General features: G+C 43.1%; 1 protein-coding gene across 1 annotated transcript; it reads left to right on the forward strand.

Annotated features, from left to right (window-relative positions):
* The first annotated feature begins 12,757 nt into the window (after positions 1-12,757).
* On the forward strand, positions 12,758-98,772 carry RFC4 (replication factor C subunit 4). Its single transcript, XM_069213113.1, has 11 exons — positions 12,758-12,896; positions 33,218-33,344; positions 48,718-48,796; positions 64,932-65,011; positions 68,939-69,058; positions 71,002-71,145; positions 76,402-76,522; positions 81,859-81,984; positions 84,592-84,672; positions 96,993-97,109; positions 98,499-98,772. The coding sequence occupies exons 2-11, from the start codon at positions 33,223-33,225 to the stop codon at positions 98,592-98,594; spliced, it is 1,086 nt and encodes a 361-aa protein (XP_069069214.1). The 5' UTR covers positions 12,758-12,896; positions 33,218-33,222; the 3' UTR covers positions 98,595-98,772.
* The last annotated feature ends 45,407 nt before the right edge of the window (positions 98,773-144,179 follow it).

The raw sequence follows: 144,179 nt of genomic DNA on the forward strand, positions 1-144,179 counted from the left end.
TGAGCTACTTGCTCACTGGGGTGTGGCACTGTCCATCTGGCCTAGAAAGCCTCCCGTATGAAACCCTTTTGAAACAAAAACTCACTGGCCCTTTGCATATGAATAATCCCACACCGATTTCTCACCTACCATTTTTGAGGAAGATATTGGTAAAAATGAGTCTTCCAGGGCTGGACGGGGAAACAAAAAGCAGCCTTTGTAAAAACACTTAAACCTCGCCTCATTCTCTCTTGCTCTCTCTTTTTCCATCCATCATTATCTCTCTTCTTCTTTCCTCTCTTTGATCTCTAGCTTTCTTTCTTTCCCTCTCTCTCCCCCTCTCCTTGGCAGCCCCCTGTGTCTGCTGTAATTAGTCTCGGGATCTAGGAAAAGTGAGAGAGGCACCAACAGCGGCTCTGGGTTTTCAAAAGCAGCTTCCAATGGCTCCAGCCCACTGTGAAAATTCCTAATGGATAATAGACCAGTCCAGCACTGAGCAGCTCCAACAATTTATGCTAATAGAGCCAATTGAAGCAGGCTTCAGTTTGTGTTACAGCTTCTGATCTGGTGGTCCACTCGGTTTTGGATAACTTGAGTTGCATACTAGATGATGGTGGTTTGGGGGCCCTGGTTCCTCTAAGCAGCCTTTGGAACCATGTTTCATTAATTCCTTAACCAAAGCCAGGCTGGAACTGTGATTAATTGAATCATATGCTTCCTCAATGATCACCGGCAGACCTCTTCCTTGCAACCCTTTCTACCCCTCCTCAAGTCTTTGAGTTTTGTTGTCCTACAGCGACGGATTCTATATCTGTTGTTGTTCAACTTGTATATGGAACCTCTGACCTCCATTCTCCAACACCTTAGGGCCTGTTTTTACACATACGCTGATGATACCCAGATTATATTTAGACTGGTGAAGGTAAATAAAAAACACTGCCCAGAACAAAAAGCTACTTCCTTGCTCAATAGTCTGGCTGTAACATGTGGGGTAATGTCTGTGCACTTTTTGAGGCTAAACTCAGACACACCTGAGGTAATACTCACCCCTAACAACTTCCAGCCCTTCCTGGAGTCTGGCCAAATGTCATGAAGCCCCTCCTTCTCCTGGCAAAACAGTTCATAATCTAGGTGCCGTAATCGGCACTTAAATTTTACACTAGAAGCACAGGTGACAAAAATGTTAGGTATATGCTAAGGACAACATAAGATCTTAAGGAAACTAATTTCAAGTTCTAAATGTCTTAATACAATCTAGGCTGGGCTTTGCTGTTACCATCTACTTGGTTGCTCCAGATGAACATATTTACCACTGTCAAATAGTATAAAATGCTGCTACTCTGTTTCTCAAGGGGGACTCAAGACGTGACATGATTACTTCTGTATTAATCTCCCATTGGTTCCTGATCTGTTCCATAATTGCTTACAAAGCTCTCTCTATTATTTTAAAAAAGAGAACAGCATCACAACCCACATTCTCTGACATCAAAGTTCCAGCTCTACCTACTTATCAAAGTCCTGTGCTGTGCAAATCAATTTCTGTTATCTGTTCTGGTGCAGCTGAGATTTGGCTGTTACCTTTGATGTCACAATCATCTATACATGACCATATTGACATTTTACTGTGTGTATTGCTAACAAGTAAAGTAAGTTGTAAAGGAATTCACTGAAAACCTATATAAAAGTGCGTTTACTGTAGACTAGTGATTTAGGGTCCGATTTAGAGCTGCCTGAAATAGTGACTTGCAATTTGCAAGTCGCTATTTCTGATGTATGTAAAAACTCAGGCACCAAAATGCGACTCTCAAATGGGTCGCATTGCAGTTACCGAAATCGCAGTGTGCGAGTCAGTGACTGCTTGCAAAAAGTGACCTCGGGTCGCAAATTGTGACAGTGAATTGCAAATTGCAACTGTGCCTTAAAATAGGGGAAAATCACTTCCTGTTGCACTGCAAGGACCCCCAAGCAGGAAGTGGCTACCCCTAAAGATCCCTGCACAGGAGGAACAGCACATGGCTCTGGTTAGCAGCACAGGCCCACATTGCTGACTCACCTAGAACAATGGCCAGCCAACAGGGGACCAAAGTTGCTGGGGAACGCAAAGAAAAAATCAAATTCCCAGAGAGGGAACTTGACATCCTTACTGATGCTTGCTGCAACCACCTAGAGGAGTTGTTTGGAAGGTTGTCTTAGAGTGTCCCTGAGGCAGACAAGCGAAAAATCTGGGAGGAGATACAGATCCAGATTAATGCCCTGGGAATGGCTGGCAGGTCATTTTAAAAAATAAAGGAGAGGTGGTATGACCTGCGTTCCAGGACCAAGGAAAGGGTTGAAGCCCGGCTTCATGACATTCAGTGAGGTGATGGTTGAAACAACTCTGGAGCAGGAGGCAGTCTGAGGGTGTGGGTCCCTGGACACATCAGCACTCCACCAACCATTGGTAAATGTAAATTCCCATATATTACCACCTGGCACCAATACCCTGCTGACCTAAAGCATGCAAAACAGCCTCACACATATATACCTGGATGGTCCATATAGATGAGGGAATCACCACAACTGGTGTATTATGGTACATGTAGACATGTACTGAAATAGTGATATCACTGTCTGCCAGTATATGTATCTTCATCCAAACAAATAAGCCAGTGTCTCACACATAAATTTTATTCTGTTTCCCTTTTCACAAATAGATACACCTGGTGAAATACAGAAAGGGGTATGTGAAGAGGGAGAGGACCAGTCCCAGTCTCAGCTGGAGGAAGAGCAGGGTGATGTGTCCATGAGTCCACCCGGAACTTCACTGGACCATGCAAATGCAGCTGTAACACCATCTCATGCAGGTGGAATTGGGGGTCCAGCAGATCCACAGCAATCCACTCCTTGAAGCATCCCGTGACCAGGGTCCAACATCTGCACCCAACACAATGGACCCAAAGGTGTCAGAACCAGCGACCAGTCTGAGTCAGGAAATGTAGAGGAGGCCATTTTGAGGGTTCAGCACCTGCAAAACAAATGCACATTATCAGCCAGAAAATCACCCTGGGGTTTGAAAATCTCGCCCAGCAGATGCCTGATAACCAGTACAAAATTGGATGCCATCAAATGCTCCCTTAACCAACTCTGCAGGGAGATGGCAGAGGATAGACACATGTTAAGGTGCCGTGAGCACAGCCATGCTACAAGAATGGATGCCCTCACCAGGGCAATTGGCAGGCTAGCCCTAGCAACAACTCAACATAGCAGACACATGCTGGCCCTGCAGGTGGAGATGGGCCACTTTAGTGGCGATGTGGCCAGAGGGCTGCATCAGATTACTCAAGCAGTTGGGACAAAACAGCATTGCCAGTGGTGTGACAGGTGAGGCAGCAAACAGCGAGGTGTCTAGTTTGAGCAGTAAGTCTACTGCTGAGCCACATGCCCTACGATGGAGTAGCAGCACCAGTGAGCACCCACTACATCTGGCGCCCCACATGCCGCACAAAGTGGCAAGAAAGGACGGCAGAATGACATTCTGCCTATCTTGAAATTTTCTTGATGTGCCACTATGCAGTGACGCAACCGTGTGATGGACTGTGTGTCCAGGACTGTTGTTCACAACACTGACATTAAAGTGTTGCCTTTTGGCATTTAGAAACAACAGTTGTTTTGTCATTTTTGGAGGGTATTGGGTACAGGTGTATTTCTTACCTTGAAAAATAATGCCTTGCTATGTGGTCCCTGCGCATTCTCTACTCTGCTGCTCAGCTTCCTTTGACTGCCTGTTGTGGAGGTGGACCTGGGTCATCCTCCTCAGATTCAGATCCGGAAACCTCTACGTGTAGGTCATGCCTGCAGGCTATGTTGTGCAATATTGCGCAGGTGCCTACTATCCTGCACACTATTTCAGGTGCATACCGCAAGGCTCCCCCACTCTTGTGTAAACAATGGAAATGTGACTTCAGGAGACCAAATGAACATTCAATCACATTTCTTGTGTGCCATACTGTAGCGCCTTTCCAGGGGAGTGTTGGGAGTCAAGTAGGGTGTCATGATCCAAGGACGCAGGGCATATACACTGTCACCTGTAGAGAAACATATGTGAGTGAAAAAACATGATGTTCACACACATTTGCAAATAAACATTTATGTGCACATCCATTCAATCACCTAATAAGAGTCCTTCATCAAAGTCATCTCTTTCTAGTTGCTGGTATATGCCAATGTGCCTGAATATATGAGTCATGCATGCTTCCTGGGTACTTAGCTACAAGGTCTGTGATGATGTTCTGAGCATTGCAAACAACTTGTATGTTATTGAAAATTGTACTCTTATGGTTCTGAAATATGTATTCTAGACAGGATGATGGACATATGGGCACATGGGCCCCATGTATGCGGCCGATGACCTGTGGGAATACTGCAATCTGGTTGAACTGAGTTTTGGTTTGATGCATTTCCTAGTTTGTCCCTGGGCATATAGATGTGCAGGCACATGTGGTGGAGCATGGCATCTAAGAGGTAGTTGAAGAAACTAGACTGCACATCCTGCTATACCCCTCCAGCCCATGCTATGACATGCTGGTATCTACCACTGGCCATTAGGTGGAGTGATTGCACGGATATGCTGTGTTGTGCTCTCAAGGTGTGGCTTTAGGGTGGCAATTAGCTCAAGGATCACATTGATACTCAGCCTAAACTGCTCAAATATTTCCTCCTTTGTTTTCTCAAAGAGGGCCAGCCTGACCCTAAAGATCCTCTCCTGTCTCTGCCTCCTCTGTTGTTCAGCCAGTATTTGTCTCCTTCTCACCATCAGGTGCAAGGCAGCCATTGTTGTTGGTCACTGTTGCATTCTGGGCCCTGTTTTTCTAGGTTGGTTCCAGTTAACACCTATTTTGGATTGGTGTTAAATTACGGGGCATTTTGCGACTACTCGCAAACTGCAACTTGCTTGTACATGCATTTTTGCGACTTGCATTTACTGAATCACTAAATGCGAGTCGCATTTTCCGACCGCATTTTTTTGCAACTCTAAAACTACTCGCATCGCAATTTTGGGTTTGCGACTGCGTGTTGTACATCGCGTACAGCCATTTTTTCATCCGCAAACCCGATTGCGACCAAACTAGCCATCAGCGAACATTAAACTATATGATGCCCAGACAGCATAACAGACCAGCCATAGGCCGTCAGAGACTCTCAGATGGTCAAATGCCCATCAATCAGCATCAAATCATCCTTTGTGCCAACACTAGCACCCACGCTTCTAGTGGTGAATGTTTGGAAGTTTCCTACTAAGTGTCCCCAGAGACCTTAAGCCAGCTCCCTGCCAACGATATGGAACCAAAAGCCCACAATCAGACTAAGATGGCCATCAGAGGATCCTAGAGACCCCTACCCAACCTTTGTAAGCCCTTAACAGACACACACACTCCCAAGCTTGAAGCTCGCCAACAGCACTCAAAGTTCATCAGCTCCATTCTGCCAGAGCCTTCTGTATAAGGGCTACCACCTTTCTCAGTGAAAAATACCAGCCAAGTGTCCACGCTTTGAAATACTGCAAGATCCTTGAGATGGTATTTGCATATAAATGTGGGTAAAATCCTCTATGTTCATTTTACACAGCCAATTCTGTCTCTGCTTGAATAATCACATAAGAATACGTAATTAGGTCAAAAATACTTTTGACTTGATGCCTTCTATTTGCAGTGCTACGTTTATATTTCAAAAGGACGAGAGAGAAGCAACTTTTGATTATTTTCCAATTTTTTTACCTGCCAAGACATAAAAATTCTGGCCCTATCAGTAAAACAGTGGACAAGTTGTAATAATGTTCTCTTATCTCTCTTAAAGCCACCACTACCCCGCAAATGATTTCAGTCAGCCTCAGAGCCTTTTGGTGGTCTTAAGGGCTCGTACACTGGTTCCCTTAGGTGGCCCTACTACCCTGATTCCCACAAGCTCTTAGAATCTCTCAATTAGTTCTCAGAGCCCGTTGAATCTCCTCTATTGATTCATACAGACCATTGCTGTACACCACAGGCCTTTACTCTGCTGTTGAAGCCTCTAGATGGTCTTCCTGACTCTTTAGCACACTTTTACAGTTTTTCTGAGTCCCTCCATTGGTCATCAGGGAACCTATATTTTGATTCTCTGGTCTCCCACTAAGCTCTCCGAACACCTCAGCTATTTCTCAGAGCCCATTAAATTGCCTCTAATTTAGTAATAAAAGTAAACTGAAGCATAAAGGGCCTTTACTCTGAAGGTGAAGCCTCTAAATACTCTCCATAACACTTTAGCACACTTTTACAGTTTTTCAGAGTCCTCCCTTTGGCCCCGAGAGAACCTACAGCCCGCTATTTGGGTCCTCAGGGCTTTCACATTACCCTGCTCATACTCACCCTAAAATGGCTTCAGATTGAGGCAAGAAGCTTTTTTAAAGTGGATTGTATTATTCCCGAGGATGCAAATGAGAGAGCTACTAACTGCCTCACTTACAAACTTGAAAGCTGAAGTACTTTCTATTGACTGCACTGTGCAGACTCTACGCTCCTGAAAACCCCCTTTAAAAAACAGAACTTCTGAGTGCTCCCAGAATATGGAACTCCATCCTGATGGCTACCAGGATCAACCTCTCATATCACAACTTCAAGAAAGAACTCAACGAACTCTTCCACCAACACTTCCAAATATGACTGGAAGAATCTCAGCTTGCACCAGGACAAAGACCTGAGCAGTCACCAAAAACTCTTTACTAGATATAAACACTGAATACAGTTTTATACACACTGTCTGCACGAAATTGAGACCAAACAAAAGGCAATAAATAAAATGTCTCTCTAATGTACGCCCCTTGCTGCCTCCTGTTTGCAAAGCTGTATGCTACTTTGGTGGATATCAACCTGTTCACATACGAACACACATTTGTAGTCCACATGTTTTGGCCTTGCATGCTTTCATTATGCTCTTTACTGTATATCGTGTACCTTTTATACTGTATCTTATGGAAATTCATAGCCCTACGTAAACAGCTCTGCTCCCTGGTGGGTGATTTGTGCTATAGATAACTGCAAAATAAATAAAATGAACACATTTGAATGCTCAACACTCACTATGACACTATATCGGCATCAGATTTTATAAGAATTAGGGTCAGGTAGAGACAGAATAATCAACGGAGAAAAAGGGGAGAGGCAGTCACCCACTATCCTGAAAAGTGGGCCAAGGTGCACCTTAACAATGTGGCAATATCGTGCCGGCAGCAATTTCAATTTTGTGGCACCATTAAATACCACTGAGCATGTGTGCTTTCTAAAACACACGGGTAACATTTTATGTGGAAAAACACTATGCAATTAAAAACTAGGCAAAAGTAGCTAGGATTGCCTCCGCATAATCTATTCTTAGGTTCCACTGGTAACATTAGGAAGAGTAGCTCTTGTACAAGAGTCAAGGTGCTGATTAGTACTCCAGCATCGTGGGGCCTACATGTTATGGCCATTCATTGGCACGAGAATCAGCCAGCCTTCATCAGGACCAAGAAATGCCTATCTATTATATTGCTAAAGTCAGCCGTAGTTTGTATTCATCAATAATAACACCCAAGCAGCCACACACTTAAGTATGTATATGTAACACTGTGGGTAAGCCAGAGATAAGAGACATGTAACTTCAGTCATATTCTTACAGATTTAAATCCACAACATGCAAGTCAAACACACTTTTTGGATGACCCACTCAGTGATTTCACAGCAAACAAAAATTGGTGCAGTGAAAAATGTGGTACATAACACACACAGTCTGAAAATCAAGACAAGCAAACTAATTTAACACAAGTGCCAGGTTTTTTGTGAACCACTCATCCATGGAAGAGCTTCTTACTGCCCCATTGGAAACAAGGATTAGCCGTGCTTGTGATCACACTCTATATCACGCTTTTCCAAAGAGTAGCTCATGAGCTGATAGCTCTCCAGCTACCTCTACGTTGCTCTCCTGTGTGAAGTCCATCCTACTAAATTAAAAGCTTTTGCTTTGTTGAATAATATATGTATGCCACAATTGAAAAGTCTACATTCAAGAAGTAAAGGTACATATTTCCAGATCTCATCGGCTGATAGTTGGAGACAAATTGTTGAATTTCCAAAACATATTTAAGGCTGATGTTTGAGTCGTAAATCATGCAGCTTTGGAGAGCCTTCATTCTAATACTTCCCTGGTGGCAGGGGTATTGCAGCTGTGGCTATTATGTATTAGCCATGTCGAGGCATTCCAAGTTGATAAAGCCTTTCTTTTCACATTAGTGCTGGCAACTATGCAAATGACCTGTGGTGATCACTGTTGGTATCTTTGCATTGTGAGCCACTAATGTAATCTTGTCTGATGTGCTACTATTACAACACTGATAATATTAGGAGCTCTGGAGGATTTTCATTGAACATAAATTGCTCTTATTACAGAAAAGGTTAGAGACCCCTGCTCTACATCATAATGAAAAGTACTCTAAGTGCCAACAGTTACTCTGCAATAGCAGTAAGTGGCATTGTATAAAGCACAGAGAAACTCTCATTCTCTATACAGAAGTTATACTGAATTGCATCAATGGTGGGAATGCAGGTGTCTGAGTTTTGTTCCATTCACTTCTTCAAAAGATGCAGCTGTTGGGTGAACCTGTGTTCTTACCTCTCTCCTCTACATTGGCGAGAGAAAGGCATGGTTGTACCTGGGCACTAGAGTCACCAGTGTTGCGCAACACTGTAGTGATGTGAGCAACATGATGATGGCATGCAAACACATATGATGCGTCAGACTGTTTCCATTCAGTAAACTTTGTTAGGTAATGGTCATGTGTACTAAGTCAAAGGCAGAGGTTGTGTTTAATCCCCAGCACTATCAAGAGCTCCCTCAGAAAGGCTGAGCTCATCCAGATACATTGTCATTCTATGACGAAGCATGCAACAGACAATCTGTGCTAAGAGTATTTTTCACATACCTTACTGAGGCTATCAGCAGGGATTTGATAATGGAACAGCATAGGCTTTGCTACCACCCCTGACATTATAATCATGACCTATATGTTATTTGTAACAACGTTTTATTTTTAACATTGGATTAATGGAAAACGGTGAACTCGACATCAATAATTACATGTTTTCACTGTGGTTTTGGCGAAAATGTATTCAGTGTGCCTTACCCTTATTAAGTGAAATGTATCCATTGAATGTAACAATTTATGTAAAGTGTGCATTAATGTTCGCCGTCTAATGTCGAGAAATGTGGTTCTCGACCATATTTACATTTATGTAATGACAATTTATTTTATTCATATTTACTGTAACATGAAGTTTTATGTTAATCTATGTAACAGATTTATATAAGTGTAGAAATTAGAATGCGTACAATATGACGTGAACTTAGATGTGCATTTCTGAGACTGTTTTTTGCTTTCTGCTAACGTCTCATTTCATTGCAGGTGCATTCACATGAAATGTTAGATGTGCTATTGTTTTACTAATAGAGAGTCTGAGAAAAAGTCCTTGGGGAGAGAACTTGGGGAGAGCGATAGTGAGATGACTGTCCTTTCTTCATACATGTTGCAACTGATGTCCAGAGGACCAAAGACAGCAACGTTCTTAGGACTTCTGTGGGAGCAAATAATGGTGTTGCAAGTTACATAGTTGGACAGGAGAATACAATGGAGCTTGTGATGGTGTGACCAAGAAAGGTGTCAACTGATTAGATTTTGTTGTACTAACAAAGGCTTTTACCAGTCGGTTGTAGGACACTTTCACCTGGACTTTGAGAGGTAGCTTTCCCCTGTCTCTGTGCTTTACTGAGTGTGGCTTAGGCTTACACTTCTTACACTTAACTCTCTAAGGAGACGCTTGACCGGGCTTATGAAATGCTGACACCTTCCTCTTTATTTTTTCCATTCAATTTGTCTTATTTTGCACTTCGCATTTTTGCCTTTACGTCCTTTTAGTTCGATTTTTTCTTTTTTGCAACAGTTTAGACTTCAAGATTTCCCTTATTTGCCCATTGTTCAACTTAGATGATTTTAGCTTTCACTACTGTATAAGAGGGTTGATCAGCATTTGTTTTCTGAGAATCAGATACTGCTTTTCATTTTATCTATTGCAGTGACTAAATTCCTGGTTTATCTCATGACAATTTGTTTAAATTTCTTCAGAAGATTTGGTTGCCCAATTGCTATTCTGTTCTTTACTGTATGTTTTTAAGACTTGTCTACATTAACCTGAATGTTAATTTGTAACAAAACTATTTACCTTTATTCCAATTTGGGTTTTCATTGTGTTGCCAAATTAGTTACATTATAAATTAATGTTGTCTTCTTTTTACCTAACTTCCTAGTTAATTCTCTTGCAGGGAAAAAGATTATTGACCTCATGAAAAGAGAAAACAAATGCTCCAGCAATAACTTTTCTGGGATTTCCATCTTGATCCTAATCACAATCATTTAAGATAATACGCCTTATCCCCTATAGTGCCTAATGAGCCCTCAAGCGTCCTCAATAAATGTCACCCTTCAGCAGCCTTTAGATCCATGTAGACATCAGCCAGTAGCCCACAGAGTGACTTCCCTAGCCTTCACATAATATAATGCAGCCAGTCACAGGCATCCCGAGCATCATACATTATGTGCAGGACCACTGGAATTGTGTGTCAGGGGAGGGCCAAATTATGTGGCAGAGTTGACTAAATTATATGGCAAGAAAAGACAAATTATGCTGTGCGTTTTGGGACAGTATTACTTCATTATTTTCCCATTTTTAGGGTTGAGCCTGTGAGTGCATGCGCTAGCGCATGTGTCTTGCCTGTGAGACACTGTTGTGTTCAGTAAAGGGCTTGGAGCCCGACTGTCACTCACCATTTGTTGGTTTGCGTGGCACTCTTATTTACAGCCTCATAATTAGTTAAGGCAAGCCTGGCATCATTTCCGTTCCTCTGTGTGGTGCAGGGATCAAGCACTAATTTATTTCAAGCTAATTAGTGCCCGTCCACTGCTCCCAAAGTGATTGAGGTACAATTGTGTTCCTTGTAACTGCTAGTGCTCTGCAAACAGAAGGCTTGTGACTGTGAAAAACGGGCCCAGGAGGAAAAACAAAATTGCAAAGTTGTATTTTTTAAATTAACTTTATTTTATTTTGTTAGGTCGTCTTTTCTCAGTTTCCACTCGTTTACTTTTGTTTTTGGTCGAGGGCATTGTTGTCAAAAGGTGACAATTAACTTGTTACACTTATTAACACTGTCTGGGCATAGGTTGCACATACTTAGTACCAATTTAAAATGCAAATATACCAATACGCACAAGAAAGGTGACCAGTCAACTTTTGCACAGGGGATTCTGCTATGCATCAACATGTGTTGCTGCATTTTTAGTAACTTTTGAATAGTTTGAGCTTGTTTTAATTCTTCAGATTATGCAGCAGATGATGGATTATTGTGAAAATGTGGCACATCCACGATCATGCGAAAAATGCCGTAGCACCGCATAATTCCAGTGGCTCTGATTATGTGTGATGCAATGCAAATTAGACTTACCACCACAGCTCTGCGTAGTGCCTACTTTTCACATTGTTATGGCTGACTCCTCTTTCTAAGACTAGGGTAAAAGTTGACAAGCGCTGGAACAAATTCATATGTTGGACGCAGTGCTAGAAATGGACATATAAAAAAGTGGAGATACTCGACATCCCAGAATATCTGTTAGCTACTGAGAAGTGCAAGTACTCTCAAGTACTGCATCCCTGCTAAGATCTGCGGGTACTCTCCATTTAAATGGCTTTGTATATAAAACAAACCAAGCACCGCTTGTGAAGGTTTCTCAAAGTTTTTAACTTTGGAAGAATGTTGTTTTGAACGAAAGAGTGTGGAAACTTCTCATAATAATGGAGTTGTAAAATTAGTTTATTGTATGTACATACACTTATAACCTAGCACATTAATTTTCTATCGCCAACGGCTTCTCGATCTCCTCCTAACCACCGTTTCCGAATCTTCTCCCATCATATTCTAACTAGACATCACAAAGACATGACGTGTTTCTATAGAGATAAATAATACAAATAATATCTGATCTAAACCTAACAAAGAGTACTTGTAATTGTGATTCTATTCATATACCCACTACCCAACATCCCTAATTGAAAACAAAAATATAAGACAGGTTAATGCAACAGTGGACTCCTTCCTTGCATACGTACAGTATCCCTCAAAGTTTCACACATAAAGATACTCATTTCAATCGAACAGAGGAACGTCATTGCTAGGCAAAGAAATCTCAAGCTTCCCGAGTCTATGCCAGCGTAGAAATTGAGTTTAGATTGCTTCTTTGCACTGTGAAGCTTAGCTCCCTGATTTAATAAGGAGATACTACAGGACTGCAAATCCCAGGATGCAAGGGGGAAATCCCCGCCTGGGTACGGGGCTAAGGGTGGACCTGAGCAGCATGAAAGTTAGGCGCAAACATGCCACACATACGCAGAGACTTCCCTCGGGTTGGTCTCAAATCACCAAATCATCAGGCACTCGAATTCACAGTACAACCAGCGCCTCCCTAAAGGACGACTTCCTTGTATAAGAGGTAGTTGTTTGAACTGTGCCCGTACAGATCACGCGACATCTCTCTGGCGTCTGTATCACGGGCTTATGGCGCACAGACTGAAGACAGGACGACAGAGTCTCACGTGACTACACATCGTTGCTAAGTATCATTCCTCTAAGGAAACCTAGCTATTGGCTAGGTGTCCTTTAGAGAAAGAACCCCTAGCGACGGCGTTCTGTCACGTGACATGTACCTTAGCACCCTTTTCGACCGATGGCGGTAAATGCAAGGGTTCGCTGGTTGTAGGGAGGCCCCTGTTACCGCTGTCCAACCGGAATAATTTGACAAATTCTCTTCCACGTCTCGCACAGCCAAGGTAAGCAACTCCGGGCATGAGATGCTCTCGAGCGGCGCAGAACTGGGATAGCTTCACGTGATAATCTCCCGCCAAACCGCCGCGGAAACCCTAGCTGTTGACAAATCATGTGCAGTGTACTGTCAGTGGGCAGCGACGTACTAAGATGAAGATAGGCTGGCATTTTAATGGGGGACGTAATTATGTTAAGAATTATGCTCATTTTAAGTGATAAGATCCCATGCTGGCCTGGACTGCCTCCCCAACGTCCCAGCAAGGTGCGACCCACGATTAATCCGTAAGAGTACAGTATCCGGTCCAAAACCTTCAACGAAAAGGCACGGTATATGGGATAAAGTATCCCCTGCCTACGGGGTAATGATTTTGCAAGTTGGGAAGTTGGAAATAATGATCAAGTAGAGCTTAAGCAAAACCCAGGATCTGAATCTTATTGTTGCAGTAATATTAGCGCATCAGACTTTCATAAGTAAACTTACAAGGGGACGCGAATAGGTCGATGAACCTTTTGACTCGTATTAAGAAGTTCTTACAATAGCTCCAGTACATGAACCAATAATCAATGCTCAATAATCATTTGTAATCAGTAAAATCAATAATCAGTGGAGTCAGTAAATGTCACGCACCATTACCTTTCAGCCATGAATAGCCACACCTTTAGTAAAGTTTAGTAAGTTTATTTCCCTTATATTAACAATTTTAAAGTCATGTAGATTAATCTCAAAATCAAATGAAACACATACAAAAACAATACTGATTGTCCAAAGTTGCAGAAGAAACGCAATCTAATTAAAGCTTGAATCGGGACACATTCTAGAGCTACAATGCAAATCGATAGAGTCAGTTGCAATAAAGATATAACATACATAGAATTCAGCAAGACAACTCGTCAATCATTAGTCCCTGTAATTCGTCAGTCAAATTGAATGCCTTAAATAATGTCAAATTAGCATCAGCATGTTGGGCTTCATGCAAAACAAGTTTAGAATACAAATTTAGGAAAAAACATCTAGCTATGGATCTATCAAAACAGCAGAGTTGGTACCTAGAAAGAAAAGGCATAAAATGCATAACAATCACATTTTGTCATATCTACCTGTCCACGGTATGGGTCAGTAAGCAGAATCAGTCTTCGTCTTCAGGTCATCAATCGATCAGCAAAGCATCAGGCTCCCAGTCAGACAGTATGAGTGTAATGACAGAATGAATCTCAAATCCCTCCTAAAGTCTCTTCTTCACTCGAAATCTGAATAAGGCTGTTCTCCCTCTAGTCTGAGTAATTCTCCTCTGTCGCGTTGTTATATCAAAGTCACTTAAACTATACCCTAATTCCCTATTGGTCAGTTAATTGTACGTTTATACTCTACCCAATAATATTGCTATACCAAATCTATGAATTCTAATATTTCATTCTTCTCATGGAGTTGATTGGTTCACTTTACGATGTCCTCATCATCTGGCATGTCAGGTAACAATATTGTTGCATCTTCAGCTCCAGTCTGTGTCTTCATTGTTCTCATCCTGGGAAAGTACATCTCACACACATTACACAGAAGTTGTTACTCTAGCGGGAACATCATCTCCTGTTAGTCGGTTCTCCCGAAAAGCTTCTGTTAAGCACTTTTAACAAGACAATAGACATTTCACAGTTTTGTTCACTCTGTCAGCAATTTTATTAATCCGCTAAGAAACGCAGCTTCTTAATGAGGCCTGGCAAAATAGGTCAAGACATTCGATAAGTTAAGGCCTACAATTAACAAAACTAGAACATACTGCATAACCCTTATTATGACATATTACTACATTAATCAAATACATTTTCAGTATTTCATAAATATTAATTATTCATTCATGTATTTTGTGAACACTGGTGGACATTTTTCAAGGTCACATTTTCAAATGCGTGCATTATTTTCTCTTCCTTATTCATTTTCTACATAGTTCATTATTCAATTTACGTAAACACTCCTTAATAATTTCTAGTTAAAACACCTGCTCTAGCAGTAAATCTAGTACAAGGTTATATAGACAGATGACAACATGCATATTGTCCTTGCTCACACAAGGGCTGACATGACAACCTTTGAAAAAAAAAAGTTGCACACTGAAAATCTTTTATCGGATTCGCCAGTAGGGTATATACTTTGCTGTCTATGCTTAACCATTGAGCAGGTTGATTATTTGGACAGGGGCTGGGAATGAGTGGTGTTACTACTGCAGCATAGCAGGGCAGTACTCCGCCTGCAAAGTAAAATGATCCAGTGCTGAGGTCCTACTGTGCACGGACAGGTAAAAGAGGTACTGCCTACGCATGCTGGCTGATAAGTCAATTCCTTTTTCTTGTCCAATGCTAAAACACGGTCTATGCCCCCCCCCCCCCCACCCCACCCCCCCAAAAACCCTCCACAGTAAAAACTTCATCAGGTGAAGACACTTTTTGTATACAGTAAAGACATTAATGGGTGCATCACTATAGAACAGGGTGGAAAGATAGAGTGAAGGAGTTTAAAGACTGGGTTATAGAAACAGAAGCAGATAGAGAAAGGAGAAGACCGGGGAGGAATATCTCAGAAGGCTGATAAGGGTATGTGCTCTAGGGCAGTACAGAACGTCTGTAGCATTTAAGGGTAGGGTGACCAGACGTCCCGGTTTCCAGAGGACTTTCCGGGTGTCCCGACTCTCTTGTTCATTTTAAATAAATGTCCTAATTTTCCATGCAAAGGTTAGGTCAACCTGTGAACGTTTTTAAGTAAATGTCCCGGTTTTTGGGACAAAGTTCAGGTCAACCTGCGAGTCAGAATTGAAAGGAATGCTCTTCTTTCACATGCGGCTCTAGAGTCTTAAATAGTTGAAGTGTGTGTGTGTGTGTGTGACACACAAATATTTACAGGATAGGCCAGATATAAAAATAAGGCTAAAGGCTTTAGTCCTGCTTTTATGTATGACCTGTCCCATTTTTTCCTTTTCAAAATCTGGTCACCCTATTTAAGGGGGATGTTCCGGGAGGCATGACCTTTTCTAACTAAAGATTCAGTTTTGACTACAATAAATGTAAGAATTTTTTTTTTGTATTTACATTTGTGTATACTCTTGTTCACGCTTCTTATAAAGCATACCTAAGACCACCACGTATGATGAGAGATGTTATTATATCTTTTTTCCCATTTGTCAGGATGGTTTTCACACCAATAGAAGGCAAAATATTTATTGGGAAGCGGTCACAGGTATCCAAGAGTGGGGCATTTGAGCAAGCCAGGTTCCTAGAAAGACCATTGTATGGTTTAGAGAGTAAACTACGTTAAAATATTATTGAGGGTCTCCTCAGTCTCTCTTCATAGTAGTAAAAAAAAATAGATGGTCAAGTTCCCCAGAAGGGGAACCACAGTACCAGCATGCATCTGTTTCTGATATGCCATGTTTATAAAGATGCACAGAGGACAATAAAGATCTGTGGGCTGTCCAGTACTTACATCGAAAAAGTAGGGAGGAGATTTCAAAATTGAAACGTTGTAAGGTTGGTGGGTAAATCTCTCATAAAGCATAGCAAAGGCAAGGGGATTGTTGGAACCACCAAGCTCTTTGATAGAAAGTATGCCAGGAGCAGCTCAGTATTTCCAGACGGTGAAAGTGAGGTCGATTTTAGTGGTACTATTTAATACTTAACAAGAGTGAGGAACGTTCTGAGCCTCGTATTTTGTAAGTAAATCCTTTATATAAGGTTTTAAATGCTAATAGTGAGTATTTAATAATCCATGAGTGTGAGGTACCTTAAATTGTTTATTCATGACTCTGCTAATTAATAAAAGAGGGCTAACTAGGCCAGCCTCAATGTCTGCCCAAGCGGGTCGGAAAGGGAAGTCTGGGTTTGGCTGCCAAAAAGATTATCTAGTTAGAAGGCTCAGAGCACTTTTAAGTTTGTTTGTTTGTTGGTAGTTTCCGCACTGAAATTCTTGCCCTTTTATCCTTCTGAATGCAGGAGGATATTCGTGTATTAATAGTTCTGTACAAAGAGTCAGAAAGGTTCACGGGAAACATGCTCAAGAAAAAGTTAATTTTCTGGCCTAACATCATCTTTACTGTTTCTCTACGTCCCCGCCATGTGATAAATTTAGGTAATCCCATTTCACTTAATTTTTAATCTTAGCCATTATGGCGCTCTCTTTATGCAATCTGGTGACCTCAGTCGTATCAGTGAATTCAATGCTGAGGTATTTTCTCTAGAGGGCCACCTTTTTCAGTTAGCATGCGTTGCTATGCTCAGAAGACGCATCAGATTGAGAGGGAATATTTCGTTTTTTTCCTTGTTAAGGGTGTAACCTTAAACTGAAGCAAATTCAGAGATGATGGCTTGCACCTCCGGCACTGCTGCCTTGGCAGACAAAAGTAAAACATCATCAGATTAGGTCACCAACTAAGGAGGGCCACTGGCAAAAGGGATACCCTCTTTGTTCTGATGGAATGGAGAAGGTATTCTTTTGTAAGGAGAAATAATGAGGGGGGTTAGAGAGCAGCCTTGACTGGTTCCATGTGCAAATTTGATGCAAGCTGAGGCTTCATGATAAACCAAGATATACGTATAATATGGTCCCTCACCTTAAATTCTTCCAGAACTGCCATAAGGAAGATCCATGAGACATTATCAAAGGCTGCCTCCGCATCCAGCAACAAAAGTCAGGGCACTCGTGAATAAAAGTTCAATCAATCATATGCTCTGTGTCTTGGTATCTTGTTCACAGTCGTCCAGCAAAAGTCGGACCAGGATATAAGTAAAGAAAGTTCAGTTTATTCTTGAGATGAAGTGTCCGTTTAGAGCAAAAATAACCATGAGGTGTCCATTTAGAGCAACAACAGCCAACACGTGTTTCGTCTTTTGAGGAAATTAATCCCAAAAGACTTCGTCAGGGCCCGTAACGTCAAGTCCAAACTCAAGCACATATTCGCAAACGGTGTGTGTATACACCCATAAGTATCTTCAGAAATTGAAAAGAGAAGGATCCCCGTTCCTTGTCTCCTATGGCGCTCTACACATGCAACAAAATGATGTGCGCTTGAGAGACCCCCAGTCACCAATATATAAATAGTCAAAGAAGGATAAAGCTCAACAGTGTATCTCTAGCATCCAAAAGAAAGAAGACTCAAAACCATCACTTGAAAATAGAGCGGAAATCTCAAAGCGAAATCATAATAAAAAAAAAAACTAACAGTAAGAGTCCAATTAGAATTAACTGTTGTATTCCAGAAACATACCTTATGCTAATACTGTGTGAGACCACAGCTCCTGAGGTTTAAAAAAAACTCTCCTGGCAACCTAATTGGCATAACATCTACAGAAAGACGGATAAACAGTGAATCGATTGGCCATGAGCACCCATTTTATTGCCCGAACCAAGGTGAGCATAAAGTGAGTTAAACAAACATATATAGAGAAAACCTACCCCGTAACGTCAAGTCCAAACTCGAGCACATATTCCCAAAAGGTGTGTGTATACACCCATAAGTATCTAAAAGGCATATAGAGATAAAATCTTAATGCAAACCGACCTCATCTTGGGTAGAAAATGAGAATATCTAAGACCAAACTTCCACTCTCACCTTCAGAAATTGAATGGAGAAGGATCCCCGTTCCTTGTCTCCTATGGCGCTCTCATGTATCGTGAAGAGACGCCGAAACACCAGACGTCCCTCTTTTATATTCAAAACACGGTCTATCTTAGTAAAAACTAAAAGAGACTAAATGTTCCTCATCGTACGTGCCCCGTTTCATTTGGGTGTGTAAAGCGTCAAAGTAAAGAGAAGCCGTCTCTGCAAATGAAGCGGCCTGAAAAACGCCAAATTTTACACCTTATTGTAAATCCATATGTGTTGTCAAAAGATTTGCAGTGAAAGTTATGAAAAGGGCCTCAGATTATAAAAGCCTCAGAGACAAGTGATAGACGCCATATTGGATATATTGTTACGTCCGTGTATGTCACCACTTCATACTTCCAGTAACTAAAACTGAAAAAGGACTATATTTGAATCCAAACGCGAGTGCCATCTTGAATGAGAAAATGTCATAGGATTTGGGCAACAGTCCGGGATACCCACCCTGGTAACCCAAGAGACCATTAGCAACGCTAAATTGGGTAGTTTAAATTGCCTCAAAGTGTAATTGCTAGAATGATAGTTCTGACTATTTTAGCGAAACAATGCCCAGTATCACCTTGTTTGTAAAGAGAAAGATAGAAGAAAGTTCACCCAAATTTGTGCTCAAATATGAAACGACCTCTTATTCGCATGTCATGATTCCCATACGTTAACAGGGGCCAGCTAGTCCCCCTCAAACAGTACATCATATTTACAGTTCCAAAGTAAGAATTGACAGATAGGCAGTACATATTCTCCTGACAATGCAGACAGGATACATTGGGATGCTGATCGTTGTAGTGGTCTGTGACCAAAACATCTTGCGAACAGACACATTGATGGGATCATTAGCCTACCTTGCCCACTTGTTCTGAGCAGTCCTAACCTAGGGAAATCAGACCTTTTGGGTTATACCTCACTACGCTCAATCAGATATTAAAATCATAATAACTTATGCACATACAGATTATTCCCCCAAGTAGTACTCCATTTCAAAATTTGCGTTGAGACCCCGTTCCACCGCCCTCAGTTTGAGGATCCAGTAACATTCACGTTTCCTTAGAGCTAGTTCCCTATTTCCTCCTCTGGGATCTCTGGCCACGTGGTCAAAACCAAAACATTCAAAACTTTTCGTCTGGCCTTGTTTAGTGCAAAGTCTCATATGAGTAACTATAGGATATCTTTCATCATCCTGTCTTAAGGCCATGTAGTGTTCACTGACTCTAACCTTAAGTGATCTGATAGTACTACCTACATAGTAGAGTCCACATGTACAAGTAATCATGTAAATGATAAATTTGCTGTCACATGTAATGTAATGCTTGATAGAAAATTGTTCCCCCGCAAGACTCTTGAAACTGGAAATGCCCGATTTGGTCCATCTGCACATACTGTAGTGTCCACATTTATGGAACCCCTTATTGTGGCTAGTGAGCCAATTTTCCTGCTGGGGTGCAATTCGGTAACTAGGGCACAGCAAATTCTTGATGGTCCTGCCTCTACAATATGTCAGGACCGGGGTATCGGAGACTAGTCTTTTAATGTTTGAGTCCGCTGTTAGTACATGCCAGTGCTTATTCATACATTTTCGTAACAGTGAAGCTGTTTTTGTATAATTCACTATGCACCGAACCTTGGCTTCCCTTGATCTGGCTTTGTGTTTGAGTGTGTCATTTCTGTTCAGACGCATTACTCTAACCCGTGCCTCATCAATAATCTGGGGCGAATATCCTCTTGACTGAAATCTATCTCCCATATCTCCTATGCATTGTAAGAAATCAGTCTCTAGGCTGCAACTCCTTCTGGCCCGTACCATTTCACCATAAGGTATCGAGTTTATCTGGTGTGAGGGATGTGAACTGCGCGCGTGTAGTACAGAGTTACAAGCAGTACTTTTCCTGAAGAGACGGCTCTCAATCTTATTATTGTGGATAAACAATTCAACATCCAGAAACGCTATACTGGTCGTGCTATGTTCTGAGGTGAATCTAATGTTTAGATCGTTGGAGTTCAGATAGGCCAAGAAATCATTGAGTTTTAGTACATCTCCTGTCCAAATCATTAGACAATCATCAATGTATCTACCCCAAAAAAGTATGTCTGTGTTCCATGTGTTACCCTCCTTACTCCAGATGACTTTCTGCTCAAAAAACCCCATGAATAGGTTTGCATAGGCTGGCGAAAATCTGGAACCCATGGCCACACCACGTGTCTGGCGGTACCAATCCTTCCCAAACAGAAAGAAATTGTTGTTCAAAATCATCTCCACCATGTTCAATAACATATCAGTGTGACCATATAAACTTGCTGTTCTCGTTTGGAGGAAATGACGTAAAGCTGTCATTCCCCAAACGTGATCAAAACTTGTGTAAAGAGAAGTCGCATCCAATGTTTCTAATGTCATCCCTGGTTCCCAATAAATATCAGTCAGTATGCTCAGTATATGCTTGGTGTCCTTAATAAAAGAAGGGAGGTTAACAACAAAGGGCTGCAAAAAAATGTCCACATATTCCGAAAGTCTCTCTGGGGGGCCACCTATACCTGAGACAATGGGCCTACCTGGTGGAAAAATAGAGTTCTTATGTATTTTAGGTAGCGTGTAGATGCAAGGGTTTCTAGGCCTAAAAACTCTAAGGTACATCAGTTCATCTTCTCTCAACAGTGATTGCTCAAAACATTCCTGCAGGAATTTGTTAATTTTATTCGCTACTGCAGGTATAGGATCTGAACCAATTCTCTCATAGCAAGAGGCGTCATTAAGTTGTCTCAAAATCTCTTGTTCATAATCTAGGGTATTCATGACTACGATATTGCCACCTTTGTCCGCCTCCTTAATCGTAATGTCTGTGCATACTTGTAAGTGTTTTAAGGTCATGCGTTCTTCGAGATTCCGATTATCATGATGAGTGAAATAGCGAGTCTTTTTACTAGATTCAAACTTATTTAAATCACGCCAAACTGCCTCCGCATCCAGGGCCATGGAGGGAAAAGGGGTCAATTTAGCCTTTTCTTTCATGTGCCAAAAGGTACAGATATTGTCAGCAGCTGATCTTCCCTTTACAGAACCAGTCTGGGATTGATGTATATGAGAGGGAAGTATTTACTCTAGTCTAAGGACTAATGATTTGGTGTGCATTTTATAGTCGGTATTGAGTAATGCAAAAGGGTGAAAATTCTTCATCTCTAGGTGATCTGTACCTTCTTTGGCAGTCATAACTATGTGAGCGTCTGAAGCTGACCCTGTGATTTCGCCCAACGAGTCAAATTTGTTAAAAATGTCAGCCAAATCTCATCAGAATTGATCAGTTTGTTGATCAAGGCAAATCTTTGTCTGCCAGTCAGAGGAACTGGTTGGATTTTAGGTGTGATTGAAACACTTCAGAGCTGTTTCTGCTATCACAGTGGGACAATTTATATAAAAATTCATGTAGTACTCAAAGGCTTCTGCAATTTCTATACGGTCGGCCTGTATTGCACCTGCTTTGTCCTTAATGGCCAGGATATATGTACTGAGTTTTTAATCTCTTTAAGAGTTAGAGATAGAATTCTATGAGCCTTATTTTGCTTGACAAGATTTTTGACCTTCTTTTTGTTAGACTAGACATGAGGAATCTCACTTAGGATTTTGTTATATTTCTATTTAAGTTATTTTATCCTGGTCGTAATAGTGAGATCCAATTCTAGTTTTCTGTTCTCCAGTTTTTTGATCTGCTTTTCTTAGAGATTTAACTATATGCTCAACTTCTTATTCTTGGTTGCCATTATACTACACATCTCATCCCTAATAGTTGCCTTCATCGTATACAGGATCGTCTCTATATCTATTTCCAGCATTTTATTGGTTTGCAAAAATAGAGAAATGGAGTAGGAAATGTGTTCCCTACATTCTGGGTCTATAAGAATGGCATCATTTATTTCCATGAGCCTATTCTGGCAGACTGTTTGGAGAGATTAATGTCAAGGGTAATGCACACATGATCCAAAATGACAATGGGCTCTGTGATAGGATCAGAGACCATTTGGATTAGATTGTTGCAGATCAGTAAGTAGTCAGTCCTGGACTAAGTGATGTGGGGGTGGGAATAAAAGGTAAAGTTGCTGCCAGTCGGGTAATGTAATCTCCATATGTCCATCATATCATTGTCGTTACAAAGTTTATGCATGTGTCTCTGAGTGAGTGGATTTGTAAGGGCATTGTGATATCCCGGTTAGGGTTGAGTCATGGCAGATTGAAATCCCCTCCTAAAATAATCTCACTGTCCCAGGGCGGTTCATGAAAGTTTATTGTTTACAGAGGATCAAAAAGACGGGTCATCTGACGTAGGGGCAAATATGTTGACAACGAAAAAGACACCCCCCTCTTTAGTGATATTTGGAGATCAGCTAGCTACCACAATCATCATGTGCGATAATGTCACTGGTGCACTTAGGTTGCTTGGACATCAGGGTAAACACTCAATTTTTAGGTCGAGCGCACAGCGCTTTGACCAGTTGTAAGTAATATGGGCTTTTAACCACACCTACCTCACGCCCATCACTTTCACTTGTTTGTGGTCTTGCCTTTCAAAAATCCTTTATCATTGGTAAATGCTTCACGTTTGTCCCTCCTTGGGGAGGTTTTGTTACCGCCATGCAGACTTGCCCCTGTAATATGGATAATTGCACAATTGCGATACGTTTGACTGCAAGCGGCCTTCTTTTTGTGGACTGATTTTCAACTTGGTCAAAAGTGGATGTGGATATCTAAAAAGATAGCTATCTCAGGACAACACTATAATTCATTCCAGTGACATATGTATATAGTACTTTTGCACTTTTTTCACTTTGTCACCTTGCATTGCACTTCAAACGCACTGGAGCACCTTATACGTTTGATGTCAAAACCGTATAATTTCCATGACTATTCCCTTCTAAAGCATTCACTCTATGTATTATCAATATCTCATCCAATAATATGTACCTGAGAGTGGGCTAGAGGGAAAGCAAAAGGTGGGGAAGAGGGGAGGAAAAAAAGAGAGGAGTTGCACAAAAATAATCAACCCTGTTGTCTGTGAAGCTCCCCACACTTAATACCCAAATCCATGACCCACTCCCCTCCCTTATCCATCTTTGACCCCCCCACCCCCCAACCAAGGCTCACTGGCGGGAGCCATGTAGGCCTCCTCGGGGAATAGAACTAAGTAAGAAGAGAAAAGCCTGAGCAAGAAGTAACATTGGGTGAATCCAGAACAAGAAAAACAACAATCACCAGTTAAACAAGCCACCAAAAAGAGATATCTAACTGAATGGATGCTGCTCTCTTTAAATATTGAGATACATAAACTGAGCCATATCAGAGGTGTCTGTGAGGTAAATTAATAATGATGAAATCCCCGCCTTTGAGAATAAGCTTGCAACCCTTCAGATAACCTAAGAGTAAGGTAGAAACAGGCTGTAATTCTTATGTAACACACAATTATTTTAATCTCCACTGCATGAACCCTCGTAAAGTGTCAATAGAACTGCATAGTTAGATGGTTGTCTTAAATAAAATATGCAATGCACAATGTCCTAGGCACAATGGACTCTATGCAAGGACTAGTCTGTGCCATGAGTGTAACGTAAGAGCCAACTGTGAAACAGTTATACCATAGTGAGATTAATGAGCATACATGAGTTCAGCAAGCCTTTCACAAAAGACTCTGGGCCTTATTACGAATGTGGCGGTCCAAGGACTGCCACACTTGCGGTGACGGTCAGACTGCCTCAACTTTGGCGTTCGGACTGCCACATTACCCACCATGGCGGTAGGACTGCCGTCCCCACCGGGAACATGGTTGCCAACAGCATGACGGCGGACTGAGTTGTACTCAGCCAGAGCGGCACGGAACTCTGCGCCGCCTGGCTGATTACAACTTCCCTTACTGCCAGCCTTTCCATGGTGGTTTGATCACCATGGAAAGGCTGGCAGTAAGTGTGTGCTGGGGGGGCCCCCATGCCCAGCACCATCATAATCTGCGCCCTGTCTGGTTTGCAGACAGTGTGTGTTCCGAGGTTGTTGGTCAGCCCGGTATGATAGTGGCATTGGCAGTCGGCTGGGCCAACCGCCATTGCAATGAGGCCCTCTGTCTTTGTGCTCATCATAGATAGAAGTGCGGCCTTCATATTCGATCTTCATTTTTGCCGAGCCAGCAAAGGAGAGCATAATGTTTAGAGATCAGAGTTAAGGGTGCAGGGCCAGGAGTCTTTTCTTGTGATTCATTGGGAGTTTCGCATAATCTTGAGAGTTCACAAATTTATGGACCTTCCAGGCTATGGCTTTAATCCTCCTCATGCGATCCAGAATCATTTCTGTACGTTGGTATCTCTAGAGTCTGAAGCTGAAGGTCCTTGCTTTTGATAAAGATGGGTGCAGCTTTTGTTGGAATTCTGTGTGCTCATTAGATTTAGAAATCTTTGTTAAAAGAGATTTCTAGCAGTTGTAGAAACCAGGATTCAAGAAAAGATACACATGGCTAGTTCTTACTTTCTTTATTTTGAAGGAGGACAAAAATTCTTAAGTTGCCTCTCCTATTTCTGTTTTGCAAGTCGCACACCACTCTCTCAAGGGATTCCACCTTACTTGACATCAGATCTGTTGTTCTCATCAATGAATTTTGATTATCTTCCAGGAGTGTGAAATTCCTATAGCCTGACACCCAGGACATATTGTTCAAGGACAACAAGTTTTCATATTTATTTTGTCCTTGTGTCAAGTATGCTGGGTTCTAGTAAAAAGAAAATACCACATACCTGCATGTCTGAAGTTGATTTGTGTAGCAGTGTTTCTAGACTATTCTAACAATTTAAATGCAGAATATACTATAGTGTATTTATGGGCATACAAAAGGGCTTGAACTAGGAGTATAGCAGTGAAACATACATATTAAGTGCTCTGCTAGTACGTTTTGTTTCAGTAAATTTCCCCCACTAGTTACATAGCTAATAAATAGGATATACAAATGTATTTTAACGACAAAGAACTTTAAAAATAGGACTTATATTTTAAAATAGTCAGCAAAATATGAGACCATGTAAAAGAGGTTTAAAAAGCTTATTGTTAGCTTCAATAGTCAACATAAAATTTCCCAAACACATATCTTAATCTAAAGACAGCATTTCCTATAGTTTTGGATAAGGATCCTAACTTAATTAATAGTGCTCTGTGATCTCACGTTTTCTCTTCTGAAGTCAACAGAAACGTTTGCCTCAAAATAAGTACAATCCAGCTACAAACTGCCCAGGAACATAGCCTTTTTAGTACCTTTTTTCCTAAAGAATTGGGTAAACCTCAGGGTATTGCTACACAATCATAAAATTATTTTATCTTTTTACACACAGGTTTTTTATCTTAAGGGAGTTCCTCCATTTTATCCAGAGAATACAATTTGGAAAGCTTTTAGTCTGGTTGAAGTCCTTAATATTTAACATAAAGTTAAGCACTCAGCTTTTCACAACTAGATCTCAAGAACATAACCCCAACTCTAGCTTGTAGCTTGAAGCATTGCCAACTTCAGAATATTGTAAATGAAAAACCAACGTTAACATTTTGCAATAACATAACAATGTTGGGTAACTTTCACTGCAATTCTTTTTAAAAGTGGACGAGATGAAAACCCATCTTACATTTTATTAAAGTGAAATAAAGTTTCCATAATACTGAAGATATTTGTCTTTGTTTTCTTTTGTCGAGAGAGAGTTTGAAGGTGTAAGTCATACCCAAATATTGGTACTTCTTACCAAGGCCAGATTGGCTACTTGGCATTTGAGGAGGCTGGCAAGGGAGGGGGGCAATTTTGTTGCAGTCCAAATTCCTATTTGCAATGGTTCTAAACAAACAATGCAAAAACAAATGGTTTGGTTTTAAAGTGTGCTCGAAGCATGCTTTAATTAATTGACTTTTTTACATTATTTATTTAGAACAAAACACCCGGTAGACAGTCTGGCCCTGCTCCTTTTGCACCTCTTCTTTGATTCTTGCTAGCCACAGTGAACATACAATTAGTTTTCGCTGAAAGCAAATCATTTTTGTTTTGTCTGTATTTATCCTTAATTTGTTGATATCACAAATTAGAATCTTAAAGCAGTCATTTCCTTTGCAAACCAATTGGAGTTTGTTAAGGTAAGGCTGAATTGTCAACAAATAGTTGGATCTAATATAAAAACTGTCAACTATGGGGAAGAAAGAATGCAATTTTACGTTTGTAGAAAGGAAAATCTCCCCAAAATAAGCAAAATAATTCTGATTTCAATCTCATTAGTTTATTGTCCTGTAATCAGTACCTCCACTCTCAAAGCTTAATTGTGCAAAACATTGGTGGAAGTTTTTCCATCTCGCCTCGTACTTCCCTTGATGAGAACGTACCTTACTTTGTGTGTGTATGTGAAGAATGCCAATTTCATGTGACAGCGAGAGAGTTGGCAGCTCCGTGGATAAGTGGGAAAGAATGGTTAAGAAAACATGCACTTGCCCTTGTGATGGCATTAGCATGAACCCTCTTTCCACTTTCAGCAGGTCACTCTTCTACATAAAATCTTTAAAGAAGTCAGGCCTTGAAAAATCATAAAAATGTTACTAGATCTGCAGGTCGATTAATTTCAGTAATCTACTTTACCAAACTGAAATTACTTGACCCTTAAAATGGTCTCAAATTGTGTAATCCTAGGCACATATTCTGTGAAAGTTGGGTTTCAGAAAACATTTATCATTTGCACATCACCAAGTAGTGTCCTGATTTGTTTTCATCCTATTAAATTATTTTTTCATCCCACAGAAGTACCAAAATGGGCTTTAACAACTACTGAAATATATTTTGAAATGTTTGTACAGTTGACTTATTGGCTGTTTAAATGTGTGTATTTGTTAGGAAAAATCTGACACCCTGCAGCCTTCCATTACACACACTATGTACAGCAGGTCAGACTGTTCACTTTACCAAATCCAGAATCTCTGCAATTACAGAAGTAAACTGACTTCTGACCTTTTTCTCTGAACAGAGAGCAAATGTGACAAGATATTTAAAGGCATGTTGTTGCTCCTTCACCTTCCGAATAAACAGAACATCTGTTCTTTGTCAACTCACCAGAAAGGGCGAGTAGGTTCTAAATTGAGCTAGACCTATAAAATCTGACTCGCCTTAGTGAGTGGGTGAGTAGATTCAATAGGCCTGAAAGGTGGTATAGCTATTCCTCCTAGCACACATTCTTAATGTCTGGAGGCAGGTGTGTTACTTTTAGGTACACATCCCAAAGATCTTTGTAGGATTACTTCATACACAAATTTTAACAATTAGTACAAAGAAAAATTACACACTAGGACCTGTCACCTTGATATAAAATATACTCCGAGACGTAGTGAAGATGGTGAAATTAGAAAATGAAAACTTATGACCCATTAATATTAGCATGGTGAAGGAGTTATGATATCATTTTCCTATACACCCTTGTTCGGTGATACTTGGAGTCCATTTAGTGTGTGATAAAACAAAATATACACAAATTGGGGAAGATAATCTTTGGCCTTAAAGAATTCCCCCCCTACTTCCAAAGGGTTTGGATATGGACATTAGCATAGAGTATTTCGCAGACGATGAGTCACAAGCCTTACAGCCCAACTGGTGTGATAGTATATTCCCACAGATTTGTTATGTTGCCATCCCTGTATACCCACTATTAAACTCACGGGAGAGCTTTAACTTTGGACACAGATTACAATTTATGGCGGTTTTATTTAATAAGTTAATTTTGCTGATGTTTTCATTTGTTTTTATTTTAAGTATTATCATGATTAATTGCTTGTATTTGCATGTGGTAATTTTATGTAAAATGTATGAGTCACACAGAATATATCCTGAAGATTTTATAGAATATAAAAATGTTATTATAATAATTTAGTACTTACTAAAAACTGTAAAACATTTCTCTAAATAATCTGCTTCAAGGAAGAGAGATTAATTTTGGGAGGCATGCATGATCTGAATCCCTTATTTGCACATCTCAGTCACATTTTCCCTGAAGTCATTTTGCCAAGCTTGGGTTGTCGGCCGATGGAATACTGAGAGAGTTCTGACATTCCAACGATGAGCTGGGGCTGGAATTGTGCCTCAAATGAAAGCTCGGGGTAAACTGGTTTTGCAAATAGAAGTTTATGGTGAATTGGCAGTACAATGAAATTGATGCCGGACTGGCATTTTTTTTATAGGAGGCTAACTCCTGCCCTGCATAACTTTCGGAAGCTAAGTCGAGATCGGCTTTTTATTAGAATTCTGAAACCAGCCAAAAGTTCTAAGTGGAGGGCTTCAACTGGGTCAGCATATCTATTTGAATCTGTTTGAATCTGCATTTTCTGCGGTGCCAAAAAAGACCTGCATCCCAAAGAAAAGCTGTGGTTAGACAACCATAAAATAGGAAACTGAAGATGGATCTGTATTTTAATGAAAAACAGACTCTTAACCCATGCTTATATGGGAAGTTGAAGATGGACTAGTGCACATCTCCTAATATCCTGAAGAAGAATCAACATTCCTGGTTTTTGGGTACATCTGAACATGAAAATGGGTCTCTTTATTCCAGTATTTTTATTTGGTTAATAGTGCTTCCTTCAGTTGGTTTTGCCTTCTTACTGAATAACAAGCAAATGCTAGGACCACTTCCCCTTATGATTTTCAAGGCAGCCCAATGTGCAGTACTCCCTTTTGTAAGTGACACCCAATCAGGGAGGGCTCCCTTATTGCAGTGTTCAATAATATGGTTTGTCTATTTAGAATTTGCCACAAATTGAACTGTTTCTTTTTCCCAAATTCTGTATGCAACCACTATGGTTGCATTATCACTTCAAAATGAATTTGAAAATAGCTACCTCACTAAATGTAGGTAGGCATTCAGTGGAACGTCTCAAGCAATACCTTACCAGTATTACAGCTCTAACTCAAATGAGATATTGACAACCATCTCCTTAATCATATCGGGCCGTCTTAATATAATTTCCCTGTGTAGGGAACACAGTACTGAATAAAAGAAAAATCCAAGGTTACTTCTGAAGTTGCTAAGGTAAACTAGGGTCAAGACAAACAGAAAGACATTGAAAAAATAAGTGTGACCCAGACTTAAAAACCATGTATGTTAAAAATCTAAAATACAGATGAAATAATAAAAGCTGCAAACTATCATTATTATTCTATGTGTAGTACCCAAGACAGCTTAATAAGTTTTTCATATATTCAATGAGTTGCAGTCTCCATCTAGAATGACAAACAACATTTCTGGGTTCTCTTCATTTTGTGATAAACTAGCATTGTTCTTTATTAATAAAATTGATGGTTTCAGGGCAGACACTGTTAACAAGCACATTTCTTTACTTAATGATATCAAGCTTTTACTTCCCCCAGTCTTTCCCAATTCTGCCCTCAGTTCATTCACCCCAGACTTAAGCAACATATTGTCTACTATTATCTCTCAGAGTAGGCCCTCAGGCTCCCATCTAGATCTGACCACTTAGATTGGAGACCTCAGTCTCCTCCAAAGAGGAGAATTATCTATGTTGTTATCTATGTTGTTCTATTTGTCTCTCACACCTGGTGTTGTCCCTAAAAACTGGTAAACCACAGTAGTAATGATACTTAAAAAACCTTGTTTGGACCATTCCAATCTATACAACGTTTTGTCTGAAATGACTTTTACCCTACTGACGAAGTTGTTAGAAAAGATGTATTCAGTTAATAACAACTTTACTTTGAATCAAGCAACCTTCTGGAACCCCTGAGCTGTGGCTTTCCACCAGGCAGGAGCACTGAACCTGTAGTCCTGTCGGTAGTGAATGACATCCCCCAGTTGATGGATAGTGTTGTATGCAACATTGATTCTCCTGGACCTGTCAGCAGCTTTCAATACAAGGATTCTTCCATACTAATTTCTAGACTACAAGAAGTTCACACTTCACCCTCACCTGACTCTCCTCTTATTGTGGCAACTGAAACTGAGTGTAGATATTCCTCCCTAACAAAGTTCTCATCTGTGGTGTCCCAGAGGGTTACATTCTTTCACAGCTGCTCTTTAGTATTTACATGTGCCTTTGTGGCCAAATTGTTATCCAAAATGAGGTTTAAATTTCACCTGTATTCATGGTCATGATCTTTGGCTTTGAGCAACGTCCATCTCCTTTGACTTTGTCTAATGCTCTCCCCTTGGTTTGTTGGTGAATGAGCACCCCCCACCAGGGATGTGTTCTTCAATTCACAACCTCTGGATCACCTTGGACTCTAATCTGTCCTGTGGCCCAGATGTGAAGAACTGAGCCAACACTTGTTCCTGCTATCTAAAACCTATGTGCAACCTCCTACCTGTTTGAAATACTACCACCACATTACAGTGATAAACGCCTGTATTCATTCATGCACTGCTATAGGAATTCCAGTCTGTATGCTGTCCCTAAAAGACCTATAAATTCCCTCCAGCTCGTTCAGAATGCAGCTGCACAATTAGTCTGTAACACACCTAAATTCCACCACTTCCAATCAGTACTCTGACAACTACTCTGGCTTCTGTACACCAGCACTGTCCTCAAGGCTATGACTATCGTCCACGTGCCCTCTATCTCTAGTCTATTGTTTTTATTATAACAGAAAACAGTACATTGGATCAATTTCTGACCGCACAGGCGTGAAACATCTCGACCTTCTATTGATAGGATAGAGCATATCTCCTCCTTTCCCCTTTTTAGGAGCACAGGGGACATTACTCCCCTCATGTACTCCTTTATCTGTTTTTAATCTCGGCCTGACCCTCACTTTGAGCTATTAAACTGACACACTGGGTGTCCAGAGCCAATTTTAACATACTCTTTACTCTCCTTTTCTTTCCTTGTTAGCGTGTACTGCAGATACCACAGGATCTGCGTCACTATTTTTCGATCTAGTGTCACCACCATCTGTGTGATGACCCGTCAGATGTTGCAGTGCCGGTCTGACGAGGAGTTAGCCCAACGATGATGCTTCGCGTTGTATTTTGATGCTTGAGGGTACTCCTACTATATGACTGAGACTTCTTTCGTCCTTATTGATAGTCTTCTCTGGAACAGTGTACTCTTTTCTGTTATAGGTTCATGTTTAGGGAGAACGTACACTGGACCATTAATCTCCCAGTCCCTCTTATCTTTTTTCGTATATTGTTTTTATTACACTAACATTTATTACAGCTACTACCCCTCGTAACTTAAGATCTAATGACCTTTCCCTCTTCTGTGTATTCCCAGAACTAAAACAGTGAAATTCAGCAATTGCACCTTTTCTTTCGCTGCAGAACTCCTCTGGAACTCTTTCCTTCTATCTCTGTGTGCTGAATCATCATTGCTGTGCTTTAGACAACTGCTTAAGACTTATTTTGTAAATAACTATAATGGTTCTGACCACTGTCTTTGAGCATCTGTTTGTCCGTAGTACAATAAAACTTCGATATAAATGTGCTGTCCAGATAAAACAAATCATTGTACCCATGAGTGTTAGTTCAATTGAAGCCAAACAGGACTGCAATGTCCAGCAGGCAGAGTTTCTTTATATGAAAGTCCAGCACTAGAAAAGTGGTGTTCGTCCAACAAGGGGTATCTGGTAACCCAAGTTGTTAACAAAACTAACGGTACTAATTGTTTCAACCTCAAATAGATAAAAAGGATGTATTGTCCTTGTCTTGAGTCAGAATTGTCACCTGTAGTTTATACAGTGATCTCTGCTTTTTGGGCTGGCCTGACTGAGCTATCTAACCATCTGTTTTTCACATTCCTGTCCATGACAGTTGACCCTGTGATGCAAGTCGAAGTTGCAGAATTGCTGGGTTTCTGATTACTGCACAAGTCTGCCACTTCCTAGTAGTGTACTAACTATCCCAGTATTTGTTACCCACTTTGTAAAGATTTTTGCAAAGGCAATTAATAGAGCTCATATAAGGTGAATGGCATAAACCATTAATAATGGTTTTGGAAGTTTGCAAATGGAGTTTAGAAGGCCACTATGCTGCATTTATGGAAAAAACTTGATTTTTAGCATGTGATGTGCAATGAAAAGTTTAAAAATCAGACATCTTGATTCAAAAACATATTTTTGTCATGTTGGTATTTATATAGTTATGAGATTCACTGTGGCTCAGCTTACCTCTTTGTATGTAAACTAGAAATATGTACCTCAGTAATTATTAGAAGACAACTGTGTTTACAAAGTACTTATATTGTTGGTCTGTTAATCGTGTGGTTGTTTGTTACTGAATCTAAAAGTAAAACACACATTGTTTGTATTTCATTTGTAAATGATAGAAGTAGGTTCTTAAAATAGCTAAACATATTCTATAGGTACAATCAGTTTAATACATTCTTTATATTTTTAGGCACTAGCATACAAAATGCATATATGAATGAAGACGGGACTTTACCATTTATAAAGCGTTTTAAGGGCTTTTTTAATGTTCTCAGTGGACTGTGTTGTAATTCCTTTTATAACTAAAGCCATGTTGACTTGTATTTTAAATGTGATGATTTTGTAAGGGTCTCCAAATCTAAGCAAATTTGATATGTTGTTTATCTGTGAAATTAAGTGTATTTCAGAGCTATATTGTTTGGAATAATTATACAGCCATTTAAAAGGTATATGTAATACATCAGATCATGTTTTATGTGATTTCTGGTTTGTACCCTGTAGGTTCAATGATGCAGGCTTTTCTCAAAGGAGGCTCCTCTATCAGCACCAAGCCCATTAAAGATAAAGGAGCAGCAGGAACCAGTGGTGAAAGCAAGAAACCAAAACTGGTACCATGGGTGGAGAAATAGTAAGATTTAATTGTAGTTGAAAATTCTTGTCTGATTGAGGCAGCCAATCTTGCAGTTAGTCTGCATAGGTGGAGGTATGCCCTGCAGATTGTTACAGCTAAGTAGAATCAGTAGAAACAAGTTAACTAGAGCATGTGAGCGGGGGATCTCACCGCCAGCTAGTAGTAGTTGTATGACTGCGAGAGAATTGTCTTCTGTCTGTGTCTCAAAATGGGTACTTTGGGTTGGTGATGGATAGGGAAAATGTAATCTTGTGTCTTGCTGCTATGTCTTCAACATTATAGCTGTGCACTAAATACACATCATGACTCCTTTTACTTGTTGATTAAACCTACATTATTATATTGCAATTATATTACAATGACATGCTAAATCGTTTTTATTCTACCCCTTGATAAAGCTCCATGGCATGCATGCCAGAGTGAGAAGTGTCACATGCCTTAACCCTTACTGATATAGCTCTTGCTTCAAATAAAGACATGGCTAATTTAACAAATGTGATTAATTTTACAACCAACAAAGATAGCCCTTCCATGATTCCTACTTACAAACTTCTGTTTGAATTTGGTCGCAGCTGCATGTGATGGTTGCATAGGGACACCAGGCACGAGCACTTTTTGGTACCACCGCGTCTATATCAGAAAGTGGCAACATCATTTGAGACCTCATAGTCCATTCAGGGCCTAGAATCTTCTCTCAATTTCCTAAAACCAAGATTAAAGGTATATTTCTACCTGCCCTACCATGTCCTTGCTGCTGCAAAGCCATGTTTCATTTCCTTTTTTTCTTTTCCAGCAACACCCCACTGACTATACCTTTACTCGCGTAGATGTGGCACTTTGAATATTGATAATTTGTTACTTTATCGGGCACAGTTATTTCATAAAAGACCCACAACCTTTTTCTGGTCATAATCCAGCTTGTCAGTCTGGTCAACAAGAATCCATCATTGCCATCTATGACTCCTGACAACAGTTCCCCTTTTTCCATCCAGATCACGCCTTGTAGGAGGTCATCAGTGTGTTTCTCCCTTACCATGACTACCTTATATTTAACCAAGATGGTCTGTGTTCTGGCAAGTACACCAGTGTCTGGAGGACCCTCCTCCAATCTGTCAGAGCCTCTACTTCTAACCTGTTTTGGTCTTCATTGTGTACAGTTCTTCTGCCAGTGTCACGAGTAACCTCCATCTTGTCTCTCTAGCTAATCCAGTGACGTGCTATTCTCCTCTATACTAATAGCAGACAAAGGATCGCAAACGTTCATTTAATTGTCCCCTCTTTTGGTTGTAGGTGTAGTCCCAAAATGCATTTCTTAGATTCCAGCAAGATGATCCATCCCTCCAATTATTGCAGTCTATTTACTATTTCAATTTCAGAAGATCTGAGGGGCAATTCTTTATTGAAAAATAGCTTCTAAATGAAATGTCCTCATTCCCTTCTTAGACCTAGTCTGTGATATTCTGCTCTTTATCCTCTTGATGCCGAATGTTTGCATGCTTTTCAAAGACCACCTTCATGCCTTTTTGGCCCTCTTGAAAGTAACCTCATTTTAGATTACGTTAGTCTCTCTTCCTGTACACCCACAAATCCCTATTGAACCTTAATTACAAGAGGTCATACAGATGCTGGGTGTAGGAGGCTGGCCTGGTTTGTAGAGGGTACCCTGGGTACTTACACCTTATACCAGGTCCAGTTATTTCTTATTAATGAAGCAGTAGTCTTCTAGCAGCTTAGGCTGACAGAGGTAGCTATAGCAGAGCAGCTTAGGCTGAACTAGGAGACATGCAAAGCTCATGTCATACCACTTATAGTTACACAGTACTTATACACAAGTAAAGACAATACTCAGTGTTACCAAAAATAAAGGTATTTATTTGTGTGACACAGTACCAAAAATATCTTAAGGACAATACTCCTCTGGAGGTAAGTATTATACACAATATATACACTAGACACCATAATTAGACAAGTAAATAGTCCTAGAACAATGCAAGCAATAGGAAATTCTATAGATTGCAATGGGAGAAAATAGGTCTAGAGGCAACACAAACCATATACTAAGAAAGTGGAATGCAAATCACAAATTCCCCCCTAGACAAGTGTAGTGTGTGCAGAATCGCTGGGAGAGTAAGAATACAGTAAAGGTAAGTAAATTACCCCACCCCAGAGCCCAGAAAAGCAGGAGTAAAGTACTGCAAGTTTCCTTAGGACACACTACACCTCGTGATTGAGAAGTTCCAGGAAGGACAGGAGCCCCTGCCAACCCAGAAGAGGGTGCAAAAAAGAGTCCTCGGTTAGTCGAAGATTGCAGGAATGCACCCTAGGAAGATGCCAGCGGGTTCCTACGTGATGCAAAGGATGTCCCACGACGTGACGATCGTTGCAGATTTCTGGTTGGAAGTAGCCAATAAGCCTTGGCTATTACAAAAGTGTGTTTTGCGTCAAAATGTCGCTGGATGGACCCAGGAGCGACCTGGGGGCCTCAACTCTGTGTGAGGAGGAAGAGGGGGCTTCCAGCACTTGAGAACCCTCAGGATGCCAGCTACACCCCTGGTGGGTCCCAGTACACAGGGACAAAGGAGCTACAAAACGCGGTTGATGCAGCACAACAAAGGAAGGTCCCACACCGCTGGAGAACAACTCAGCGAGTTGAGCGTTGCAGGATGGAGTGCTGAGGACCTGGGCCAGGCTGTGCACAAAGGAATTATGCAAATAGTGCACAGAGGCCTCAGGAGGTGAAGAAGACAAAGTACACAGGGGTACCGTCGCTATTGGGGAAGGCAAGATCTTACCTCCTCCAAATTGCGTCAGCAGGACCTCAGGACAGTCTAGGTCGATGATGTCCACCCTCTGTGTCCTTATGAGCATGCTCGCCGTTGTGAGAGGAGTCCAAGGGTACCGGTCGTCATCATCTTGGAAGGTGCCTGCTTGGAGTTTTAATTGAGTTTCAGCTTTTGAAACGCCAACCGCAGCGCACATATGTTCTCCGTAATTGAGTCTATTGATTGCTGGAGAGAGAGTTCTTGGTAGGCAAGCACCATTGTGAGATACCTCTGAGTAATTGCACTGTTCTAATGTGTAACTAAGGCAATTGTTCCAAACTGCAGTTGCAACTTATCCACAACCTCCTGCATAGTCTTTCACCCCTATCGGCAGTGGTTCATGACAGCCTGACATTCTACACTTCCCTAGTGAGCCTCTGCCTTGTACGAATGCCTTTACCTGCAGACCCTTCCTTGACATGTGAACAAATATGTTCTTAAGAGTCAGAGCACCTCATACATTCATCGTAAATATTCTTTCATTTTATGTAGTTCTAATAAATGTGTATTGAATAGTATACATTTGAACTTGACATTACAACAATCTTAGTTTGTGTACAAGCTGTTGCAGCAAACTCGTCCATCTGCTACGTCAGTAGCCATTATGCATTGAGTAATAGCCCTCCACATTGTTTTGCAGTATTATGCGATTGATTGGTGTCCACAGTACCAACATTTAGTCAACTATTGTGCACCTCTTGTGCATGTATGCTAGAGCCACCCATTTATATTTGGCTTCCTTCAAAATGTAACTTGCTGCTCTGATTCACAAATTGATATACCCACATGCTTCTGTATTTCTTGGAAAGACTTGATTTTGCCATCAATATTCAACTCCAGTATAATGATCTACCCACAGCTTACCGTACTGCCCAGTGAGCAATGTGTATTACATTGACTTATTGAAATTTCGTAGGTTTTCATAATGATCCATGATGTACTTCTTACTATCTTCTTAAACACCCTTTCCAGACATTCACTTCCATTCTATAGTTGGTTTTTGGCTTATGTTTGATAACTTGTCCAGAGCAACATGCCAGTCCTTAGCAAGATGTATGAGGTGTTATGTGCAACAACACAACCAAACAATTTGCCAGTGTAGGAAAGTACCATCTTGCCTGGCATGTTACCCCCATTTTTCACTGTATATATATTGATTTAGCCACCTTAGTTGCTTGTCCCTTTAATATGGATAAGTACAAGCAGCTACCCCTAATAAATGGTGTTGAGGTTCAGGCCTACAGGGACACTGGAGCCAGTGTGACTATGGTAATAGAGAAACTGGTCCACCCTGAACAACACCTACTTGGTCACCAGTACCAAGTAACCGATGCTCACAACAACACACTTAGCCACCCCATGGCTGTTGTAAATCTCAACTGGGGGGGGGTTACTGGTCCAAAGAAAGTTGTGGTAGCCACAGATTTACCTGTAGACTGTCTACTAGGAAATGATTTGGAGACATCAGCTTGGTCAGATGTTGAGTTGGAGGCCCATGCAGCAATGCTGGGCATCCCAGGGCATATTTTTGCTTTAACCAGGGCTCAGGCCAAAAAGCAAAAAGGACAGGGAAGCTTGGATCCTGGAACAATGGACCAAGTGCTCCCTAAAGCTAGGGCTAGTAGAAGCAAACCACTTCCTACTATCCCTCCCTCTACAGTGGATTCTACTTCTAAGGAAGAAGAATTTCCACCCTGTGCAGAACCTACACCAGAGGAGCTGGAAGCAGACACTGCTGAGCTTTTGGGTGAAGGGGGGCCTGCCAGGGAGGAGCTGAGTGTGGCACAGAAAACCTGTCCCACACTAGAGGGTCTAAGACAGCAAGCTGTCAAACAGGCTAATGGGGATGTCAGTGACTCTCACAGAGTTTACTGGGAGGACAACCTCTTGTACACTGAAGCAAGGGATCCTAAACCTGGAACTGCCAGGAGGTTAGTGATTCCTCAGGAGTACAGAAAGTTCCTCCTAACTCTAGCCCACGACATTCCCCTAGCTGGACACCTGGGACAAATGAAAACTTGGGACAGACTTGTCCCCTTGTTTCATTGGCCTAGGATGTCTGAGGACACAAAGGAATTTTGTAAGTCCTGTGAAACCTGTCAAGCCAGTGGCAAGACAGGTGGCACTCCAAAGGTACCCTTTATCCCACTGCCTGTGGTTGGGGTTCCCTTTGAAAGGGTAGGGGTTGACATAGTTGGCCCCCTTGACCCTCCTACTGCTTCAGGCAATAGGTTTATCTTGGTGGTAGTGGACCATGCCACAAGATATCCTGAAGCAATTCCTTTAAGGACCACTACAGGACCTGCAGGGCAAAGGCCCTCCTAGGAATATTTTCTAGGGTGGGCTTCCCAAAGGAAGTAGTATCAGACAGGGGAAGCAATTTCATGTCTGCATACTTAAAGGCCATGTGAAAGGAGTGTGGTGTGACTTACAAGTTCACTACACCCTATCATCCACAAACAAATGGACTGGTGGAGAGATTTAACAAAACTCTCAAAGGCATGATTATGGGTCTCCCTGAAAAACTCCGCAGGAGATGGGATATCCTATTACCATGCCTCCTTTTTGCCTACAGGGAGGTACCCCAGAAAGGAGTGGGCTTCAGCCCCTTTGAACTCCTCTTTGGTCACCCTGTTAGGGGTCCACTAACACTTGTCAAGGAGGGTTGGGAACAACCTTTAAAAGCTCCAAAGCAAGATATTGTGGATTATGTACTTGGCCTCAGATCAAGGATGGCTGAGTATATGAAAAACGCCAGTAAAAACCTTCAGGCCAGCCAAGAGCTCCAGAAGCAATGGCATGATCAGAAGGCTGTTTTGGTTCAGTACAAACCAGGGCAGAAAGTGTGGGTCTTGGAGCCTGTGGCCCCAAGAGCACTCCAAGATAAATGGAGTGGACCCCACACAATTGTTGAAAAGAAGGGAGAAGTCACCTATTTAGTTGACTTAGGCACTGCCAGGAGTCCCCTTAGGGTGCTCCATGTCAACCGCCTGAAACCCTACTATGACAGGGCTGATCTCACCCTGCTCATGGCAACTGATGAGGGACAGGAAGAAGACAGTGATCCTCTACCTGATCTCTTCTCTTCCACAGAACAAGATGCTCTTGTGGAAGGTGTAGTTTTGGCTGATTGTCTTACTGCTGAGCAGAAAGACCATTGCATAAATCTTCTGGGTCAGTTTTCTGAACTCTTCTCTACTGTGCCAGGTACCACTTCTTGGTGTGAGCACACTAAAGATACTGGAGACAGTTTACCTGTCAAAAGTAAGATCTATAGGCAGCCTGACCATGTCGGGGACTGCATAAAGCAAGAGGTGCAGAAAATGTTAGAACTGGGAGTGGTTGAGCACTCTGAAAGTCCATGGGCTTCTCCTGTGGTACTTGTACCAAAACCCCATTCCAAAGATGGAAAGAAGGAAATGCGGTTTTGTGTAGACTACGGAGGTCTCAACCAGGTAACCAAAACTGATGCTCACCCTATACCCAGGGCAGATGAGCTCATAGATACACTGGCATCTGCCAAGTATCTAAGCACTTTTGATTTGATTTCAGGGTATTGGCAGATCAAATTATCAGAAGATGCTAAACCTAAAACTGCATTTTCAACCATTGGAGGCCATTACCAGTTTACTGTAATGCCTTTTGGATTGAAAAATGCACCTGCCACTTTTCAGAGGTTGGTGAACACAGTCCTACAAGGGCTGGAAGCTTTCAGTGCAGCATATTTGGACGATATAGCTGTCTTTAGCTCCAGCTGGGATGATCACCTGGTCCACCTATGGAAAGTTTTGGAGGCCCTGCAAAAGGCAGGCCTCACTATCAAGGTTCAAAGTGCCAGATAGGGCAGGGTAAGGTGGTTTATCTGGGACACCTTGTTGGTGGGGAACAGATTGCACCACTTCAGGGGAAAATCCAAACAATTATTGATTGGGTTCCCCCTACCACTCAGACTCAAGTGAGAGCCTTCCTAGGCCTCACTGGGTATTACAGGAGGTTCATTAAGAACTATGGCTCCATTGCAGCCCCTCTTAATGACCTCACATCCAAGAAAATGCCTAAAAGGGTATTATGGACAGCAAACTGTCAGAAAGCTTTTGAGGAGCTGAAGCAGGCCATGTGCTCTGCACCTGTCCTGAAAAGCCCTAGTTACTCTAAAAAATTCTATGTCCAAACTGATGCATTTGAATTAGGAGTAGGGGCAGTCCTATCACAACTTAATTCTGAGGGCCAGGATCAACCTGTTGCTTTTATTAGTAGGAAGTTGACCCCTAGTCTGCCATAGAGAGGGAGGCCTTTGCTGTGGTCTGGGCTCTGAAGAAGTTGAGGCCATACCTGTTTGGCACTCACTTTATTGTTCAGACAGACCACAAACCTCTACTTTGGCTAAAACAAATGAAAGGTGAAAATCCTAAATTATTGAGGTGGTCCATATCCCTACAGGGAATGGACTATACAGTGGAACATAGACCTGGGAGTAGCCACTCCAATGCAGATGGACTCTCCAGATATTTCCACTTAGACAATGAAGACTCATCAGGTCATGGCTAGTCTTATTGTCCTTCGTTTGGGGGGGGGTTGTGTAGGAAAGTACCATCTTGCCTGGCATGTTACCCCCATTTTTCACTGTATATATGTTGTTTTAGTTGTATGTGTCACTGGGACCCTGTCACCCAGGGCCCCAGTGCTCATAAGTGTGCCTGAATGTGTTACCTGTGTAGTGACTAACTGTCTCACTGAGGCTCTGCTAATCAGAACCTCAGTGGTTATGCTCTCTCATTTCTTTCAAATTGTCACTAACAGGCTAGTGACCAATTTTACCAATTTACATTGGCTTACTGGAACACCCTTATAATTCCCTAGTATATGGTACTGAGGTACCCAGGGTATTGGGGTTCCAGGAGATCCCTATGGGCTGCAGCATTTCTTTTGCCACCCATAGGGAGCTCTGACAATTCTTACACAGGCCTGCCACTGCAGCCTGAGTGAAATAACGTCCACGTTATTTTACAGCCATTTTACACTGCACTTAAGTAACTTATAAGTCACCTATATGTCTAACCTTTACCTGGTAAAGGTTAGGTGCAAGGTTACTTAGTGTGAGGGCACCCTGGCACTAGCCAAGGTGCCCCCACATTGTTCAGGGCCAATTCCCCGGACTTTGTGAGTGCGGGGACACCATTACACGCGTGCACTACATATAGGTCACTACCTATATGTAGCTTCACAATGGTAACTCCGAATATGGCCATGTAACATGTCTATGATCATGGAATTGCCCCCTCTATGCCATCCTGGCATAGTTGGCACAATCCCATGATCCCAGTGGTCTGTAGCACAGACACTGGTACTGCCAAACTGCCTTTCCTGGGGTTTCACTGCAGCTGCTGCTGCTGCCAACCCCTCAGACAGGCATCTGCCCTCCTGGGGTCCAGCCAGGCCTGGCCCAGGATGGCAGAACAAAGAACTTCCTCTGAGAGAGGGTGTTACACCCTCTCCCTTTGGAAAATGGTGTGAAGGCAGGGGAGGAGTAGCCTCCCCCAGCCTCTGGAAATGCTTTCTTGGGCACAGATGTGCCCAATTCTGCATAAGCCAGTCTACACTGGTTCAGGGGACCCCTTAGCCCTGCTCTGGCGCGAAACTGGACAAAGGAAAGGGGAGTGACCACTCCCCTGACCTGCACCTCCCCTGGGAGGTGTCCAGAGCTCCTCCAGTGTGCTCCAGACCTCTGCCATCTTGGAAACAGAGGTGCTGCTGGCACACTGGACTGCTCTGAGTGGCCAGTGCCATCAGGTGACGCCAGAGACTCCTTCTGATAGGCTCCTTCAGGTGTTGCTAGCCTATCCTCTCTCCTAGGTAGCCAAACCCTCTTTTCTGGCTATTTAGGGTCTCTGTCTCTGGGGAAACTTTAGATAACGAATGCAAGAGCTCATCCGAGTTCCTCTGCATCTCTCTCTTCACCTTCTGCCAAGGAATCGACTGCTGACCGCGCTGGAAGCCTGCAAAACTGCAACATCGTAGCAAAGACGACTACTGCAACTCTGTAACGCTGATCCTGCCGCCTTCTCGACTGTTTTCCTGGTGGTGCATGCTGTGGGGGGTAGTCTGCCTCCTCTCTGCACTAGAAGCTCCGAAGAAATCTCCTGTGGGTCGACGGAATCTTCCCCCTGCAACCGCAGGCACCAAAAAGCTGCATTACCGGTCCCTTGGGTCTCCTCTCAGCACGACGAGCGAGGTCCCTCGAATCCAGCAACTCTGTCCAAGTGACTCCCACAGTCCAGTGACTCTTCAGTCCAAGTTTGGTGGAGGTAAGTCCTTGCCTCCCCACGCCAGACTGCATTGCTGGGAACCGTGACTTTTGCAGCTACTCCGGCCTCCGTGCACTTCCGGCGGAAATCCTTTGTGCACAGTCCAGCCTGGGTCCACGGCACTCTAACCTGCATTGCACGACCTCCTAAGTTGTTCTCCGGCGACGTGGGACTTCTTTGTGCGACTTCGGGTGAGCACCGTTTCACGCATCCTCGTAGTGCCTGTTTCTGGCACTTCTCCGGGTGCTACCTGCTGCTGAGAGGGCTCCTTGTCTTGCTCGACGTCCCCTCTCTCTCCTGATGCAATTTGCGACATCCTGGTCCTTCCTGGGCTACAGCAGCATCCAAAAACGCTTACCGCACAATTTGCAGCTAGCAAGGCTTGTTGGCGGTCTTTCGGCGGGAAAACACTTCTGCACGACTCTCCACGGCGTGAGGGATCCGTCCTCCAAAGGGGAAGTCTCTAGCCCTTGTCGTTCCTGCAGAAACCTAAGCTTCTTCTGTCCAGTAGAAGCTTCTTTGCACCCACAGCTGGCATTTCCTGGGCATCTGCCCATCTCCGACTTGCTTGTGACTTTTGGACTTGGTCCCCTTGTTCCACAGGTACCCTCGACTGGAAATCCATTGTTGTTGCATTGCTGGTTTGTGTCTTTCCTGCAGTATTCCCCTATCACGACTTCTTTGTCCTTTGGGGAACTTTAGTGCACTTTGCACTCACTTTTCAGGGTCTTGGGATGGGATATTTTTCTAACCCTTACTATTTTCTAATAGTCCCAGCGACCCTCTACAAGGTCACATAGGTTTGGGGTCCATTCGTGGTTCGCATTCCACTTTTGGAGTATATGGTTTGTGTTGCCCCTATCCCTATGTGTTCCCATTGCATCCTATTGTAACTATACATTGTTTGCACTGTTTTCTAAGACTATACTGCATATTTCTGGTATTGTGTATATATATCTTGTGTATATTTCCTATCCTCTCACTGAGGGTACACTCTGAGATACTTTGGCATATTGTCATAAAAATAAAGTACCTTTATTTTTAGTATAACTGTGTATTGTGTTTTCTTATGATATTGTGCATATGACACTAAGTGGTACTGTAGGAGCTTCACTCGTCTCCTAGTTCAGCCTAAGCTGCTCTGCTAAGCTACCATTATCTATCAGCCTATGCTGCTAGACACCCTATACACTAATAAGGGATAACTGGGCCTGGTGCAAGGTGCAAGTACCCCTTGGTACTCACTACAAGCCAGTCCAGCCTCCTACAGCCAGTAATTAGGAAAAAAGCAAAACTTTACAAAACACAATTCTTCAAAAGCTTGTACAAACAGGTTCAAGGCAAAATCACATTTTAATGCATTACAAATCCAAGAGATTTGGCTTTGGCAGACCAGCAGTGGTTTTAAAAATAACATTTATTTTCAAACATATGCAATATGAGAAGTAATTGCCAAAAATATAATTTATATATTAAAGATAAATGAGTGGCCCAGAAGGCCAGGCGTTCCAGTCTTGGCACTAATGTGCAGGGACAACTTTTTAAGCAGCTCTGCATATGCGATCAAGCAAAAGGATGTCACTCACATTGCAAGACAATTGATGAGGTGGGCTGACCCATCAGCCCCTGCTGAATGCTCTGGTGGGTCGAATTAAAAGTGCATGACACTTGACCAGATCAGAGGTTGAAGAGGGATGACAGCCTCTGTTTAAATGTGCATAAGTATGCATTTTTAATATGATTTGTTTTGAAAAACGGGAGACTGGGAGTCTGTACCCAGTGTAGGAAATTGGGTTGATGGTTTAGGGGTGTGAAAACCCTACACGGACAACAACCACGATCCTTGTCAAGACGAACCACAAAATACATTAAATTAACCTGTGTTTAACCGCTGGTAGTGTGATACAAAGCAGTCAGACTTAACTTGAAGGCCAAGTGTAAAATATTTATGCAGGACTCAAACAATAATCAGGTGAAAACATAAGACAGGAAAAATCCAAAACCAATTTAGAAAAGGAGAGCCCATTTTACTAAATGAAATTACATTGAAACTAACAAAATCCAATCAGTAGAACAGAAGATATTCTTATTTAATGTTTTAGGTAAAAATAGCACCTAAAAGCACAAAGTGGCAGTTGTGGTCATCTGGTCACACCAGACCAGTGGAAATTCACAAGTTCAGAGCAGCAGCAATGGAGCATGGGTTGGATACGGATACCAGATCAGTCCAGCTAAAAAGTTACTTTCTGAAATCTAGCACAAAGAGTTCTGTTTGCATAGGAGGGGGCCGCAAGAAACAGGTTTGGCGTCATGGACTGCTGTAGCTGTAGTGAAGAACAGATTGGGCGTTGCAGATGGTCATCACTGCAGCACAAACAGCAGGTAGGGTGGGCGGTCATTGCTGGAGCTTTGCATTGATGGTTGCTGCAGACCAAATATAGATGTATCTTGTATAGTTCAATTAAAGATATCGCTACAGTAACATAACATAAATGCAATTTATACATTAGTATTACATAGACGAGCGAGGCAATGAACGGGGGGATTGGAGAGCACAGAAATTCAGTCTTCCTTTCTGGGTTCCCACATCAGTTACTTCAATTAGCAATCAGTTCTTTATGGATTCTCTGATCACACTGGGGCAACAGTTAGATATAGGTTTCAAAGAGTGTGCATATATTGGGGTTCTTCGACTTCGATGAAACCTGGGTAGTACTATTTAGCAAAATCCAGAAAGAAGGCCCTAAACAGCGTGTAATTTATTTTATTGGTTGAACTTTAAACACATATTTTCCATTAAGCATATGTTTCAGCTCTGATTCCACCAATGGTTAGTGGAGGTGGTATCTGGGTTTTCCATAAGTGGGCAATATCCTATTTCGTGGCAACCAGCAATTGGGTTTTGTTCACTGCACTGCCTCATTGAAGATAATCTATATTGACATGATAATCGTTTCCTAAAAAAAGAGGTCTGCTTGCCTTACTGGACTGAAAATTCCAGTGATTACTCTTATTACACGAGAGCACGTATTTCCAATACATTTGAATTATTTGTAGGGCCCATCACTTGTCACATTGTCCCTAACTTGCCACATTTTGTCCAGGATAAAGCGAACGTCTTTAGGAACACTTGATAATCTATTTTGCATGAGGGAGCCTTCATAATAGTTTTTACACCTTCCTCTTAGCTGTATACTACGTGAGGCTATAGCTGCCATGGACCATATAGTTTTGTATAATGATTTCAGTTACCCCTCCTCAGGTCAGTGTTTTTTTTTTTATGTGTCTTAAATCGAGAGTGCCCTTTTTAAAGGCACAAGATATCCTTCACTTTTTAATAATAAGGGTAGAACTTGTCATGTTCCCATTTTATAAGCCACAAGGCACTGTTGCCTGTTCTGCATATTATAACCGATCTGTTTTTCCTAACTCTAAGTCCCTCTTGCATGTCCAGTGACTTTGGTTACTTGTATTTATTGTATCAGCTGTTACGTGTTTTTTATGAGGGAACTTCTGCCCACCTTCCATCTCTTGCAGAGCCCTGGTTAGGACATTTTTTTTCCATTTAAGTAAAAAAAAAAAAAAAAAGTTCGTCAAAAAGCTTAACATTTCGAAGTTTTCAGCTATCTTGGCAGTAGGAAGCCCTAGTGCAAGAGGATGGCAACTCGTTGCTTAACTTGGGTGTGTGAAGTGCTTCAACGTGAGCGCTGTCGTTGTGCCATATATTCATCTTTTGATATTTTGAACTACCACTCCCCCACCAGTGAGTCAGGCTTTGAAACTCTTGATTTATAAAATAAAGAGTTTGTTTTAATGAATCCTATATGATGCTACTTGGAAAATAAAGCTTTGCAGCCATCTAGAAGAGCAGCCTTGGATGTAATTAAGCTTTATAAGGTTTATCCTAACAGGCAAAGAGATTTCCGATTCATTCATTCTCCTCATATAATACTGTTTAAAACAACATTGGGTGTTTGTGAAATGTGTAATGTACTCCAACAGGTGTTTTACTTTACGTTGTGCCCTTGGATCGCTCCCTGATCGTTTGCAGTATACAAATAATAGTGAGTAAGGGATAGTAGCATCCATACCATCTGCCAGATGTCTGATAACTATAATGTATCTCAGTTTTGTTCCATACAATAGGCTTTTTGTTCATTTGTATTCAACTTTGATCAAATGCTTGTGCCTCTGTACCTGAAATATTAGCACCCTACTAATTGAGCAAAATGCCTTTTAAGAGTCCACTGGTGCTGCTGTGTGACGGTGTTTTTTTTTTATTTTATTTTTTATAATAAGTCTCATATAATCCATGCTGCAGGCTCCCAGTGCTGAATACCTTCCCGACTAGCATGAATGTTGACTGATCTGCATTGTTCTGTCGTGATGTTTTTGCAACCTTGTTTATTGACCCTATTGAAGACTGTATAGTTAATGTTAATAAATGATGGGGTCCTGTTGGCGCTACCTTAATATGAGAGTGGTTTTAAAAGTAGTACTATCATGGCCATTTGTAGGCATTGTTTGGATGTATGTATTGGTATCTATAGAGCCCAAACCTAGCTGGAGAACAACAACAGTGCTGTAAATAATTATATTTTTCAGTCACATTTCACCTTTACATTTCATGTATTTATATCGCTTTTAGGCAGAAAGATTCACAAAAATCACAAGATTTGACCGTCAGGTGCCAAGGCTGGGTTTACATCCTGACCATCAGGTTAAAAATCGACAGCCAAGCCATGAGGTGACCTCTTCTCCCTGCAACAATAACCCTTTAGTATCTGCCTTTTAATCCAGCTTTAACATGTGTTGAACTAAAATGGCAGTATACCTTTGAAAAATCCATGATAGAGCATCTCCCACGAACATTACTTCCATATTCTACTGGAGCAGTCCCAAACATTCTCCCTGAAGTTGTAAGTGAATCCCATATTTAGAAGCCACTCTGCCCTTAACTGGGAGGTTGAAGGCCTGTGTGTCATCGCCAACGGGGTGAGTGGTATGACTATGTTCTCCTTTAATATGTGAGTTTTGCAAGATTGAGCATGTGTTTTGTTGCCTCCAGAAAAAGTGGAGGCTAGGCGGCAGAAGCCATTAATGAACTGCTGCATCAAGAGAGACTATCTGAGCATTCCTGTCCTACATGTATCATGTTTTCCCTGCCTCTAGAAGGGATTGTAGCGTGGCTGTGTTTAGCCATTGGCTTAGATCTTTCGTTTGTACTGTTCCATTAGCAGTTGAGTGCCTTTCCTTGCCAGACTCCCAAAACTGTATCCCTAACCCAATATTTACATATCCATGAATACTGCCCAATCCTGCAGCATTGGTGAAAACATTGCCTCCTCCAGATGGAGTGCATACAAATGGGTGGGGGCGTTTTTCTCCACGCTAGTCAATATGGACTCCGGGTCAGTCCATATTGACTGGTGGTGTCAGATATTTGCTGATCCTCAGTGAGACACGTTTTGCCACTCCAGTATCCTTCCATATAGAATAGGATGGCTAGCACTCTTGCCCATTCTACCTCTTCTGAACTTCTTGATTTATAGGGGTGAAAATATCCTCTGTAAAAGGAAAAAAAAAAGGTTTTCTCCTTGTTTCTTTGAGGTAGGCTGTCCTTTTGTTCCCGTGTGATTTAGACTATTGATGTTTCAGATTACCATTCTCACTTTGTCCCCCACTAATGTGAGAATGACTCCACTCTTTGTTCCTTACTGCATCAATCCTTCTTCTCTGCCTGGAAGCATCACAAGGTGCCCAACCAGGGAAAATTAACTCCTCTATGTTGATTCAAGCCATTGATGATCCCATACATAGCAATACATTTTTGATCCTCCATAACGATTGCATTGCGTTCTATACTGTTTAGTTTTCGTTTGCAACGTTTGTGCCTGATGTGCAAAAAAAACGCCAAATGCTGAACATAATACTAAACAAGCCAACTGTTGTGAGATAAAAGGATTTCCTCTGGTGTAATTTTGTGTATGTATTTAATACCCAGCTTTTTAAAACTGATTGCCAGACAAATGTAAATCATTTGCATAAGTATTTTAGTACAGCAAATTTCAAATTGTTGTAAGTAGTACATTATGTTAATTCATAATATTTTGTACATAGCATGGGTGATGTGCAAGTCAAATGAAGAAATGTACAGATGCGATCTAAATACCATTTTGTGATATGAAGTAGTTATACAGACCATAATACTAAAAACTTGCATTTCACTTACTTTTTTACTAGTCGCCCAAAATGTATTGATGAAGTAGCTTTCCAGGAAGAAGTTGTGGCGGTGCTGAAGAAATCATTGGAGGGTGCTGATGTGAGTATAGCAATCAACGGATCACATTCTGTTTCAGGATTTGATCTCGGGATACACATACTTATGGCTTTCAAACAAAACTGTGGCACATCTTTATGAAAAGCCCTTAAGGTAAATTAACATGCATGCACCTTCATTAACATATGTTTGTTATTAAGCTCAGTGTAGTTTTTAGGTTGTTTTTAGGTTGTTTGTGCACCGTACAGTTTAGATGTTACTTGATCGGTTGCTTCCCAGATATGGTTGCACTATAGAAGTACCCTTATGTGCATACATATTATTTAAAAGTTTGTTGCTTAAATCAGTCTCAAATTACAAAACACTTCATAGGGAAAGTCACTGTGGCTGATTGAGGTCAGCAGTAATTACATGCCCCTCTTACTTATTAATTGCTGATTACCCTTTGTCTCTCACACACCTGCTAATGGATAGGAAAATCAGACCAACATCAATGGGAGGTTAACCATAATACTCTTAAATCTGTGTAGAACAGGAGGGATCGATTGTGAGCCTCACAAATAACTTTGAAAGAAATTAGGTGTTTTGGGGATTGTTATGCTTTAGTACAATAAGTGTGCAAAGATTAGATTTGTTTTCCTCAAGGTGACCTTACCCAATATAGGGTACACAGTACTGTTATAGACTGTGGCTTGGCATGCCCTATAATTCATCTGAAATTTTAAAAGCATGCTTTCTGTTTTTTAGTGTATTAGACCGACTTCTAAGATGGATACTTTGGGTTTTAATGGACACTTGCTACCTAGGTCTAGCAGTACGTGGTCCTTAATATGCCTTTCTTAAATGTTATGTTTGACATACTGTGAAACAGGTTGGTTTAAGTACCCCTTCCCTTGCTTGCAGTTTGCAGGCATCCACATGCAGTGACATAGCGTGACCATTGTCTCTTGCCCCTTAGCTTTTCTGATTAATTATTTCTGAAACCCCACATGCTGAAACTTTACCTTTAGCCACCTGGATGAAAACACTACAGCAAGAACTTGGGGCATTGTATTTGATCTCTATTGAATCTATTAATTTAAACTAAGTTGACTGGAGAGCACCATTGCCAAAGGTCACTTTGAGAAGGATGCTGTTTTGACTATGTTGTTGACAATTTGTACCTTAACAGCCAGTTGCCCAACTTAGAGAGGATTCGCATTGCATGTGAATTGCAGATAATGTTTGACAGTGTGGTTCCAATAAATAATTTTGAAAAAGATACCGGTACGAGCCATATTATAAATGATGTACCTGAGCCAAGTACGACCTGTCTTATAAATGCCTGGAAATTATCTTCCCATGTTTCTTCCCTCCAGCTTATGGTGAATTTTGCCTACGTAGGGACAAAAGAGTTTCCCAATAGCATACTGCTGAGCTGTTGATATGTGCTGTTGTTGAATAAGATGTAATGTTTGAGACTGCATTCGTAGCTGTTTAACATGTTAAAGGACCTAAATTGCAAGGCATATTTTGTGCATCAATTGCCATCTAAGAGTTATACAACGAGAAGCAGCCTAACTGTAAAGAGAGCAAAAACAGAATAAAGCGTTGAGAATAGCAGAGACTCATAAGTCTGTGTAAACAGTTGCTAATAAGGGACAATTTACACTGTCAAAGGTGACATGTTTCGGACACCAGTAACCTGGCATTTCCTTTAAAAACAAGCATTCGCAATGCAATAGATTTTGTATATTTCAAACAAGTTGTCATCTTTTGACAACAGCACCCACCAGAAGAAACAAAAGAAAACCTGAGACCAAAAGGAGAAAAGACAACTTGGCAAAATAAAGTTAGCTCTAAACAATAAAACTTTGCAATTGTGTGTCTGCTGGGCACTTTTTTGCCAGTCACAAGACTTATATTTGCAGGGCACTCGAAGTTAAAAACAACAAATAGTACCTCGATCACATTGGGAGGAGTGGACGGGCACTATTAAGCTCAAATCAATTAGTGCATTGATCGCTGCTCCACACAAAAAAACTGAAGTGATGCCAGGCGTGCCTTGACGAATTACGAGGCTGTTAAGAAGAGTGCCAGGCAAACCAACAAATGGTGAGCAACAGGCCGGCTCCAAGCCCTGTACTGAATACAGCAGAGTCTCACAAGGGAAACACATGCGTTAGCGCATGCACTCGCAGACTCAACCCTAACCAGATGGTTCACCCTGAAACATAGCAATAAAAAAGGGATCCCTATCCGTGATTAACATTCCTTAAATATAATTTCTCACCCCAGAACGTATAAAAAGAAGGCATACGCTGAAATCAAGAGATCGTGGAGATATTTAGCCCTAGCCAAAGGTGTTTCTCTGAAAATTTACGTGGAGAATCCAGGCCATAGGTGTTGTACATCCAGACTCTGAGTAGATGATTTGGCAAGTTCAAGTAACGTAGAGACCAATATTGCCCTACAGCGGTGAATCGTTCGAATACCTTCTTGAGCCACAGTAGCCAGGCTCTTCTGTTTACAAAATCAAGGGTAGCGGCATCTTTGTAGTAAAGAGGAACTGCACTGGCTGCTAATGAATGAAATTATTTGTGACGCCTGTCAATGTGAGGATCTCCGCGCATTCATAGGGTGGCATTGGAATGAAAGAAGGGATTCCTCAATTGTGTCCAAAAAAAAACAGCCCCCTTTCACTTTGCTCACTAATAGAGGACAGTTAGATAAGATGGATTATTCTGGGGGAGAAAAGCAGGGTTGGATGATGACAAGCCTGTCCTGACCTTCTTAGAGTGCTACATAGTCATTCATTTGAAGGCGTCCACAAGAAATTAACCAAACGACACTTTGGTCAAGAGTGTTTGTATAATTGTGTCAAAAAATAAACAAGGCTAATTCAGAACTCAAGAATAGGGGTAATAAAGATCGCAGAATGCATGGCAAACAGTTGCTTGATGGATAATGAGACAAATCTTCACATTTTCCTACAACAGTGCAGGGTAGTTAATAAAGCTGATCCCCAACTTAAGGAGGTCAGTTGGTTCTTTGTGGCAAAGACATCAGTGATTTAAACATTAGGTAGATTTATGACCGTCTAATCTGAATCTGTGGCAACCCAGATATTGGGAAGAAATTTGCTTTTGTGTCCACGTATGGGCGCTCGCCAGAGTTCTCAAAGTGAGATCCGTTTCCATTCTTTTCTCCTTTTCATATTATTCTCAATAGGCCCAGTTTTCTGTTTTGATATATATTTTTTGTTTTATTTTGCTGTGATACAATTTGTGCATTAATGGTCTCTTTAGATCAGAAAATGCTTAATAACTACTGTGTAAAAAATATGAGGGAATCAGGTGGACTTTACAGGAAGGAAATTATCACTGCAAGTTAGTTCCCTTAGTTCCAAGTGTATGACCTATTTGTATTAACATTGTGGGAAAGTTGCAATTGAAAAATGTGTTCTAGGACACTGCTAAACTTATAATGATCTTTTTTCATGTAAGATGTTTGGGCATTAAGTGATAAAATTGCCATGTCTGCATTACAGGATAGCTGTCATTAACTGTGCAAAATCTTGAAATATATATTTGCTGTTTTTGTTACGTGCATGGGGTTAAGTATTCCAAAAGAGCATACATTTAACCTCTTAATTCTGCAAGTTTTGCCTTTGGAGTGGTTGAGTGATGATGCACGCGACTGGTTAGGGCATAATTCCCTATACCTACACATGAGGCACATGGAGCAACCTGTGTTTTGAAACAGCTTACCATCTATTTCCTGAGCATTTATTGAAGTATTTGAATACTGCTGCACATCACCTACTGATCCTTTCTCATATCCCTGAGCTTCATTTCCTTTTATGTGTAAACAGGCGTATGGGGAATGTAGTGGAGTCTTTTGATTGTTAAAAATGTGTTCCTCATGTTCTTTATTAAAAAATTCCAGCATGGAGTTCAATTTAACGGAATTCTGAGTTGGCGTATTCTTAGGTGTACTCCAAAGTGAGTCAGTTTTGCCCTCCAGCCAGGGTTGGAAGGTATGCCACAACCGGGGTCACCTGTATGTCTCAGCCACTTGAAAATGTGTCTTGTGAGTATGCATGTAGTTGCAGTTTCCTGGAATGCTCAGAGAGGAGTGGCCATTTTGGCAGCTCCTATAGATAGTTTCAAGCATATTTTTGGTCCTAATCTCGTAGTATTTGCAAAATATGGATTAGTTGTGCTTTTTTTGTAGGCTGCAGATACCATAGTGTATGCGTTCCATTGTCTGCACCATCCTGTTGTCCGGTCAGAGCTGAAACTGAGTCTCTGAAGCAAGGACAGCAGTAGATTGCTCTTCCTCAACAGATGCATTGACTTGAGGCGCAAATGAGAGATGTCAACGGTCCATAGAGCTGAGATTTCTTACTATTAGGGAGGCAGGTGACCTTAAATTCAAAGACCATTTAAAGATTTGTAAGCCTGGCTATGTTACTTCAGCACTAATACTGTACTGTTGGCCAGTGATTATGTTTTGATAATGGAAGCTGTCCTTCATCATGCAAATACATGTTGCATGGATATGACTATATTTGCTTGCCTCAATTTGCTTAAGGTGATCGATTGGTCTGTCTCATTGTTTTTGGAATGCACAAGAGTAGTTTTATTTATTGTATCCATGTTGTTTATTGCCAGTTATGTTAATGGTAATTGCCCCCTGTTTAGTTGAGGGCCTGACTGCAAGTTACTCATTTTTAGCTCTTTTGACGATAGTGTAGTAGACTCTTGTGTCCTTTAGAGTAGAGCTTGCCCTCTTTAATTATTCAGTTGAGCCATTGGCTTTCCAGGTTACATCTGGCTCTTATAAGCCTGATCAATCCTGTTTATTTAGCACTTGGTGGTAGATTTAATGCTGATTGTGGGTGAAGCCAGCTTGACCAGTGTGGTGCATACATCACAGTGGAGGATTTCAATCCAGGTGTATCATCTTGCGCGGGTTTCCTTGAGTGCTTGATAGACTTCCTCAGACGCTTCAGCGCTAACTGGGATTGGGGTAGTGAGAGAGTTTTGAGGTTGATGAGGATGAGGCCTGATGACCTGTAGTTGCACTGCAACAGTGGCAGCATCTATATTAGTGTGTGAGCGCAAAGTCTAGCAGCTGTCCAAGTGTATGTTAATCCATTTACTACCACTTTGAAGCCTAGATTGAGACTGCATTATTTCTTGAAGGTCAATTTCTGGATTTGCGTTGGTTTTAGCGTCCCATCTGTTGACAGTAGCCATGAATAGGGATTTCCCTAGCCATAGTCTGCAGAGTTAGGGTACAAAAAAGATAATCGTTAAAGAATGTAGAGATTTATCTTGTAAGGTGGTAGATTGCTTCTGAAATAGCTATTTGGATTGAATTGCAAGAGACTGCACACTTGAGTTATTTACTAGTCGTGGTCTGGTTCTTGCCACAGTTCTAAAGGGAGAATATTGTTGAGATTCGGTACTGAACCATGCCCCATTCAGACCAATTATGCGGCACTTGTTTTCAGACAGTGGGACGCAAGAGCCTGCTCCAGGCATAAATCTATGGTGAATAGTCTCAATTTAATTTGAAGATCAATTTGCATACCTGTGGGATTGGCAGGACAGAGGATTTTCAGCTTGGGTAGAGCATTGAGAGTTGACTCCTATTGCTTTCTTGCTGTAATGTTTTCATCCAGGTGGCTAAAGGTAAAGTTTCAGCATGTGGGGTTTCAGGTGTAATAAAGGTCTTTGTTCACATTAGTTCTCGGGAAGGTTTCCAGGGAATAGTGTGATGTTTCCATTCAGCTGGCACTAATTTGGATTGTGTTGTAAATTTGAAACTTGGAACCCACACAGGAAGGGCTGGTACCGCAAATACCCAACAGTGTGGAGAAGTGATTTCCAGTTTCAATTTATCCACTTCTTTAAGGATAAAAACAACCAGTGCCCACACACAATAAAAAAAAAAATTCAACTTACGTCTGTACTATAACTTTTATTACAAGATAAGATAAAAAGTTGAGCGTGCACCATATCCAGTGCCAGCTTGCAGGAGCCATTTAGTGGAATAGGCTCCTGTCGGACTTTCTAGGAGGACTCGAGTTACACCTATATGAACAGGTATACGGGGTGTCAGTCTAGCTAGAAGACCAGGCCCTATAAACCCCGGGCAGACGGTAACAAGTGCTTCAATACCTCTTTAACCAAGTACTGGACATTGCCGTGCTACCCTATTCCATTAATTTAAACTCCATTGGCTTTTTTGTATTGCAATTCTTGTTTGGATTTTCATACAAGTACAACTGAGTAATCTATCCATAGGTTAATACATTTGACATTTCAAACTGTAATCAACTTATACGTTGGCAATAACTTCTCCCTTCTGAGTATATGAAGTCTATCTTTCATGTACCCTCTAGTCATTTCCTTGCGTTAGAAAAGGAAGAGTGGGAGTTGCTGCATGGCATTTGTTACTGCTCCCATGACCTTAAGAATTAACAAAATTGCCACCAAACTGTAACTGCCCAATCTCGCCCCTTGAGTCACCCAACAATAATTCAGTTTTAGATTCTACTGGTATCTTCTCCGTTATACATCTGTGTCGGGGCAATACCTCCATCACATGGCATGGGGGGTATAACAAACATTCTGAATTATATTGTCACCGCTTCTTCTGCCTATGTGCCCCTTTTGCATTACTACTTCAAAATTTACCTGACCTCCTGCCCATCTGCTTTGCCCATTTGCAGCTCCCTTCTATAATGGAAAAGGAGCCATTTGTCTTTCGACCCCCAACAGCTTCAAAGGGTACATTCTTTTAAAAAATGCCTCATTGTGACAATTTATCATTATTTGCTTTATAATTTAACCTTTCATATATTGCCATATCATATGTCTTGTAACCAGGAGTGCTCACTAGGTACAATAACTGTTTTTCGTCGTCCCAGTATCCCCAGTTTCGCTGTCGCCAATGCAATAAATAACCAATGTTCAGTAAGAAAAAGTGGGGGAAAGGTCTGAGACATTACACAAGATTGCTGTTCTAGCTGTTAGATATATTATTGTGTCCAAGACGAGTTTCAGATGCCCCAAATCAGCTCTGTATACTCCTTTAATTTTGAACATTCCCACAGCACATGCACTATATTGCTGTCTTGAGTGCTGCATCTCCAGCAGAGGGAGGATGGACTACGTTTGGCCTTGTATAACCTGTTTGGGGACCAGTGGCACTTATGGAGAACCTCGAGAACCCCAAAGTATCTAAACTTCTGACTTACATCCCTGAGACTGCTGTCAAGTTCCTCTACTAGGCTCATCCAATCCTCATACTGGAATTGTGTTTGTAAATGAGCATCTGATCCATTTCTAATTGTGAAAGAATTCCCTTCCAAAAAAAATAGGCTGTCATTCAGGACAGAGTAGATGCCTGTTATCATTTCCCCCATTCTCCTGCCATGTCTGCAAAAAATGGGTGAGATATCTGCTGAGATAGGTGGTTTCCATGGTTTCTGGATCTGTTTCAGTTGTACATTTCTCCAATATTGTGTGGTTGAAATAAATTTGTCAGAGCTCTGGGATCTTTTTAGGGAGATTTTTTTTTAATTTTATCATCAATATAATGTATCTTGTAGGTTTTCCAGATGGTCCGGCTGATCTTCCCCTCTTCCCTGCTCCCCTCACTCCCATCTCTGTATTTTACCATATGGTGCTTGGCAGAGCAAACAGTCTGAGATGTTGAACAACTTATGTGCTGTCTGCCAAGTGTATCAAGGTGATTGCAGTACTGGGTGCTCATCGGCCTTTATCTTGGTGTGGTGAGTGTAATACACAGGTAACTCCACTGTTGTTTCATGGCTATGTCTTTGTACATGAACCCACAAAGGTGTATTCCTGTGTATCTTTATCATGTTTATGATGTAGGCCAGTTGGTGAGCAAGCCATTAACACGCCATGTGTGGTAGTCTGTGCTCCAATGGTTGCCAAAAAATGCAGTTTTAACTCCTTTAGTCTAGGCCTCCCCAGATGAGTGTAATAACATCCTTGCAGCAGGGACTTGGGATTCTGCAGTGGTAGCATTCCAAAGATATCAGGGGATGTTGATATTTATGTTTTATTCCCCCTGTTACCCCCTCCCTCCCACCAAGGACAGTGAGACCATCCCTTAAAGTTATTTTTTTTCTATTAGGGAGGAGATATTATTGTCATTAAGGCAACTGTTACCGTAAATCCGCAGATATTTCAATTTAGTTTGACTTTTGAAGGGAAGGGTGCCCAGGGATGCTTGTTCGTACCTTGGGTCAAAGATGAAGTCTCACATTTAAATCAGTGGATCTTCTACCCTCAGAATTTCGAGAACTCATTAAATTAGGAACGTTTTTGAGACTCTGGGATGGCATGGAGGATTAAAGTATCATCCACATAGTATAATGCCTTTTATTCTCCATCCACCTTCATTATGGCTTAGCCTAATGGCAATGGCTAAGGTCAAGGTCAATAGGAACAATAAACATGTCGGGGGACACCCCTGCGAGGTACCACAGTGTATCAGGAAATAGGGTGAATAGTACCTCATGCAGTTGAGGCTAATGGGTATGATACATCCCCATGGTATGAAATAAATAACTCCACTCTACCCCGCCGAAAACCTTTTTTGGCATCTAGGGACAAAAACACATTTTCATCCAAGTCATCTGATAAATACAAAAGAATTCTCAAGTGGTTGGCAGAGGAACGCCCCGGCATGAATCTTACTTGGGTAGGTTGTATTGAACGGAGAACAAATTTCTTCTATCAATTTGCCAGAATTTTGGATAAGGTTTGAACATCTGCATTAATGAGTGATATTGATCAATAATTGGAACACTCTAGTAGATTCTGGCATGATGTGGGGTCAGCAAAATCTTGGATTTTGTGAATTTGCTCTGCAGATAGTCTGTCTCCTAGGCCTTTTTAAATACCAAGGCTAATACTGGGACAGTCTGCAGTTTCTTAATTTTATAAAATGTTATGGGAAATCTGGCTTCCCCTGGCACATTTCCCAGCACTCATGCTGTTAATTGCGTTTGTTATCTCGACCTATAAAACCAATGCGTCTGTTAGGTCCGATTTCTCTTTGTTAATTTTTGTTTTGGATTTTTTTGAAGTCATCTGCTTCTTCCACCTCCACACCTTGGCCATCAGCTGTAAATAAAGCTTCATAGAAAGTCTGGGATTCGGCCACATTGTCTATTAGGGTGGTAAGCGGTTCTGCTATGTTGTTTTTCTATGGCCGGGATCACCCTGTGTCTCAGCTTGTTTGAGTTGGGGTGCCAGAAGTCTCCTTGGCTTTTGACCCCTTTCATAAAGCCGTTGGCAGAGTTTTTAAACAAGTCATCTTGTGCTTGAGTGGTGTTTAATACATGAAGGTCATACTTGACCTTGATCAATACTCTCTGTGCATCAGGAGAAGGCGATGGTCCGAGCATACTTTGAGGTAAGACATCACGTTTTAGATTCTAACTAATTATTTGGATGCTGCCTGTCTCCGCGCCCTTGCAGAGTTCTTCATCATTTGTCCCTTGATTCTTGCCTTCTTAGCACCCCACTGTAGGTGTGTTAAGTTGACTGATCCATCAGCTTTGTCTAAAAACATTGGACATAAGAGGTCAACTTCTTGTCTTGGGAATCTCTATACTGGGATAAGTTCATAGGCCATTGCCGTGTGGGCAGACTTCCGGTGCAGCTGAATCTCTTCCAGGTTATGGTCTGCTACTCCTCCCAGGAATATAGGTACCTCCCCCATGTGCCACGTCATAATCAGGAATGATCTTTTCTGATAATCGTTTCATGGGAGCGTGAAGTGTGTATGTAGTTCCATTCTCTAGGGTTAGATAGTCTCCAGGATTCCACCAGTGTATTACCTAAAATGATGTCTTGGAAAATGTATCTATCCCTAACATGCTTAAGGTCTGTTTACCAGACCTATCTAGGATCGAATCTATTATGGCATTCCAGTTCCCACCAATCTGAACTTAAATGTTACCAAATGATGTAACAAATCTCACCAGTTTGGAGAAACATTCTGATTTGTCATTGACTGGGGCATAAATGAAACTCGCCACAATGCATATATTCTGTGTTTGTAACTTAGCAAATAAATAGCAGCCATCAATATTTATCGATGTCCGCATTATCTTATGACAGATTTGTGGAATAGAATCACCACTCACTTCTTCATATGGCTTAACAATGTTTTTTTTATCTGATCTGTGTCTTGGGAAGGTCATATATACAGAATTAGACTGACCCAATCTCTGTGCAGTTTCTTACATACATTCAACTTTTAACGGTGAGCTTCTGATGCTAGTGCTATGTCAGGTCTTTTATGACCCCAAAAGGAGAGCGACCTTCCTGACATTGATATGTTAATCCATTGACATTCAGTGAGACCAGTTACGATTTCTGATTCTCTGATGTCTTAATGCTGATTTAATGTACTAGAGATCTTTGGTAACTTGTATATTATCAGGTGTTCAGGTGGTACGTCCGTCCTGTGGTTCTCAGCCTGCGTGTGAGTACCCAGGCTGTTATATAATGATGTGCTGTAGTAACTAACGAGTGGCTTAGAAATATACCTTGTGTATTGCTCCTTAACCTCCATCAAGAGCTGTCTCACTATTATTGAGAGGCTACCAGAGCCTAACTGGGTATAAGTGGGTTGTGACCGTCCCCGCCCCCAACCCGTCTTTGTCATATTTAAGTAAAAGGGAGTACTCTTCATAGCGACAGATGTCCCTGACTTGTACTGTATTGAAAGTCTAATCCTGTTCACCCTAATAACTATAACTGTAAATCAAAGGCTTGCGGCAAAGTTTTTACTGCTGATGTCAGGGGCTCCGAACCACCTTCTTATTGCAATACTTGGCATGGCATTTCCCTAATGTGACATATTTGCAGTCTAAAGAGGACTTTTCCTGGACTAAACCCACTCATATCCAAAGTATGTGCATTGGGGGATAGGTCAGATATCTAAAGAAAACAAATAAAATAAATTATCTTAAACAACTTTAGCTTGCCTAATCATTACCCGTTGTGCATCGTTCTCTTAAGGGGAATCGACTCCCTCAGCCCCACCTCTGGCTCACCTCTGCCCCAGCAACTCTCTGCGGGCCTGTTTCAATCCTCCATCTACACGAAGTTTAAGAGAAAGTGTAGATCTGGCATCCCTGCTCTTTGGATTCCTCAATGACGGCATTGATGGACCCAGAAGACACTTTAATATCTGCCAGTTCTTTCAGTAGCATCACAAGTGTCCATTCTGACACCTCTAATGGGTCTGGCATGGTGGCAGCATGCAATTTTGACTTTGTTTTTACTTTTCCAGCCACTTCCTCTTAAATGAGTTGTCGAACGTGCTTTGCTTTCTACATGTCCACCCTAAGATGACAATAATTTGGGTATTTCGCCCACCCAGTTGACAGTCATTTGCTTCATCTGACTACAAGTAATGTTGCTGTACTTCCCTGCATGTTACCTTATGTCTCATGTAACGTTTCCTGAGCGTTTACTATCTGCATAAACCTAGGTCTCTAGGAGATTGAATTTGCTTGGTCTTTGTATTTCCCTATCCATTGCGCTACATAGTCCAATGGGGTGTGCAACATAGTCTTATTATTGGTGGAGGGGTGGTGGTGTAGGCTGTATTCTGAAGGCCTTTGTCCTCACCACGCCCACACTTTCCCAGATGGCTGACATCAGCAAGACCTCTTTGTTAGTTATTCAATGTTTTTTTGCCCTCCAGTAATCTAGCTTTAGCTAACAACCACCACATCTGCCCCTGAGCATTTTTCTCAAAGGTTTCCCCTCTTCCCCATCATTAATAGGAATTTGTTCTCATCACTTGGTAGGTCTTGTGCCTGCCAAGAGTCTTTCTGGAAATCTGTCTGTTTTGCTGGAGGGCTGCTGAGTTTGTTGAGGTTTTCTGGGCTGTCCAGCTGTCAGTGGTTGGTCGCCACACTTCAAAAGAGTTTGTTTTGTCCAGATCGTTCCCCACCCTACCTCACGAGTCAGTCACCTACTGCGAGGCTGACTGGCCCAGTGGATGCACTAATTTATCCGTATTGCATTTTCCAAGGTCTACCACAGTGGTTCCCAACCTTTTGACTTCTGTGGACCCCCACTTTATTATTTCTGGAACCCGGGGACCCCCACTAAATCATTATTGGAATCCAGGGACCCCTCTACTGAGTCATCACTGAAAGCTGGGGACCTAATCTGTTAATATTAATATTTTCTAAGCAGTCGCGGACCGCCTGGGGAGGCTGTGCGGACCCCCAGGGATCCCCGGACCACTGGTTGGGAACCACTGGTCTACCATTTTGACAGACGTTTGGACCTTCTACTCGGACGTTCAGACACTGACTCCCATTCTATTTGTCATGTGTCTTGCTCTTCCGTAACCCTCCGACAGTCTTGGACTTACTGACATTGTGGGAGATTCAGCCCTATGCCTCCATGCTTGTCTGTGTCAAGCCACGCCCACCCATCCACTGTCTTTTAACATCTGACTTGTGCAATTGTTGATGTGATCAATACAGGGCCATGCTGTTTCACGCATGTTTATCCTGGTCACTTTACACTATGACTTTGGTGTAGCAAAGTAAGTCAGCGCATACCCGTACGAAGCAGCTTTTCCATTCCTTGTAGGGCCTTCGCACCAGAGACTTGTAACCCTGCTAGTTGCACTCTGCACGCCGCCTCCTGCTGAGGGCAGCTCTCCTTGTCCGTCACTGCAGATCTGTTCACACAGGGAATTGCAGATGCATTGTCTTTGCCAGTGCTTGTTGTATAATATGTGCCTGGCCATTGCTATGGCCTCATAGCACTGCTGTTTTTTCTAAGTGTAGGGGTCTTAAGGTCCTGGGATCATGCTTAGACCAGAGTCTGAGTGTGCCTTCCAGGTTTAGTTGCGTTTGAGTGCTACACCGTTTTCTATATGTTCTGAAATGTGTTGTCTAATTGTGGGAGGAAAACGCTCTTTACAGCAATGCTATGTCTTATTTGTCCTGAGAAACAGTAGGTTTGGCTGAGGGCACCACTAGGCAAAGAGGTAAAGTAGTTTTGACTAATTCTTTAACACAAAAAAAACCTGTAGACCGTTAATGTGTAAATGTTGTGCCTGTGACGGAATGGTGTGGTGCCAGAATATCGATGTCAAAATATCATTTTTCTAAATGTGTTAAAAAAATATATATATTACCTCACTGAAGTTAATAGAAAATCTACACCCAGCGAGATATTTATGTGAACTATATTTGGGAAAATATATTCTGACCTGCAACTGACCGGGTTGAAGGATAAAGTTAGAGGACAGTGAGGTTGTGTGAGAGGAAATGGTGTAGTCATTATTAGCTTTTCAACGCGCTGGGGCCAGAGGACCAGATGAGCGAAATCATTTTGACATTTTCTTCAGTCTTATGGGACACTAGTGTCTGCCTTGAAAGGTCTGTTTTGCTTACTCTTCTCGTCTGTTTTGGTGTGCATTAGGAAGTTACCTAGTCCAGGCTGAGATTGCCTCAAGTCTTGGCTATGAAAGTTCTCCCCCTTAATCTTGTTTGCAATCTGCAAGCAAATTACTTCCGTCAGATTCGTCCTTGGTATTTAGAAGAAGGTCCGGTTTCCCATCAACTCCTTTCTCGTCACTTGCACCCAGTGACCTAGTACCCTTGGTTGACTCGCTTTTCTATTGGCCCACTGTTCTTCCAACATGCTTTGTTACAGAGGTACCTCCATGATGAGTGAGATGGCTTTCTGTATCTCTGGCGGAAGTCCAAAGAGAGATAAAACGGGAGAGGGCGGTTCTTGTATTTTGTGTGCCGAAAGTGTGGAATTTGGTACCCTATGTAATCGGAAACCTGCCAACGCAGCGAGTTTAGGAAATGGCTCACAACTTGTGTATTTGTCAGTTTACCTACTCTTTTTGTGGTGGCTTAAAAGACTACCAGTAGCACTCGTGCACTCAAGAGTAATGATCCCCTCCATTCACAGTTTGGTAGTAAAAGACCGCCTTAAGTGGGTCACACGGGCCCCTCACAGCTCCGAGCCCCGGTGCTGCCGCACCTACTGCACTGTTGATGCCACCGCCCCTGCTTTGTAGATGACACAGCTTCTCTTTGCTCGTTCCCTCAGTTTCCCATTGGTCTCGCTTGGTGCATTTTCCAAGTAATTAAATATGGTAATTATATGCCCAAGTTGTTAAGCGTGCACATTATTGTCCAGTTAAACTTAACCCCGATACTGGCTCTGAAGTTGTGAATCGTGTTTCTTGTGAAGCTAATCCCTTTCACTGTGAAAAGGTGTGCAAACTCCCCCGCTATTTTGCTATAAAATGTTCTTCTGCCTTACCCCCCCGCCACGGTTCTATGCGTGCCACGTTTATTTCGGGTTAAATTACGTTTGAAACGCGTTTCAGACCGTCCAGATTTTACTTCCGCGCATCTATAAATACTGCTGCAGAGGTGCACTCTGGATTGCAGCTCGCTTCGTAGGGGCCCTTAGAGCGCAGACCGAGATCCGAAAATAGGATTTAAGTAGGTGGCAATGGCTCGTCAGCACTTTGAAGGCTAGTGGTGTGTTACAACGTGTGCTAGCTGAGAAATGCTTTCGTTTTTTAACGTCACACAAATGTAAAATGTAAATAAAGTTCCTTCCTGTGAACTGGTAGTATAGGGCCGGTCACACTACCCTTGAAGCAACAATTCCGCAAGCAACTTACATTTTTACACCTTAAACAGTTTCCCAGATGTGTATTTCATGACTCTGGCGACCTGCGTCTTTTCCAGAAGAAAATGTTTTAAATAAGAGGGGGCTACAATAAGGAAATCATGTTTTTTCCAACAACAGCAGGCAGAGACACAATACGTGATAATTTGGAGCAAAAGCCTTGGGAAATTAACAGTGCATCAGGCAATATTTAACAAGCATTGGCACAACCAATAGATTTGGCTTTAAAGGAATGCTGTATGGTAATTTGACACACTGCAAGTAAATAGCAAGGGAATAGATGTGTATTTCTGTGGAAGTAAAGAACTGTAGAATAATATTGGTTTAGGTTAAAAGGTCAGGTGACGGCTGTACTGTCAAGCCAGACCTAAACACGCAGGTAGGTTGACGACTGCCCTCCTCCCAAGTGTGCAGCTGCCAGAGGAAAGCACCATGCATTTTCTAGTTATCTGAGACACTTTAATACTATCACAGTGCCATGTCTGTGCCCCTGAAAGTTCAAGCTTAAACAGGTGGATAATAAAACAACCAAAATGATCACAGTTTCGTGGAGCTCAAGCAAATATTGGTGGAGGGACGGAACTTCTGAAAAATCAAAGCATGTACTCTTGGATCCCAACACGTGGGCTGAGCCAAAGCCCCTCTCTAGTGATGCTGACCTAATTGTCTGGCGACTGCTGTTCTGTACGGTGGTATGATAGTTCAGGACTGGAGACTGATTTCAGAATAAATGGCCATTACATTTTGTGTAGGTGGATTTTGATCTGCTACCAAGCCAGTTGGGCTTCCTTGGATCCATATGGCTGAAGAGTTACAGCCATTCTGGAGCTGTGGAATTTTCCTTTTTGGTTGGGAGGCAAGAGGTTTTTTTTTTTTTTTTTTTTTTTTTTGGTACTTCGTGCACTGTGTAGGTTAGTGCGAGATTTTTAACACATGGACGTACAGATGCCATTTTAGTAAAAGTGAAAACACTTACAAAAATAAAACACCAACTCATAGGGGAAGATAATGTGGGCTAGATGGTTGTTCAGCAGCCATGGATGTCCATCAGGTGCCCTTCCCTTCACACTGACCAACCCTATTCTATAGAACAAAATCCCCAAGTCCTCTGACGTAACTCCCTGGACAGTGAAGTGATGGTGAGAGCACTCATGTGGGCAAGGGGGTAACAATTCCTTAATTTCTGATTTTTATGCAGGTTCAGCTTTTTATAAGCACTGCAGCATATCATTTACCAATAATGCTGTGGTATTAGAAAAGGATATTGGTTACAGCAAAGGTTGCTCATCAGTTGTTGCTCGCATTTCTTATCCTTGGGTGGATCCTACAAAACCAATCGATGCTGGTGCTTTTGTGCATCTTGTATTATCTCCCCACTTTACATTGATTTGAAGTGCACCGTTCCCTGCAGAGTATCTGATGTCCCATTTTTGGTTTTGCAGCTCCCAAACCTTTTGTTTTATGGTCCACCTGGAACTGGAAAAACTTCTACCATTTTGGCAGCCTCAAGGGAGCTCTTTGGGTAAGTGTGAACCAAGGTTTGTTGCATAATACAGTTTGGAATCTTTGTGCAAATGCACCACGCTCCTGTTAGCATAAGATTGCAAAAGACTTGTTTTTATACTAGACTCTCAAAATGTCCTTAACTTTGCAAACTCTCATTAACCCGGTTACTCCCTGCTTTGCTTTTTAGAGATGCAGCCTCGCAAGTCCAACAGAATGGAAGAGAGGACAGGATGACTTGGCTGAAATTATGCAAGCTCTTGCAAATTTCTCCCATAAAATGGCATTATTGATGCAATAAGATTTAGGGCAGTTGACTGAAACCTGCTAATTTGTATTGTAGCAGATACTGGCACAAAGAGCCAAAGTCTATTGGAACTAATATTCAACTTTGAAGTGGACAGCATTTCAAAATGTGTTGTAGCAGCAGAATCCTCTCCTTCAGAGTTGGTTAGAAACTCGTTTGTAACCTAGGTCTCATTCTGGTTACCTTTACCTCTCCTGATTGTGTTGGAGAAAAGGTTGTAATTACCCTACTAAAAAGTATTGTTGCACAAGAGCATGATTGCAGGTAACTAACAAAATAGAATAATATGTACTTTGTGTCGTAGGTTAATGTGCTTCCAAGTCCTCAGACTAAATCTGAGGATCAGTCGCGTCTAGATGTCTTGGAATCTCTTCTAACCTTTCTTCAGCTACTGGAAAAGAATTCGCTTAATGTTTTCAGTATAGTTCTTGTAAACCAAATAAACTTAACAGTTTATTAATAATTTGTTTTTATGATGGCTAATAATACACTGAATCTTTTTGGGTGTCTGACATAGGCTAGGGATTGTATTTTGCCTTCATCCTATAACTCCCAGCTGTTTTTCAGTCTTGAAATTGGACTGGTAAATCATTCATTTGGAATGGAGCTGGAGTGGGACCACATTAGTTATATAACTTTAGTATATTAATTGGATATACAAAATTTAAATATATATTTTTTTTCTTTGCCAAGGGACAATTGTGTAATGTAGTTTGACGCTTTGAATGTGACTGAGATCCACTTCTGATATATGTCTGGTTTGTAAATCTGAAACTTGTAGATTTAGAAAGCTATTCTCATTTAAACTGTTTCCAAAGCATTGTTCTAAGTAACTTATACGCCACTTTTTGTAAGTCTGGGACCAGTACAAGATGTACCAATAACATTGATAGAATCAGGATTGGTTGAAAAACAATTTCACGGTTCTGTACAAAGTGTTTTTTCAATAAAATAGTAGTAATCAAAGAAGTATTTAGTAAGACAATTTCAGAGTGTTGTACAGAATGTTTCAATGACTATTACGGTGTGACATGCGCAAAGGTGTATAAATAGACAGTAATGTGAAAGCAAGATGGGAAAATAATTGTTTAATGTGTTTAGATTAGTATCAGTCCACGAAATAGGTGCAGGCAGTGGTTCCCAAACTGTGGTCCGCGGACCCCCAGGGGTCCGTGACACATTCCCATCGGGTCTGCAGGCCTGTGCTGTGAGGAAGGCACTTCTCCAGCTGGGGCCTCTGACAAACACGTGTGCGTGTTTTCATATTTATTACTTCCTTTGATGAGCAGTTTTAAACGCACTGCAAAGCTCCTTGTACTACAAAAATAAAAGCGTCAAGCTAACTCAAGTGATTAATGTATCTGCTGGAGAGAGATGGGAGTTTTGTGCAGTGGCAGTTTTGACTCAAAGGTAGTGCAGATGGTTAATATGCCTGCTGCAAAGAACGTGACTCATGCAAAGGACAGTATTTTATGTGCATGGCACAGTGGGTTACTGCTTTTGTCACAGAGGTTATTTTGTTACTATGCAGTTCATAATCCTAATATATCACAGTGAGCTGTGAACTTCCATTAAACAGCTGCATGCAGACCGCATGGCACAAATTAGAAAGTTTTTTTTGTTTCCCAGTCTTTCATTTTCCTTATGCTGCTAAAAAAAGGTTTGCTTGTGTAGAAATACATTCTTATTGCTAACGTCATCGCTAATCACTGTGCTGTGTTCTGAATCCTAAGTTTGTGCTTCTCCTGACCAAGCATTATTAGAAAATGCCTAACAGTGTGGATGACATGTGAATCCTACACCTTGTAGTCCACTGTAAAGTGCCCTGATACCCTATAGTGGTATGAGAGGTGCTATAAAACAAATCAAGTACATGTGACAGTGAGGCTAGGGAGAGATGAGAGGCCCTTATGGTTTACTTCCTTTCCCCTTCACTTATTTATTTCGAAAAAGCTTTCTCAGATCTTTCATACCTAAAAAATAAAAACCGAAATTGCTCCGGAACTGTAGAATCCGACCTGAGGATTCACCTTTCCTAAATAAAACCAAACATTGAAAAGATAGTTGCTGAGATGCACCGCCAACCTTCCCAATAAAATGTTTCGTTTTTTGCATATTTTTTCAATATTAAAGAATTTTTCTTTAGTAATTTGAGTATTTGGTGTGTACTTGTTATATTTTTTGCGAATTACTGTTTTAATGTTTGAAAATTAAATCGTACGAATTGCTGGGGGTCCCCGGCTTCCAGTAATGATTCATTGGGGGTCCTCAGGAGTCAGAAGGTTGGGAACCACTGGGTGCAGGGATATAGAGTCTAGTTGTTGAAAAAAGTATGAATAATCCTTTATGATATGTCTTAAATAAGTAACCAGGTTTGCTTCTTTTACATCTAGTTATTAAACTATTGTGATCAAGGGAAGAATGAATAGGCCTTCCTTAACTTGTAGTAATTTGGTATTTCAGTAATTTGAATATATATCCCTAAGGACAGAAGGGCTCTCATGCACAGATGTTGCTTACAGTGTATAAACTTGTATTTTATCCAAGTGCCCTGACTGTGTGAAGTCTTTGAAGATGTGATGGTTTTGAAGGGGTTACAAGGACAAGATTTGGAGGAGGTAGAACAATAACTGTCTAGCCTCCTTATCGGCTGAGAAACACTGAGCAGTGTTTTTGATCACTAACCTGCTTTAGATTGTTTATTGCAAAATTACTTTCTATGAGGTGTACAACATTTTCGCCTGTCTCTTTGCGACAGCCATTCAATCAATCAATCAAAAAATTTATTAAGCGCGCTACTCACCCAGAAGGGTCTCAAGGCGCTGTCCCCCAAAGCAGGTGGGTTAAGTGTTTAGCCGGCCAGATGTTGCACTCCTCATGTGGTTAAGAAACATTATTGGGAATAGTTTGCAAATGATGCTTTTAATGCCCCAAGACATGGTCGCCTTTGGACATTGTAGTAACCAGTGTCTGATCACGGAGCCCGGCCCTGTACCGTTTTCTTGTTTTGACACTTATAGTACTTCTTGTCTGTGGTTTTCCAAGAAAGCTCTTCTTACTGAGAAAGTCACCACATTTGGCCCATTTGTGTTTTAGAATTTGTAGTCTTGTGGATAATTATTTATATTATCCAGATGTTGTTGTTCACATAAGCAACATTCTTTTTACAAAAGGGCCTCTATATAAACTGATGCCAATAGAAACCTTGTTCCAGGTACTTATGGTTTGGACGATTAAATTAGAGGCATGTGCAAGACCAAAACGCTGTACTACACATTTGGCTTCCACCCTTATTGGAATGCCCCTGATCCAGGTTAGTCATTCTTTTCTTTCCTTAGTTGGCATTTTTCTGTGACATGAACATCCCTGTTGCTGTTAAGAAAGAGCGTACCTTATTCGGCAAACTATCATTTGAGCACAGTAAGTGTTTCAGCATTCCCTGGACATGCTCCTTTTAATGTCTGTCCATTGTCCGAAGGTGTTACTTTCCAAGGGGCAGCTACAAGCCTCGAATAACCCCTTGGAAATCGTACGAAATGCCTTGACTAGGAGACTCTGTATGGAGAAAATGTATTGTTAGACTGAGAATAGTAAATGTATGCATAGTATCAATGCTGTTCCTTTTTCATTGCTTTGCAGGCCTGATATATACCGCCAGAGAGTTCTTGAGTTAAATGCTTCTGATGAACGAGGAATACAAGTGATTCGAGAGAAAGTAAAGACTTTTGCTCAGCTGACTGTGGGCGGTAGCAGACCTGAGTAAGCAGTTAACCTTTTTGGTAGCACTTGTATATAAAACTCCAATTTCACATAAATAATAATATAAGACTCATTTGGGATGCTCAGTTTTCAGCCTATTCTGTAATTTCTTCAATGTAAACTTGTGCATTGCTTTCCTCTGTAGCGAGATTTCTTTAGTTCAATTACTTTCTTGTCTGCACCGACATTTTGTGCATTCACTACCCTTTCCATGAAAAAATATTATTCTATAGTATTCCTATTGAGTTTGGCTGCACCCATTCTGAAAGGTGTAGTTTTTTTTATACCCTGAAAATGCTTGCCTTATTCTACGATATGAATGCTACAAGAAACTGGGGACGTGGCGGGGACCATGTCTGTCTATTTACTGCAATTTGTGCATGTTTGGGGATCTCTAGTTTTTAACTGTACCTATGATTTAAGAATGCATTGTTTTATAGTAACTCTTTATCATGTATTTGCACTAATCATTCTACAGATGTGCCTTTCAAAGCAGGAGACGGTGCTCCATGCAAGGCTCCACTAGCAAGCCTTCGTTTATTTGTTGGTCATATCACTTCCAAAACTCTCCAGCATGAGATCTTCTCGCCCACGCTGCCAAGGCTCACTGTATAATCACATTTGTGTCCTCTTATATGGTAACTCTTAGATCGATTTTGCTTTTTGGTAGACTTTTGCCCTTCCATTTAAGACACATAGATATGTACACTAAATTTATGACATTACCTAAGATTTAAATGTCCATATTTAATTTATGCAAAAAGAAGTATTTAATTTATGAGCAGCTGCTGGATATTATTAAACCTAAGGATTCTTTATAATATCGGTAAGAAGGGGGCAAGCCAGACTTCCTCATCACATGATTCATTTTCTAGTTGACACACACATCGTGTAAGCCACATTCTTTTTTTTTTTTTTTTTTCTTCAATAGCCAGCTTCGGATAGAAAGTGAACTGCATTCTTTACATGGAAATCTTGGCCTTCTGTTATTACATTGACAGAGTAAACATGCCAGGTTTTGTGTGCAACTTGAAACAAAGCGTGTATAAAAGGAGTGCGTGCGTTTTGTGCACATTAAGAAGAAAAGGAATTTAAACGTTTCTGTGCAAATGTTAGTGTAAATAAGAAATGTGTATTTCAAATTAGATCAAAATGTTAAGCACTTTTTTGATCTTGTTATGAGGCATATATTCAAAAACCTTTCACCATTCTGGAAGTAAATTGTCATGAATACATACAGTGTTTGTTAGAAGAACCAGTGTATTTGCGTCGCACACTGTTCACATTTTCTACTAAACTACTTTCTACACCTTGTGTCAAACCGCCTCGTTTGTGAAACCTTAAAGTGATATTTAGTAAACCTGTGTGTGCCCAACACAAGGAATATCTAGCCGCAAAACATATTTATAACAGGTTGTTCCTTATTTGGACAGAGTTGTGTTTCCTACTAACTTGACCAAAAACTTAAACCATTGTAAAATTTTTATATTGAGTGCAAATTAATATGAATCTCTCACATAGACATTAGTGAGCTTGCCATTTGGATAGACACATCCAGGGTGAAAAAAGATAAGTGGAATGTTTTCTGTACATTGATTGGTTTATCAGATCTGACCCCTACATCAGCTACAGTATTATGGGAGCTTGCACTCGCTTTTCGCTGAAGAATAACTTTCTGACTTTATGGCTTACAATCATTGTGGTGTCATGATGCCATGACATATACCACTTAGATGTCAATGTCAGGTGGGCTTATCCTTTCAGCTGAGAATGATGTGTAAATCTGGGGTAGAAATAAAGGCATAAATGATGGAAAGCTAATCTTGGATGCAGTCAAGATGTGGAACACTTGAGAACTCATTTAGCCAGTAAATAACAGCATATATGTTTTATGCTCTCTGTTATTGCCTGCTTTGAAATCTGGACTTTCCTTTGTATTTTAGTGGCAAGCCTTGTCCTCCCTTTAAGATCATCATTCTGGATGAAGCAGATTCAATGACCTCTGCAGCCCAAGCCGCTTTGAGGCGCACCATGGAAAAAGAATCCAAAACGACTCGCTTCTGCCTCATCTGCAATTATGTTAGCAGGTAATTCCCAGTGGTCCACTCCAGTATGTGTTTTGAGTGTAGCAGCAGGTTTCCTCTTCCACTGATAGAGATGCCATAAAGGACAAACTTCAGATGGAGTTGGCAAGAAGAATAGAAATGCTTGATGGCACGCGTGTGGCTGTAGATACACATGCTTTGCATAAGTCCGCCATTTAGTGTTGGGTACGGATTGTTGCAAGTTGTTTTTGCTCAAAGAATCTTTTTAAGTCAATGGATTGAGTGACTCCTTCTCTCGGTGATAGTGCGCATGGCCATCAACACCTTTGTTAGATTGTTTTCTCTCCACCGTCTGGTTCAGACATGTGTTCCTCTCGCTCCGTTATTTCCTCGGCTCGGTCTATTCCAAACTGTTTACTTCTGTCTTTCTTTCAGCAACGGTATTGTAATGCGATCACATTTTCTATATATTTTGCGGTCGGTCCGATTTCCGCACCTGGAGCTGGCTTACCACCCTTCAGGGCCTCCGCACCCGACTCAACCTAATCATCCACTTAGTGCCCTACTGTGCAGGGTTAATGGAACGTACTCCATTTCGCTTTTACCCTCGATGCCACTCGAAATTCCCCCACACCAACCAACATCTGGTGTGTAATTTGTCTCTCCACAATGAACAAACCTGCGAGGCCTGCGAACAACTAACAACACTTTGGGTATCTTCGGGGAAGAATATGCGTAAGATGAGCTAGAACAGGAGGAGGCCTTCTTCATGGAAGATTCGGAGTCGGAGGTCCAATCCGACATTGAGAGTCAGCCAGTCACCTCTGCGCAACCTGTGAGTAGAACAGCCCCTACTCTCCATACAAAGACTAAAAAGAAGCTCCAGAAGCAGGTTGCCAGACCGCCACTAGCTAAGGGCCATGGTCGGATCCAAAAATCACCTTTGGATGCCCCAGCCTCCGGCTTGCACCAAAAACAACCAAGACATCTTTGGAATCGACCTCTGGCTCAGTGACATCACAGGGACCTTCACGATCGAGCAGATCCATCGAACCAAGCATAAAAGCCTCAACAGCCACTTCGGAGCCAACAGCTTCGATTCGACACAAGACTTAGGCTCTGAAAATTTCGGAACGTAAGACTGTGCCTTCTAGAGACTCCAGTCATTCCTTAGAAGCAGCTTCACCAATGGAGCCCATCTTTGAAATAATGGATGCTTGTCAGTGCCTACTCCATATTTAAAAAGGAGCAGGGAGAATAATTCCCCCTCCCCCTCAACACACACACTCTTTCCCCTGTTCAATTCAAAAGGAAGCTCACCTTTGCAGAGGCCTTGGACACTGCTCCTCTCATAAAAAAGGTCTCCCGGACAAGGCTCCAGTTCAATCTCAGCCTTCTCTACCACATTCACCAGTGCTTCCATCTACTCCTCCACCACCTCCCTAGTATTCTACACCGCATTTTACACCATAGGGTTCACCACCACCTGAAGGAGATGGTTTGGTTGACATGCCACAGGACATGGACCCATGGGATTCATATGACCCAGATCCCATCCTCCCAGATGACCCTGAATTATATCCAGCACGGCCATACCCACCTGATGACACATCGTATCAGTTGGTCATAGCAAGGGCAGCCGCATACCACAATGTCCAGCTGCACACTGACCCGTTGAAGAGGATTTCCACTTTGACACTCTGGCTACCACAAATAAAGGGAGTCCGTTTTTACCCATGCTACCCGGTAGGCTTATTCTTGCCAGTGATATTTTTAAAGAACCTGTAAGGTCTTAGGTTATCACCCTGAGGATGCATAAGAAACACAAGGTGGCACATACAGACCCTCTATTTATTCAGGCTCAAATCCCTCCTGACTCAATAGTCTGCAATACAGCACAAAAACGTGCCAATAGTCAATCCACAGGAGATGTGCCCCCTTCTGATAAGGAAAGTAAAAAACTAGATGCAGCTGGGAAAAGAGTGGCTGCTCAAGCTGCCAATCGTTGGCATATCACCAATTCACAGGCACTTTTGGCACGCTATGATAGGGTCCACTGGGATGAAATGGAGGATCGCCTCCAGTACCTCCTAGAGGAACATCATAAAAGAGCACAAGATCGTTTCAGGGGTCAAACCATAGCTAATAGTTCTATTGGGTGTGCAACTGATGCCGCAGATACTGCAGGACGCGGTATTAACATTAGTATCATTATACGTAGGCATGCTTAGCTAAGTGTTCAGGATTCAAGCCGGAAATACAGCAGGCAGTCCTCAACATGCCATTCGATAGGGAACACTTATTTGACCAAGAAGTAGATAATGCCATAGACAAACTTAAAAAAGACTCAGACAGCAAAAGCTATGAGGGCATTGCTCACCGCCACACAACGTAGTAATTTTCATCGTCTACAGTTCAGGGGAGGCTTCAAACCATCCTCTACCGAGCCTTCCACTTCTCAAAACAAACATTTCTGCAATACAGGATCCTACAGAGGTGATAACAACAAAGGCAGAGGGAAGGCATCCACCTCCAGTGGATATGCCTCCACTGCACACCAGAGAATACTTCCACCTTCCACCACCTCGCACCTCTCCAGTAGAAGGAAGACTAAAAAACTTCAACCCACAATCATCCGATACCACCACAGACCAGTTGGTTCTCTCAATTATCCAACATGGTTATTGTCTGGAGCTCACTTCCACTCCACCAAACATTCCCCCTCGCACTCACAATTTCTCACAAGAACATCTTACTCTTCTCAAAGAAGTGGTGCAATTCGTTCTTCTCAAAGGGGCTATAGAACCAGCCCCTTCCTCATAAAAAGGGTCAAGAGTATACTCCCTATACTTCCTTATATTAAAGGATGGGTCACTCAGGCAAATTCTAGATCTCAGACCACTAAATCTCTACATTCTCTCAGAGCATTTCCATATGGTCACTCTCCAAGATGTCATTCCACTGGTATAGCAAGGCAACTTGACAACCGCTTTAGATCTAAAGGACTCTTACCTTAATATTCCCATTCACCCAGCACACAGCAAATATGTCAGATTTGTAATTGCCGTAAAACACTTATCAGTTCAAGGTTTTACCTTTCAGGGTTACAACAGCTCACACCCTCAGTCCAAGGGCATTGCTCTATGGATGAATTGGTCAGGGATATTTGCTTACGCTTTTCCGCCTCTCCCACTCATCCCGTCTCTAGTTTGCAAATTGAGGCAAACGTCTCTCACCATGATCCTTGTAGCTCTCACATGGGTAAATCAAGCTTGAGTCACAACACTTCTGAATCTATTAGTAGTTCCACACGAGAAGCTCCTCAACAGGCCAGGTGTTCTCACTCAAAATAAAGGTGAGATCAGGCATCTGGACCCCAAAACGCCCAACCTTGCAATATGGCTTCTGAAGTCAGAATTCGGTTACTTCAATCTACCGCCAGAATGCATGGGCACTGTAAAAGAGGCACCAACACCTACAACCAGACAGTGTTATGCCGCAAAAGGGAAACATTTTGTATGCTCCTGTCAACCTAAACACATTGATCCACTCAAAGCTTCAGTCCAAGACGTGCTTTGTTATTTGCTACTTTTGGAGAAAGCAAACTTAGCATATTAGTCTATTTGTCTCCATTTAGCATCTACTGCTGCTTTCCTCCAGAACGGACAACACATCTCTTTATTCAAAATTCCACAGATGTAAAGCCTTCATGGAAGGTCTTAAAAGAGTCATTCCACCCAGGGTACCTCCAGCACTATCCTGGAACCCAGATGGTGCTTTTGGGTCCACCTTTTGAGTTGATGCATGCAGTTTACAATTCCTTTCATGGAAAGTGGCTTTTTTAGTAGCTATAACCTCCTTAAGACTTGTAAGTGATCTCCAGGCTCTAACCTTAGAAGAGCCATTCTTCCAAATACACAGAGACAGAAGCGTTCTTCAAACAAACCCTAAATTCCTTCCAAAAGTAGTTTCACACTTCCATCTCAACCAATCAATTGAATTACCAGTCTTTTTCCCACAACTAGACTTGGTTGCAGAAAGAGCTCTTCCTACACTAGATGTTAAAAGGGCTCTTATGTATTATATTGACAGAACCAAACAGTTTAGGAAATCTAAACAACTTTTTCTAGCATTTTCAGTGCCTCATTTAGGCAACCCAATATCAAAAAATAGTATAGCCAGATGGATAATCAAATGTATTCAGACTTGCCATGCTAAAGCCAAACAGTTACCTGCTACCCCCAGAGCACACTCCACTAGGAAAAAGGGTGCTTCTATGGATTTTTTTTAGGTAACATCCCAACAGTAGACCTATGAAAAGCTGCATCTTGGTCTAACCACATACCTTTACTACATACTATTGTGTAGATGTTTTAGCATGATAGCAAGCCAATGTTGGCCAAGCAGAGCTCAGAACACTTTTTCAAGCAACTCCAACTCCTACAGGTTTGCCGCCGCTTCTTTGGAGGTACTGCTTTACAGTCTATGCAAAGTTGTGTGTCTACAGCAACACATGTCATAGAACGGAAGATGTTACTTACCCAGTAGACATCTGTTCGTGACATGTAGTGCTGTAGATGCACAGGCACTGTCCCTCCTCCCCAGAAGCCTGTAGCCATTGTAGTTGCATCAGCATATAAATATTGTACATGTGTAAATACATTGCATGGCCATCTTTTTTTCTTTACTCTCTATACACTCCTTAATTCTTCCGACTGCAGGATAACAATCTAAAAAAGGACTCTATGCCCATGCGCACTATCACCACGAGGAGGAGTCACTCGATCCTGTGACTCAAAAAGATTATTCGAACAAAAACAACTTTCAATACTTCAGCCCCCTATACTTGATGGTGGACTTATGCAAAGCATGGGAATCTACAGCAATACATGCCACGAACAGATGTCTACAGGATAAGAACCATTTTCCTTGTCATTGTATCTTTTCATAGTACGAATCTAGCTATGGGGCAGTAGACTGCTGTGGCGATTTAGGTGGATAAGCAAAGCGGAGCAAGATGGACAGGGTGACTAGTGTGGTAAGTGGGAGGGAACGGAAGAGAAATAGAAACTGTTCACTGGTTTAACGAGCTAATCACCTTTTTTTTGGCTGTAGCTACACATCCTAGAATTATATGTTAAATCCCATTTACGAATTTGGAGGCCCCCGTTCTGCTATGTTTACGAATCTGATGGTCTGCTTTCAGCTACACACAGTGCTTACAGTATTGTCTTTTCAGTAGCAGTCTTACAAATGCAGTGCTAATGGGGTCCTCTTTTGTTTTCTCCTGTCCCTCAGGATAATTGAGCCTTTAACATCTAGATGTTCCAAATTCCGTTTTAAACCACTGGCTGATAAAATACAGACACAACGACTTCAAGACATTTGTGGAAAAGAAAATGTAACCATCACAAGTGAGGTACTGTACGCCAGCTGCTGTTCAACTGTTTTCAAATTAGAGCTGCTGAAAACAAGGTGGAGGGCCAAATAAATATTGCAAAGTTAGTGTTTTAAGATAAGCGGAAAGGGTTAGGAGAAAATTAGTGGCGTGTAAAATTTGCATAATTTGATTCCATTTAAAATGTAAACCTGTCATTTAGAGCTGTATTTTAGCACAAAAAAGTGCTAAACACACAATTGTCAGTAAGAAAAAAAGGATTTTTAAAAGTCTTTTATAGCTAATTTTATTGGGCACAAGCCTGTGTTATGATTGAGATACATTCATCAAAGGATTGCAACTAGGTGGTAATGTGGTGACCTCCATGAAAGAAAGCAATGTATTGTTTGAGAATTGATTTGCAGTTGAATGGGAATCAAAATGGAAACTAAACCATGCTATTTTTTTTGTTTTGGTTTCTGTGGTTCATGGGAAAAGATTTCTGCATCAATTGTAAAATTACTACTGGTTGTCAAGTGAGATAGGTTTCCAGAAGTTGATGGTTCAACTTCCTTAGCTGGCTGGATTTGCATCAAAGTAAAAGAGTACTCCTCTTTGCACAGAAACTGTTAACCCTTTTCACGCTGTAGATCTTGTTGTCTAATCAGAAAAAACTCAAATGATTTCAGGAGGTTTATAAGTTTGATTGCCTATTTGAAGTTTTTTACAAGTATGTGTTACTTTGGACATCCATGAGGTTTAGTGCTCACCTGATGAAAGTCAGGGTGATTTGAGATGATGCACAGCAGTGCGCTTCAAGGTGCTTTAATGCAGGGTCCGAGACTACCTTGTGGGACTGCAGTTGGTATGATTATGCCAAAGTTTTCCAGTGGAAACACTCTAAGCAACTTGAACACCCGCAGTTTATAAGGGTGGGTCTCTCTAGGTAAAGGCCAGTGATCCAGTGTTAGAAATAGACTATGTTTATTTTAATATAATTGGTTTGTCAGGACAGGGCGTTCAGTAGCAGTTTTCACTTCCTCCTGTTCAGCCTGGTGTCCGCTTCTCTTTTGGGTCTGACTTTGGGCATATATTTATGCAACTGCATCCAGGCCAAGCTATCCAGACATGGGCGCATTCATGCTTGAGCACAGGGCGAAGGTCCGTGGGCCAAAGGGAGAGCGCGCCCATTCATTTGGCCTCAACTAGTGTGAGGTCTCTGGTTCGTGTCCCTGCACACACTGATGACTCCCCTAGGGTCCTGGGGACGCTAATCTACTCCCCAGCGCTGGTCATTGTAAGTTCAGTGCTCTTCTAGATAGTATGTAATGCTACGGCCTGTGGGAGAAGACTACACATTTTTGTACTGGTAATTGAGTTGGACTGTAGTATTAGATATAGGAGTCTACTCTTTACTGATGGGCACCTGTTAGACCCGGTTTCCGGGGCACCATGCCACTTTTTTTGGGGGGGGGGGTTTACTATGCTCCAGTCGTATCAACTGGAGTGTTCCCCGATGGTTTTCTGGGGCCTCAGTATTAGTGGACCCAAAACTGGATATCCAAGTACTCCTCTCCAGCACTTGACTCCCTCAGGGTAGTGAGACTGAGAAGTCCGAGGCTTACTCAAGAAGTTGAGGTGGTTTTAGACATTCAGAATACAGTGCATACTGTACTACCAGCTAATAAAATCAATGTCCAGTCAGTGCTTTACTTTTTAAAAGGAAAAGTACTTTAATACACATAAGAGAAATATACTGCACAAAAACATAGGATAAACAGTAAAAACCAGATGTCCCTATAACCCTCTGGGCCAGAGTTCTGACCCCAAACAGTGTTGTAGCGTCTAGACGCTAAGCACTATAAAAACAGTTACACAATTAGCATTGCATATTACAGGTCATGTTGCACTGGCTAGAGGAATGATACCAAGTCAAATGTTCCAGATCCACCCCAGAATCCACCACCCAAATAACAGAAGTGCCTTCCAACCTAAGGGAGGGCACAGCTGTAGTGGCATCAGGTATCTGATCACTGGTGCGTGATGTCTTGGCACAGTTTACTGGAGTCCCACTAGTCCAGTAGCCACACCTTAGCTTCAGGAGGGTAGTGGCTGACTAGCGTGTCAGTACACCCTGATATGCCTGATGTCACTAAAAGAAAGGTGGGAGCCTGTACTACAGGGCACTCTTCACCAACTACAGATTGTAGCTTGAAGTATCCCACAGGCTCCCACAGCGCAGTGGAGGGGTCTGGGCAAAGTGATCTCACCTTCAAGGACTGGGATCAAACTTCCCCGTCTCCCTCTGTTGATGTGCTGCAAGCATCTTTATCTTTAGCAGCTGTCTGCAATTTTCTTGTGTTCTAAGCAGATGCTAAACAAGCGTCACATGACAGTTGCTTCTCTGCATTCAGCCTGCTGACCAATACCCTTGCTCCTCGACAGACTGGCAAATTGATTCACAGCAGAATCCATCCTTCACAGAAAAAACTCTCAAGTTCAGACACGGTGAGCAAGCTTCCCTTGCCCTTACACCGTGGGCCTCCGCTGGCTTCCGTAGATGCTTGTTACAACAGAAGACCAGCCTTGAACAACAACTGACCGCTCAGACCAGACTTTAATCATCTCTGATCGTTAGGCTGATCCTGTCGTAGGGTCTGCTACTTTTGAATCCTGGGTGCCTCTCCAGTCGTGAAGCACGTGCGTCATGCTTACTGCGAGTACAAGGCATGCAAAGCAGGAGTTATTGTCCTTCGTGACAGGCTCTAGGTGCCAGCCCGGCCTATTCCCCAGAGAGGAATTTTAATTAACTCCAGACTAGGAGCATCACCAACTTACCACTCCTGCCCCCCCAGCAGAGTTCCTGCTGCTAAACACAGATAAGAGCAGGTATTCTCCCCCACAGGCCTCAAGAAGCATGCTTGCCCACAAGTAAAATTTCATCAGGACGAGCTATTTTTAGAGCCTACTCACACCGTTCTGGCGAGCTGATAAATAACAGGTGTTTTGTTCACTCACAAAGTGAACGAACAAAAAAGATGCCTTTTAAATCTTCTTTTTATCTTGTAACATTTGTTCTGCATTCAGAGACCAAGGTCAAAAGTCATTTTGTCTTGCAACATTTACTTTTCTTTCTCTCACAGTGAAGTTAGAGGACTTTGTAAACTGAACTGTGTGAAAATCGTGCTGTCCAACACATGTGAAATGAGTGCAGGATGCCAGGCTGTTTTTTTCTAACACAGCATTGAATAGCTGATAAGTGAACTGTACAAACATTTCAAAATATATTTCAGTAGTTAGACGGGCACATTTATATAATTCTGTGTGGTGAAAATGTTTTTTTTTTATAGGATGAAAACAAATCAGAAAAATGTAATTAGTGATGTGCAAATGATAAAAATATTTGCTGAAACCAAATTTCCAAACATTGTTTGTGCTAAATAGTTTTATAAGTAAAACTACATGTTAGTAGGAAAGATTGTAGCCATTTCAATGGCCAACGTGCTGTCTGTAAATGACAACGCACTGCTACATCATTCTTTAGTAATATATTTATTAAAAGTGTGTGTTTTAAACATGAACTGATACGTATTCTTGTCCCGCCCTGATGACCATGCTGTTCGTGAACTAAGAGGAAATTCGGGGTTCATGTGTACCCTATATGTGGGCTTGATTCTTGGACCAAACGTTTAGTCTATTAAATCAAAAAGGTTTTTTTTGTACCACAGAAATGATCAACTTATATATTTGAAGCTGCTCTCAAACGTGATCATGAAGAAAAAGGTGGCTCCATAAAATAAAATATTTGCCTATGATCATACAATTTGACACCAGTGTATGGACCAAGTACATTACAATTAGGATGAGTAGACTAGTCAAGTTACTAGACCAGCAGGTCTAGTAACATTTTCATGATTTCTCGAGGCCTGCCCCAGCCCACCAGGTTTCTCCAAGGAATAGGGAGGGGCATGGGACAAATGGAATGTCAAGCAGAATAATTCAGCTCACATTAAACACAATGGCTCACCTCACTGTTCTCCACTAGGGAACCTACTGGCTCTCGATCACACATCCCAGATAGTAAAAGGCAACAGGACCACAGGCAAGGAAGACTGCACAGACTTGATTGGAAGGGTGGCTAGTAGGGTACAGGGAAACGGGTATCCCTTACTATAGATTTATTGCTGACGCCATTTTCAGTTTACCACAGCTTAGAGAGAGAGGGTGGTAGCCACTCTCTGTGAAATAGGGGTGCACTGTGACAACCTCAGAGTTAAGCTCTAGGGTCTCAGTCCATGAAAACGGGAAAATTCTCAGCATGATTTTCATGTTCACCGAGGGAGAGATCTAGAACCCATACAGGAACTTGTAAGTAAGTTACCTGGAAACCAGCATAAGGAAGGTGAAGCGCGCTCTAAGGAGGCATGCAGAAGACTTCCCGTCCCAACAGCACCATTTTGTGTGATGGTAATCATGTTGTAAGATGGTGGAGCCTAAATGTGCCTGGTTAACTGGATGGAGAATTATGCTGGATCTTATTAAGCCAATAGTCTGCTGCTCAGTGAGTAAAAAAAGTATGTTGAAGTAGCTTAATAGTAAAAATGTTACGAAAATCATGTAAGGTTTACAATTTCTGTTTTGGAAAATTGAAGGCACGGCATCACAAAAACAGCAAGTTTGTTTTTTCAATGTTGTGAGTTTGTTGGTGTTCGACCAGAGCACTTCATTGTTTCACTCTCATTTCATTATGTATACCTAGGATGCCAAAAAATGTTTTGCTGGCTTTGCGTGAATTTGATTGTTTTGTGTGTCAAATACTCCATCCTGCTAAATAAATGTGGTCCAGTACAAGGTATCTTATTATCTCCTTATTTTTCCTACCTATTATCAATTCCGGAATCGTACTTACCAAACTGTAAAAATGGTTTGTGAGAGGAAGTGGCGGTAACTAGAAGTTGTATGTTTGAGCATTTTATTTGTAATGTAAGCAAACAGGATCACATATTTCAAGGATCTGTGTGCGTTGCTGTGATACTTAGAATCTTCCATGTTCGAGTTATTGGCCATAGAAAGTACAGCAGCAAGATTGGAAACATTGCTTGTGTAGCCTACTATGTGCTGGTACCCTGCCCTCTTTGTCTCCCATGGAGAATTATAACGAGCATCCTAAAGGGCCTGCTACTTTTAATCGATGCCATCAACTAAAGTATAATCCATTACACAAAAAGTGCACTGGAAGGCATTAATGCCTTGTTATTTAGTGGCTGTGCATTATACTGAATGCATTCATTAAACCCATGCTAATGCTCTGGATTCTGATATTGATGTGGTAGCCATGATCCATAATTGACTTGGATGTCACGTTATACTTTTTACAGGGATTGGCTTGTCTTGTTGAAGTGGCAGAAGGAGACCTCCGGAAAGCGATCACGTTTCTACAAAGTGCAACTCGTCTAACTGGAGGGAAGGAAATCACAGAGAACATTATCACAGAAATCTCTGGGGTAAGTTGGTCAGCAGCTAAATGTTTTTATTTTTCATGTTGAAACAAATTTAGTCTTGTCATATAACTAATCTCTGTAATTTGGGCCAGGCATAGCAGTCATAGATTAAAAAATGGTTGATTTTTCTCTCAAAATATATTTTTGGGTGATTCCAGAAACGTACTTCACATTCATAATTCTTCAGTCAAATCACAAGAATATAAATTATTTGCCAGTACATGTACCTTATTACGGTATGAAAGCCGCTGGGTTGTACATTTGTAAATGGCATAGCACATATTAACATTAATTCTGCACTTTCTGCATATGCTTATATAGTAAAATGTTAAAGTTTCAGGCATTAGCCATGTCTAAAGATCGTCAACATGTTTTGACTGGGGTAAGGTCATAGAATAATTACCACAATCACTATTCACAGAATACTGTGTTTAAAGTTAAAACCTAATGTTGTTTAACAATATTGGTTTAATAAATAGCATTTGGTCCTGTTTCGAGCTGCTAGAGGCCATGGTGATCTTCTCTCCAGTAGAACCATGTTATTGAATAACTCGTGGGGATTATCCTCCCACCTTCTGTGGTCCAAATCCATACACTGATGTAAATTAGTGGCCGGTCACTCGTTGTTACAGAGTGCAGTTTTCATTTGAATCTCAGTTTGAATGGACTGACATGCACAGGTGAGAAGAATTAGAGTTTGGTTGACTTCTGTAGTGGGCACACACCTTTTGTACTCTAAATCTAGACACAGATGTAATTTAGTAGGTGGTAGCTTGTTGTTGGTTTAGACGTCAAAGGAGTGGGACCAATTTTGAGTAACACCCAACACAGGCTAATGACATAACCAGGGAACAGGCTGTCAGTGTAACCAGGGAACAGGCTGTCAGCCTCCACTGAAATGTCTTACAAAGCTTCAAAGGCTAAAGCCTTCCCCTCTATCAGGATTCCCTGACCCCAAAGTGCCAACCGTCTCGCACTAATTGGGCACTTAGGGTTAGGATGCATGTCATTCACAAAGCAAGGGATTTTCCGTCCCAATAGAGGCACATCCCAGATCAGACTACCCAGTGTAAGTCTTAAAAGACTGCAGGAGTTTGGATTCTGTAATCATGCATTTATGTGTGTAGTGTTGATGTTTAGCTTGGGGTATGATGCCCCCAGACAGGTACATTGTTTAGCTAAGGTATGATGCCCCCGGTCTGTTTGAGACTGCAAGGCTTAAGAGCCTTGTGGGGCTGCGGTTGAATATTTGTCATTTGTATCTAAGATAAGGTAGGAAGCCATCGTTATGGCTCTTATTTCAAGGAGAGTGAACCTCCGCAGTTTCTATGTTGTGTGATTTCTTGTATTCATGTATGGTTGTTGTATGAATTTTATTGAATGTGATACTGTTAAATGTGTAATCATTTGGTTTTTTGTTAGTATTTTAGAGTATGGCGATGTTGAATGTTTTTTATAGTGAATATATAAGGGTGAATGTGGTGTATTAAAAACAACATGTATCTTCTTTTGGTTGCTGCTACTTTGCTGTGCGAAGGGTGGTGATTTGCAAGTGTGAGACATTTGTTATGTGAAAGCAGCCTGCATGAGTATTCTGACTAGAAGATGGAATAGGTGCTGCAGATGGTTTTGAGAATGTATGAGACTTCCACCTGGAGTCTCCTCAATAGCAGAAGGGCCAAGCTGCAATAACACGAGCACCTGGTTGGATAATAAATAGATCCTAATGCTTTTTGTGCATATGAACGTTGTACCATGTCATGTACTTGATATACTTAATCCTCTAGATGTAGACCGTGAATACTACATTTTATTTTATCATCACAACATTGGATACTTTTTAAAAGGCACTGGAGTAAAGTAGCATTATCACAAGCTTCCTATATTTCTGTAAGTTGGAACTCTTTTCTGGGCTCACTACAAAATCATTGCTTCTTGACCTATCTGGCTTCTCCCAGTTTGAATGATTAAGATGTCACAGAAGATCAAAAATAGGTTGGCAGTCTTCCAAGATCTACTCCATTCAGGTCACTTGAGTGGGTACAAATTAGGAATTGGAACATAGTCTTTCTTCACAAAGCTTAGATGACATTGGACATATGCATCCAGAAAATTATAAGATTGCAAAAGCTTCAGGTGCCTTAGTTCAGAAAGGGTGGCCTTTCTCTGTTCTATCTCCAGAATCCATTAAATGAGAATCTATACTTTCCATCTATTAATGGTACATTATTTTTTAACCCTGAAGTTATGTAAATCCATAAACATGACCGTCTGTTCTGCAAAGTCCCATAGGTAGTGAAAGTGCCATCTTGTACATTTTGACACCATCTCTCCCTCCACATACCTCACAGGTTTGGTCCTTAATCTAACCCTTCTCAACATTTGCTATGTGTTGCTGTTAGGCTGTAGGAAAGAAAGGAATGGGAGGTTGCACTGTCTACAGCCACTTTGATGCCAGGACTTGCAGGGGCATAGACAGGTGTACCAAAACACTACAGTGGTAGCTGCTACTCCTAGGTGCATTGGATTTAAAATTCCTTTCTGATTGTTCCTGCTATGCTGAGGTTCATAGACTGCACAGTGTTTATTAACTTCTGTTATATTTTTTAGGTTGTTCCTAAAAAAACAATTGATGGAGTACTGTCAGCCTGCCATAGTGGTTCATTTGAAAAGCTGGAAGTTGTAGTGAAGGTAAAATTCTTTACGTTTACTATTAACACCAATATTCTTTGAAATGTCTAACAAACATACTAACACGTAAAACACAAAGAAACCCCGAAAGGACACAGCTGCCAATTAGCAGAAAGAACAGGAGAACTCCAGCTTCATTAACACACCGGGAATGGTACAAGGTGGACCCTTTATTAGAACACTGCTTTGAATACACTTCATTGTCTGGACTCTTCAGAAGTGAGCCTATCGTGTTCCTCTACAAATGTAGAGCAAATCTGATTTTGGGAGTTAGTGGGATTGAGGAAAGAAAGAATGACTAGAGGATGACCTTGGGGAAGAAGTGAATTTGTTATGCAGACTAGGGAAGCGTCAATATTCGTAAAAGTTGACCAGTATGCTAAGCTTACATAGAAATGCACTTCTTGTAGAGGCTGAAAATATGAAGCTTCATGAAACTTCCTGAGTGAGCACCCACTCTTGTAATACCAATACAGTGGTTTTCCTCTAGTGGAACAATTAGAAAGGAGCCATAGCTAAGCATAAAGGTAAGTTACTCTTGCTTAGTTCTTTTGGTGTTCATAGTTCCGTTTTTTTCTGTAACCTTCGTGTCAGACATCTCGTACACCTGAAACAGTGTGTTAGCAGATGGGCAAGTTTGTGTTTTGTGCTCATTTTGTCTTTCTTGTGCAAAAAGCTTGTTCCTCGGATGCCCATTGCTGTTTCTGTTCTGAACCTAAAAAGCCATGTGTATGTTGGCAGGACAGTGAGCTTTATTTGTGCAAGTTTTTATCTATGAAGGTTGCAAAGTAAAACAGGCTGTGGCTTAGAAGACATTGAGAACTTTTTCTTTACACCCCCACAAACGTTCCTTTTTATAACAAATTAGCAAGTACTAGTTTAGGACACTGATATTCACTGCTGTTTGCTGGTTCATGTGGTGAAGCCCATTGTGTTAAATTCACTGCCGTATACATTCCAAATGTTTTTATGCCTCTGTTCCCCTACTTCTTCGAGGAAGAATGACATCATTGTCAGGGTAAAAAGTGGAGGGCCAATATGACATGATAGGTTGGCTGCAGTCCAGAAATATTTCCTTGCCAGTCCTCCTCCATGTTGTGGCTTCCTTCTCTCTATCTTTTTCCTGAAGTCTACCCCCTTCTATCTCATATAATTGCTCATGGAGTAAGATGCAATCCAGTGGGAAACTGACATTTTGTTTTCTTGCACCGTACATTATCCCTTTTGTGCTCCTGGCCTCCTTGATGCAAATGTTAATGCTCTGATTTCAGTGTAAACATATAGTCTTGTGTGATTGACTCAGTCCTGTACAGTGCTAAAGAGCTCTGTTATTGCTGCCCCTAATGATGCCCCGTGCCAGTGCCCAAACAGAACAAATGAGTCTCTGGTTGGTTGTGTTTTTATCTAGAGGGCACCTAGTTTGGCAGTTTACGATGTTTTTTCATATTGTAGCAGGGCCAAGAATAATTTCCATATAGCTTGTCTCTGAATGAAGTGGCAAAGCAGGCAAAGAACGATGGACTGGAATTCACCCCTGAGTAATAACCAGAGGCTGAGATTAATTCATGCATCACTTTTTGTTTGTCCCTTTGAATAATAGCAGATATCATTCTCTTGATAGCAAGCAGGCATCATCAAAAGAGCTCGGGTGGCTGGGAATAAAAGTGAGTGTTGTAGCCCAGCATTAACAACTGAAGTCTGTAGTAGCTTGCAGTTGTTAATTTTGTACCTGCTTCCAGAGTTTCTGCATAGTATCAGCCAGGAGCAGAAATAAAGCTTGCAGTAAAGACTGAGCTGGTTACCATATCAGTCACACTATATTTGTGCTTACTTATTGTGGAATATGACGGTTGCATGAATCTGCTTAGCTTAACCCATCTGTTTTGCAATGTTCATGTTAGAAATGGGGTTTCTGGTTGGCTAGGGTATGCAACTCAGTCAGGCAGAACCCACCACTCTAGTCAGAGTGAGTCAGTTACACACCAGAGATGAACTCTGCTCACCCCCTGGTAACTTGGCACAGAGCAGTCAGGCCTATCTCCAGAGGTCACGCGTAAAGCGTTTGCGTAACACACACACACTCCAGTGACACAATACATACAGCACAAAAAGACACCACACATGATTGTATAAAAATATACTTCTTAAATTGTAAATACATATATCGTAGTCCAACAGCAACATAGATCATAAGCACTGTGCATAGGTTCCCCAGTCCGGTTCATATAACATAGACCAAACTGGAATTCCTAATAAACATTGTGTACGTTCTGTAATGACTGGATTGTTACGCGTTATCTGGACCAAGCAAGGATCAACCTGTCATACATGATAAGCTCATTGCAAGCAAGGTCAGCCTGGCTTGCAATGAGGTTGCACCTCATGTACAGCATAAGCTAATGGGGTAGGGTGCGCCGGAAGGATATTATTCCAAATTGGTCTCCAGATCCTTATCTGCTTATGAAATGTCAGAATATTTTGTTCTTCTGATACTGGAAAGGAGAGTGTTAAAGGGTAGAAAGATCCACCCTCAAACCTGTTGTAAAAGAAGCTGGGCCTTTCCCGTAAGAATTTAGAAGTGTTGTGTGAAGGAAACTTTCTCAGCCTTGGTTGTGAAGGACCATGCATTACACTGATATTTAAAAGCAGTATATATTTTTTTTTTATTGGAAGCTGGTTTAAAGACAGTAATGTAGATGTTGCATGATCAAATTACTTTATTTCTAATAGGACCCGGTCTACAGATGTGTGTTTGTGTTGTATCCTGAGCAAGACATTAGGTGGTAGCCCCAGATAAATCCAACAAAGACAACATGATCCTTTGCAGCAGTAATAGAAACAGGAAGCACCTTCTCAGAACCTGATGGTGGCAGACATGGCTTTTAGAAACTGCATAAATTAGTGTTTTGGGAGAAAGGCCAGAATCACCTAAGGTACTTAGGCTTCTACCCATTGTTGAAGGTCGTGAAAGTTCCCATGGCGGGAGACCACAACTTGTTTTCCCAACCTATAGGATTATTCTAAGTCAGGTTCTGATGGGTCGGAGGCAACACGCTCTGGTTGGCTGTGGTGAAGCCCTATCCAGGTAGAACCTCCCATCAGGAGTGGGTAATAACACTCTGGGCATAACTTGCGCTAACGTTTGCTTAGCCTGGCACTGAGCAGTCTGGCTCATCACTGAGGCAGTGTGTGAGGCATTGGCACAGCACTTTCACGCAATAAATGCACTGAGCGTCACAAAAGAGACTTCACACGAGATGTATGTAAATAAAGCTTGTATTCAACACACATTAGTTAACACAACATGAACATCATGCATCTCTGGGCATAAATCACATTTGGAAATATCACTAGCAATACTGGGCCCAACCGAGTTAAAATGACAACATTAATATGTACACTTTGAGAAAGATCTTACTTTACCCCCCAGCACCCTCATGTGGTGCAAAACGTGGTCAGCACAAGACACACCTGAACAGTTATTGCAATTCAGTCCCACACAGGTGCACCCCAGTTCACAACTAAAGCAGTAATGTGTACACATAGGTTATTATGACACTTTCATATAGCCTTGTAAATCCAATGTTACATGTAATACTTTTGGCAAGAATCAACATGTAGGGCAAAACCGCTGTGCAGTGTTAATCACAGGCAGTCACTCCCACACACTCACTCAGCACAGCTGCCCGGTGCTACGGATACACTCCGGCACACACTTGCACATGTGCACACACAGCACCCTAATGAGGTGCACTGATATCCGGCAGGACACCAGATATTGTATGCGCAGACCCTATGGCTCAAACCCTCCTCCATCCTTCAGCCAACTTGAAGGAAACCTTTCCCCTCCCGAGCACCAAGATGATCCTTGCTGGAGTCACACTTATTAAGGGTCTTGGGGACTAAGGTGAGAGGATAGATAATAGGCGGTTTCAGGCAGCAGTCTTGACAAATGGAGGTTTGGTCCCCCTCGGGAAGTTCAATCAAAGGTCCCTACTGTGCCACCAGGCACCTGCCTAGTTCTGGGAGGCCAAAGGGGTGGGAGGGGAGTTCACCACGTCTTGGGACCTGTTTCCGATCACTCTCAGAAACATTCTGTAGCCCACTCATTTACTCTTACCACTCAGGCCCGTTCCATCAGTACAACCTGGCAACAAGTAGTCCTTAGGGCCGGGTGAGGAGAGGGCAGTTGGTCCTCCGCTCGGAGGGCAGCAAAAAGGAGCAAACGAGTGAGAGATGAAACAAGGGAGCCTTTCGGAAGGAGGAGATGACCCCCAGGACACACTTTGAACAAAGTCACACCCAGGCAATTCAGATACTCCGGAACACAAATTTGTTCCCCCAAGCCTTCCTAGAAATAAGGCACAATGTCCGGTGGGCGATAACGTGAGTTGTGCCAGACAATGCCGATCACACACAGTACAAAGCAACAAGTTCAGCACCTCCTTGGAAAGAAGGCACAATGTCTGGTGCGCAGTGACTTGAGTCACACCTGACTACTCTGGTTACACAAACGGGCGCAGGTTCAGCTGTGCCACACTAGGTAGAAAGCGGCACTGCTACGGGTATACCCCCACCTCTGAGGGTCGCAACCTGTGAATCTGACACTGCACGCAATTGAACATGCAGTTGGCGTTTCACATGAAATAAATGCGGCACGATCGATGAAGGGGGCCATGCGCTGGTCCCACAACCGGTGAATCCGCTCACCACCAACAAGACGCTTATGTGTGCCGAGGCCGCATGATGAAGGGCTACACTCCTGCAATGGGAGCAGTTCCTTTAGGGCTCCGCACCAGGCAATCCGGTCTCCAGGCACAATTCTTCGTTCCACGCTCACACCGCTGCTACCAGGTGGGATCCAGCCAACGATGTTGGCACGTAAGAGGGCACTGCTCTCCAGGTATCACAGGTAGGTGCAGGTCCCTCGCAGGAGGTCTTTGATGTACCTAAGACCTCCACCAGAGAACAGGGACAAGCCAACAAGTCCTTGGAGAGCACACTCCGGGTGCCACATAGCAACAGGCAGTCAGGTCAGGCCAGCCGCTATTCATGAAGTGTATGTGGTCCCTTCCCAAGGCAGTAAATACTCCTTGTGGACAATTGATTGCTTTTTGGCACTGTACACCACACAGTTCATTGTCTCCGGTCCTACATCCCCCACAAGCGTATCTCTTGTGTGCTGCAGTGTGGCACCAGTAGTTATACTGTAGTGTGCCTTTGAAGTTGGAGGAGGTTCAGAGGGTCCTCCTTTGAACCACAGATGTCTCACCTAAATTTCCATCCTGTCTGCCATCGGGCTATGGAATGCAGATCTTAATCTTTAGTGGGGCCATGATCTGGCTCCAGGAGGCCAAAAGTCAAAACCTCTCCCTCCAATCTATCCAGCCAGGCCCTCAAATGGTAGCGATCTTTTGTACCAGTTGTGTGCTTAAGGTTTATAGCTGTTTCTGGGGAATGCACAGAAGAGCTTCCCCAGCCTCCATTGTGGATTAGAGTTGAATTTAGAAGGCACACAAAAGCATTTTAGAGCATAGAAATGACCACTTTCTAAAAGTGACATTTCTAAGTTATTGACAAAACCACCTCTACAAAAGGAAGAGGTTTGTCAGGACAAATCCAATGATAGGAAACATTACGAGGCTGCTCTGCTGCAATCCACTATTGCAGCTAGGAGTAATTGTGAATTTCCTCCATGTTAACCTATGGGCCGAGCATCTCTAATAGGTAGGGAAGACAAGCATGGGTTTTCTTCACTACCTGGGCATATGTGCGCTTGTGCACACACAAGCCTGAATTGGCAGACTGGACACATGTTTAAGAACACCATAGGTGCAAGTGCGCACACAAGATAACCGCCACTTCCTAACATATGTAAGAAAGGCACGCGCACTTTCACACTGGGCATAGAATGGGGAAGTGCCTTAAGGCCAATAAGAGAGAATCGGCAAAACCTACAGGAAAAAGCAAAAGAGTCTGGGGAAACACTACCTCAGCCTGTCAGGTCTAACATGGGCATTCACCACAAATATTATCATAGACTGGTATTAGGTAGTTGGATGTGGTGTAGCTTGCCTTTTGAGGTTAGTGACTGTGTGCATTACCAGCATGTATATAAACCTTCACCCTTATTGGCAGGGAGGATGTGAGTCAATGGACACGGATGCAGATCAGTCAGGGTAGACATGCAAAGCTGTGCTGAACATTCTAGCAAACAGACTTTGCTTATGGCTCAAAGTGGCTTGTTGTAGAGACTGAGATCAAGTCTCCAGGGGAGACTGTATCTAGTAAAGCCCAGTCTCAAGATACCAAATTCAGATGGCATATCAGCTCATGCGTTAAACATCACTGACACATCTGTAATATCAAAGTTCCTCCATCACTGTTATCAACTATTATCTTATGGTCAGCCAGAACCAAGATAACCATGGACTTGCTTTTCATTCATGCTGGAATCCAGATTGAAAGGGTCTAGAATTATTTGACTCCAGAAAAAATCGAGGACCTTGTGTTGGACAGGTCAAAGCTGTTTAGGGGTTGTTTTTGTTGTTGTTTTTTTTTGTTTTTATAACAGTTGAACTAACAGCAGATTTTAAATCCTCTGGGGAAATACTCTGTGGCTAATGAGCTACTTGTCAAATAATGTTGGAGAGGCCTGCCCAGGTCATTTATTGATAACAGAAAGGAGCAAATAAAAAGATCACAAGGCAAACTGGCCAGCATATTGGTGCCAAGGAGTTCACAAAAACCTATCCCATTTGAATTTTTTAAAACTCTGTAATGGGACACCAAATGTTCAGGAAAAGGATTTTGGGACATTGTGTAAAGCTAGCTCATATTTGCTTTTTTACTTTTCAAAGAATATATGTGATAGATTGTAGAGCAGAGTAGATGGGGCAGTTAAGTTAAAATAGGCCTAAAAAAAGGGAAGAGCTTCCAATGTTAGGAAAATGTACCCAAGTATGTTTGAGACATTAGTTGTTCTAGAAGAAAGAATGTTGGCTGCCCTACCTCTTTATATTTCCACATCTGCCAGCAATACAAGATTTTGACTCATGGGACATGGATAGTTTCTAATTGCTTTAAGGTTTGTGCAGACGGTATTTGGTGTAAACCACTTGAATTTGATGTGGGTTTCTACCTTGGCAGTCTTGCAAATGCCAGGTCATCTGAAGCTAAATAAATAACGGGATGAAAAGATGCAGGCAGTTCGTTCGGTTGCCAGCAGATGAACTGGACTAGACCTCAGGGAAGGATGTGTGCTGCAGAGAACTATACATTTCTGCGGGCTGCAATGTATTTGCAAGGGCATAAGGCTACAGAGTAAAATTTACGTTTAGACTGAAACTTCTTGGAAAAGGATAGTTTAATACTAATTGGAATTCACACATTGGTCCTAACTAAGACTGGTAAGCAAGAGACTGGAATATCTGCAAAATGGAACTAAAATTTGGTTTAAATGTATTGCCTGCAAAACGTTGGTCCAGGAATCTGAAATTCTAAGTGATGAGAGTTCCTACTTTTCACTAAGGGCTGATCAGCAGAACAGGGGTCAAACTTGATCCACAAATGTAAGTCTTCCTATGTAAGAGGGCTGAGGATTAAATAGCAATGTCATTCAATGAAAAAATTGGTGGTGTACTTGGATGCTGATAATATAATTCCAATACGGGTGGTGTTAGTCCTGTGCAGTGACAAAAGTTAAATAACTATACTGGAAAATTGGAGGTGCTCATGGAAGATAAACTTGAGGGTGCCATTTTCATATGTGATGCTCATAATGTAAATGTTGTTGCAAGGTATAATACGGCCATCCATAATTTGAGCACAATGGCCAAAGATCCACAAATCGTATCAATAGCACATGATTAGTAGTAATAAAGTTTTTTGAGTTTGAGTTTGGGGTTGACATGGGAGGAGTACCTATGATGTCGACAGTATTCCCACAACGCTCATGTACATGTCTACCATTTTAGATTTTTTTTTTCTCTCCACAAACCTCATGCTGAGGAGAGGCAGGAAGGGTTGCATGTGAATATGTGTTTCAAGCTGCAAAACTATATTTACAGGTAAATAGCAATGAGTACATGTTGTGAAACATTGCAGAAATTCTGAGCATGATTTTAAGATTGAAAGTTCCTATAGTATGTGGCGAGCTTTGGCGTTCTGTCTTTGCCTTGAACATTCAGACTATCTGCACGTTCACCCAATAACATATCCTGTATGAGCTGACTGGGGACTTCGTGTTGGTTTTGTGTTGCATATCAGCAGAACACAATGCTCTGCTTTATTGGTGAGGCCTCCACCCAAAATAAACTCCCACCCTTGGTGGAAAGCAACAACTATCCCATCTCAAAGATTAAGGTGGAACATTGCATCGTAATGAGGGGTAGGCACATGTCATTTCACTTCTATCCTTAGCAGAGGAGTCTATTGATACTGTTGATGAAAAGTCCATTCTGAAGGATACTTCTTAAAGCATATTCCCCCAGGTGCCAGACTGGATCCAGAAACTTTCCAGCAATTGTTTTCACCTCTGAAAAGTGGGGCATCGGATCCCTTGAAGATCATGGCCTCCATCTGGACATGGTGGAGCAGAACCATATATAGGCACCACCCCTGTGCCCCGATGTTGGGCACTGACCAATATGATGCCTTTACAAGCATGATTCAAAGTCAAGCCCCTAGTATTTCCTGATGCATCCAAAGGCCATTGGAGAGCGAGAGGCAAAACTTTAAGTTGCTTCGAATAAAAAGGTCAGATGTTCCTGATCCATATCGCAGCCTTGATCGCAATCCAGGTCCCAGTCCTCTAGTCAGTCTAAGATGAAGTCCAGGGAGTAGTCTTTGCGCAAACAGGAGGGAGTCCATCTCGCTGACCACTTTTGTGCAGTCATCACTCAAAGGCAGCATGCCATTCCCACTGTCCACCTGATAAAGAAAATAAATGTATTGATGTGCTTGGCAGGAGGGTGTTGTCCATCAGTTTAACTTTATGGTATTTGAATGAAGCTACTAGACTGATGCACCCACGCCCTCTGCGACCCACCTAGCGAGTTCTTGCCCACTCTCCCTAAGAATTTTTTTTCTCAGATCGTCCTCTGTGGATAGGATGAAGCAAAGTACACCTTGCAGAAAGACAGGACAATACTGAGTAGCCATTGCATGATTATGCATTACCATGCTTGGATGTGTACCATGGGCATCTCCAGGGACATGTCTTTTGATGTCTCTTTTCTTTGGATATGAGGCACAGTAGTCCCTGGTGCAATTCAGAGATAACTGTGTGACAGATTACTCCGGGGCTTTCTAACTCCTATTAGCCAGTTCCACCAGCTAAACCAGAAATTCAGGTGTGACTACGGGGCCTGGCTTATCACCATAGGCAGCCACCTCAGCAGCCCACCCTGTTCTTTCAGAGCACCAGGGAACATAGAGGTGGCAGAGGACAGGGCCAACAACATGATCAGTCCTCCTATTCCCTAGCCACCGCCAGACTGTTCTGATTCGGAGCGGGTGTTCCATGATGCCTTCAAGGAAGGGTTCTGTGCTTTGAACATGGGACTTGTGCTACTGATTTAGAAGATGCCCATATAGACACATTCTGTGACCTGGAAGTTTTGCTCTACTCACCGACACAAACTCTTCTGTTCAGCAGGCAGAACATCAGAAGAGGAGGGGCAGATGCACATTCCTGCTTATATGAACGTTACTCATCCACTTGCTTCAAACATTTTTTGCCACTCTGAGAAAGTTTGTGCGTACATGGAACCCACCTCAAGACTCTGGTCACCAGCTTAACAGTCACCCTTTATTAATAAGTCTACTAACCAAAGATATGTCGTCTGGTATTTTGCCTGATCTGGCTGTTGTAAGAACCTGCGACACAACAGGATCTTCTTTCCCTTGTTCTCCCTTTGCCTGTCTGTCCCCAACCCCAAAAACCCACCCGAGGACTGTGTTTATTGCATAATAACCTGGCTCCTTTAGTTTCCATAGAAATATTGTACTGGTATTTGGTTGTTGTTGTACCTGGCTTTTTGACAGGGTCATCCCCAAACTTTTTGCCTCCTTCCTCCTATTTTTTTCTGACCTGTTGTTGTTGGCTTTTTGCCTCTGGGCACTTTACCACTGCTAACCAGTGCTAAAGTGCATATGCTCTCTGTGTAAGTTGTACTATTGATTGGTTTATCCATGATTGGCTATTTAATTTACTTGTAAGTCCCTAGTAGTGTGCACTACATGTGCCTAGGGCATGTAGATTAAATGCTACTAGTGGGCCTGCAGCACTGGTTGTGCCACCCACTTCAGTAGCCCCTTAACTTTGTCTCAGGCCTGCCATTGCAAGGCCTGTGTGTGCAGTTTCACTGGCACTTCGACTTGGCATTTAAAAGTACTTGCCAAGCCTAGAACTCCCCTTTTTCTACATATAAGTCACCCCTAATGTATGCCCTAGGTAACCCCTAGAGCAGGGTGCTGTGTGGGTAAAAGGCAGGACATGTACCTGTGTAGTTATATGTCCTGGTAGTGTAAAACTCCTAAATTCGTTTTTACACTACTGTGAGGCCTGCTCCCTTCATAGACTAACATTGGGGCTGCCCTCATACATTGTTGAAGTGCCAGCTGCTGATCTGAAAGGAGCAGGAAGGTCATATTTAGTTTGGCCAGAATGGTAATACAAAATCCTGCTGACTGGTGAAGTCGGATTTAATATTACTATTCTAGAAACGCCACTTTTAGAAAGTGAGCATTTCTTTCCACTTAAATCTTTCTGTGCCCTTCAATCCACGTCTGGCTAGGTTTAGTTGACAGCTCCTTGTGCATTCACTCAGACACACCCCAAACACAGGGTACTCAGCCTCACTTGCATACATCTGCATTTTAAATGGGTCTTCCTGGGCTGGGAGGGTGGAGGGCCTGCCCTCACACAAAGGACTGCCACACCCCCTACTGGGACTCTGGCAGACAGGATTGAACTGAAAGGGGGCTTGGTGCATTTCTTAGACACTCTTTGAAGTCACCCCCACTTCAAAGGCACAACTTAGTATAAAACAGGGCCTCTGCCCTACCTCATCAGACACTTGCTGGAGAAGAAACCTGAACCAGAAACTACATCCTGCCAAGAAGAACTGCCTGGCTGCTCAAAGGACTCACCTGTCTGCTTTTCTACAAAGGACTGCTGCCTTGCTGTTGGCCTGCTGCCTGGCTGAACTCTTGTCTGGCTGTAAGAGTGCTCTCCAAGGGCTTGGATAGAGCTTGCCTCCTGTTCCCTGAAGTCTCAGGACCAAAAAGACTTCTCTCTTTCGCTTGGACGCTTTGTGCGCCAAAATTTTCGACGCACAGCTTGTTCTGCGGCGAGAAAAAACGCCGCACATGTACGCTGATCGACGCGACGCCTTCGGGACGACCGGAACTTCGACGCACGGCCTCGCAAGGACAACGCCGCCTGACTTCCAAGGAGAAATCGACGTGACGCCTGCCGTGAGAGCGAAATTTCGACGCACAGCCCCGCAGAACGACGCGCAGACGGAAAACAAGCAGGAGAATCCACACACAGACCCGGGACATCTGGTAATCCCTGCGAACCATAGGAGACGGTCCGCGTGCCGGAAAATGACGCACGTCTTCCCCCGAGTGAAAAATAACGACGCAAGTCCGTGTGTGAAGGGGCGCAACCGACGCACACACCATTTTTCCTCCTGTAGAACGACGCACGTCTCCCCGCGTGAAAAATAACGACGCAAGTCCGTGTGTGAAGGGGCGTAACCGACGCACACACCATTTTCCCACGCATCTCCTCTTCTGCGGCCCTCTGCGGAGATTTCCCACCAGAAACCAGGTACTTTGTGCGGAAAGAGACTTTGTTTGCTTTTTTAAAGACTTAAGACACTTTATATCACTTTCAGTGTTATCTTTACAAATTCATATTGCATCTTTGATCGTTTTGACCTGCAAATACCCAGATAAATATTATATATTTTTCTAAACACTGTGTGGTGTATTTTTGTGGTGTTATGTTATGGTATTGTATGATTTATTGCACAAATGCTTTACACATGCCTTCTAAGTTAAGCCTGACTGCTCGTGCCAAGCTACCAGAGGGTGGGCACAGGCTGATTTTGGATTGTGTGTGACTTACCCTGACTAGAGTGAGGGTTCTTGCTTGGACAGAGGGCAACCTGACTGCCAACCAAAAACCCCATTTCTAACCGTTGTTAATTTAGATTTTTAGGTCCTGCATTCCATGCCCCAAATATAAAATGTCCGCATTAGCAATCCCTGGAGTTCATGATAACTTTGTCTTTTTGCAACTCTTGCAGAATCTGATAAACGAAGGACATGCAGCTACACAACTAGTCAACCAAATCCATGACGTCATCATTGAACATGAAGTTTTGACTGACAAGCAAAAATCGGCGGTAACAGAAAAACTTGCTGTAAGACTTCAAAATATATTTCCTGCTGGTTATTTGCCCTTTGTTTTGCATACTTTGTATAGTCTCTTTGAGCATTGACAGACTCCCTTCAAGACACTCAAAAGTGGTATGAAAATCTGCAACGCAAATAAAGTGTGTGTCGAGAGCTGCGTTACTCTGATTGAAATTAGGGCAAATCTACTTTACGGCCGTACATGTTTACTAGTGTTACAAAGTGCCTATCCGGGAACCCTGTTGAGTCTTCTAACCTTTCATGTTATGGTTTACTTTGCTCTCAAACGAACCTTATAACGTTTAAAGTATTCATGCACTGCACTGGACTACCATCTTAATCATGTTATTTCTCATATTTAGAATGCTACTTAGCAATGAAGGACATCCAGGGTCACTCTACTGGATTCTAAATGTTCATTTTCAAGGACAAATACTTTTCCACCCTATCATCATTTGTTTGACCCCTTGTTAGTCTTAATGTGAGACACTATAGCAAGAAATTAACTCATGGTAACGTACATCCAAGTCATCTGGGTTTTTCTGCTCCATGCCTAGCTACTTGTTTATGGGTCAGATGGCCACGTGTTTGACCTCTTCATAGCCTCTGTGACACACCCTACTGATTTAAATATTCTGAAAGTGATCTCGCACTGGGCTAATTTCATACCAGAGTTCTGTCTCCTACTGTTTGTCTCGGGTCTTCTGACAGTAGCCCTTCCTATCCGCTATCACTCTGAAGAGAGCCATTCTCTTTATATGAACTAGTCCGGTTCTGTAGAGGTACCAGACTGGCTTGACTTAAGTACAACGACAACTTATTTCAGAGCATTGGGCTGGCTCCTTGCTGGCTTTGTTCTCATCCCATTGAAGCCCTGGTGACTAATGAATTGCTAGACAAATAGTTTTGCTGTCTAGCGATTAACTGTTTACAAAGAAACTGTTACTCCTTTGTGCAGCTGTAGACCAACATTCAGAGGCTGCACAATAATTGACACATGCTATGATCTGTACATGACTGATAAGGACGCAGTGTACTTTACTTCTTCGGGGTCCCTTGAAAATCATGTGCCGCCTATTGGCCAAGAGTAGTCAAATGATCAAATCCTCTTATACTTCTAACACACATGCATTACAGCAAGTTGGTTCTTGTTTTAGGACAAGTTCTCCTAAGATGCTTCTCTAACGGATTACAGTGTAGAAATAAAAGACGCACACATACATTAGACTCAGATATTGTCTTGAAATCAGAGATAATGAAATGTACTGTATGCATGTTTGTACTGCTGGGAAGTTGTTAAACGGTCTTCTTTACACTGGTGATAGGGGTATCCTGACTAATGATGCGTTTTGGGTTGCTGAGGTATGATTTATCAAAACTGTTATTTTTGTTTTCAGGAAGTTGACAAATGCTTGGCCGACGGTGCTGATGAGTACTTGCAACTCATCAGTCTCTGTGCCGTTATCCTGCAGCAGCTGACGCAAAACAGCTGAAGACATTTCTTGCAAGGTCTGCAATGATGAATCCTGGATGTCACCTTCTGAGTTGGTTCAAAAGGCCTTCTATTTTTAGTGTCTCGTGAATCACTAGTGGCTCACCTTCTAAATGTATAGTTTTGTAAAAAGGAAGAGATTTTGAAAATAAATGGTAATCTTATAGTGCCTTGCTAAATGTTGTATTTCTTTATTTCTTTATTTACAATATACTATTGATATTGTTACTTATAGCAAGCTACAAGGCTTTGATCAAATCCAATTTAAAATTTGTAATTGTTAGTGAGGCTGGCTTGGGTGTAAGAAAGGCTTATTTGGTGGAGGCGTGATCAGTGGTGGTTCTTGACATGAGGCAACGTAAAACTGAATGAATCGTACCATAGGTGGCGTCTGAAATCCAGGATTGGAAGCAAGCTAGAGAAGAATGGAAAGAGTGGGATTGGGAAGTATGTTTTGATACCAATTCAATGACTATAGTCAAGGATTTTGTATAAAAAAAAAAAAAACTTTACTTTTTAGAGTTTGATTCAGCCCTTATGGGGAACATTGAAGGGGGAAATTAGGAACCATAGGTGTTTGTGTGACACACATTTATTTATTTTCTACTCTTTTTTTAGACCAAACAGAATTACAGGATCCACCCACCCAAAAATGTATCAGATGTTCACTATCCAGCACTTTTGTGGTAACAAAACAAATATATGCCTATAAACACATTGCATTGGGCTCAGGCACTCCCTTGAATTCTCAGCAATGAGTGCCCCACCTGACCTATCAGTTTTGGCTTTGACTTATTGAGCATGGTGAACCTCCATACCCAGGAAAGCAACTGGGAAGGAACATTCACGTGTATCAGTGCTACAGGTACTTAACCTATTGTTCTCCAGCATGCAATCATTTGTTTTGCAGTATGAATCTTTTTTCTAGGTTCAAACGCTGTGCATTATTCTGCCATCTAGTTCTTGGGTCTTTAATGGGCTTTTCTCCTCTTCCAACCTACACCCAGAGCGTCGAACATTTGCAATATATGTCTATTCCCTGCTGATGTCAGAAGTAAACCCCCAAAGTCCTCATGTGTGGTTGACATCTTCAGATTCTTTTTTTTTTTTTTTTTTTTTTTCCATCTTTGGGTTTGGGTGCACTGTCCTGCGCTTCAGGTCAAAGATCAGTGAAGGAGAAGACAACACTGAAGAACACCAAAGGAAGAACTGGACAGCACAAGCATTGACGGAAGACATCAAGAGGAACCAAAACTGAATGGAAAGACAGAAGTCTATTTTTTCTGTTAGGTTTGACCCATGTGGGTCAGAGAATGTACAGCTGAGTGCAGGAGGTCCTAATCTTTGAAAGAGATGGAAAATACAGCTTTAGATTTGCCCAAAGGGACACCACAAACTTGCATTGAAGGACAGTCACACTTCGTTTATAATCTCGTCTGCCATAGGGCCACAAGTCCAAAGGGTGTGCAGAGAGTTTCTTCCTAGTAATCTTAAAATGAGGGAGAAGCGAGGACATAATCCTACATCTTCCAGGCTAATAAAGGGAGAACGCTAAAGCAGTGATACAGACTGGGCATACGATTACTAAAACCAATCTAAAACAGGCAGTAGATGTAGCTAGCAGAAGGAAGTGCAAATGTGCTATTCTGAGAAACCATGTCTGAGTGTATGAGGTTTTAAGCAAAACATATACGCATCAGTTATCAACATGCCCTTTAAGAGAGAAGCCTATTTACAACACCAGTGGAGGAATCTACCCAACAAATAAATAAAAACAAAACATCGAAGGTGATGGAGACCTTGCAGTTTTAAGGGGTCATTTAAGAAAGGGACAGCCCCTATTAAGAGAGCCACAGTTTGGGGCAGTTTCAGCCCAAGACCAACAGTCTAAATTTACATAGCAGACTACTGCACGGAGCAGAACCACACTGTGACAGTACCCCCCCACAGCACCAAGGTAGCCATTTCGAGGTAGAGTCAGAGATAAGGGAAGACCATTGGGCGTCTGGCTGAGCATCATATTGATTCCCAAATACAAGGACTTTGACACAAAACACCAGGTCTGACAAATGGGGTTCTCATTATCATATGACATGGATATTGCATAGAGCTTCATCACAAGCCATCAACGATAAAACGAAAAAGAGAAGTTCCAAAAAGAAAGAGCTAATTTGTTTGCAACAAAAGGTAAAAGACATCCTAAAAAGAAAGTAATAGAAAAGATACCAAGGGCACAACCACGAACTATACTCTGCATACTTCCTGTTTCCAAATCCAGGCCTGGCACGGAGGCCTATTTTGTACCTCGAATTATTGACTAAGTTTATCACTGCAAAAAGTTATCCATTTCTTAAAGAAGGGGGACTACATTGCAACCATAGACTTCAAAGATCGCTACCTCCATGGCTCAATGAACAGACATAAGAAATATCTCAGATCTGTGGTAGATTGTGCACATTACCAATTCAGGGTACTTTCCTTTGGGATAAAATCAGCATGTCTTGCAGTAGTAGCAGTGCACTTGAAAAGACTGGGGATACATGTGTATCCCTGTTTGGACGATCAGCTGGGTAAAAGCATATTCGCTAACACAATGCCAAACATGCACATAGACAGTGAAGCAAATGCTACACAGGTTGGGATTTTCCCTAAACTTCAAGCGATCATTCCCCCAGTGCCGAAGAGAGAGAATGGGTTCTTGGGACCAACACTAAACTTGATGAAAGCCAAAGGCATTTGTGATGCAAAAGATAATTTTGGCATTAACACAGCAATTCGCCTCTGACAGAAAGTGAAACTGATGAACATGATGATCTCGTCTACACCTCTAATCCCTCATGCCAGACTCCACACGAGGCCACTTCAAGAACTGCTCTAGTGTTAATGGTCGCAGGCAACAGGAAACTGGGAGGATCTTGTTGTCATAGAGAAGGTTCAAAGGGAAATAAAATTGTGCAAGATGAAGGGCATTCCAGTAGGCCGACCTTTCAGACAACCAACTTCCCCTGTGATAGCTCTTAAATATGTACCCCACACGGAATGGTGCGCACAAATGGGAAAACGGAGTATCAGGTGTCAGAGGCGTTCTATAGATGTGAAGCACATCATGAGTATGCTTTAACTAAAAACAATTTTTCTGGCATTTAAGGCTTTCTGCGTACGTGTGAAGGGGAAGCCGGTGCAAGTGCAGGTATAAAAAACAACAAACAAATGGAGGAACAAGATCATGTGCTGTAGAAACTAGCACAAAAGATACAGAGATATTACTCTCATAGAGATACCCATCACAAAGGTGCTTAAACGTCTCCCACCCTCATATGCCAAGGCGCCCTACCTTTGTGGGACATAGCCCCTTTCGCAGCCATGACCATGGCAGTCGAAAAATAAGAGAGGGAATTTACAGTGCTTGCCGAACAACAAAAACCTGGATAATAAATTTATCACATTTGAGGACATGCAGGAAACGTTTGGGCTCCAGCCGGCACAGTTTCTTCAGTATGCAAAATTAGCACATCTTGACAGGGGGGATGTGGACCTCCTTTCCTAACGCCCAGCGGCCTCTTACCCATGATAATGAGGACGCTTTATCACGCACTTATACCAGGTGCTGCATGCAGATAAACAGGAAGAGCCATTGCCAATCTGATGCTTGGAAAAAGGTACTAGAAGGCATGCTTACAGAATGGCGGGAGGTGTGTCAGCGGTGTCCAAATGGTCACTAGTAACCTGCAATTTAAGCTTTACAACAATAACCATATGACATACCATAGCCAGTGAAAATATACTGCCTCAGCTGCATGTGGACAAATGGTCGCAGGCTTCAAGCACATGGTGTGGCAGTGCTAGAGTCTCAGGTCTTTTGGCAGGATGTGGCACTTGTGATTGGTAAGCACATAAAAAGGGGGGACCACGCTTACAATAAAGGGCTTTATTCTTAGTATTTGTTACTGAAAATATGAAGAAGGAGAAGGCCTACTTTTGCTAATGCATGAATTAGGAGGAAAATGTGCAGAATCGTAAATGATCAAAGAAGAGTACAGGCCCAGAATGCTCATGACATCCAAAATAGAGAGCCCAGGACAGGAAGCATGGAGGCAAGGCACGGGCAAGCAGAAACATTTATTCATAATGCAGCTGGAAGTAGAAGGCCATAGAAAGCTTGAGTCATAACTTGATAACACACACAGGGAGGGCGTACATTCCAATCCACGTTCACAAGGGAAGGATACACCATGGTGGTTTTGGAAAGGGAACACAATAAGCTTTGATGCTTGAAGGCCAGCAGCTGTGCAAGGGAGGACAGACAGAAATGTTTCCAAGTGTGGAGTTAGCTGAAGGAGAAAGTACTGACAGGCTTCAGAACATGAGATAAAAGACATTGCGGTTTAATAACAAATGTGCTCATGACAGATGTGTAACCTTTGCTTTTCTGTAAATGCGTAATTAGATGCTTTCTCAAGGAGAAATGTGGCTTTGTGCTAACGTAAGTAGAGATACAATGTACCAAGCATGCGCTTAAATCAAAATGCATGACAAGTGATAAGACGCATTCAAGGTATCGTGAACATATAAAAGAGGCTGTTTGTACTGACAAAGTTGAGTGCGGTATCAGCCACAGAGCTGCGCTGCCCTCCTGGCTGTTATTCATAAATGCTCATATTATTTGCCAAACAGAACTGTGTTGTTCTTTCATCTCCTGACCCTACAACATATTCTTCCAAAGACAAAAAAACAAATTTTCTGAAGGCTAAATTCCTCAAACTGGCCACGCTACAGGCCAAGAGTCACATAGCCATACACTGGGCTAGCCATAGGGGGACCCACGACCAACCCTTGAAGGGCAGACATGATAGTGGGCGATGGCGGAAGAGACGCATATGTGAAGAGTGCGACGATAAACTATGATGACCTGGAAACATGGGGCGAGATGATGCATGCAATTTCAGACCCACCAGGGACTAGACCCCCCTGAACTGTACTAGGCCCTCAAGAGAGTTTGAGCACTAGCATGAACCCTACATTAATATTCAACCACCAATGGATGGGGACCAAGAGTGGGCCAGGGGTTGCAGGAGAAGGGCGATCACATTGGCGCAAGCCAGCTGGAAGGATAGGGTTTGGTGGTAGCAGTGAAACTCAAGTGGGAGAATTGTATGACTATACTAAGAAAAATTCTAGTCTAATTGTTTGAAGTTTTCTAGTTATGCACTGTTGACTGAATAAAGAAGGATAAAGTAAACGTCAAAAATTACGCTATGAACTGTGGGGTTGGCATCAAAGTAATTACACTGTGAGTGTCGGGGACGGATACATGGATCCTGTGATCTGCTATAGGTCAATGTACTTCTTCTCTGATTGTATTCTTAAAAAATTAACAAAACATTTAAAAAAAAACTCTAATAGAGAAATCTTTGCCAGGTGTTCCAAACGTGGAAAGGGACGGGTAAGCAGAAAATGAGGTGCCTGACACAAGTGGAAGCTTGAGTAAGGAATAGTGGAAAGCTTTCCTGGAGTGGGCTGGACCAGAAATAGACCTCCTTGCAATATACGCAATTGCAAAAGGCCGAACCTTTGCATCCAGCTCCAATAATCCTAAGGGAATGCCTAACTATAGACTGGTCAGTGAAATTTGTATAAACTCCAACCCCACCCCACCTCCCCCGCTCCACAATTTCACTGATTCTGCTAGTGTTAAGCAAGTGCAGACAAGCAACCATAACACTGGTAATAGCTCCACAGTGGGCTAGGTAAACATTCTTTTCAGAGCTAGTGGAGATGGCTCAAGGCAGGATGACAAAACTGCTTGCTTACAGGACCTGTTAAATAAAAAATAAAAAAAGAGGGGCAAGTATTTCACCCAGAGCCTGCCAGTCTCAGCCTAGCGACATGGTTCCTGAGACACTAGATTTTGGGCACCTGGGACTTCCCCCAAAAATGCATTAAAGGCCTGAGAGACACCAAGAGGCCTATAGCATGAGTGATAAACCACCAAGTGGGAATTATTTGTCCACTGATGTTTGAAGAAAGGACTAATAGGCAACCTGGCAAGTGGCACAACAATTATCAGATACCTAACTCACCTTTTATCTGAGAAGCTTTCATGTACATCATTAAAGGTCTACTGTAGTAGCATACACATATGACACTATGCGAAGAAGTTGCGTAATAGCTCAGGTATATTAAGTGTCTTAGAAGAGGCTAAAAGAGTGGAACCATCAATGTTGGCATGTAAGGCCAATGTGGAATCTGAACCTGGTGTGAACATAGCTCAAGAAACCACCTTTCAAACTAATGCACAAAGCAGCACTTGAATACTAAACAATCAAGACATCATTTGTGATTGCCATCAGTTCGCTGCATATGGTCATGCTGTTTCTCTTCAAGGTCATTTCATAATTCCATGTCAACTTAGCAATATAACTACAAGCCTTTGGCTAATAGCCAAAACCAAAAGTTGAAAGGGCTCTATGCACATGGGATGTCAAGAGGGCAGTGGTGTATTATCTGCTTGGTTTGAAAAGATTTTCCAAAGATACGTGCCCAGGCTGAGTATCGCCACTGGATATCAAATCAAGCAGGCAATTGCGGACGCTATGGACATACTTATTCATGGCTACAGTTCATATTGGTTATACTTTAGACCCCATAGTGAGACTTGATTGTTCCATGTGTGGTGCGCTGGTCCCCACTCCAGCATGCACCAGCTCCCTTTTCCTGAAAGATTTTTCATTTTAGGTGATTGGTGGAAGGAACTGTGAAGAAATATCCAGCTATTTCTGTCTCACCATTGGAGTCTTGACTCCATCAATTCTGCTTACAACCTTCTTAGGGAGATGTTTCTCTTATCAAGCCAGTTTAAAAAAATGATTCACGTTTTGTCTGTGGACTGAGAATTGCTGGCCTGATTGCTTGCATTGTGAATCTCTTGTCAAATCATGTTATTTGTACACCTTCAATTTCTAGGTGGACCGAAGAGATTCAGGAGAGATGTTCTTTATCAACAGGGTGGATGAAATTCTCATTTGTGGTGGTATTTAATGATTTGACAATGTCAAAGTGATATGTTTGGTAGGTCATGATGTGTTTGTGGTGTTGATGTTATGTAGTAACCCTCTGTATGGCAATTAATTTTTATATATAACGAGGTTGGGGGTATTAATGCAGTAGCAAACCGCACCTTAATGACTCATATGGTAGTCTGAGTGTTTGGTCTCCCATCCCTATCCTTCCAGCCCTTTACCTTGGGTCAAGTCAAGTTGATATTTCTTTTATGAGCATCTTGTTACCCTGTGTTACATTGACCATGCTAAAACGGTAGAGCTTTGTTTGTTTTGTTTATTTTGCTTTACAGCAGCATTTCTTCATTTACTTATTGTAGGATGCCATGATTGCAAATTATCTTTTGGAAGCATTTAGCATGAATAACATACTAAAATCTCTCTCACTGTACTGAGACTGTATTGCTCTATTCCCCTTCCATACACAGTAGAGTGTTCTATGCGTTCACATGCTTGCTCAACGACTGTCACGCTTTTGCATGTTCAATTAAATGTATGCTGTAAGCAAAAGAGCTATAAAGAACAATTTACTATGCCCAGTAGAAACGCCACAATGATGCTGGCATCACTGTGCCTTAATCCAGCAGTCAACACCAACCCTATTGACAGTTTCACCGAAACAAACTCATTGCTAGCATATAGCTGGCTATAGCCCCTCTGATCACTACTCATGGATCACAATATCTATTACAAATGAACATGTCTCCTAGTAAGGTGGTGACCTTGAAATCTGCTCCCTGAATTCAGAGAACTTGATTTAAGACCCAGCAAACATTATTGCCGTGATGCAGGACTTTTATGCAAGGATACCAAATCCACCCCAGCCTCCCCTGCCTCCACCACTGGCAGTAACTCTGCCAGAGCCACCAAACCCCTCAACTGCACCTCTTCAAAAGACATTGCTGAGAAAAAGGGACTAAGGCGAAATCCCAGACAAGGGATGATGAACGGCAGGACTATATAGCAGCAGTGAAGAGCTAGAACAGTGGTTCCCAAACTGTGGTCCGCGGACCCCCAGGGGTCCGTGACACATTCCCAGGGGGTCCGCAGGCCTGGGCTGGGAGGAAGGCACTTCTCCAGCTGGGGCCTCTGACAAGCACGTGCGTGCGTGTTTTCATATTTATTACTTCCTTTGTTGAGCAGTTTTAAACGCACTGCAAAGCTCCTTGAACTGCAAAAATAAAAGCGGCAAGCTAACTCAAGTGATTAATGTATCTGCTGGAGAGAGATGGGAGTTTTGTGCAGTGGCAGTTTTGACTCAAAGGTAGCACGGATGGTTAATATGCCTGCTGCAAAGAACGTCAACATGCAAAGAACAGTATTTTATGTGCATGGCACAGTGGGTTACTGCTTTTGTCACAGAGATTTTGTTACTGTGCAGTTCATAATCGTAATATAACACAGTGAGCTGCGAACTTCCATTAAACAGCTGCATGCAGACCGCATGGCACAAATTAGAAAGTTTTTTTTTGTTTCCCAGTCTTTCATTTTCCTTATGCTGATAAAAAAAAAGGTTTGCTAGTGTAGAAATACATTCTTATTGCTAACGTCATCACTAATCACTGTGCTGTGTTCTGAATCCTGAGTTTGTGCTTCTCCTGACCAAGCACTATTAAAAAATGCCTAACAGTGTGGATGACGTGAATCCTACACCTTGTAGTCCACTGTAAAGTGCCCTGACAGCCTAAAGTGGTATGAGAGGTGCTATAAAACAAATCAAGTACATGTGACAGGGAGGCTAGGGAGAGATGAGAGGCCCTTATGGTTTACTTCCTTTCCCCTTCACTTATTTATGTGAAAAAGCTTTCTCAGATCTTGCATACCTAAAAAATAAAAACAGAAATCGCTCCGGAAATGTAGAATCCGACCTGAGGATTCACCTTTCCTAAATAAAACCAAACATTGAAAAGATAGTTGCAGAGATGCACTGCCAACCTTGCCAATAAAATGTTTCAGTTTTTGCATATTTTTTCAATATCAAAGAATTTTTCTTTAGTAATTTGAGTATTTGGTGTGTACTTGTTATATTTTTTGCAAATTACTGTTCTAATGTTTGAAAATTAAATCGTATGAATTGCTGGGGGTCCCCGGCTTCCAGTAATGATTCATTGGGGGTCCTCAGGAGTCAAAAGGTTGGGAACCACTGGGCTAGAAAACACCCCACCTCCAGTTCAACAATCCAGTGATATAGCCTGTTTCAATTTTTTGGGCGAAAGAACATCAAAGAGGTTTGACCTCTACAGATACTGAAGAAAGGGACTATTTCATACACGGCCTTAGAGACAACCAAGAAAGTAAATCAAGGCCATACCAATCTTATTGAATAATAAGAAGGCCCTAGCAGACGAGATAGGTAAGGCATTTTCATATTTTCAAGTAATGACTAACCTGTCAATTGGGGTCACACTGTGCCCCCTAAAATAGGTGCCAACCGTCACCCACAAAACTCGGTGGCAAGCTTCATTATTGGGCACGCTTTTCACTCAGATCCCACAAATGATGGTTTGAATGGATTTAGGTTACTTTCAGGAGCACTTTGGAGATCTTTTGTAGGGGGTTCTTTAGGAATGTAAGTGAGATTGTTCTCAGATTTGCCTTACCTGCTTTAACTCTGAATTCAGTTAAAAAATTGCATCCTGAATGTAGGAACTGGCAATGGTTCCCCATTCTTCTGGCCTACCTGTTTCAATCAGTTGGTTATCCCTGCACAGGGTTGCTGGTTTTGGCTCGCCCATTTTTATTATCTATCATTAGTCAGTCCCTGATTTACATATACTGTGATATAAAAGCAATCATACATACGATGGGCCCTCGGCCATCTTCATTCTTCCCATACATACTGCTGTCATACATGTGAAATTGAGTTATGGAAGTGTGCCACAATGCGATGCCTAGAATAAAATTGAAAACCATAAACAGGGCAGCACATGTAATTTCAGATAAGCTGTTGTATACCTGTCACTGCGAGAAATGGGGTTGTTGGTTGTGTGTGTGTAAGCCCTTCTCAAGCAACAGCCATAATCCTTGTCAGGGTGAACACCAAAAGTCACTAAATTAAACTGTTCTTAACCCTCAGCTAGCCTGGCTTAAAAAAAAAGTCAGACTTAACTTAGAGACCATGTGTAAAGTATGTATGCAGCAAACAGTGGTAAAGTGAAAACTCCATACAATCCCACACCAATTTAGAAAAATAGAGTAAAAATTAATACATTATTTTACAAAACACCAAAATCCAACTGGTAGAAGAAGATATATGCGTTTTCAAAGATTTAAGGTACATATAGTGCCTAAAAGCACAAATAGCTCCTTGTGGCTGTCTCGTTGTAAGGACCGGGTGAAAGTCACAAGTTCAGGCCAACCACGATGTAGTGTGAGCCATATTCCTGAGACCAGGTCATTCTCACTGAAACAGTTACCTTCTAAAGTCCGGTGTGAAGTTACATTCATGGTGGAGGAGGCTGCGAGAAGTAGGGAGAGCATCGCTGGTGGTCGTCTCTGTAGCACGAAGAGCATGTTGGGCGACTTAGACAATTGGCGCGATAGTATGAAGTTCCTGTTGGGTTTGCATGGACGGTGATTACTGGAGATTCGTGCTGGCAGTCACAAGGGATGTCAACGCTGTAGCGCAAAGTGCAGATCTCTTGTTGCCAATCATCTCTAGCCAGCCCAGTCTCAAAGAGCCCATAACTTCAGGATTTCTTTTTCTCTTTGAGGAGGAGCTTAACTGATGCCATATACAAAGGGGCCACCCTTTGTATGGGGCACCTCGTGGGGATCAGGAACACATTCCAGCAGAGGCCAGCAGGGCTCAGACAGTTCCAGTTGCAGGTCAGCTAGGCAGATGCAGGGAGGCCTCTGGAGCTTGTTATGCCCCTTTAGCTCAGAACAGGAGTCCAGTCAGCTGACCTTTGTGGTAACTTCAGCCTTGGATGAATTGTGCAAGTCCAGTTTTCCTTCTCAACAAGCAGGGTAGCACTCAAGCTGCAGGACATCTTTCTTCAGTAGTATCCACAGGTCCAGGGGTGTACTGAAGAGAGGATCTGAGAGTCCCCTTTTAATACCTGGTGGGCACTTTGAAGTGGGAGAAGCTTCTGAGGTTTCCCTCCATTAGACCTGTCAGCCTTAGGGTGGTCTTCCCCCAAACGTTTTGCCCTCACTCCTCCCATTTTTGTTGATCTTGTTTTTGTTGGCTTCTTGGACTCTGTGCACTTTACCACTGTTAACCAGTGCAAAAGTGCTTGAGCTCTCTCCTTGAAACATGGTAGAATTACCTTACACACAATAGGCATGTTTGATTTACTTGTAAGTCCATAGTAAAGTGGTACTACATGTACCCAGGGCCTATGAATTAAATGCCAATAGTGGGCCTGCAGCACGTATTGTGCCATCCACTTAAGTATCCTTGTAAACATGTCTCAAGCCTGCAATTGCAGCCTGTGTGTGCAGTTTTAAACTGCCATATTGACCAGGCAAACTAAACCTTTTTGGCAAAATAAACCTTTTGCCGGTCTCAAAATTTACTTTTTAATACATATGACACCCCTAGGGAAGGCCCTGAACAGCCCACGGGGCAGGTTGCAGTGTAATTTAAAAGTTTAAACGTACTTTTCAAATTTTACATGTTCTGGTAGTGAAAGACTCCACGCAGGCAGCCAATCCAATTCTGTGAACGTCCTTCAGCCATATATATTATGTGATTGGCAATGGGCCAGGCCCTGCGCCTAACTCCACTGGTGCCTGACCAACCCCCGCCTCACCCCCGCGATCGGCAGAATAGCTTCCTAGCCGCCTTTTTGATTCTCAAAATACCAGAGGTGACAAGCTGAGCAGTTGTTGTATGATGAACCATGATTGGTATCTTCATATCAAGGTAACAGGTCATCTTCAAGGATTGGGGTACACACTGGCAAAATCTATTTGCCTCTCTAAAGAATACTCTGTGTTGACAAGTCTGCATGCTGGAATTTCCTGTAAGTCACTGGTAATGCTCTTTACAGCGGGAATAGACAAAGGACTTGCATGTGTATTCCCAGCACTACCATTCCTGCCTCAAGTTCTGAGGAAGATCAAAAAGAACGAGCCCAAGTCTTATCGCCCCGGCTGTCAGGAGAGGGTGGTACCCAGAGCTCCTGAGCATTTGCCCTCCAATCAGACTTCCGCTTAGGGGTATGGGGGAAAGCCAGCTGCCTCAGTAACAGGAAAAGGTCTTGCACCAGATTCACCACAGCCTACACCTCCATGTGAGAAGACTGAATGGCGGCAGCCAAATGCGTTTTAATTGCTGACCAAAGTTGTGGATGTCAGCCTCACTGCCAGACAGCCTTCTGTTAAGTTGATCTATGAATGAGACACATTTGTTTCCTGGTGTGATGCCTGAAACTCTTTTCAAGCTAGACTGTACTATGTTCTTTTGTCAGCTCAGCAACACCTTGTGGTGAGCACCTCAAAAGGTTTCTCACTTTCTCTGGCCCTTCTGCTGGTCCGTTATTTCACCGAATGGCTATCTTCAGTACAGTCAACTGTGCCATCTTGATTGACAGACAGAAAGTGGTGGTCCCATCTGGAGTTGCCTTGAACTGGTTAATGTCCTTCTCACTTGGTACACCCAGGCAGTGTCACTACCACAGTTCCACTTGGTGAAAAACCTAATGAGGAAGGAGTGTTGCAACTATCACCACACAAGCCCCCACACAGGAATGCCTGCACTGGGGTACACGCACACCCAAACATTGCACATCATGAAACACACACATGCAATAATCATGTACTCATACCCCCGCAGGAACCCGAAGGAACGTCACCACACCAGAGGGTCCAGACAACACCACTCCACCCCCAGAAGAGTCCCACAGTGACGACAGCAGCTCTGCCCCACTCTTTTGCCCTAAACTATTTATTACGTATATCCTGCCGCTGGGGGTACTGACAAACCATAGTAAAGCCTATGTTTCTGAGATTTGATCAAACTCAGCCAGTATAGGCTGTCTAGCTAGCAGCCATCCAAAACAGGATGGTTAATAACTTCCTCAGACTGAGATTTTGGTATTTGTGGGTGACACCAAGCTCTGATCCAAGAAACCACCAGATCTTGGACACCCCTAACTGTGGCAAAAAAATACGACATTTAGAGATGTGCTTTAACTAAAAATCCGACCTTAGAGTTACAAATTAAGGTGTGTGCATTGTGTTTTCTTCTTCTGCCTTAGCCAAAGAGGTTGCCAATAATCCCCAAGAAGAAAGAAAACACTGATCAAAGGATCCGTGGTCTTGGTTCAACTAGGTGATGGGAATGCAGTGTATCTGGAGTTTCTAGAGGCACAGCCAAATAAACTCCAATGTATTTAAAACATGGCAGTCCAGCTGGCCCTCAGCTTGAGAAAGTTAGATGATTTATCAAAAGTTTTCCCCTTGTTGCCTGGCTTCCGGTCAAGAAAGTGACTCATTTTAATTCCGTTTACTTCATGCTTTGTGTCGTCTGCCACTCAGGCTCAAGATTTCTCTCACACCTCATCATCTCTTATATACCTACACTTGATTTGAGATGAAGTTTTATATCACTACTTCAAATTGTAGGTTTCAAGAAAGTGCAGTGTACAGGTAGAGAATTCAGGGTTCTCGGACCTCAGTTGTTAAATGCCCTAATGCACGATGCAACTCAATGCAGATTATACTTCTGTTTAAAAAAAAAAAAAGTCTTAATATCTCTCTTATGATCTTAAATCTCTTGCAGTCTGATGTAGCTTTGTCACACCTCTTGAGAGTGCCCTTTACAAACAAGTCCCAGGCTTCCTCATCACAGACTTTTACATGTGAGTATAATTCATTCTGGGTTGGTGGAGCTTACTATGGTATGGGTAGAGTGCACTGTAGGTAAAAGGGAGGACATGTGCCTTCATTGTGTGATATCTCCTAGTAGTGAAAAACAGCCTAGTTGAGTTCTCACTGCTGTGAGGCCTACTACTCTTATAGGCCAGCATTGGAAATTCCCTTACGTGGTGATTTCTGATCTGCGAGGAGCAGCGTGGGCATGTTTGGTATGTTTGGAATGGTAGTGAGAAATCCTGCTTATTGGTAAAGGTGGATTTTTCATTACTATGGTAGGAAAGCCACTTTTAGAAAGTGGTCATTTCACTGTGTGTATGACTCTTCTGCTTTGCAACAGGACTCCAATCCACATCTAGGGTAGAGTACCAGCTGGGCTTTGTGCATACTTTCCAGACAGCCATCACACAGGGAGGGTGGGGGTGTAACTGGATTACATCTGCATACTAAATGGTGTTCCTTGGCTGGGAGAGAGCGAGGCAGCCTATACAAATGTAATTGTGCCTGTGTCCTGCCCTCACGCAAAGGGCTTGTTTACCCCCTACTGATGTCTAGAGCCAGGGCTGGGGTTTAAAGGAGGTGTTTTGAACTTCTATAGTTCTTTTGTAGTGCCCCCAAAATCAAAGACATTTTGAGTATACGTACAAGGGTTGTAACCCTGTGTATTCAGAGCACTTTTGGAACTGGGACTGAACCTCTGTCAGAAGGCCTGCTGGACTGCACAAAGAACTAATCTGGACTGCTCTTCTATTTGTTGCCCTGCTGCCTGGTGTCTGCTGGGTGGCACAAAGGACTCATTTGAATTGCTTTTCTGTTTTTTGCCCTCCTGACAGCTGCTCCCTGACTCTGTTCTGCAAGGACACTGTAGTACTACCAGGAGGGGTCGCCAGTGGAACTGCTGATTTTGCTGGTCTGGTCCCTTTTCCCATTGCTGCTTCCCTCCAAGTGTTCGCCCAGGGGAACAGCGCGGGCGAGTGTGGGTTGTTCTCCCCTGTTCCTTGTAATCCCAGCGCAGAGTGAGTGCTGCAACATTCTACCCGTGCCAGCCGTCCACGACATGGAAGCTGGTCAGATTGCCTTGAGTTACGTGATTCGCACCTCTCTTGGCTTATGTTCCATATACACAGTTGGTGGGAGGGTTTACCCACATCGGGCAGCAAGTGGGGAATGCATCGCCCTTCACTGCGAGCAGCTTGTGTTGACCTTACCCCCAGGAGCTGCACTTTATCTGTGTGGCGAAGAAGGGCAGGCAAGGAAATGGCTTCTAACGTGGCCCCATCCTGCGAGGGGACCGTGACGTGCTGTGCCTGCGGGGAAGGTTGCCGTCATCCCTCGTAGTCAGGACCTCGGGGCTGGCCACCTGAAAACCCTAGTGAGGCCTCCTTCTGTGGGGAAGCAGCCGTGCCAAGGAGACACACCCCGAATGCTGAACTGCATCATTGGGAACAGACACAAATGCGCCATATTTAAGGCATGCATTGGGCTGCCAACAAAGGGATTCTTGCACCATGGTGCCTGTGTTGCATGCAGGATTGTTTTTGTTAAGGATGGGATTCCTTCCTGCACAAAAACAATCCTTAAAGGCATAGGGGGTCATTCTGACCCCGGCGGTCTCAGACCGCCGGGGCCAGGGTCGGCGGGAGCACCGCCGACAGACCGGTGGTGCCCCGCAGGGCATTCTGACCGCGGCGGTTCGGCCGCGGTCAGACAAGGAAAACCGGCGGTCTCCCGCCGGTTTTCCGCTGCCCTACAGAATCCTCCATGGCTGTGGAGCGCGCTCCGCAGCCATGGGGATTCTGACACCCCCTACCGCCATCCTGTTCCTGGTGGGTCTCCCGCCAGGAACAGGATGGCGGTAGGGGGTGCCGCGGGGCCCCTGGGGGCCCCTGCAGTGCCCATGCCCATGGCATGGGCACTGCAGGGGCCCCCGTAAGAGGGCCCCACAAAGTATTTCAGTGTCTGCTATGCAGACACTGAAATACGCGACGGGTGCCACTGCACCCGTCGCACCTTCCCACTACGCCGGCTCAATTCTGAGCCGGCGTCCTCGTGGGAAGGTTGATTTGCCCTGGGCTGGCGGGCGGCCTTTTGGCGGCCGCCCGCCAGCCCAGGGCAAATCCCAAAATACCCTCAGCGGTCTTTAGACCGCGGAGCGGTATTTTGGTGGGGGAACTTCGGCGGGCGGCCTCCGCCGCCCGCCGAAGTTAGAATCAGGCCCATAGTCCTCTATGTCTCCTGTATAATGCAGCAGACATAGAGGAAGTAACGAGGAGAAAAGAAGATATTTCTCCTTGTTAAGCCTCTCCTGGGGAGGCATATCTTTTGGCGCATTCCCAGGTTTTGGAAATGTGTCAAAAACCATGGGAGTTGTGTGGGAACACCCACGCAATGTCCATGGAACACCTCCCTTGCACAGAGTATTGCAACATAGCATCACTTTGGTGGTGTCAGGAGTCTGGATAGGGGTGCCTGATGTCTTGGTACAGTTACTGGAGTCCCTCTAGTCCAGTATCCTCTGGGTTAGCTGTAGGAGGGCAGGGGCCAATCCAACCGGACACCCTCAGATGACATAAAAGAGGTAGGGGCCTCTTACCAAAGAGCCCAATGGTCACAGTCTAGATTTTCTAATAGCAGGGTACACACTGGGGTGGTGCTACTTGCTACTAGTGTAGGACAAGTAAGGACAAAGCTGGAAACTATGCAAGCCACAGGCAGGGACCAAGGGTACAAATGCTAAGTTCTTCAACAGGGTACTATTCCCTCAGCTACAGATGGTAACTGAAGCACCCAAAGTTTCCCACAGAAGAGAGGTCTAGGGTGAAGCAGTTGCACCTTCAATGACAAGGAGATTTCCTTATCTTGAGCAGTCATTGAAAGACTCTTTTTCAGAGAACAGAATAGCCTTCACAAGCCTCAGACAGCTTGGTTTCTGTTCCGATGTCCTTTACAAGCCATAGCCCAGCTCCTTCCATTAGACTGGCAAATTCCTTCAGACCAGTAACATGTCACAGAGACACCTTTTCAGGTTCAAACCTTATCACAGGATCTGAAGAGAGGATGGAAATCCAACCTTTTGGCTCCACTCTGGATCTCTGTTTCCCCGAAGGCTCCCCCCTGGGTGCCTTGTCAGAAATTAGAACAGCCTTGAACAACAAGCTGACCGATAAGGCCAGACTTTTAGCAATGCCTGAGTGACAGGCTGATCCAATCAGACGGAATGCTACTTTTGCATTCTGGGTGCCAACCCCAGTCCTGGGGCATATTTTCTGCATGTTCACTGCATGATCCATCTGTGTAAGAAGGGCTCTATCGGTCTCTTGGCACCTGTTGGTCCTATTCCCCAGAGAAGAATTTTAATTGAGTCCACACCAGGAGGCCTTGACCATCAGTCTGCAGAAAGCGAGGGGGTCGTCCCAGCAGAGGAAATCTTATCTAAATACAGATAAGAGCTAATGCCTACCCTAATCCACCAAGTTTCTGCTAAGAATAGAAAGGGGAATGGGGGAGGTGGAATGTCCAGCAGAACAGATACCAGCTTGGTTCACATTAAACACAATGGCTCACCATCCTCACCCAGTGAACTTGATGGCTCCCAGTAAAGCATCTCCCATTCCAGAGAGGCAAACAAAGAACCCAAAGAAAGGGGACTGCACAGATTTTACCACAAGGAAGATGGTAGGCGGCCCGCCCTAAAGGGTACAGGTACTGCAGGGTACAGATTAATTCTGCCCCACTGTCAGTTTACCACAGCTTGGATAGAGGGCAGTATATATATATATATATATATATATATATATATATATTTCTCAATCCATGTAAACAGGAAGACCCTCAGTAAGACAGAGATCACGAAAACATACAGCACTTCAAAGTGACCTGCCAGAAGATCAACATAGGGCAGTGAAGCTCCCACTTCAGAACCATGCAGAAGACTTCACATCTCAACATACGCCCCCTCTGGATCAGAATGGTGTTGTGGGTACACTAGCACATCCAAGAGCTCGATTACAGTAAGATGCTGTTGCTTTCAACATTCAGACTTTTTTGGGTATATTCATTACATCTTTGAATAGCAAGTTTGCAATAACCAATGCTTGTTAAATGTCTCATTTATTATAACCAATGCTTATTGATTATGCACATTGTATTCCACCTGCTCCAACTGTAACTGCTAAAACATGTGCTCTTCATAATGTGATCTATATTGAACATGTGCCACAATCAGGAGGGTAATTGCTCATTTCTTTAACAAGCAACCAACTGCCTTTCAACCTGCTCCAACTGAAACTGCCAAAACACGTGTTTTTCAAAATGTGATCTGTATTGAACATGTGCCAGAATCAGGAAGATGATTGCTAATTTCCTTAAGAAGCAATCAACTGCCAAAAGGTACATGTGCCAATTTGATTATTTAAGGATGCTTGCAAGCCTGAGGCCTTGCTTGGCTTCATATCTATTGCTCTGCTCACCTGTTTCCAGTCAAGTCAAGTTCCTTGTCCTCCAGCCTGTCTCCAGTCAAGTCCCAGTGCAAATCAAGTTCCTTGTTCTCTAGCCTGCCTCCAGTCGAGTTTCTCCAACAAGTTTCAGTCGGGTTCCAGCAATTTTGGTCCTCCTGAAAGCCTCCAGTCAAGTTCCGGTGATCCTCGCCCTCCTGTCGGCTTCCTGTAGAGTCCTGGCTCTCCTCTTCTGTCTTCTGCCGACTATCCCGTATTTCCTGCAAAAGAGAGAAAATAAGAAAGGTGGAAAAAAACAGTATGAGTCCTTCTGAAAGTTTCAAGCAAATAATTTCATTTCAAGGTAAAGAAAGATTTTTCGCTTAAATGAAACAAAACAGAGCTATGTCTTTGAAATAATTTATGACAATAAGAACTAGCATGATTGAGTGGGAAATCAAGATACCGCTAAACAGACATTACGTAAAGACATATTTCCTGTAACAAGCACTCCCTTGAGAATTAGGAGATTGGAAATAGAGCAAATTTATCAAAACTATGGTTGGCAAGAGATTACGCCAAAACACAAAGAAGCCCTTCAGTCAAATTGATTGTTTTTGAGTTTGGACATTGCTTCAGAGACTTTGAAAATATTGTAAAATGAGGAAGAGACTTCTTCAGCCTTATAGAAATGTATGCACAATGTGTCAACAATAACTGACATTATGCAATGTACAGTAGTTTATGCACGTTCAGTGTATTAATAAAGTAATTATTTTGCAGCTCGGTGTAAATGTCAAAAATGTACTGACAAAATATTGAGGAAAAAACAGTCAAAAAGTGACTGAGGGATAATCTCTTCAATGATCAGCGCTAACTGGCACAGAAAGCAAACAACTGATGTCAGCGTGCTGGGGTGGCGCAATGGCGATGACGTTGAGCCAAACGATGTCACCTACCAGCGCACAAGAGTACTGCTCGAAAATGTCCAGATCCAGTCTGATGGCTATGTATTATTCTAAGATAAGGAATCTGGAGATATAAGCTTCTATCAGACATTTCTAAAGAATTGAATGGGGAGTTGAAAGAACAAGGTGCTTGAGAAGCAATAGGGGAATGATTTCTACTGTTAACAGATGGCTTTATGGAATTGGCAATGGACTATTAAGAACTATATTGAACCCCATAATAATTATTGCAATTTTTGTGACTTGCTAGTTTCTTTTCATAAGAGGAATTAAACAAATGACTATGAAGGGTGTATCAAAACATAAGGGAGAAGAAATGGTGACAAATGAGACTAGGAGAAAGAGAGAAGAGATGGAGCTGGAGGAGTTGCAATCAAATTTTAAATAAGTTAGGAGATTTACACAGTGAAACTGAATCTCACTAATTGTGCCGTAATGATAGCGACAAAAAAGGCAGTTTTCCATGTAAGGTGCTGTAGGGAAGCTGTATGTGTAGGTTCAAAAGGTGGACCCATGAGTTTTGATAGCACCACATTCAATTCCCACAGCGGAGAAGGGGGAACAAGCAGGAGAAAACACCTTCTTTAAACCTTCAAGGAAATCTTTGGCAACTGGCATTTAGAAGAATGAGCTTTGAGAAGATGATTTTCTGTAAGAAATAATTGCTGCAAGATGTACCTTAATGGAGGAGAACTGTAAACCTGGTACTGCTAGATGGAGGAGATAGGGTAAAATGATATCCTCCTGACCAAGAATTGGATCATTATTTTGCATACATCACATGTAAAAACGTTTTCATTTGAAGGAATAAGACGTCTTGTCACAGGTCTTTTTGACTCCTTGAGAAAGTTCATGCTCTCCTGAGAGACACCAAAGTGTCCATATTGTAGGAATCCTGGAGCCATACTGTCAAGCTCAGCAAGGGAAGGTTGGGGTGGTAGATCTTCCCTCCGAGCTTCTGAAGGAGATCGGGTCTTCACAAGACATCTGACAGATGTAGTAGATCCCGGTACCACCACTGTTGTGGCCATTCTGGGACAATCGGGATCATGCTGGTTCTGGCTCTGTACAGTTTGTTTATAACCGTTGGTATTAAAGGAATTTGAAGAAAAGCATAGAGAAATGTCCTGGACCAGTCTAACAAGAGAGCATTCCCCTTTGATCCTGATCAGTAAAACCTGGATGCATTTTTTGTTGTTCTCGTCTGCAAAGAGGTTGATTTAAGGCTGATCCCATTCAAGAAAAATGTCTTGCACAATTGCTTCATTTAAGATCAAGTTGTGAGCTTCTGTGAAATTGCGACTTAGGGAATCAGCTTGGGTGTTTGATTCTCCTGGTAGATGAATGGCAGAGGCTGTTAGACCCTTGGCCAGAAGCCACTTCCAGGTGGCTTGAGCTTCCAGAGATAGAGCATGTGAGCGAGTCCCTCCCTGTTTGTTCAGATAATGCATTGTGGATGTGTTGTCTGTCTGTACGAGGAAGCATCTGTATTTATGGATGGATGAAAAGACTTCAGGGCGAGGCTGACTGCACTGAGTTCCAGCGTGTTTATGTGATATAGCTTCTCCTTGTCCTACCACAAGCCTTGAACCTGTATGGGACCCGTGTAAGCTCCCCAGCCCTGGAGAGAAGCATCTGTGACAATACTCTGAGTAGGTAGATCCTGATGAAAAGGTAAGCCTATAAAAGGTGCTGACGTTGCATCCATCACGTTAACAATTGTTTGGCTTCTTCTGACAGGACCAGTTTGTGGTCCCAGAGATTGAAACACTGAGACCACTGATCTTTTAGAGTTTGCTGTAGTGGTCTCATGTGAAGCCTGTCATTGGGGACAATGAAAATGCAGGAAGCCATCAAACCCTATTGACGATGCCACTTGTCTGGCTGATGGACGAGGAGTCTGAAGGAGGTTGCAACACTTTATGTTGATTGAGTAAAACCTCCCATCTGAAGGATACACTCTTGCATAGTTTGTATCCAGGGTTGCCCCTAAATAGTGTATCTTTTGAGTTGGTACCTTGGTGGACTTTTTGAAATTGATGTGCAATCCCAGGTCTCTCAACCTCTTGAGACAGATCTGATAGTGTTAATGTGTAAGCACTGGGAAGGAGCTCTTGACTAACCAGTCGTTCAGACATGGGTAGACGAATATTTTCTGTCTCCGCAGGTATGCACCTACTACTGCTGGGCACTTGGAGAATGTGAGAGGCAGTGATTTGAGCCTAAAGTGTGGCACTTTGTAGTGGTAACGCTTGGATGCTACTCTGAATCGGAGAAACATCAGGGGGCATATTTATACTCTGTTGGCACCGAATTAGCGTAATTGTTTTCCTCTAATTCGGTGCAAAACTAACTCCATATTTATACGTTGGTGCTAGACCCATCTAGCGCCACATTTATGGAGTTAAAGTCATTTTCTGGAAGTGGAGACCTGCCTTGCCTTAATGAGATGCAAGGTAGACGTTCCCATGCAAAAAATTACTCTATGGCCTTAACGCCATATATAGGGGCATATTTATACTCTGAGGCATATTTATACTCTGTTTGCACCGAATTAGTGTCATTCTTTTTACTCTAATTCGGTGCAAAACTAACTCCATATTTATACTTTGGTGCTAGACCCGTCTAGCACCAAGGCCCTGATTTATACTTTTTTTTGCACTGCATTAACAGCATTTTTTGATCCAAAAGTGGTGCAAACGTACAAAATATTGGCCCTTGTTTATACTTTTTGCTGCAAAACTGCACTAACTCAGTTTTGCACCAAAAAGTTTTGCACCGGCTTGCACAATTTCTGTGCACCAGCCGGGCACCATATTTATGGAATGGTGCAAGCCGGTGCAAACGGTTGGCTAGAGTAAAAAAAAAAAAAAAATGACTTTAGTCAGGTGGGGCTGGCAGTATAGAAGAAGAGGGTTTAGCACCAAAAAATGTCTTTAGGCAGGTTAGAGTAAAAAAAAAATGACTCTAACCAGATTAGCGTCATTTTATGGTGCTGAACCTACCATGCCATGTGACTCCTGCTTTAGAAAAGGCAGGAGTCACGCCCACCACCCCAATGGCCAGCACAGAGGAAAAGGGTCCGTGGGCATGGCCATTGCACCCTGTGTCATGTATGGGGGCCCATTTCATGTCCCCAAATGGCACTTTAAAAAAAAAATGCAATCTTACCTGTATTTACCTGGGATGGGGTCCCCCATCCTCTGCAGTCCCTCTGGTGTGGGTGGGGGTGCCCCTGGGGACTGGGGAGGGCACCTGTGGGCTTATTCCATGGTGTTCCACCATGAAAATAGGCCCACAGGTCCCCCAACGCCTGCCCTGACCCAGGCTTTAAAAAATGGGGCAAAGCAAGCTTTGCCCCATTTTTTGACCCCTCCTCCCTCCCTTGCACCATTTTTGCATGGGAGTATAAATATGGAGTTAAGGCCATAGTGTCATTTTTTGCACGGGAACGCCTACCTTGCATCTCATTAAGGCAAGGTAGGTTTCCACTTCCAAAAAATGACTTTAACTCCATAAATTCGGCGCTGAACGGGTCTAGCACCAAAGTATAAATATGGAGTTAGTTTTGCACCGAATAAGAGTAAAAAAAAAAAGTGGCGCTAATTCAGTGCAGAGTATAAATATGCCCCTTACCATCAAATCTGGTTAGAGTCATTTATTTTGACTCTAACCTGCCTAACGTCCTTTTTTTTTTATGCTAGCCTACCCTTTGCACCGGCTTGCACCATTCCATAAATAGTGTGCCAAGCCGGTGCAAAACTTTTTGGTGCAAAACTGCATTTGTGCAGTTTTGCACCAAAAAGTATAAATAAGGCCCCAGATGTTTCCTGGTTATCGGAATGTGGAAGTATGCATCTAGAAGTTTGATGGCACACATCCATTCTCCCTGGCAGAGCTGTGGGTAGATCTGGTGTAAGGCAAGCATCCTGAATTTCTCTTTGCAGACGTACTTGTTTAAAATGGGTCTGTACTCTCCAGTTGTGCCTCTTCTCTGGACCATAAAGTAGTGAGAGTACATGCCTTTTCCCCAATTGAGCGGGTGGAACCTCCTCTGTAGCTTCTTTGTGAAGCAGCATGTATACTTAATTTTGCAACAAGGTCTGAAGATGGGATGTTGCTTTTGGAGGGACAGCAGGAGGAGGAGACTTGAACCTGAGGGAGTAACCATGTTCAAGACCCATTGTCGTTTGTTACTTTGCACCTCTCGTCTAGCTATTTCATAATACTTCCCCTCCACTGAATCGGTAGACGGAGCCAGGGGAAGCAAAAGCTTGTTGCTTTGTGGTTTAGCAGTGGCAACTGAGGAACGAGAAGAGCCTTTTCCTCTTGGTTGACATTGAGGAAGGTAGTGAGTCCTGGCTTGTAGTGAGTGTTGGAACCAATGAGGGGTTTGAACCCTCTGTTGGTAAGGCCTGTGATCGTAGGGCTTGAATTTATGTCTAAACTCCTTGTGCTTTTCGAGGCCCACAGCTTTCAGAGTGTGTGAAGACTCAGTCTTCATTTTAGCCATCTCATCAGTAGTCTCAAGCACTTATCCCACCACTGCACAACCAATGTAGGAGGCTGGACTGGCTTGTAGTGAGTACCAAGGGGTACTTGCACCTTGCACCAGGCCCAGTTATCCCTTATTAGTGTATAGGGTGTCTAGCAGCTTAGGCTGATAGATAATGGTAGCTTAGCAGAGCAGCTTAGGCTGAACTAGGAGACGTGTGAAGCTACCACAGTACCACTTAGTGTCATATGCACAATATCATAAGAAAACACAATACACAGTTATACTAAAAATAAAGGTACTTTATTTTTATGACAATATGCCAAAGTATCTTAGAGTGTACCCTCAGTGAGAGGATAGGAAATATACACAAGATATATATACACAATAGCAAAAATATGCAGTATAGTCTTAGAAAACAGTGCAAACAATGTATAGTTACAATAGGATGCAATGGGGAAACATAGGGATAGGGGCAACACAAACCATATACTCCAAAAGTGGAATGCGAACCACGAATGGACCCCAAACCTATGTGACCTTGTAGAGGGTCGCTGGGACTATTAGAAAATAGTGAGAGTTAGAAAAATAACCCTCCCCAAGACCCTGAAAAGTGAGTGCAAAGTGCACTAAAGTTCCCCTAAGGACAAAAGAGTCGTGTTAGAGGAATAATGCAGGAAAGACACAAACCAGCAATGCAACAACTGTGGATTTCCAATCTAGGGTACCTGTGGAACAAGGGGACCAAGTCCAAAAGTCACAAGCAAGTCGGAGATGGGCAGATGCCCAGGAAATGCCAGCTGCGGGTGCAAAGAAGCTTAGACTGGACAGAAGAAGCTGAGGTTTCTGCAGGAACGAAAAGGGCTAGAGACTTCCCCTTTGGTGGACGGATCCCTCTCGCCTTGGAGAGTCGTGCAGAAGTGTTTTCCCGCCGGAAGGACGCCAACAAGCCTTGCTAGTTGCAAATCGTGCGTTTGGCGTTTTTGGACGCTGCCGGGGCCCAGGAGGGACCAGGAGGTCGCAAATTGGACCTGAAGAGAGAGGGGACGTCGAGCAAGACAAAGAGCCCTCACTGAAGCAGGTAGCACCCGGAGAAGTGCCAGAAACAGGCACTACAAGGATGCGTGAAACGGTGCTCGCCGAAGTTGCACAAAGGAGTCCCACGTCGCCGGAGACCAACTTAGAAAGTCGTGCAATGCAGGTTAGAGTGCCGTGGACCCAGGCTTGGCTGTGCACAAAGGATTTCCGCCGGAAGTGCACAGGGGCCGGAGTAGCTGCAAAGTCGCGGTTCCCAGCAATGCAGCCCAGCGAGGTGAGGCAAGGACTTACCTCCACCAAACTTGGGCTGAAGAGTCACTGGACTGTGGGGGTCACTTGGACAGCGTCGCTGGATTCGAGGGACCTCGCTCGTTGTGCTGAGAGGAGACCCAAGGGACCGGTAATGCAGCTTTTTGGTGCCTGCGGTTGCAGGGGGAAGATTCCGTCGACCCACGGGAGATTTCTTCGGAGCTTCTGGTGCAGAGAGGAGGCAGGCTACCCCCACAGCATGCACAAGCAGGAAAACAGTCGAGAAGGCGGCAGGATCAGCGTTACAGAGTTGCAGTAGTCGTCTTTGCCACTATGTTGCAGGTTTGCAGGCTTCCAGCGCGGTCAGCAGTCGTTTCCTTATCAGAAGGTGAAGAGAGAGATGCAGAGGAACTCGGATGAGCTCTTGCATTCGTTATCTAAAGTTTCCCCAGAGACAGAGACCCTAAATAGCCAGAAAAGAGGGTTTGGCTACCTAGGAGAGAGGATAGGCTACTAACACCTGAAGGAGCCTATCAGCAGGAGTCTCTGACGTCACCTGGTGGCACTGGCCACTCAGAGCAGTCCAGTGTGCCAGCAGCACCTCTGTTTCCAAGATGGCAGAGGTCTGGAGCACACTGGAGGAGCTCTGGACACCTCCAAGGGGAGGTGCAGGTCAGGGGAGTGGTCACTCCCCTTTCCTTTGTCCAGTTTCGCGCCAGAGCAGGGGCTGAGGGGTCCCTGAACCGGTGTAGACTGGCTTATGCAGAATTGGGCACATCTGTGCCCAAGAAAGCATTTCCAGAGGCTGGGGGAGGCTACTCCTCCCCTGCCTTCACACCATTTTCCAAAGGGAGAGGGTGTCACACCCTCTCTCAGAGGAAGTTCTTTGTTCTGCCATCCTGGGCCAGGCCTGGCTGGACCCCAGGAGGGCAGATGCCTGTCTGAGGGGTTGGCAGCAGCAGCAGCTGCAGTGAAACCCCAGGAAGGGCAGTTTGGCAGTACCAGGGTCTGTGCTACAGACCACTGGGATCATGGGATTGTGCCAACTATGCCAGGATGGCATAGAGGGGGCAATTCCATGATCATAGACATATTACATGGCCATATTCGGAGTTACCATTGTGAAGCTACATATAGGTAGTGACCTATATGTAGTGCACGCGTGTAATGGTGTCCCCGCACTCACAAAGTTCAGGGAATTGGCTCTGAACAATGTGGGGGCACCTTGGCTAGTGCCAGGGTGCCCTCACACTAAGTAACTTTGCACCTAACCTTTACCAGGTAAAGGTTAGACATATAGGTGACTTATAAGTTACTTAAGTGCAGTGTAAAATGGCTGTGAAATAACGTGGACGTTATTTCACTCAGGCTGCAGTGGCAGGCCTGTGTAAGAATTGTCAGAGCTCCCTATGGGTGGCAAAAGAAATGCTGCAGCCCATAGGGATCTCCTGGAACCCCAATACCCTGGGTACCTCAGTACCATATACTAGGGAATTATAAGGGTGTTCCAGTAAGCCAATGTAAATTGGTAAAAATGGTCACTAGCCTGTTAGTGACAATTTGGAAAGAAATGAGAGAGCATAACCACTGAGGTTCTGATTAGCAGAGCCTCAGTGAGACAGTTAGTCACTACACAGGTAACCCATTCAGGCACACTTATGAGCACTGGGGCCCTGGGTTACCAGGGTCCCAGTGACACATACAACTAAAACAACATATATACAGTGAAAAATGGGGGTAACATGCCAGGCAAGATGGTACTTTCCTACACATGTGTTCTAAATAAAGATGTGCCTGTAAATGGAAGGTTTAGAATTCTCAGTTGAGCCTGAGGTTTAAGGCCTGTGAGTTGGAGACATGATGAGCTCCTTGAGCCCGCCCTCATCAAGAATTTCTTGAAAGTCTTGCCTGTCCTGTTGTGGTAGTTTCTTAGTGAATCTAGACAGAGTCCCAAAGAGCTCTGTCTTACCTACCTAGTAAGGCAGAGGCACTGGCAACTTTAATTGATGAAGCAGAATTGTTACATATCTTTTTGCCGACTGAATCCGAATGTTTACTGTCCTTGTCTGAAGGCACTGTTGACGAGGGTGAAGTTGCATGAGTTTTTCTTGCTGCTGCAACGATAACAGAATCTGGAGGAGGATCCGCTCGTAAGAAAAGAGGATCCTGGTCATGGGCCCTTGTATTTCTTAAGAATGCGTGGTGGAACAGCTAGCACTGATGCAGGAGCTAGGAAGGTTTGCATAGCTGGCTCCAAAAGACCTGGAATCAGAGGTAGGAGAGGTCTTGAGACTGCCCTATGGTGGAGAGTTTCAAAGATGATGAATGAAGACGCCTTTGGAGAAGCAATATCCAGGTTCAACTTTGCTGTTCCTCTAATAGGAACATCAGTAAAATGTGATAAGATCGTCCACCTAGGAGACTCTTGTCGGAGGTGACTCAAATAGTGTTCGCGAATAGTCTCTTATCGATGAACGAGATGTCATGGACCAGGAAGGTGTCCTATGTCTTCTGTGAAAAGTGGACCGGTGAGAATGTCTTGACTTGGTTGACACTGTCTTATGTGGAGATTTCAACCTCATTCTGTGCATTTGCAGAGATCTGGTCAGTGATCTTTTGGTCTGCGACCTTCTAGGTCGATGTGGTGTTGCCGTTTGCACTTGAGTCCTTGATGCAGGTGAATCAGGAGAAAATGTAAAAGGAGTACTTCGAGGTGAGGTTGTGTGCATAATGTCTCTCGATGATGAGATTCAGTCTGTTTAGGGAGACTTCAACCAGGTCTCGGGGCCATTGGTAAATGAGTACTCACTGTAGGTTTAATAGTAGCTTCTGGCAACCAGAATTGGCTTCTCAGCATCGATATCCTTGACATCGAGTGAATGTGTGAGTGACGTTATCTCTCTCCTGATGGTGATGATCATCAAGACGTTGGTGGATGTTTTGATGTCGATACAACCGTGACTAAAGCTGGCATAGACCATTGAGTGTTGATGCGATGATGAGTGACTCAGCATTTGACAACTTGTTGCTAAGTCGATCTTCCTTGTGATGTCGTGTGCCTCAATGACGAGTGCCGTGACTCTAAGGAGTGGTGTCCCGACGTTGACTGTTTCTTCGTCGTCTGCATCTTCAACGAGTGTTATCAATGGTGATTGTTGTGTCGTTGGCCTCTTTGAAGTTGTTGGAGGTGGTACAGGCCCCCTCGACTACGGTGTTGACCCGAAGGTGAGCATACAGTTATCTTTCTTGTTGCTGACCTACTCTTCGACAGCGATGGAGAACGACGTTTTTGGTGAGACTTGTCTGTTCTCCGTCTGTGCTGATGAGAGAAGGGCTCTTTTAAGGAGGTTTTTCACAGGCCCTCCCCATCCCAACCCATTCCCCCTCCCCTTCTCCGCAGGCCACTTGAAGGTCTTACCTTTCCTCTTTCTTGTATAGCATGGAATCTGCATTTTCTCTGTCCTTTAGGGTCCTCTTGGAAAAGTTCTTACAATGATAGCAAGTGTCAGGACAGTGCGAGGGAGGTAAGCAGGCAATACAGAGTTTGGATCAGTTAATGGCATTTTTCTGCCACAAGTAGGGCACTTGTTGATTATAAAAGGCATTTTGTGACTGAAATTTAAAAAATGTTCAGGCAACAAAAGTGTTATTGGCACACAGGGGTGCTTAAAGCTGCCGAGCAAAGCACAAATCCTGAAATTTTAAAGGTATTTTTGTGTCAAAAGTCAAGAAAACTGAATAGCAAATGCTCTGGGATCCTCACTGAAGGAACCGGAAAAAAGAACTGATCTGTCACCTAACAGTCACCTTCTGAGGCATAATGGGATGCAGGAGGTCCTGGAGATCTTAAAAGAACAGTGCCTGTTTTTCTTGGTTATGCTATAAAATGCAGCCTATTGGCTAACAGTGCCTGTGGAATTTTATTCAGTTTTCGCTTGAATAAAAGCGGTGATTTTGCACAATACACCAATGTTTTTACAGAGATTTTGTGTTTGGTAAGAGATTCGTTAAAGGAAAGGCTAATATAAGTGGCGTTTTTAGCCAGTATTTTAGGCTGCAAAAATGTATATAAAAATAATGCTTTACATATATGTACATTTTATAGTTTTATATGGAAAATGTCACTTACCCAGTGTACATCTGTTTGTGGCATGAGATCCTGCAGATTCACATGCTGTGCATTATCCTGCCATCTAGTGTTGGGCTCGGAGTGTTAAAAGTTGTTTTTCTTCGAAGAAGTCTTTTCGAGTCACGAGATCGAGTGACTCCTCCCTTTTGGCTCCATTGCGCATGGGCATCGACTCCATCTTAGATTGTTTTCCAACCAGGGGGTGAAGTAGGAGTTGTGAGTATACTAGAGGTGCCCATGCAATGGAGTAGTTATGTATGTACCTAATGTGTATTAAAAGAATATTTATTTACATATTTACAATTTTCATTCAACTAAAAACGGCTACCGGGGAGGTGGGAGGGCGCATGTGAATCTGCAGCGTCTCATGCCACGAACAGATGTACACTGGGTAACTGACATTTTCCTTTCGGTGGCATGTGTAGCTGCAGATACACATGCTGTGCATAGACTACCAAGCAGTAATCTCCCCAAAAAGCGGTGGTTTAGCCTGTAGGAGTTGAAGTTGTCTGAAATAATGTTCTTAATACAGCCTGTCCTTCTGTGGCTTGTTGCGTTGCTAACACGTCTACACAGTAATGCTTAGTAAATGTATGAGGCGTAGACCAGGTGGCTGCCTTACAAATTTCTGTCATAGGTATATTCCCAAGAAAACCCATTGTGGCGCCTTTCTAGTGGAATGTGCTCTTGGTGTAATAGGTAATTCTCTTTTTGCTTTAATATAGCAAGTTTGAATACATTTAACTATCCATCTGGCGATGCCTTGTTTGGATATAGGATTACCTGCATGAGGTTTTTGGAAAGCTACAAACAATTGTTTTGTTTTACAAAATTGTTTTGTTCTGTAAATGTAATACATTAGTACTCTTTTAATGTCTAATGTATGCAAGGCTCTTTCGGCTACTGAGTCTGGTTGTGGAAAGAAGACTTGGAGTTCCACAGTTTGGCTTAGGTGGAATGGTGATATGAGCTTTGGTAAGAATTTTGGATTTGTACGGAGAACCACTTTATGTTTATGTATTTGTATAAAGGGTTCTTGAATAGTAAATGCTTGTATTTCACTTACTCTTCTAAGTGATGTGATAGCTATTAGAAAGGCTACTTTTCAAGTCAGATATTGCATTTCACAAGAATGCATGGGTTCGAATGGCGGGCCCATGAGTCGTGTTAATACAATATTAAGGTTCCAAGAAGGTACTGGTGGTGTCCTTGGGGGTATGATTCTTTTTGGTCCCTCCATAAATGCTTTAATGACTGGGATTCTGATCCATAACGCATTGCCCTTGGATTGAGGGTGTGGGTACTTGGACGCGAAGTTTTGGCATTTTGCGTTTTCTTTTGTTGCGAATAGGTCTATTTTTGGTGTTCCCCATCGTAGGAAGTGATCCTGTAGGATCTGGGGATGAATTTCCCATTCGTGAGTTTGCTGGTGATCTCGACTGAGATTGTCGGCCAACTGGTTCTGAATGCCTGGGATGTATTGTGCTCTTAGGCGAATGTGATTGTGAATTGCCCAATGCCAAATCTTTTGGGCTAAGAGACACAGTTGTGACGAGTGTGTCCCTCCTTGTTTGTTGAGATAATACATTGTTGTCATGTTGTCGGTTTTGACAAGAATGTGTTTGTGGGCTATTAGTGGTTGAAATGCTTTTAATGCAAGAAACACTGCCAACAGTTCTAAATGATTTATGTGGAGTTGTTTTCGTTGATTGTCCCATTGTCCCTGTATGCTGTGCTTGTTGAGGTGTGCTCCCCACCCCATCATGGAAGCATCTGTTGTGATCACATCTTGAGGCACTGGGTCCTGGAATGGCCACCCTTTGTTTAAATTTATAGGGTTCCACCATTGAAGCGAGAAGTGTGTCTGGCGGTCTATCAACACTAGATCTTGGAGTTGACCCTGTGCCTGTGTCCATTGTTTTGCTAGGCACTGTTGTAAAGGCCGCATGTGTAATCTCGCATTTGGGACAATGGCTATGCATGAAGACATCATGCCTAGAAGTTTCATTACAAACCTTACTTGGTAGTGTTGGTTTGGCTGTATGTTTGATGTTATATTTTGGAACGCTTGTACTCTTTGTGGACTTGGAGTAGCGATCGCTTTTTGTGTGTTGAGTGTTGCTCCCAAGTATTGTTGTATTTGAGATGGCTGCAGATGTGTTTTCTGGTAATTTATTGAAAATCCTAGTTTGTGGAGAGTTTCTATAACGTATTGTGTGTGAAGAAGACACTGTTGTTGAGTGCTGGTTTTTATTAGACAGTCGTCTAAGTATGGGAATATGTGCATGTGCTGTCTCCTTATGTGAGCGGCTGCTACTCCAAGGCATTTTGTGAATACCCTTGGGGCTGTTGTTATCCCGAACGGTAACACTTTGAATTGATAGTGTATGCCTTGTATTACAAACCTTAAGTATTTTCTGTGAGAAGGATGGATGGGTATGTGGAAATACGCATCCTTGAGATCCAATGTTTTCATGTATTCCTCCTTTTTTAATGAGGGAACTACGTCTTGAAGTGTTACCATGTGAAAGTGATCTGACTTGATGAAGAGATTCAGTGTTCTGAGGTCTAATATAGGTCTTAACTTTTTGTCCTTTTTTGGAATTAGGAAATATAGTGAGTAGACACCTGTTCCTTTCTGATGTGTGGGTACTAACTCTATTGCTTGTTTTTGTAATAATGCTTGGACCTCTAGTTGTAATAGGTCTAAGTGTTGTTTGGACATATTGTGTGTCCTTGGGGGCACATCTGGCGGAAAGTTTATGAATTCTATGCAATAACCATGTTGGATAATGGCTAGGACCCATGCGTCCGTAGTTATGTGTGTCCAGTTTTGGGAGTATGAGGTAAGTCTCCCCCCCCCACTGGTGTTAAGTGTTGGGGTTTTGTGAGATTGAAGTCACTGTTTGGGTTGACTTGTCTTAGGTGTTTGAAATTTTCCCCTTCCTCTTGGGAATTGTCCACCTCTGTATGAGCCACGAAAACCTCCTCTCTGGTATTGTCCCTGATAGGTAGGTCTGGTTTGCGAGGTGGAAGGCTCTGGTGTTTGCATTCGAAACCCCCCTCTAAATTGTGGCTTTCTAAATGTGCCTCTGTTCTGTGGGGAGTAGAGCGCGCCCATGGCTTTGGCCGTGTCCATGTCCTTCTTTAATTTTTCAATTGCTGTGTCCACTTCCGGCCCAAACAATTGTTCCTGGTTAAAAGGCATGTTTAACACAGCTTGTTGAATTTCTGGTTTGAAGCCCGAGCTTCGTAACCATGCATGCATGGTTACCGTAGTGTTGTCTGCCGAGTCTAACGCGGACCTTATTTGGTTGTTGGATATTGCTTGTCCTTCTTCCATAACCTGTTGGGCACGCTTTTGGTGTTCTTTGGGCAAGTGCTGTATAATGTGTTGCATCTCGTCCCAGTGTGCCCTGTCGTAGTGAGCCAGCAGGGCTTGTGAGTTTGCGATCCGCCATTTATTGGCTGCCTGTGCTGCCACACGTTTGCCCGCTGCATCAAACTTTCTACTCTCTTTGTCAGGCGGTGGTGCGTCTCCTGACGATTGAGAGTTTGCGCTCTTTCTTGCTGCTCCTACAACCACCGAGTCTGGTGTAAATTGCTGTGTTATAAACACAGGGTCCGTTGGGGGAGGTTTGTATTTTTTCTCTACCCTAGGTGTGATAGCCCTTCCTTTTACTGGGTCTTGGAAGACCTGTTTTGCGTGCTTGAGCATGCCCGGGAGCATTGGCAGACTCTGGTATGAAGTGTGGGTGGATGCCAAGGTGTTGAATAGGAAATCATCCTCTATTGGCTCTGAATGCATTGCTACATTGTGGAATGTAGCTGCCCTTGATAGTACCTGCGTATATGCAGTACTGTCCTCTGGAGGTGACGGCCTTGTTGGGTAACAATCTGGGCTGTTGTCTGATACCGGAGCATCATATAAGTCCCATGCATCCGGATCATCCTGTGTCATCCCTATATGAGTAGGTGACTGCATCGGAGGTGTTGTTACCGGGGACAGCTGTGGTGAGTGTAGTGGAGAAGATTGTGGCGAAAACCTTGGTGGTGGGTTTTTATCTCTTGCCACCTTTGCCTTCGGCTACATTTCTGACTCATGAAATGCCAGCTTTCTCTTGGTTGTAATTGGAGGAAGAGTTTGTATTTTTCCAGTCTCTTTCTGGATATGCAACCTCCTTTGGGTTTGGTCTGGTTCCCCCATACCTATTTCCTGCTCAAATCTGTGTGTATGCATTTGGCTGGAAAGTCCTTGCTCTTCTGTGTAAGAGCTTCTTTTCGGCTCCAAAGCCGCTTTTTTTGGTACCTATGCTTCTGATAAAGTCTTTTTCGGTTCTGACGTTACTTTTCTCACCTTGGGTGAGTCGAACTCTCGGTGCCGAGATCGTTCGGAGCCTGAATCTCGACTGGAGTTGGATGTCTTCGGCAATTCTTTGGCCTTTTTCGGTGCCGATGTTTGGTCACCTTCTTTTCGATGGGTTAAGCCATGGCCTGCTGGCGGTGGCATCCCCTTGGCCTTAACGATCTTTGTGTGAGTCTTGGACGGGGCAGTTTTACTCACTGTTTTCTGCATCGTCATGGGTCGCTCACTTTCGGAATTGTCTGAGTCCATCCCCTGGATGGAAATTCTTTCCTCCTCTCGAGTTGTTCTCTCTGTGTCGACGCCATTTGTAGCCTTCTGGCTCTTCGGTCCCGTAGGGTGTTCTTAGATCGAAACGCCCAACAGGCCTCACAAGTATCCTCTCTGTGTTCTGGTTATAGACACAGATTACAGACCAAGTTTTGGTCTGTATAAGGATACTTCGAGTGGCACTTCGGACAAAAGCGGAAGGGGGTCCGACCATTAGTTTCGTCAATGGATGCGGTCGGGCCGACCAGGCCCCGCTGAAGAGCGGAAGCCCCGAAGGGCCGCCGGAGAGCTTCTTCTATCGGTGTCGATACGCTAATACTAAACCGGTACCGAGCGCGAACAATACCGTTGAATTTTCGATTTTTAGCTAACTTTCCCGATTCGAAATACGGAGCGAAGAGGAACACGTCCGAACCCGATGGCGGAAAGAAAACAATCTAAGATGGAGTCGACGCCCATGCGCAATGGAGCCGAAAGGGAGGAGTCCCTCGGTCTCGTGACTCGAAAAGACTTCTTCGAAGAAAAACAACTTGTAACACTCTGAGCCCAACACTAGATGGCAGGATAATGCAAAGCATGTGTATCTGCAGCTACACATGCCATCGAACACACACATATATATATATATATATATATATATATATATATATATATATATATATATTTTATATATGCTCCGGGGTCCCCATGTATGGGTGGGAATATTCAGGGCCATATTTATACTTTTCGACGCACAACTGCGCCAACACAGTTGTGCGTCGAAAAAGTTAACGCCGGCTAACGCCATTCTGAAGCGCCATGCGGGCGCCGTATTTATACAATGACGTTAGCCGGCGGAGCTGCCTGGTGTGCGTTAAAAAAAAATGACGTACACCAGGCAGCGCCGGCGTAGGGGAAAATGGAGCTTGGACGTCAAAAAATGGGGCAAGTCAGGCTGAGGCAAAATTTTCGCCTCAACCCGATTTGCGCCATTTTTTTTTTACTCCCAACCCCCATTGAAATGACTCCTGTCTTAGCAAAGACAGGAGTCATGCCCCCTTGCCCAATGGCCATGCCCAGGGGACTTATGTCCCCTGGGCATGGTCATTGGGCATAGTGGCATGTAGGGGGGCACAAATCAGGCCCCCCTATGCCACAAAAAAATATTTTAAAAAACTTACCTGAACTTACCTTAATGTCCCAGGGGTGGGTCCCTCCATCCTTGGGTGTCCTCCTGTGGTGGGCAAGGGTGGCAGGGGGTGTCCGTGGGGGCATGGGAGGGCACCTCTGGGCTCCTTCCGAGCCCTTAGGTCCCTTAACGCCTGCCCTGACCAGGCGCTAAAAAACGGCGCAAAAGCGGCTGAATGTAATTTGTTTTGACCCACCCACTCCCGGGCATCATTTTTGCCCGGGAGTATAAATACAGCGCACATGCCTTGGAGTCATTTTTTAGACGGGAACGCCTACCTTGCATAACATTAACGCAAGGAAGGTGTCCACGCAAACAAATGACGCAAACTCCATGAACTTTGGCGCCAGATGCGTCTAACGCCAAAGTATAAATATGGAGTTCGTTTTGCGTCGAATTTGCGTTAAAAAAACGACGCAAATCCGGCGCAAACAGATTATAAATATGCCCCTAAGTGCTTTGGACTACTGATGAGGATCTCCATGAAGACAACTAGACAAGACGCCAAACAAATCAGACACCAATTCATAAAAATAAGAGTGCTTATGGGCTCCACAAAGAAAAAGATTCACTGGAGGGTTCTGGGGATATAAAATGTAAAAGGTATAGTAAACCAGGTTATTTCACTCAACTGCGAAGAAGCGTTGATAAATTTATTAAATTTGCCACCTAAAAACTTTTCACCAAAAAGCGTGGGCTGGTTGGAATGCAGTCACTTTAGGCCACTAAATCCAGTAGGGAGCCAGTCGGAGGGACCAGCAAGGTCCTCTGAAACAGTTACCTCTGCAGGTGAAGCAGTCTTCACTCAGTTTCAGGCAATTTTATCCTTTTCAGGGCTTTCCTATGGAAGTGGGCTGCATGCAATAGATAAAGAATGATGAAGATGCTCAAAGGATGCTGTGGACACGATGCAGTTGACAGTAGTACTGTGACTACTCCTCAGTCTATGGAAGGGTTAGGCAGTCCTAGTCACTTGGTTCTGGCAAAGGTCCAGTCTCCATAGGACTACCATTCACCCATCATCACAATCAGAGGCCAATCCTTTCTGGGTCGATAATTCATCCTATGGAAATCCCAGTTGCACTCGGCCATCGCTCCCAAACTCAGTGACCTAAGGTGCAAATTTGTGCAGCAGGTTCTGGTCCCTAGTGCTGTACAGCAGCAGGTTAAATATTTTGGCCTACCAACTTGCCTCAGTAGGCATCTCAGCTGTTTTGTGACTCTGCTGTGAACAAGATGCCAGCTCACTGACCCATGGAGTTTCTTGACTTTGGCTCTGCTCTGGAGAAGACGTCGCCTTGAGTAGGACATAGCAGGCACAGTCTCTCTTTCTTTGATAGCCACCAGGTTCAGTCCCTCTACGCTGGTATCATGGGGCAGTAGGGCAGGCCTTCAGTTCTCTTCCAGTCCTGGTGCCCTTATGCTCAGACAATACACTCAGCGCCAAATGTGGTTGGTAGTCAATAGGAAACCAGGTTTCCTCCCACCTGATGACCTCCTCCTGCAAAGTGTGGAGTCTGGCATCCCAGGATGCACCATTCCGCCCACTTCCAATATGGCAAGACTCCTCTCCTTGCATGTGGTGCTCCCTACTCCAATTCAGAGGTGTAGCCACCCAGCAGGGTGGGGGCTACGGGACTCCCACCCCAGGAAAACCAGTCTGGCAACCTGTTTCCCTTCTCCTGTCCCAAGTACCAGCCTGCCTACCTCAACAAAGGAGCAGCCGCTCTCCCAAGTGTTACCCATTTGCCCTTCAAAGGTGGCTTCTCCTTTGTAGCTCACCTTTTTGGGCCAACACCTGTGTGGATCCTGCAGGTGGGAGGTGGCACCTCCTTCCAGAGCAAGCCCCTGTTGTATCTGGGAGTTGTCAGCACCTCTCCCCAGTAGGACAGAAAGCTGTCTCTGCTACAGGACCCCATGGGCAAGCAGTATGGGCACAGGGGAACTGAAGGCAAAAACACTAGCAAACTTTGCTAATGTTGCACACTGCAACATTTTACATTATTTTCATCCTGATAATCATGTCGAGCTTAATGTAACTAGTTGTTTCACACTGTGGATACCCACTTTGCTTACACTGTTCCGGAGTTAGCACAGCTGAGGTATCAGAATGTAACTCTGCACTCACACCAAAGGGTAACAAAGCTTTTCCACTGTAAAAACAGTTTTGTGTTTTCACTGTCAAAACATATAAAGTTAAACGTTCTGCCCAAGGAATATGTTGCACCCTGTCGTGGGACTGGATATGCCATAGGGGTGACTTACATATTATTCCTAGGTAAGTCTGGCTTTGCCATTGCTTTAAAAAGCAAAGTCAGGCCAGCAGTTAAACTGTTCTTCCCGCCTGCAAATGGCAGGCTGGGAGTCATATTCCCACCCAGGGTGGCATTGTCAGTACTGCAATCCATTGGGTGGGAACCTCTTAACTTACAAGTTCTGGGTATCATGTATTTAAACCTTACAGGTAAGCCAGCTCAGCCAACTGAGTACAAAGCTAACAGTCTGAGGGAAAGGGCACAAGTAATGAGGTCTGGTTGGAAGGCCTCAGTGCACTTTAAGTCAGAAAAACCAGCAGCATCATTCCAAAAAAACTTGGGGATGACTATACAAAAAAGTGCATTTACTTAGTGACTAATAAAAGAAAATGACAGACGCAGCTGCCTGCACGTGAACCTCACTCTAACTTCTAGCAGAAGCACATGCATGTCCTGCTGGGCAACCTTCTTACTCGTTCTACCTTCGAGAGCAAGATTAAATAACTGACACGGTCTGTCAGTCAGCATCTGATACTTTGAGGCAATCTAGGCTTTCTGAATTGCAACAGAGGCCCAATTTGGGACTTTTCCACTTTAAAAAGGCTTTGCTAGACAACACTGCACAGTTGGTAGCAATTACCACAGATCCGGTTAAGGATTTTATGTTGCAAAATACATTTTAATTCTCTCACAAAACTGCATATTTTGTTTCTTAAGGGATTCGATTTTTGAGACACTTTCATAGCTTGTAATATACACACATAAATGGAATTACCGTTCTTGCCACAGCCGTCAAGAGGTGGCATAGCTCGTGGAAGTAACAGTAAATAAGAAATCTAGGGATCACGAGAGTAAAGCCCCATTCTAAAGGCTCCATTTCAACAATGGCTGAAAACAGCTAAGACAGGAAGGGTTGAAGGACCTTCGAGGCATGCCCTGAGGAAGCTTTGAATTCGTAAGAGAGAAAATTGTTTCAGGTCATCAAGAACAAGTTACCTAATGTAATACTCTTTGTTTCAGACTCCATCTAGATCTGCCACTTCAGAGAACACACTTAAGAGGCTTCTGAAAACCCATCTCTTCAGAGACATCTAATCGCAGCTGATCCTTCTTTGTCTACTTTTCTTAACTGCGCCTTAAATCACTTAGCACCAGGACGCACCTTTTGGCTCAGCTGTATTGCACTTTTCAAATCTATTTGATTCATTCATCTAGCCACAGATTCCTCATCTTTTCAATATGAAACAGGCACAAACTGCAAACTTTTCAGCAGTACCACTGCTAAGGGGGGGGGGCACAGTTCCAGAAATGACATGCAGAGCTTGTATAGGCACGACTGACATAAGGTGCTGCCCTTCCTCCCCTTCCTTCCAAATTGTATTGTAATGTAATTGTATTGTAATCGTATTTATATAGCGCTTACTACCACTGACGAGGCGTCGAAGCGCTTTTCGATGAGTAGCACGCTACTCTGGAACCCAACAAGAATTAGTGATAGATTAGTGTCGTTAAATAATGAGTACAGTTTTAGTATTAGGAGTTAATTTGAACTGCGGATATGAGAGTTAGATTGACTGGAGTAATGGAGGGGTGGAGGAGGAAAGAAATCCAGAAGTGTTAATTGGGAGTATATCCTTCATTTACTCAACCCAAAGGCTTGGGATGAGTAAAGGGGGGCGGAGGGGGAAGAGTATGTGGAAGGGTTAGGGAGAGCATAGTAGCAGGGTGAGATAAATGCAGGAGAATTTAGTAGGGTTGTGTGGGAGGTCACAGTAGTAGAGTGAATGTAGTAAATGTGCTAACAGTGGTAGCAGCTTTGGCCCTGGTAGAATGAGACTGCAGTTCTTACAGAGGCTGCTTTTCAGTCAATGCATAGCAGCTCTTTATGCAGAGCAGGATTCAGCACAAATTTGGGTTCTCTTCTGCACTGCCTTGCCTTATTTTGCTCCACAAAGCACTGGCATCCACCTAGTGTTCCTTGGTACAATTGATGTAAGTACTGGTCGCTCTCTTCAGGACCAGGCTTTAGGGTCTCACTACAGAAACAGAACACCAGCAGGGTGATGGGCTAAATGACATGGAACACTATCGCAACTTTTCGTAAGTATGCTTGCGTCCACAGAAGTAGTTTGTCTAGGGTATAGGCGATAGAGCTTGAAGCTCACCCCGACAACCTGTTTGCTGAAGTACCACAGGGCAACAGCATCCATGAGCACTTGTACTAACCTCCCCTAGATGATTAGAAGGCTTTTAACACCAAGTGGATAGCTCTCCACTTCTGAAGGATGACCTGGATCTGTGACTCCACCTGAGACCACGGCCCTCTGACTAACACCTCTTCCAGATGGGTGCTCCAACCCAGAAAGGATATATCACTTGCCATGTTCTGCTCTGGGTGGGGAATGGAGGTGGGTCTGTATCAGACCCAATCACAGGTCGATAACCACCACTGAAGAAATTTTTTCTTTCTCCTTCAAAATCTGAACGTGGTCAGAGATAACCCGCTGATGTTGGGCCCACTTAAACTTAAGATTCTAAACATGCCACCTGGCATGATCTGCCAGCAGCATGGAAGAGGCAATCGGTCCCAGCAGCCTTAGAGCCAACCTCAATGAAATCAAGGGCCAAGGCTGAAAGATCCAGTCATTGCCTGATTGTCCTGTACTCTATTCAGAGGAAGGTACCAAACAGTGCCTAGAATGGCTCAATAAAGGAAAGCATCTGAGGAGTCCGGTGTAAATTCAGCACATTGATCACTGAACGCAAAGATCACAGAAGTGTAAAGTTGGGTGACCATTGCCTGGATAGCCCACCATTAACAGCCAGATTTAGGGAGACTGGCAATTTTGGCCTCCAAAAGGTGTGCTGCCCCTACGCCCATCACTTTTGTGAACACACAAGGGGCACTGGTAATACCAAATGGGAACATATCAAACTAAAAACGCTCATGAACCACAGGTAGTGCTGATGGCAAGACAGTTATATAGAAATAAGAGTGCTGCAGGTCCAATACCACTATCCAGGGTCAAGGGCACACGAGCTGAACCAGGGTGAGCATCTTAAATTTCTCCTTCTTGAGAAAGATGTTGAGATGGTGCAGATCCAAAGAAAATATTTATATGCATAAATAAATAAGACAAAGGCTTCAGTCATTCCTGGGCACCAGAAAGTAGTGGGAATAAGAATGACATCCTACTTCAGACACTGGTATCCTCACAATAGCACTCCTGTCACAAAATGGAGAGATGGTCCTCTGTCAGTCACGGGGGGGGGACAGTGGAAGGTGTAGCAGAGAAAAGCGGAAGGATAAGGCATATCCCGAGAACAATCTGCAGGATCAACCTGTCTGCTATAGCATGACAAACTGGGACGAATTGCTGGATCCTGCCTCCCACCTGGCTGCTGTGCTACTCTAAGGGCACACTAAACAGGTTTAGCAGGTGTTGCTGCGGGAGGGGGGGGTAGAAGGGGGGGGGGGGGCACGTCAGTGGGTTGGATAATCTATTGTCCTTTGCTGTGGGCACCACAACTGCAAAACTACCCAATTTCTTGCTGAGTAGTCTGAAGTGCTGGGGTTAGATCTGCTTGTGGATACCTGCACCACCAAACTTTCAGGAACACAGCCGCCCAGGACAGGGAAATAGAGATATGCTATTTGTCTGAGGGTGTAGGGTTAGGGGGCTCTGGGGAATAGTAAAGTCAAAACAAGGTTTGGCCCAAGCCCCAAATAGGGTATCCATTAGTATCTCATTCAATGGCAATAGAGTATTAGAAGATGTCTGCCATGGCTGGGGAACTTCTGTTACCACATTGGTCATGAAAACCAAAGTGGTGAGCTGGAGGTAAAGAACTTCCACCACCCTATGCATTACCATGGCAAAGGAAGCAGATTTCTTTCAGGTGACAGAAGACCCTTTTAGAGTACTAATACAAGTCATCATATCAAGTATCTTTATGGAGCTGAGCTAACTCATTATCCAAGTCATAATCGTCAAGAGTCTGTGCCCAAAAAAAGAAAAAAAAAGGGAGTGTAGGGTGTGTTGTCTCCCTTGTGGAGGCAGAGCAAGTGGCAGAAGCAGCGCCTCAACTGTTGTATGGCACAGTTTCAGGCGACGTTGGACAAGTGCAGACTGAGTAGAGAGAGTACTATTGATATCTCTTCATCCAGCATTGATGATTTGGTACTGCCACTGAAGTCCCAGAGACTGGTTTGGACCACGGCACTGGAGGCCAGGTGTGACTGGTAAAGAGGAACCATCCAGCCATACTCTAGGTGGACTTCAAGTGATTATGGACTGAAGGCAAGCCAGATGGAGTTGGCAAGGATCAAAAGAGCCAGAGTTTGGACACGCAGAATCCTTCAGTCTGTTGGAGTGGTGGACAGCCCCAAAAGCTCTGCTAGTGTTTTAATCAGCTCAGACGTCTGGCAACTCCAGGAGTGAGCTAGAGTGCCGTGGCACTGCCCCCCCCCCCCCCCCAAGTTCAGATGACGGTGAGAGTTGACAGTCCCCCCCCAAGATATTTATTTATGCTTATCTCACCATTTAGACCAACAAAGACTGGCCTGAACAGCACTGAACCTTGGATCACGACTTGGACCGGTTTTGTCAGAGTTTTCTAGTGTTTTGCAATGTAAAGCTTTGATATGCATTCCTGGATTGTCTGTAAGTTCGGGGGGGAGGGGGGGGGTGTCAGCGGTCAAGGCTCAACCCCAGGAGTACTTGAGAGGGCTCAGTCAGACATTTGTTTGCAACAGTCCCTGAAGGACTCAACACAGGTCTTTTTCAGAGGCGGCGGGGGAAACATCCCTTGCATACTAAGAAAATGAGGTAAAACAAATATTGAGGCAAGTGTCAGAGGAGCAACAGCTCCAAATCTGTCTGGGGTGAGGTAGATGCCTGCACCTTAGTGACACCTACACAGACTGCTCATACCATTTCCAGAGCAAAGCAACAATGGTGTAGAGCTGCACAGCACCATCTACTGCTACAAAGAGGTACTACAGAAAGAATTACAGGTTCAGCCTGGGAAAGTAAAAAGGTGATGAGTTTGCAGCTTCTAGTCTTTATCAGAAGTAGGAATCTGTAGGTCTTCCTTTTAAGGAATTTCTGGACTCAGTAAAATACAGCTATGGCTTTTTTTTGTTTGTTTTGGACCTATGGTCTCATCCCAATGGCATGCAAGAGACTATTTGATTCTTTTGGATCGTATTTTTACAATCCGGCCAAGAGAGTTTGGCTAACTACCTGTATCATCCCACCTGCAATGGGGAAAAAAAACCTGCACTTTTTGGGCTTGGGTGGGCTGCCACCTGAAAAAAAAACCTACCAGACCTGGATTGTTCTGAAAACGAGTCACCTGGGGAAGTCCAGGGTGGTGTGCTTTGCAGGGCACTGTGAAAATAGCATGGGTTGGATGCAAACCTCAAATGTTGACCAAAAAAAAATTAAAAACAAACATTTCTGTGATGGAAACTTTAGGAATCTACAAATTACAACCCTGCATTGCCCAACTTCTACCAATAAAAATGCTGCAATACTTGTTTGGTTGGGCCTAGTGCCAGGAACTTATCCAATAAATGTCATTAGGCGTTCCCGTTGAAGGACTCCCATTGCCCTTGGGTTGGTACGGTTTGCAGGTATGACTTTTTTTTTTTTTTTTTAATGGTTGGTGGGGATGGGGGGGATTTCATGGGATCCATGCAAGCCACCCCCATACTAGATTTTCCTAGTAGTTCAAAAATATTAATATTCAGGTTTCTCTAGGTGCCAGCTGAGCGAGGGCCCAAAAACCACAGCTACCCAAAGTGCAAAAAAAAAGAAGGAAAAAAAATTGGGGGGGCAGTTTTGCTTGGGAAACACTTGATGTATCCATGTTGCGTTTTGGGGCAATTCCTGGGGGAAGGCGGGGTATGTATTATACTGTCTCAAAGTGAGAGATAGTGTGCACAGAGTTCAGGGTTTCCCCAAGAGGCTTGACAGAGGCAATAATAAAAGATACTAATGCTCTATTTGTGGCAGTGTGGTCGAGCACTTAAGCTTATCAGAGGGTAGTGTTAAGCATTCGTTGTACACACACAGGCAGTAAAGGAGTGCGCGCGCACACACACTCAATTACTTAACGCCAGCCAATACGTTTTTATATAGAAAAATATTATTTTCTTAACTTATTTTAGATCCAGTAGATTCAATTGCAGGTACATACATTAAATGTAAGGTACTTTGCATAGGTATAGATAGAACTTTGAATCAAAACAGTAATGTACAGTTTGGCATTAAATGGCAATAAGCTATTTTAGAAGTGGACAGTGCAAAATTCAACAGTTCTTGGGGGAGGTATGTACAGGTTAGTTTTTGAGGTAAGCAAAGCACTTACAAGTTCAGTTTCCAGGGCATAGGCTGCCCACTGTTGGGGAGTTCAAGTCAACCCCAAACACCCAGCACCAGCAACACGGTGCCGATCAGGTGCAGCAGTCAAAGAGGGGCCCAAATACCATAGGCACCTACGGGAGCAGACTAGGGTTTTTTTTGTAGTGCATGGGAACGGGGTGGGGAAGGAGCTTTGTCCCCAAGTAGGCACACAAAATACACCCTCAGCAGCACAGGTGCAGCTGGGTGCAGTGGGCAAACAAGGTGTCTGGTTTGTGATAAGAAAAAAAAAACTCAATCAATGGAGGGACCTGTGGGTCCCTCAGATGTTGCAGACAGGGCACAGGGGTGGGGAGGGGCTTCTCAGCCGGCCACCAACTGGGCAAGGGTGAGGGCCACCCGTTGGTCACTGCTGCACCAGTGGTTGGTTCTTCACAGGGCTGCAGACAGTCAGTCCGGGGGGAATCCTCCAGATTCCCTCCGCAGGCGTTGTCATGGGGCTACAGAAAGGTTGGCCCAGGGTGGACACGTAGTCTGAGTTGCTTGGGCGGTCCTCTCTGCTGAGCTGTTTTCTCTGGACACAGGCCAGGGGCGTTGGATGCAGAGTGGTGGGGACACACACTTCTGGAGAGGTGGGAGTCTCTTTAAAAATGGTTTCTTCTTGGTTTAGACAGGGCCGCTGTCCCAGGAGTTTCTTGGTCCTTTGTAGTTGCAGGGCAGTCCTCTGAGTCGGCAGAGGTTGCTGGGCCCACAGGATGTGTTGCTGTTGCGGGTTCTTTGAATTAGGAGACAGGCCAGTAGGGCTGGGGCCATAGCAGTGGTCTTCCTTCTCAGTTGGGTTTTCAGGTCTGCAGTCCTTTGTAGGTCAGGAATCTGATTTCCTGGGTTGCCCCTAAATACTAAATTTAGGGGTGTGTTTAGAGCTGGAGGACAGTTTCACCCTCCTTGTGCCTCCTCCCTTTGGGGAGGAGGACACATCCCCATTCCTATTGGGCTAAATCATCCAAAGCAAGATGGAGGGTTTTCTAAAGAGGGGATCAATTCAGCTTTGGTCACCTTAGAGGTGGACATGGCTGAGGGGGTGGCTCCTGGTTTCTCATCATCTCCCCGGACTAGCCACCAAAAGTGGGGGCTACGTTGGGGGGGGGGGGGGAAATCTCCACTAACCGAAGTGCCCCAGGCTTTGTAACACCGGGGTTAAGCCTTTGAGGCTCACCACCAGGTGTTACAGTTCCTGTAGTGGGAGGTGTGAAGCACCTCCACCCAGGACCGGCTTTGTTCCTGGGGTCAGAGTACACAAAGCCACTCACCCCATGTGGCCAGAAACTAGACTGGAAGTGGAAGGCTCACAGAGATCAGTCAGCCTAGCACTAGCAGTTGGGCTGGCATGCAGGGGGCATCTCTAAGATGTCCTCTGTGTGCATTTCTCAAATCCCACACTGGCATCAGTGTGGATTTATTGTGCTGAGAAGTTTAATACCAAACTTCCCAGTATTCAGTGTAGCCATTATGGAACTGTGGAGTTTGTTTTTGACAAACTTCCAGACCATATACTCTTTATAGCTATCCTGCACTTACAATGTCTAGGAATTGGCTTAGACACTGTAGGGGCATAGTGCTCATGCAGCTATACCTTCACCTGTGGTATAGTGTACACTACCTTAGGGATGAAAGGCCTGCTAGAGAGGTGACTTATCTATGCCAAAGGCAGTGGGTTGTGGGCATGGCACTGAGGGGAGTACCATGTCCACTTAGTCTTTTTCTCCCCACCAGCACACACAAGCTGTGAGGCAGTGGCGCAATACATGCTGCAGCCCTTTGAGACCTTCCCTGGCCACAGAGCCTTTGGTACCAGGGGTAACTTTTACAAGGGACTTATCTGTGTGCCAGCGATGTGCCAATTGTGGAGACAAAAGGTACAGTTTTAGGGAAAGAACACTGGTGCTGGGACCTGGTTCGCAGGGTCACAG

Source organism: Pleurodeles waltl, chromosome 11 (genome assembly GCF_031143425.1).
Source record: "Pleurodeles waltl isolate 20211129_DDA chromosome 11, aPleWal1.hap1.20221129, whole genome shotgun sequence".
Lineage (NCBI taxonomy): Eukaryota > Metazoa > Chordata > Amphibia > Caudata > Salamandridae > Pleurodeles > Pleurodeles waltl.

Bases quoted from the DNA above. Each gene is read 5' to 3' on its own strand.
- RFC4 (XM_069213113.1), top strand. From the start codon at position 33,223: ATGATGCAGGCTTTTCTCAAAGGAGGCTCCTCTATCAGCACCAAGCCC. The intron at 33,345-48,717 runs GTAAGATTTAAT...CTTTTTTACTAG, and splicing joins GTACCATGGGTGGAGAAATA to TCGCCCAAAATGTATTGATG. The intron at 48,797-64,931 runs GTGAGTATAGCA...TTGGTTTTGCAG, and splicing joins AATCATTGGAGGGTGCTGAT to CTCCCAAACCTTTTGTTTTA.